This window comes from Mercenaria mercenaria, chromosome 12, assembly GCF_021730395.1.
Source record: "Mercenaria mercenaria strain notata chromosome 12, MADL_Memer_1, whole genome shotgun sequence".
Taxonomy (NCBI): Eukaryota; Metazoa; Mollusca; class Bivalvia; order Venerida; family Veneridae; genus Mercenaria; species Mercenaria mercenaria.
This window is the reverse complement of record NC_069372.1, coordinates 36,126,453-36,270,631: the sequence shown is the minus strand read 5'-3', so window position 1 is coordinate 36,270,631 and position 144,179 is coordinate 36,126,453. Positions and strand designations below refer to the sequence as shown.

The 144,179-nt window shown below is 33.9% G+C and overlaps 7 protein-coding genes across 22 annotated transcripts in view; 2 read left to right on the top strand and 5 right to left on the bottom strand.

Annotated features, from left to right (window-relative positions):
* LOC128547538 (uncharacterized) overlaps positions 1-1,060 on the top strand; it is a 1,815-nt gene extending 755 nt beyond the window's left edge. The window contains exon 1 of the mRNA XM_053520514.1: positions 1-1,060. This exon is cut by the window's left edge and continues 755 nt beyond it. Within this exon, the coding sequence (XP_053376489.1) occupies positions 1-1,060 (1,060 nt within the window).
* A 3,524-nt stretch (positions 1,061-4,584) lies between these two features.
* Positions 4,585-15,834, bottom strand: LOC123534004 (uncharacterized). Of its 3 annotated transcripts, none has more exons than XM_053519683.1 (6): positions 13,601-15,834; positions 9,937-10,020; positions 9,108-9,238; positions 8,159-8,179; positions 7,203-7,283; positions 4,585-5,640 (listed from the first exon to the last, which is right to left on the bottom strand). In XM_053519683.1, exons 2-6 carry the CDS (start codon positions 9,993-9,995, stop codon positions 5,483-5,485), a joined length of 450 nt encoding a protein of 149 aa, XP_053375658.1. In that variant the 5' UTR covers positions 9,996-10,020; positions 13,601-15,834; the 3' UTR covers positions 4,585-5,482. The 3 variants fall into 3 exon arrangements, with proteins under 3 accessions (XP_053375658.1, XP_053375657.1, XP_053375655.1); XM_053519682.1 differs by having other exon boundaries at positions 13,608-15,833; XM_053519680.1 differs by lacking the exon at positions 13,601-15,834 and adding an exon at positions 13,476-13,590.
* Positions 15,835-30,191: 14,357 nt separating this feature from the next.
* On the bottom strand, positions 30,192-83,283 carry LOC123566183 (uncharacterized). Of its 12 annotated transcripts, none has more exons than XM_053519679.1 (9): positions 83,092-83,252; positions 76,098-76,221; positions 75,435-75,551; positions 74,757-74,833; positions 72,431-72,484; positions 68,518-68,642; positions 67,106-67,159; positions 66,832-66,918; positions 66,022-66,360 (listed from the first exon to the last, which is right to left on the bottom strand). In XM_053519679.1, the coding sequence occupies exons 5-9, from the start codon at positions 72,478-72,480 to the stop codon at positions 66,200-66,202; spliced, it is 477 nt and encodes a 158-aa protein (XP_053375654.1). In that variant the 5' UTR covers positions 72,481-72,484; positions 74,757-74,833; positions 75,435-75,551; positions 76,098-76,221; positions 83,092-83,252; the 3' UTR covers positions 66,022-66,199. The 12 variants fall into 12 exon arrangements, 9 of the variants coding, with proteins under 9 accessions (XP_053375646.1, XP_053375645.1, XP_053375649.1 ...); XM_053519675.1 differs by having other exon boundaries at positions 67,094-67,159; positions 83,092-83,247; XM_053519677.1 differs by having other exon boundaries at positions 67,094-67,159; positions 75,435-75,544; positions 83,092-83,247.
* LOC123533963 (uncharacterized) lies at positions 47,655-51,634 on the bottom strand. The gene is made up of 5 exons (XM_045315972.2): positions 51,476-51,634; positions 50,554-50,675; positions 50,004-50,048; positions 48,525-48,611; positions 47,655-48,017 (listed from the first exon to the last, which is right to left on the bottom strand). The coding sequence occupies exons 1-5, from the start codon at positions 51,484-51,486 to the stop codon at positions 47,848-47,850; spliced, it is 435 nt and encodes a 144-aa protein (XP_045171907.2). The 5' UTR covers positions 51,487-51,634; the 3' UTR covers positions 47,655-47,847.
* Positions 83,284-88,452: 5,169 nt separating the features above from the next.
* On the bottom strand, positions 88,453-91,458 carry LOC123535493 (four-domain proteases inhibitor-like). The gene is made up of 4 exons (XM_045318205.2): positions 91,321-91,458; positions 89,819-89,942; positions 89,356-89,547; positions 88,453-88,624 (listed from the first exon to the last, which is right to left on the bottom strand). Exons 1-4 carry the CDS (start codon positions 91,379-91,381, stop codon positions 88,546-88,548), a joined length of 456 nt encoding a protein of 151 aa, XP_045174140.2. The 5' UTR covers positions 91,382-91,458; the 3' UTR covers positions 88,453-88,545.
* Positions 91,459-94,464: 3,006 nt separating this feature from the next.
* Positions 94,465-98,884, top strand: LOC128547324 (uncharacterized). Of its 3 annotated transcripts, none has more exons than XM_053519668.1 (4): positions 94,465-94,595; positions 96,591-96,696; positions 97,465-97,668; positions 98,676-98,883. In XM_053519668.1, the coding sequence occupies exons 1-4, from the start codon at positions 94,559-94,561 to the stop codon at positions 98,740-98,742; spliced, it is 414 nt and encodes a 137-aa protein (XP_053375643.1). In that variant the 5' UTR covers positions 94,465-94,558; the 3' UTR covers positions 98,743-98,883. The 3 variants fall into 3 exon arrangements, with proteins under 3 accessions (XP_053375643.1, XP_053375644.1, XP_053375642.1); XM_053519669.1 differs by lacking the exon at positions 96,591-96,696 and adding an exon at positions 96,073-96,175 and having other exon boundaries at positions 94,467-94,595; positions 98,676-98,879; XM_053519667.1 differs by lacking the exon at positions 96,591-96,696 and adding an exon at positions 95,793-95,913 and having other exon boundaries at positions 94,491-94,595; positions 98,676-98,884.
* A 266-nt stretch (positions 98,885-99,150) lies between these two features.
* Positions 99,151-129,389, bottom strand: LOC128547323 (heat shock 70 kDa protein 12B-like). The gene is made up of 6 exons (XM_053519666.1): positions 129,252-129,389; positions 128,582-128,830; positions 120,620-120,823; positions 115,032-115,176; positions 102,423-103,530; positions 99,151-102,223 (listed from the first exon to the last, which is right to left on the bottom strand). The coding sequence occupies exons 3-6, from the start codon at positions 120,806-120,808 to the stop codon at positions 102,190-102,192; spliced, it is 1,476 nt and encodes a 491-aa protein (XP_053375641.1). The 5' UTR covers positions 120,809-120,823; positions 128,582-128,830; positions 129,252-129,389; the 3' UTR covers positions 99,151-102,189.
* Between the last annotated feature and the right edge of the window lie 14,790 nt (positions 129,390-144,179).

Here is a 144,179-nt window from a genome sequence, read left to right as displayed (position 1 = left end):
CTTTATACATGGCAAGAAAAAGGAAGAGTCAATTAAAGTGGACAAGAAAATTGAACAGAAATTACAACAAGAAACTAAAGCTAACAATTATATGTTTCAACCAAACGTGGCAATCAAAAATCTACTGAAGACAGAAAATACCTTAGGAAAGTCAGTAGCCTTCAACACTGATGAAGAGTCCAAAACGAAAAAAATGCAAGACCAAGCTGAAGATGATAAAACAAATCTATCCACTCACTTTCAGTTGCGGCCAAAACATCATGAGAATGTGTCGAGTTCAGACATTTATGTTACTCTGTTAGATCAAATTAATGTTAAGACTGTCAGCGAACATGGTTGTAACATAACTGGACTTGCAGTAATTGACACATATAGGCTTGCTGTTGCTGACTACTTAAACAAAAGAATTAAGATTATTGATGTGAACCGGAAGACAATCGTTTCTGAGATGAAAATGACTTCACAGCTATGGGACGTGACATTGTTGCCAGGCGACCAGCTAGCAGTTACACTTCCGTTTGAAAATGCGATACGGATTTTGCCATTTTCTAATGGTTTATCTAAAGTCAGGCTGTGTATATTTAATGAGGCATGCTATGGGTTAGCTTTCATTGAAGGAAACTTTATAGCTGGGATGAAAGATGGAAAAGTGAAGATAATAAATCTATCACTGAAAGTTTTGAAAACACTGGACTGTGGTGGAGCAGATGATGTCGATTATGTTACAGTATGTTCAAGCTATAGATATATCTATGCTTCATGTGGTAGCAGTGTAACTCGTTTCAGTATGTCCGGTGAAGCTGTAGGACGGTATGCACATGAAAACCTTAAGAAGCCATGTGGACTAACTGTACTGGAAGATGGTTCTATACTAATGTGTGACAGTGGTAACAGCAGCATTCAACTGATTTCAAGAGACATGAAAAACAGCAGGATTATACTGCAGGAAACAGATGATCGTATGAACCCCGGCTGTATGGCGCTTGATATTGAAGAGATGAAACTGTACATAGGCAGCGAAAGGAAATGCAACTACATGAATGTGTATAGTCTAAAATAAAGACGCTCATTGTCATTTATGCTTAAAGTAACTAACTACAACAAACGGAGACTGTTGTGGTACTAGTAATACTGACTTCTGAAAAATGAGAGCTGTAGTATTTCTGAATAAGAATTACTCACATTATGTTCATAAATGTAGGGATAACGCATTTTGTCCTGTTCAGTATGACATCTGCAGAATCCCGAGGGATTGGTCGGTGCCCGAGCCCGGTAGGGTGAGGGTACCAACATATTCTGAGTGATTCTGCAGATGTTATAACTCGAAACATACATTCATTGCGCTATTCTAGCATAAAATGCGTAAAAAACTAATAAATGAATACATTTTCCCTCAACGTCATTAAATTTCCATTTAAATATTTTGATATGCGTAGGGATGTCTGAGTTGGTTTTCACGTTGACGTCATTTTCTTTCGAATTATCCGTTTTTGAGCCGTTATATGTTTACGCTTTGCCACGGAACGCGCATATATAAAAAAAGATGTTTTAACAGCACATGAGAGCGGGAATCTCTCTGATTTTTTGTCTGACATGTGACAACTATGAAAATTGACAGCTAAAATATGGGATAGGATACACGCATACAAATGTAATTCGGTCTAATATGCAAATAATCTCATTAAAAAGACTACAAAATTGTCAGAAATAGAAACCCAATGGAATAAAATTAGATAAAACTTGAAAATGCCATCTTTACTGAGAAAAAGGAGGATTTCTTTCTTTTTGTCATAGCCCTTGTTTTCTCCCTGTATTGCACTAATTATGTTTTATCATTAAGGAAAATCTAACTATAAAATTTAAAAGCAAGGCGTGAGTGTTACCCCATGTGAACTCTTACAAAGTACACATCTTACGTTAAAACTTACATGATGTGCGCAAACTAACTAACAACTAAACTAACAAAATAGTCATAAATATTTTGATAATGTTTAGATAAATAAAGAATTTAACAGGTAGAATGTTCGAGAAATGAAGTTAAGCAAGTGCTTAGCAATATTTACAAAAATAAATGACATAATAGCTAAATGTCATAATAGCTTTTTACAATAATGATTCCCCTTGAGCCTAGGTTGTATCTGCATACTGTATAAGTACGAAGTTTTCATTTAATTACCTCTTGTCCTACATTAAAAGTAAATTTATATGGAACAATTTTGATTATGCAGGTATGTTAGTGTCCGTTTATTAATAAACACTTTTTGAAGGTCGTCTTACGTTTAAGTGAATTTAGTAAAACTGACTACCATATCTGAGCATCTTGGGACTTGAGACATGTGTATACATGTAAATAAGTTTTGATACAGATTCTGATAAATTTCGTATTAAAGTAGATCAACTCCGTTTTTTGAATAATGATGGATTGACTTTTAATTCTTAAGTAAATGCCTTGTATCCTGAAGTAGGTTTTATGTGTTTTGAAATTTCAGTGCGTTGTTTTTCGTAAATATCGATTTCAAATTTAATAACTGAATCCTCTCTAGGCCCTTACTTCAAGCTACCAAATTACTTACCCTTTTACGTTTAATGTATTAACGGGAAATTAGTCTTTTATTTTTGGAACATAACGGTTCTTGACTACCATATCTTTTCATATGCACTACTTTGTAAACAACCTGACCTATGTGGGTTCGAGCCCCACTCGGGGCGTTAAATTCTTCCTGTGAGGAAGCCCCCCCACCCCGCAACTGCCTTACGGAAGGTTCTACCCAGGTGCCAGCTCGTGATGAAATAATGCACGAAGGGGCACCTGGTGTCCTCCTCCACCATCAAAGCTGGAAACTCGCCATATGACCTATAACTGTGTCCGTGCGACGTTAAACCTAACAACAACTTTGTAAAGAAATTAGCTTACAGTATGAAAAATATAAACAAAGACAGTGAACCTATTTAACTTTATTTAACATGTTTTCTTTAAATTAGTTTTTTGTAGGATATCATGGGATATTGATAAGACCTCAAAATTCTTTGTTTCCGATAACATGCTCAAAAAAATTAGGATTAGGAAATTTTTTTTGGATTATTTTTATTAAGTGAGACTTTAAGGAAATTATTTTTATGTCAAAAAATGAATGCAAATAAGGGGGTTATGCCTTTAGAGCATCAGTTAGTTGAATTCTAACATCACTGAACATGTTTAAAGCATAAACAGTGCAGTTTTGCAAGTTTTTGTTAAGAAGTTGAAAAAAATATTCTCCATATTCGCCATAAAAACATTATGGGTGGGGCCAAAAATTTAGGGCAGGTCGGGATACCGGAAACAAACTTTTACGCCTAAATGTTTTCCAAGGTATAGTTGATATTATTTCAAATATAATCATTCATTATTTTGAATTTTCATATGTAAATAAATGTATATCAACAATAACTTTCTTACTTGAACTTATTGATCTTGATTTAGTTACGCAACTTCTTTGTCTGCTAATAAAAAGCGTAACAGTATCTATTTCATGTTTTGAAACCTTGTACTTTTTTGCAGATAAATATCATGCCCCACCCACTTTTTTTTAATTACAAAATCTGCGTCCCTTTAGATCATATTCATCATATTTATTTAATGTTTCCGTATGGTATTTGTAAAAAATATGAGCCAGGTACAAAATGCGGTTTAGCTGTTGGTTCAGGTGAAAGGAAACTTCCAGAAGAGATCGTCTGATCAATGATTTTGCAAGGCAAGAACCAGTTTAGCCAGCCAATTCAGAAACAGTGCCAATAGTAAAATATTTGTATATATAAAAATATACTGCACCAGTAAAACTATTCTTTCCAACAGCTTAGGGTTTGGTTTAAAATAGCACCACACTTCAGCTAAATTACTGATCTGCTTCTTGTATTTTGTGTATTGGATCTTCAGTCAAATATAAACTTGTTTTCTAGCTATAATTAATAATGGTATACAGTACAGGTCATTATACACACTAAATCGCACTGAGCAAGCACTCGTTTAGTCTGGATTACCTGCCCTTTAACTGCTACACAGAGTACACGACGAGAACCAGGCTAGCACTGGTTCTGAGGTGATTATATCAAAATTTATAGAGAGTATTTTAAATAAAATGTTTAATTATAAGTTTAGACATATTACGTACAAATTCTTGTTTTATTATAGTGTAAGCTTCAAAACAGGTAACAAATCAGGCTTGACGAGAGAGCTTATATGCACGAACGTTAGGTGCATCAACCATAAGATTGTTTCATGTTATTTTGACTTTTGGACTCTAAAAGACCTGTTCCGTGTGTCAGGAGTAAGCCTGTGTGAGAACAATTTCTTTCGTAATTTTGTGACTTTCGTAGCCGTTATTTGTGTCTCCTGGCAAACACACCAGATTATGCATTTCTTCCTAAAGAAGAGAGGGACTTTTAGCACTATGCTCTCAATTAGGTCTGAGTAAAATTTATGTTCTGAACTGGGTTAGTTAGACAGGTGCATGTTTTTCACGCGTTTCAACTTAAATGCTCAATACTATAGAGATACATTCTTAGTACATGTTGGTATATGATAAATAACGAATAACTCTCTAAAGTCAACAATTGCACACCTTCTTGATCTCGGAGACCATATGTCGAACCTTTGATGTATGAGAATGCTTTTCGTGTTGAAGTGATGAAATGCCAATGGGACTTTCAACCTTTTGCTATTTTATTTTGGAATGTGTAATATGCCGTTATGTGTTTTAAGAGTACACGGGATTGCTTTTTTGTTTTCTTTTGGCTATGAAATACTTTTTTTGCGCGAGTTTGAAGTGTGCAATCGCCTAATTGTTTCACTTCTACTTGTATTTTAATCACATCCGTGTTATCGTGCCGTCACATCACCGTGTTGTCGTTCAATGGCATCATTTTGTCATCCTGTCGGATGGTGTTGTCGTGCTGTCGCATCTTTTTGGCGTTCTGTCGCACTTGTTATCGTAGTATCGAGGATCGACGGTACGACAGTACGATGGCCTTATCAGAACACAGTAACTGGATGCGTTTAATATGTGTGTTTGCTATTTTAACCACAACTGATATATTTCATACACAAAAGAAAATTATGCGAACTGAGATTCATTTCTTATTTTACAAAAAGTTATAAATCGAGTGTACGCTTCTAGCGTCTTTCGGAGCAGGGACGTTCTAAAACTATAAAATAGATCCGACATGTCCTGAATAAACAATGGGCAAATCCTGCAAGACGCATGTATATCACGACACGTTATCCTAAATATTCGCTTCGATCTAGTCAACGCTCCGCCTTTGAGGTTAGTATAATTCAAAACGAATGGTAGTATGTGCAGTTGCAACTGGACTCCAAGTGCGTACGTATACATTGACTACATGAATACTAATACATGTATACGATTATCCTATGTAAAATCGCTGAAGATTATTTCCCCTCGTTTGCTGAAGTATGTGGGCGCTTTTATCTCCCTTGTTCGTTCTTTCATTTCCGGCATCTACACTCACTGTTTGAAACATAAAGGCCACGTACTAAACAGTCTTCACAGCACACTGGTATATAGTTGATATTTCCTACTTTCCATGTATCAAGTTTGAGACATTGATAGCACTGTTCACCTGTCCAACAATCTCCTTTTAAAGCTGAAAAATAAAATAATGAACATTTATATTTTCCCTGATTATGTTAAAAGGGATTGAAGACTTGTACGTTCTCTGAAAAGGTCTGTATAGAAACAAATTCAGATTTACCAATCAGGACTTCATCAAGATAACGACATGAACACTAGACATAATTATAGTTCTACAAACCAAAACTTAACAAAAGCATCCAGGTGACGGATGTGTTCTTCCAAGTTGAACGAATAGAGTCTATAAACATACAACCTAACTACAGTTTGACCGAAAAAGACTTCAATGATATGATAATGAGTGAACACTACGCGTAACTATAGTTTTCCAAATCTAGACTTAATGATAACAATATAAATACTGTTTTATAGATAAAGACTTTAAGTTTATGACATAAACACTGGACACAACTATAGTTTCACCTACGCAGACCTGACGATAATGACTTAGAAATAAATGAATAGTTATGCAAATAAGCATGTAGAGCTTTACTTTCAATTAAGGTGTTTATTCACATTGGCAATCGACAGTCAAGGCTTAAACGACGACAACAAGACGTTGCATAATCACATTCTTGCATAAAAACTACTTTTTTCACTGGATCCGCTCATGTATAAACGGGAGAAAAATCGTGTGCAAACAAGGCAATTCACGGCTGTTAATACATGATTTTTATTTTTGAAATGCTTTGCTAGGGACATGTACACGTGTATGTATTTTTGCGCACAATGATATTTGGCATCTGCGTCTTGTTTCTTCCGTAACAACCTCTTCTTGTAGCACTATAGATACAATATAATCTACAGTATGTTTAGCTGTATCAGTTTTCAACCCCAAAAGTACTGCCCCCATCAATGTACGCACTATCTTCTCTTAGAGTTCACTCCCTTTACAAAGCGTCTGTTCAGTTATTGTAAATAACTGTGAATAAATAAGTATCGTGTGTAACTTGTGCTATTGCTCCTTTTTAGGTATTAGCCTATAGTTATGATTTTTGTTAGTATCAGTCGGTATGTTTTTACCTGATTTTTCGCAGAATTCATATACATGTAATAAACCTTGAAAGCTAGTCACTACCGTCGTACTCATCCGTACTCTAAATGTGTTCGTACTCAACATAATTCGAATGTAAATTTATTTTTCTTAAAATTGTGTTCCTGTTAATCAAATTTTTAAGTTATATGCAAAATTATGGCTAATATAACGTTTGTAATAACTAGAAATAAAAATAAGATGCTCAAAAACCTTCAAATCACGCTTTTGGTAGTGTTGTTGATATGTGTGCCCTGGTTATGGATATTTAAAACATGTTTACCGTTTCCAAGAATAACCGAATGGTAACTAAAAATGTACCGGAACTGTAAAGTCATCACATATGAAAACAATGCATTAAGTCGTCGTGTAATGTTTTTTATGCAAGAATAGCGACCTTCGGTCTCGGTCACAAACAATCCCGCGGGCTTCTGCAGACGTTAATACAAAAAAAAACGTGTATTATCCCTACATTAAGATTTAGCAATTGTTTTGGTAATCCATGTTAGTTTTATCAAATGCTTTTTATGTTTGCAACTTACGGCAATTAAAACTTCTAGAGATGACTGTCGGAGACAACATGGAAAAGTTGAAACCAGCTGGAAGGTTGTATCGTCCACACTCTGCAATTTATCAAAATAATCATTTTAACGTACTTATATACATATCAGTACCACCAATATAACTGAGTCGCGCCATGAGAAAACCAACATAGTGACTTTGCTTACGGTTTCTGTAATTGCTAAAGGCTTTGAAAGCAAACAGCATGGATACTGACCAGACTGGTCTGGATCCATGCTGGTCGCAAAGCCACTATGTTGGTTTTCTCATGGCGCGGCTCATATAAGATACGCTAAAAACTTAACTTCATGAGAGCAAACAAAGTGTTTTAAGGGCCCTTAGTGGCATTCGGCAATTTTCGTGCCATTATCTAATCATCGTAACCTAGTTCGGTATCATTCGACAGTCTTTCGTATAAATATTTTCATACTAAAAATCATTAATCATTATGTCTAAGTTACGCTCTTTCAAGCTGCAGTGCAATATCTGCATTTAAAAATGTTAAGCATATCAAACACTTGTTTTCCTAGTACTTAATAACATGTCGTTACTAATCGGACATACATGTATATTGGTACCAAACAAACAAATTTAAAGTTAAGAACGCAAAATCGAAACAATTGTAGGTACATATTATGTTAATGTCATGTTTTAATTGTTATTTGGTAATACTGTGGTTTTTATCATTTTTTATAAAGTAACTCTATACGATCGGAAATCAAACCATTCTGTATTTCTAGATTTTTTCATTTCACAAACGATCAATTTCCAAACATAATTCATGGGATCAAGGATTAACGACAAGATTTCTTGAAATATACCGGTATACAGCATATTTTAATATCAGTACCATAACCATTATTCTCCAATTCTGTCACTTTCAAAGGCATATTTATAAACAGAAGAATTCATGTCACTGCATATGTTATAAACTTACCACTTTCCGTTACTTTGTTTTCTGAAATAAAATAGAATCTTATGTTATTAAATCGTATGTCTGTTACGAAAAGACACGCTATGTACAGTATATGAACTTGTCCTTTTCGGGCTTTAAATATAAATTATTTCGAAGCATGACTTTAGGCCGCTGACTTTGGATCACTTGCCCCACTGTCTCTATAGGTTCGAGTCACGCAGAAAGCGGGAAAAATTTCGGGTACGTGCGTGAAATAATGACGGGGGGGGGGGGGGGTGGGGGAGCAAATTTGGTCGTCCTCTACCACGAAATCTGGAAAGTCGCCTTGTGACCTGAACTAAGCTTGTGTGACCGACAAAACAATTTTTCAACACTTGCTTACATCTTTATTATGTTACTTTAGGAAATATTTCCAAACAAAAAGAACTCGGATAGATTGAAATACAGAGAAACAGAAAAAAAAATTGTTTTGTTTTTGCGTGAGACAGACTTGAAGGCCATTTTGTCCAGTAATTTGCTTTCTTTGCATCGTTTCTATGCTGGTAGATTAAAGTAGGTCATACAGTTGTTGTTGGAATTCTCACCAGCACAAATATTTTGCTTTTTTCCCCCTCACATCAGCACCATTTTTAGTCACACGAAGACTTTCCAGCTTTTGACTGTAGTGGTAGACCCATGCTGCACATCTTGCACTATATCAGGCACGCCTGAGCACCTTGGCAGAACCGGCATTTACTTCCGTAAAAAAATAGATAGATCTAGCTTCTCCATGTGAAAGAAAATTACAAAATTACACCCCAAGCGGTTGGGGGGGGGGGGGGGGGTTCAAATTACAAATTACACACCTTGTACAGAACCAGTCTCAAAACTTTTGATTAAACGTAGTGTATTCTTAATTTCAAAAACAGAAAATGAAAGGAATTGTGGTGACCTCAACACTATTCAATGAAACTAGAGTTAAGAAATTTACCATTCGCCTTTTTCTTTTGCTGGACAACAACAGCAACGACAACAAGGACTATAACTATCAAGAAGACAGCAGTTGCCACACCAATAACGACAAAACGAGTTCGAGTCTCCCCGGATTGGTACCGTCTATTACTGGAAAAATTTTCGAAGTGGGTTATGATAATTTTAAAATGAAAACCGGAAACATGAGATCAAGGAAAATGTCCATGCCTGTGGTTTGATCCAAATGGCAAGGGTTCAAATCATACTTTGATAAAAACTGCAATTAAAAGAGTTTATTGAACATTTTAGAGTTCGACTCAGACTCAGCCGATAAGACTATTTCAAACTTATGACCTGCATCTTTTCTGGGAATCGCGATATATTCTGTATATATGTAAGAATAGACAATATAATTGATAGGTATAAAACCATCTGCATTTTTTTTGTGTGTTCTCGTGTGCCCGTGTTTTTATTATGATCTTATATATTGTATGTTCTATCAGTGTAAATTAACTATATAGCCCGCCCGCTTAGCTAAGTAGGAAAAGCACACGGACCTGCGGATCGCAGGATTGCGAGTTCGGTCGATTTTAATAAAGACATTGTGTCTGAAATCATTCGTCGTCCACTTCTGATTCATGAGCGGAAGTTGGCAGTTACTTGCGGAGAACAGGTTTTATACAGATACAGACTCAAGGAACACTGGTTAGGTTAACTGTCCGCAGTTACATAACGGAAATACTGTTGAAAAAAACGGCGTTAAAGCCAAAATAACCAACCAACCAACCAAACAAACAAATTAACTAGATCTACATGTGAAAAAAAAATTATGGAAGAAAGGCAAATACCTTGAACTGACGTGTGTAGTTGTCGTGGTAGTTTCGTACTCATATTCGTCAGAACTCATTGTACGCTAATTTCGTGCTGAACTCCTTCAACAAAAAATAGCCAGTTGGAAACAACATATATGTTAATAATTTCAAACCTTTACAAAATTGTTCCGAACACTATTGTGGCGTTTTATTTTTTTTATTATTTTTAAATTAATGTAAACAAACAGTAGCATTATAGTTCAAAACAAAATATACTCCCAGAGTTAGAAATGTAATTATTTTGTAGATATTTGGACCTTGCATCCTGCGAAAATATCTTTTACAACTTTTTTTTTGCATTACATATAATTATATGAGCCGTGCCATTGGAAAACCAACATAGTGGCTTTGCGACCAGCATGGATCTAGACCAGCCTGCGCATCCGCGCAGTCTGGTCAGGATCCATGCTGTTCGCTTTTAAAGCCTATTGGAATCGAAGAAACTGTTAGCGAACAGCATGGATCCTGACCAGACTGCGCGGATGCGCAGGCTGGTCTGGATCCATGCTGGTCGCAAACCCACTATGTTGGTTTTCTCATGGCACGGCTCATATATTGTAAATCTCTTTCCTTCTGATTCGTTTTGTTTGCATTACAAATCAGTGTTTTTAAATATGCGTACTTATTCAATAGTAAAACGATATACAATCGCGATCCTACGAAAAGCCAAGGGACCGGCCATTTTTTCGTAATATCGCATTTTCGTTCGAGCGTAGCATAGGAAATATACAGCACCTTAATATCTACACGTCGTAACCCGTGATATTTAAACGTGATTTTCGTATAGGAATACATGTATACCAATTTTATATGTACATCTAGGTTTACTACAAATCTTATTCGAATCTGAACTCAGATGGTATCTGGAATGTAAAACAGGTTTTTTTTTCTTCACTTTTTATTCACTGTACATTAAACATATATAGGGTACAATGTTGCACGGGAACAAAAAATCGCAATTGCATATTCCGATACCCTCAGCTACCCTTTACTGAATTGTTTGGAATAATAAAACGACAATAAACAGACGATCAGGACTTAAATATTTTTTTTATTTTCTTTATGCAGTGATTGTTTGAGACGTATAGATATCGAAGCAAGTGTGACTGGTATGCCATCCGATCTGATAGTTATAGGAGAAAAAAATAACCACTAACTTTTGTCATAGTGTACAGCGTATGTGTTTCGAATTTAATTACTAAGTTTAATTACTGTTTACGCCCAGCTAAATGATAGTGACACTTTCCACTCTAAAGCGTTTTCACGCCGTTATGGAAGGTGTGAAAATTTAGACGATACAGGTATTCGTAAAATCGCAACTTAAACAAGTTGAAAACATGCTTTAAGGACATAACAATACATTCGTAGGAGCGCATTTTTCGTAAAATTGCATTTTCGTAAAACCGCGAATTTGTAACATAGAAATAAGAAGGAAAGCAGCCGGGACCACAAAACCTTTTCGTAGTATACCGGTATTTCGTTAAATTGCGATTCGTAGCATCGCGAATGCACTGTATTCTATTACGGAAAAGTTGGATCAAACTCCACAAGTATGATAAGACTTCGTAGCAGAATAAGAAATGAAATACAGTTTTGAAAAAAAAAGCTGATTTGGAAATTCACGACAAACGATAACATGAGGACATGGGAAATCATTTTGTTGTTTCTTCGCTTTCCAACTGACATGTACAATTAAATAATACAAATACAGTACTCAGTAATTAGGGTAACATATAACTTCTGCACATATCAACCAGAATGCAAAGGGGAGCGGTGGTCGAGTGGTTAAGGTGTCGGGGTCGTGGGTTCGGACCCAACTGGGGTTATGACCACGACCTTTCATGTGACAATAGAACTTTTTTTTCAGGAAGCGGATTTGACTAGAACGCCAAATAACGACATGTCATTGTGTTGTCAAGTTGTGCTCCTGTCAGTATGAAAGTAAGACAGCCAACACGACAGAATGGAATTTTGTCTTGTGTTCGTTTAGCGCCCGCGCCAGCACGAGGACTCGACATAGAAGTGCGCCAACACGACTGACTGATGAAAACTCTCGTGTCGTCGCTCTACTTTTGTCGTGTTCTCGTACTGGTAGGGGCATAAACACGAACAAAAATAACAACAACACGAAAAAAAGATAAAAAAACAACATTTATCGGGATGTCGTGTTGTCATTCTTACGGGGACACCAACACGACATGACATCATGGCAGAAATGACACCATAGTGACACCTATGTATTTTATCAGCTATGTTTATTAGTAGAACTTATTTCAAAGTTTGAAAAATAACTTCCTTTATTACAGTTCTTAAGCTAACTTTTATGTAAAACTGTTTCTTGTTTGAAGTATTGCAAATATCAAATTGTTTAAATGAACAAAATAAAACCGTTTCAATAAACATTTGATTGTCTTTTAGCATTTATGCTAGTTTAAACAGGAGACAATGTTTATTCTGACAGGATTCCTCAAAATTTAGATGCCGTCTCTGAATGAACAGTTTTTAAGTTACAAGTAACTAATACATTTTTGGCGTCACAGAAATATTTGATAAACAAACATCAGCTTTAGAAATAATGTACCGGTCTAATACATATTTTAACACAATGTCCCGGATGACTGCATGGGTACATAATATGTATTATTAAATACCTTTTATAATTAGCATTAAATTACATGTCTATAAAAGCTTGGTGTTATCGGGGGTATTTCCCTTTTCATATTAAATCTAAAATGCTAATAATAATAGGTATTATATATTTGAATGATAATTCTACCTCATTTCTAAACAGATCATCGTGTCGAACCCTTTTAGTGCATATATCAGTAAAATGACAAAATGCATAATTTATATCAGTAAAATGACATAGTACATAACTTATATCAGTAAAATGACATAATGCATAATTTATATCAGTAAAATGACATAGTGCATAACTTATATCAGTAAAATGACATAGTGCATAATTAGTAAAATGACATAGTGCATAATTTATATCAGTAAAATGACAATCGTTTTGTAGAGTAATATACAGTCGCACCTCGTTTGCTTGAACTCGGATAATTCGAGCTCCACTCTTTACTCGAACTCGCCGTCAGGTTCCGGCACAGTCCTAAATAATGTATATTGTCAGGTGGTTCGAACTACCGATAACTCGATAACAAATTGTGCGTGTTCCGTCGAGTTCAAGTGAAAGAAGTTCGACTAGATGTTAATAAGCTGTTCAATTTTCATGCAAAAACAACTCTTTCTTTCTAAATGACCTGATGTCATGTTGTTTGATTTTCTTTTCAGAATATGGTACAAGTCGTTAACTTTTACCTAGACATATAGATATCTATTTTATTTGACGAAGGCCTATCGCAAAGAGAGAACTGTATGAACTCTATGATTGATTAAGTATAAATTATAAACGATTTCATCGAAGTTATAATTTATCCACCTGGTTAATTATTATACGTTGTAATTGGAAATATAGATAGTAATTAAGATATTTTCAGATAAAAACGACTTACCTTTAAACGGCCAAATCCTTCAGTATTAAACGAGACGAAAATGTTTTTATAACAACGAACTAAATCTACTATTTACATGGGTATTGATTTTCCACATGCATGAGTGGCAAAAATGTTATATTTACCTCTTACCTGTCTTAGCCTGTACAGCCTACATGTATAGTTATTTCATAACAAATATCCACTGCAATGTAAAGACGAACTATTAAATCCTGTATGTCCTGTGCAAAACTCGGTCAGAGAGGATAATCACATTGACGGTAACAAATGCAGGCATAATTGAAAATGTCTGTGTATGAGTGCGTTGTTTTGTTCACGGGAGATAACTACTACGGGAGTCTATTCAAATTTTGTATAATTATGCCCCTTGCTTCTCAAGACCCAGAATATATAACAGAAAATGTTAACAGTAAATGTTGAACAAAAAAAAAGAAAAGTTTATTTAATCGGTAGCCTGACTAGTGCCTAAGGCTTATTATAGCAACCACATACTTATTACATGTCATTTGTTAATTAGTCAATAACTTAAAATCAGCAGCAAGCACTTTCTTGAAAGTTTGGCTTGAAATTGAGCACATGCTTTTAAAAAGGTTTCAAAATTTCAACAAAAAAATAACACGATGACATCAAACCAATTCAATCATCTTATGACTCCTGTCCGTTTTTGAAAATTCATAAAATGTACACTAATTAAACATTATGAAGAAAGATGTTGATAATTGATTTGGTACCGAGTCATTTTCTAGTAATAAACAAAACTCTAAACCTCTGTATTCTTATAAATAATATTCGTCCGTTTTCGAAGAACAACTTTTATGTGTTCTTTTTTGTCTTTTAGATATACAAAAATGTATATGATGAGGCAGTAAAACGAATAACATTATATATCTTTCTGTGATGCCATAATTTTGAAATTCTAATATGTTGTGAACAACATTAATGCTTATCTAAAAATATTTTCAAGTATTTTTAACGTACTAGTAAACTGGCAAATGGCGGGTTAGCTCTTTTGTTAAAGTATAGACATGAATAAAAACAGATGCACTAGCTGATTGAGAGAAACCGTATGTAGTGACTAAATAGTAAAATGGCTACTAGATTGATATATATTCTATAATTAGCAAATACTGTACTGTCAATAAAATCTGTAAGAAGATCCTTTGGAAGAATAGATTGCAAGTTGGTAGTTACTTGCGGAGAACAGGTTTTTAGCAGTCTGTTCATGGGAGGTAGCAGAAAGTGTAACAACCCTCACGCCCCCTAGCACCGGCCTAAGCGGAACTCTATTGCCGATGAATACTGAGTGGACTCCATGATCCCGAAGGACCAGAAAATATAACAACACTGAACAAAACCAATCTGGTGAAAGCCTCCAAGTCAGTATCATTTAACTTCGTGTTAACACATTCAAACGAAAGCTACAAACCTAAATATGTGTTAAACATATCGTAACTGCTGTGACGTAGCCACAAGGGTAATCATACCGAGGCTAAACCCTTTGGAGCGTTGGGGATGGGAGCGAGGGTCCGAGGACATGTGCCTCGTCCCCCAATCATCGAAAGCAATTTACTTGCATATGCATATGTCGTAAATTTGATTGTTCATGTTAGAGAAAAAGTACAACATGAACTTCTGTATGACGGAAATGGGTGCATATGCGCATGTTTGAGCAAAATGTTTGCAAGAAAATAGTTTTTTTTTCAAACATGGAAGTTTTTTTTAGGTCGCGGAGATATTTTGATCAGTTTAGAAGGAAAATGACAGCGGCATGAAGTTTTGGTATAACTAGTACATTAACTTTCTACTTTAATTTTACTGTGACCTGATGGATCCCATATCTGTAAGTTTCCGTTCTATCACACTAGCCTTGTAACCGTGAATGAACAATGGAGAACAACTTGTATCGATGTTGACCATGTTTTCAATCGACAAAGAGTGCTGAACCTACGTTACAAGAGCAACGACCTACTGAAAGATAGTAGTTTTAAAACAGAAAATGTCAGAATTACTGTGAACTCATTAATATTCGTGGGGAACTAATTTTCGTGGACTTCGTGGTTGAGTCAATCATGAAATTTAATACCAGCGAACAAGTAAAATTCCCATTCATTTTATGTTAAAAAGTTGAAATCCACGAATTCATATCCCCACGAAATTGCTGTTTTGACCAAAACCATGAACTTTTTTTCAACCCACGAAATTAAATGATTTTACAGTACTTCATCCAGCGACGTGTTTCCGTTATTCTACTGTTTCACAATTCCTGTTAAAATTATTCAAGCTTACAACTCCTGTTTAAATTATTCAAGCACATAGTTCATGCTGTATCTCTTAGATTTATAATAAAAATGCTCACGAAAAAACGTTGTCTTGTATTGCGTCTTATATATTTATTTTCAAAACGGTCAAGATGTTCATTAACATGACCCGAGAGAGAATAGAAATCATTACGTTAGTCATACTGTTTTCACTTTGAGCTGTCTACAGTATTTGCGTAGAGATGCAAAACATAATTTAATGGCTCCGCAGTGAGTTAAATATGCTTGAAAATAAAAGTAAGATTTTTGGTCATCCTGTGACGTTTTGAAATAGTTCAGACTTATTTGAATGGAACTTGCTGCTGTAGACTAAACGGTAAATGGCTCATCACATATACTAATTATATGACTTCGTGTCAAAGGTCATTCGGGGGAAAATGGGACAATTGTTGATAGGATGTTCCATTTTGTTTTCCCCTTTTGTACCATACAATGCTTAGAAAGTGACAGCTGAAGGTGCACGTGTACACGTAAGTTCTTGTGCGAGTGGTTACTAGTACATTCGTGTGCTTAACTGTGTGTCTAGCGCTAATCGTTTTGAATTTGTTTTTCACTGGCGTAATGGTGTATTTCAAAATGGTGCTTAAACATATGCGATAAAGTACCAGATGGAATAAGTGCTCAGTGGTGTTATATCCCTACTAATATTAACACAGCTAAAATGCCAAGCAAAAATATCGTATATGTTTATTTGTTTAGCAGTATTATACAATACAAAAAGGTAAAAATCTAAGTACACACACACACACATATATATATATATATATATATATATATATATATATATATATATATATATATACACACTATGATATATGTCATGTGACATGTACAACGTATTTATCATTCTTGCATACTAGACAGAATTTCCCTGTGCTTTTGTTGGTGATACAAAAAATTATGATGGAATGCGTAAATTCATACGCTACTATAACAAAGCAGAGCTTAATTAAAAGAAAAGCATTCGTTTTATCTTATTTCTTCTATGTATGCAGGAAATAGAATCTATCCCTGGTAGAAGGTGCTGATGGAAATAGTTAGCTCTCTGGTGGTAAGGAGGCTCTATGCAGTTACTCAAGAGCCAGATATCTCCATACATACCTTCAGCCAGTGAAAGATTCTAAAATTGTCAATGGAATCCTCCCTTGAATTTCATTCTTACATCAATGATAGCATAATATTTTTGTGTGTTTTAATTAAGCGCAATATGAATGAACTGCAATTACTTGGCTTTTTTTTTTGGAGTATGTTATACTTTAGATGTGTGCCAACGGTTTCTAAGCGCATTTTACAATAGCCGATGTATTTCATAAACAAATGAAACTTATGCAAAATGAGATTCATTGCTATAAAAAGTTATAAAATAAGCGTCAAGCCTCTGGTGGGACAGAAAACGTTCTAAAACAAGCTGGAAACATCCGCGTTCTTTGATCTTGGGTCACAATTAAGCAACGGTCAACGTCCTGTAAGATGCACGAATATCGCATACAATGTATATGTTACTGATCTACACTGTTGTTCACTAAACAAAGGTTCCCCTATAGTCTTAGTGTCCTTTGACTTCGGTAATGCTCCGCCTTTGATGTCAAAGTAACACGAATGGTAATATGACTGAACTGGACTGTGATTGTATACGCATACGTTGACAGTTTGTACGAAAAGACCGTGCTGTACAAATTGAAATCCATTGAAGAGTGCGTCCCCCTAGTTTGCTGAAGTATGTGAGCGTTAGTTTCCTTGTTTGTTCGTTCATTCATTTCCGACATCTACACTCACTGTTCGAAACATAAAGGCCGCGTACTAAACAATCTTCACAGCACACGGGTATATAGTTGATATTCCCGACTTTCCATTTATCAAGTTTCAGACACTGATAGCACTGTTCACCTGTCCAACAATCGCCTTTTAATGCTAGAAAAAAAGAACCCATAAGTTTTTAATATTCTTCTCTTACTTATATGCTATAATAATACATATTTATAAGCTTTAAAGGGACTAACACACACATTTCAGACGAAAAATAATTTCTCTCAAGAATCTATAAAAAGTGAGTACTCTTAAGTGACTAGTGGTACAAAATTATTGACGTAAGATTTTTGCACGATATTTTTATAACCAAAAAATATTGTGCAGAAGGTAGTACAATGCAGAAAAATCAAATTATCACATTTTACCGATATCTTTCATTTCCACCCACTTTATCATTTTTCAGTGTCATATATACATTTCATGCCAACTTGGTGAAAATGACCATGTTGAAAAAATTCACCTAAACTGCGGGAGAGTAGCTTTAAATGTATTTGTTCATTATACAGAGCTTCAGCTTTAAGTAAGCGATATAACAATCTTATATAACTACAGTTTTATACTGTTCAAGACTTCAAGACTCTAAGATAACGGTATAAAGAATGTATATAACTTCTCTTTTATGACAGAGACTTAAAAAGAATGGCTTTAAAATAACGTGCTAACAAGTATACGAGTTTCCCCTTAAGGTGCTTACACACACTTGCAACCTAAAGTCACGACAAAACGCTAAAAAATCCTTTTTTTTTTGTTTGCATAGTTATTTTGTATAATTTTTGAGAAAGAGTTTCGGTTATAATTTTTTAGGGTTATTAATAAACCCGGACCGGCCCGGCCAAAACACGGAAAACCCCGTTTCCGTTGTCGGAAACCACCGGAAACTTAGGAGGGAAAGGCTAATATTTTTTCGAAGGGTGATACGTCCTTTTCGGGAATTTGGTTTTTATTTATTTTTTACAAAAGTAGAGAAAGTTTAAAATATTGTGTACGTATGTTTGTAAGTTTTCCCTTTGCAAAAGAAAAGACCAAAAATAACAAGTTTTTTAAATCCATCAATCAAAAAATTTATTACGTTCGGCGTCGATGTGTCATTTTGTGTCCGGAAGACACGAGATAGCAGTTTGCAGGTACTTTCAACAGAATGGACGGGTAGTCAAATTTTGTTTTTCACCCAACGATGTGACACTAGGTTTGTGTAGTAGGCGAAGGGGCTATACCGTGCCGGGAAAGTTTTAAAAATTTGGTTGCCGACCAAATAGGTTTTAGATTTAGTATTAAATTTAATGAAAATATCTTGTCTTAGGGAAATATGAATAAAAAACCTTTTATTTAAGGTTGCAAAGTTTTGCATTAAAAAGTACAATTTTGCGAAAATTAATAAAATTTTGTTTTTGAAATTTTATTATACCTTCTCCATCCGGTTGGCAACCAGTAGATCGAAAATGATAACTACAAAGCTATGCGCTGTTTTCATATTCCCATTTGTTTCGGGTTTGTTGAAGTATTAAAATTTGAATAAAAAACAAAATTTAAACTAATAAATTTATCAAAAAACTAGTCCCACTTTTACATTTTTTTCATAAAAAAGGGGAGGCTTTTCAAATTTCATAAAAATATAAAAGTAAACATTTCCAGAAGGGGTATAACTCTATGTAATAGGTCTTGTTCCTAAAATACAAAAAAATCAAAAAAAAACATTTTTAAAATTTGTTGTAAAGATAAATCTTTGGGATTTAGCTTTAAACAAAACCGGGTGTTTTGATGGAGAGAACCGGGGGAGTTACGAAAGATCGGTCGCAAAGTTTCGAAACCCCAACCCCCCCCCCCCCCCCCCCCCGCCCCACCCCACACACAACCGAAACATGCCGCTCGTTGTTTAAAAAAAAACAATAAAAAAACGGTAAAAATTTTAATAGGGATAAAGGGGGGGTTTAGTGATAGAAATGAATTTATGTTTTAAAAATTTTGCTAATTTTTTTTGGGTTTTAGATTTTTTAATTTTGATTTTTCTTTCTTTTATATTTGAAATAATACTGCATTCTTTTTAACACAAAATTAAAAAAAAAACGGCCCGGTCGGACTGAAACTTGCTTTTGCTATAGCTTTAAAAATTCACACAATTTTAATTTTTTTTTTTTAATAAAACATTTTAAGCTTGGTTACAAATGTGTGAAATTCGATGTTAAATTTATTAACCCCACACAATGTCAATGCCTTTTCCTTATTTTTAACTTGAAAAATATATCTAAGCTTTTTTTATATCTCGTGCGAAAAATCGTTTTTTTAAAATTTCGCCATGTGATATTTCAAAAAATTCCCTTTTGGTGAGGTCGATTTGAGCCGCCCCTGAGAAAACCAACATCCCCCCAGTTGGTCAGGATCCATGCTGTTTGCTAACGGTTTCTCAAAATCGCAATGGGGCGGGGGTCTAGTGGAAAGGTGTTGGCGCTCAACCCAGAGGTCTGGGTTAAACCCCCTGGGGTCCGCCTGACTTTATTGCACCAGTACTTTTTTTTTCCGGGAAAGGGCTCGGGTGGTTACAATAGCTTAAAGCTTTCATCCAAATCAGCTAAAACAAATTTGATAACTAAAAACTATCGCAACAGACATGTTGGTTTTCTCGGTTGGGCTATATGTGAATTTATCGGCCTGATAAAAAGCTTTTCACCTCGGCAAATTTATCGATTGATATCGTTTTAAACAGGTCAAAAAAATCCAATGACCCCATAAAAACGAAAATTGTTTTTTATCAAACCCAGCTACTATAAGTTTAAAATATTAGATAAAATGTCTGCCCCGATATGTTTAAAAAGCGATGCGCTTATTATACATAGGATTAAATTATTTATCTTGTGTTAAACCCCGGCCTTTTTTTTTTTTCTGTTTTGAATGTTTTGTTCTCAGCAGTTTTTTGAAAAAAATTTTATCAAATATAAAACTGAAACTATCCCCTCAGATTGGAAATTAAAAATACTAATCTAAGAAAATGAGGGTTATTTTTTTCCCGTAGTTATCGCCGCTTTTCAAATTTTTTTCTGTGTGTTTTTTGTTAAAAGTTCCCCCAAAAATTACAGCGTTTTGAAACCAGACTACAGTCCTATAAAAAGTAATGTTTTTTCAGCAAAGTCGCGAAAATTTTAAAGTGTTATAGTAACCCTCCTTAATTTGTCTTTTATTTAGTAAGTTAACTTTTTTAATGTTAAAAAACTTTTTCATTTTTTTTGGGTTAATAAATAAATAATGTATTCTGAGGAGTGCCCCTAAAAATAAATTCTTCGTGCAAATATTTTAAATTGCGAAAAATTTGAAAGTTACTTTGAGAAGAATTTAGTATTTAAAATGTAAATGTATAATAAAATGTTGACAAAATGGTTTAATTTAAAAAAGGGCCCACAACAGGAAATAATTTTCCCGGCAAATTTTTGATTTTTATTTGGTCGGGACTTTGTATGCCATCAAATTTTCCTGCACCACAGCTTAAATAAACCCTGATAGTCATTTTTTTTTTTTTTATTAAAAAAATTTTCGGAAACTTTTTCAGAAAAAAAAATACATACTAAGTGGCGAACGACGTAAATTTTTAAATAAAAAGTATATTTATGTTTTTCTTCCCCCTTTTGTGGAACATGTATTCAGGGATACAGGGAAAAACAAAAAAGTGGGAAAAAGAAATCAAAAAATGGCTAACAAAAAAAATAAAATTTAAATAAATTTTGTGTTGTAAATTTTTTTGTGGTGTTGCTTTTTTTTCCCTTAGATACAAGCTTTTGTTGTGAAATTTTGGTGTGAATAGCTGCGCGTGAAAAAGGGTAGGAGAAAATTAAGAAAATACCGCGAAAAAGAAAAAGGGCCCCTGTTTATTTTTCGTCTTTAAATTCAAATTTTTTTATTCGTAATTGTATTTGTAAAAAAAAGAACCACTACTTAGTTTCCATTTGAAAACCCAAAAAAAAATTTTAAACTCCGTAAAACAGAAAGTACAACTATTATATTTGGGTTGAGTAAATGTGATTTCTCGACGGATTGCGTAAGGGTCGAAATTTTTCCTTTTTTTAATACAATGTTTTTTCGGGTGAAGATCAACTTTTTTTTTTTTTAAAAAAAGTTATGAGGTGCAAATTGTTTTTGGGGAAAACCGTCATTAAAATTTTTTACCGTAAAGTTTAAAAAAAAATTGTAAAGGGTTAAAACTTTTCTGGTGCTTTATGGATTTTGGCCCCACTGGGCGTTTACAAACCATTGCTGAAGAAATTCACTAGATCTTTTGTAAAAAAAATGCAAATTGTACAATTTCGGTTATACAAAAAGAGAATTTTTTTTGATAATTACTTATTTGGTTTTTTTCCAATAAAAACCCTAGTTAGGGCTCCCAAAAATGCGAAGTTAAAGGCTCAATATGATCCAAGTAAGTTCCTTCCGGGTGGTCACGTAAACCCTAGTAAGTAAGCAGTGTTAGGTAAAATCGTCTGCAGTACATTTTTTTTAATGTAAATTTAAAAAAAAAATTTTAATGAAGAAAAATTTGTGGTTTGAAGAAAAATCCTTCAAAGTTTTATTTTTCTTTTTCGAGACTTATTTTTAATTTTGATTAGGGGCTCCAAGTTCTTCGTTGTTCTGTATCAAAAGCCCAGCCTAGCAAACGACTGAAAAGGCATTCTGTTACAATTTATCAAATTTTAACCTAAATAAAATTTCAAACTTTTGCAAGAATGTTAACCTTGAAGTTTATTTTGAAGTATCTAAATGCTATCTGAAAATGTGGATTGGTAAAAATCAAACGACTTAAAAAGTTTTTACTTGGTTTTTTTTTCACGAAACGTGTGATCGTTCTGTATTTGGGTGCAGTTAAATGGAATTTTGTTCCCTTTTTGTTTTTTTTTCGGTCGAGTTTTGGGTTTCCCCCCAATGTGAAATAACTCGTGATGTTCCTGGAAAAATAACAGACTCGCCCCGAAAAAAAGGGCTGTTGGAGTCCGGTCAAAATCCGTTGACGGATTCGACCCCCGACCCGGTTTTTAAGACATCTGTACAAAAAAGAAAAAAGGTTTTTAAAATTTTTATTGTTTTTTCTATATAGTTTTGAAACTAATTTGATATAACTTAAATAAACAGTTATTCAGAGATTTCTTGCAAAATTAAAAAAAAAAAAAAAAAAAAAAAAAAAAATATGTTTTAAAAATTTTTGCCCAACCCGCCCAAAAATGAAATCGATTATCGAAAGTGCAAAGGCTTGCCATAAATGCAAAGTACACAATTTATCAAATTTGTGCTTTATCGTACGTCAATTCAGTCGACTAAGTTCAAGAGATTTCGTACTGGTGAACAAACCCATCTCGTATTTTTTCTTATATTTTTACAGGGGTATTTTAAAAAAAAAAGGGGTACCGTGTGTAAACTTTTCAAAATTTTAACGCTGCATTCTTCGTGCGTAATCGGGGTCCCGACCATCTTTTTTTTTTAATGACCCTAATGTTTTTGGTCTTTGGTTTTTTTTAAAAACTTTTTTTAATTTAAAAAAAATTTTTTAAAAAAATGCCTTTTATTCTTTAAAATTGTCAGTGATATTAGAAATTATTGTTTCTTTTTTTTCATAAAAAATAATTTCCGTAAAGCTCTTGAAAAAAAAGTATAACAGTGGACCCTGTGGTCCTGAATCGCTCACTTTTCCCCATGCCCCGTTTTGAGTCTGACGTTGTTTTTTCTATTTTTTGACATGTGACCTGTTTTTTAGCTATGTGACCCAGTTTTGACTTTACCTAATATTATCAAGATAAAAAATTTGACCAATTTTTATGAGATCCATTGAAAAAAATTTATCTTAGAGAGGTCAAAAGATTTTAAAAATTTTAGACCTATGACCTGTTTTTGACCGCAGTTGACCCAGTTTAAATGCCGATATCCCGTGAAATTCAGACCAATTTCATCGATCCTTGAAAAGTTGGCCCCTTGGAGGTCACAAGGTTTTTTTTTTTATTTGCTAGCCTAGTTTTTTAAGGCAAAGTGACCCAGTTTCAACTTGACCTGTATCATCAAAGGGGAACATTTGACCCAAATTTTTTTTGGAAAACCATTTACAAATTTTTTCTTGGAGGTCACAGGTTTTTCTATTTTTGCCCATGACCCAGTTTTTGAGACTGCCCTGTTTTGAATTGACTGATTCATCAGGTGAACATTCAGCCCTTTTTTATACAGATCCCCCCATGAAAAATATGGCCTTGAGAGGTCACAAGGTTTTTTTTTTATTATTTACCTACGATCTAGTTTTGCCCCAAAGTACCACTTTTGGGAACCCGACCCAGATTTTTCAAGGTGAAAATTTTGACAATTTTCATGAAGTCTTGAAATAATGGCCTCTAGAGAGGTCACAAGGTTTTTTTTTTTTTAGACTATGACCCATTTTTGACCGCCCCATGACCCCTTTCGAACTTGAAATAGTTTTATCAAGAGAAATTCGCCCAATTTTTTCAATCCCCTGAAAAATATGGCTCTGAGAGGTCACAAGGTTTTTCTTTATTTGACTACGGGGCCTGTTTTTGAAGGGCCCTGACCCAGTTTTGAAATTTTACCTAGATTTTCAAGGTGAACTTTGAACCATTTTTTTTTTAAGATTTGTGAAAAAATTGGCCCCTAGAGGGTCAAAGGTTTTTTTTATTTTAGATTATGCTATTTTTTAAGGCAGTGACCCCGTTTCGAACTTTTACCTGATTCTCAGGAAAAAATTCTGACCAAATTTTATGGTTTGTGAAATTTGGCCCCTGGAGGTCACAAGGTTTTCATTTTTAGACCTATGACCTAGTTTTTGACGGCAAGTGACCAGTTTCGAACTTGCCTAGTATCATAAAGATGAACATTTGGGACCAATTTCATAAAGTTTCCCATGAAAAATGTGACCTCTGAGTGGTCAAAAGCAAAAGTTTACGGACGCCGCACGGACGGACGACGGACGACGGACACCGCGCAAATCACAAAAGCTCACCTTGTCACTTTGTGACAGGTGAGCTAAAAATCTTGCCTTTTTACTCTATTTTTTTAGGCATTTTTACCGGACACAAAGAATTTTTAGGTTTTGGGGAAATTTGCACAGGTGAAACAAAAAACTCTTTGGGCCCCGAGGGGAAATTTCCCTTTTCCCTTCGAAATATAACAACTTTTTGGACCAAACGTGATTATAAAATAGTATATATTGATAACGATACAAAATATGGGGAAAACAAATTAGAAGGCTCGTCAAATAACGACTTCCTGTGTACAATTTTTACAAATTTTATTAAGACGTTTTTTGCAACAGAAAGAACACGCAGTTTTAACCTTCATCAAAGAAGTTCCTCGCGGGCATCATAAAGTTCAGTGTTTTTTTTTTTTACTAAATTCTAAATATGTAAGTTGATATCGACACGATATCTTCGTAATTATTCAGCCTTCGTCCTTTAAGTTTCGGTGGTTTCCGTACAATCGGGAATTCGGCTATTTCCGTGGTTTGGGCCGGGCCGGGCTGGGCCGGGTTTTATTAATAACAATTTTACGTATGTTTGAAACTTACGGCAATTAAAACTTTAGAGATGATTGTCGGAGACAACATGGAAAGTTAAAACCATCTGGAAGGGTGTAGGGTCCGCACTCTGCAATTAAACAAATAAACAAGGTTAACGTACTTTCATGCAAATCGAAATCACAAAATTACCAATATTGAACACAACTTGATTGTTTTGTTGGTATTACTGCGTTTTTTAATCATTACTTTATATAAAGTATTTATATACGACCGTTTTGTAACGGTATGAAAATCAACTTCAGAACATAAATATGAGGTCAAGGACTTGGGAAGTTTTGAATTTTCTCAGGTAACCATTCAGTATATTAACCTTTATTATCCAAATGTATCTTTCAAGAGCTATCTGCTTAAACTTACCATTTTTCTTTTCTTTGTTTTTGAAAAAAAAAAAAAAACAATTACGAAAAGAATTTACTGTGTATCTTATATATAACTGCCTCCGTCGAGCTGTAAGTATATTTCGAGGCATTTTAAGGTCGATGACATCAATTCACTTGCCCTTTGTCTCTGCGGCTCGGGTCGTCTTGTGATAAAAGTTGTTTTGATGGTTGGAGACATTTCAGGTTCAAATGTCTGGAGGGGCACACGCAGTTTTCCGATGGAAAATCCCCATACCCTAAACTGTGCTGCCGTGACTTTAAACCAACAAATGAATATTTCGACACATGCTTATTATGTGACTTTGAAAATGTCTTTATTTATAATTTGTTTGGATCATTTTTTATGTGTGCAAATATGTATCAACGCGTAACTATAATACTGAAACCTTTCTTGTTGTTATGCGTGATGAGGTGTATTTGTTTGTCTTTTTTTGTTGAGTTTTACGTCACATCGACACAATTTTAAGTCATACGGCGACCTTTCGGTTTTGGGTGGTGGAAAGCCCCAGGGTAAAACCACCAACCTTCCGTAAGAATGAAAGTTACTATACTCTCAATGGTAGTAAGTACGGGGCAATCTATCTAAACCATTATACATGACACGTGCATATGAAAACCAAACACACAACGAATCTCGCCTGCTTAGCACAATGGGGAGAGCGTTGGTCTACGGTCGCGAGTTCGATCCCCGGGCGGGGCGTATGTTCTCCGTGACGATTTTATAAAAAAGATTGTGTCCGAAATCATTCGTACTCCACCTCTGATTCATACGGGGGTTACTTGTGGAAAACACAGTTGTACTGGTACAGAATCCAGGAATACTGCTTAGGTTAACTGCCCGCTGTTACATGACTGAAATACTGTTAAACCCAAAACAAACACAACGAATCCCAGCAATTTTTTATTCATATTTAGTTTTATTATATATTTTAAGATATTAAAAAAGCACATCTTTCACTAACATAGCTTAATTTTAGATACACGCTTAAATATAATGATTCTGACAAACGAAGTTACCCCGACTTTAAAAATTTTAAAAAAACTATATATATACTGGTCATTTGCTGGGTCGGTCTGCATGTTCAGATCAAAATTTTTTCCACAATGTTGACTTTGGATAAACCCTGATTTTTCAAAACTCAAAGCTACATTTCAAACTGCTATTCAGACATAATTTTGAATTATTTAACGTGTCAAATATTATAATATCATAATTCATGTTTAGAAATATATTAACGTAGCCGTATTAATAAATTTACTAATGGGCTGCCTTTACTTTTTTAAAAGGATTTTCATTTCGGTGTGTACCGAGTCTACGCTTCTATGTTGAAGATATATATTGTTCGGATAACGTAACGCTATTAGTTCGGTCAGAACTACCTTAAAAAAAAACTTCCGTAGTACACATTGTATATCCTGCTAAGCTATACATGTATTAGGTGTGCAATACATTTATTTTAAATATAATACATACTAAAAGTATCTAGATGAATTTAGATCTAATATAGCTTTAAAACACAAATTTAATTAATTATGGTAACCTCAACACTGTTTAATGAAACTAGAGGTAACTTACCATCGTCATTTTTCGTTTGCGTGACGACAACAACAACTACGATAACGACAGCAATAATGATGCGGCAGCTCCACACCGATAATGATGAAACGAGTTCGAGACTTTGGGGTTGATTATCGTCTTACTGTGAAAATATTGTCAAAAGTAGGTTGTAGTATTCAAAAAGATGTTGTCAAATGAAAAAAAAATACAAGTCGAAAAAAAGGGGGAAAATAAAAAAAAGCAAAAAAAGAGCAATGTAAGTTAGTTCTTCAAAGTGATTTAATAAGTGTATTAAGTTTCAATCAATGCCCCTAAATGGTTACTGAGATACCAGCTTACATGCAAAAATTAACAAAATTAGGGACGCCGACGCATTGGTGGTCCATTGCTTTTACCCATTCTTCGAGTAGTCGAGCTAAAATTGAAACATTTTCATAAAGATAAATGTCGTGTCGATCACTTGCCCGAATTTCACGGGTTCGAATCTCACTCTATAAAACCACAATCCCAAAAAGCTTAGTCGGTAGTTTCAAGGCGGGCTTGGAATCAATCAATAACATGCTTAAGTTCAGTGACTTGTTTATAAAACCAACTTTAAATCTTTTGACCCTGAGTTTTTTTTTCTTCTGGAAGTGGAGCCATATATAAGTTCGAATAAACCGAAGAATTCACTTCATAAACTCTATCTATAACATAGATCAGAAAACAGTCAATAAAGGGAGAAGAAAGTTCAATGCACCTCGTGCTCATCGTGCTTATTCATACTCCTTTAAATAATACCACAGGCGTCAGAAGAAAGGAGGCTATCATCGGTTATGCTTTGTTTCCAAAACATACACATCCTAAAACCAAGTCGGATAAAAAAAACAACAGGTGTATATATTAGGGCCTTTATCATATGTTTTACACTGGAACTATGTCTAACAATTTCCTATGCTTATACTAACATAAGATGTAAACTTATCTACACTGGAAGAAAATCAGATACCTTGAATCTACGTATGTCTTTTCCTCAGCAATATCTTTTCCGACCTGGTTTTTGATTTTCGCTAGAATCCATTGTACAATATATTCCCACTGAAATTTTTTAACAAAAATTCGCTTATTTGAATATATGTATGAACCTTAAAATGGTATCATTTACCTTTTTATCTTGGGCTGGTTCCAGCCAAGTACAATTGTGTACAATGAACTCATTCGGGGTATTTAACATAACATGTTGATAAAGTTTACATGATGACCATGGTTACATGAAACTCGATAAATTGATTTTGTTGTAACAATAACCACCAATTCATAGCATATGTTTATTACAAAACTGAAAAAAAAAACAACTGTACATTGTTTTATCATAAGATGGCAACCACCGTTGTTGAATTTACAAGAGTCGATTAATCAAATGTTTCACATTCACTTTAATTCAGTTGAGGGATGACAGATAGCATTGTTTTTGCACGCATCGCATATTTAATATATAGTAACAATAAAAGTAGGGAAGACCCGTTATGTACACATTTTAAGTACAACAATATCTTATTGTTATTATTCCTTCTCTTGGAAGGAATATTTCGTTTAAAAATTCACACTTGACTGAGCTTGATACCGAAGCTTTTTTTCATTACAAGCGGCCAATAAAACTCCGTTTACCTTAGAAATAACCTGTGACGTTAAACTATTCTTTCTCAATTGGGGGGAATCCATGGGTTACACAATACTAAACCCGAGGATGATTAATTGATTCTTTTATTTCCTCCTGAACATAACATATGTACATTCACCAGATAGACATATATCAGCAAATTTAAATGTAAACAACCAAATATTATCGTTACCTTCAAATGCATGGTTAATATATGAAAACAAACTCCATTGTGACCCTCTATAATTATGTGTAACAAATTTACACATGAATATTGAATACCAGGTCAATGTCTCAGTACCGTATTTACTCTATTGAAAGAGGTAACAGATTTAATTTGTTGTTGGATTTAACAATTTATGTTAAATAACTAGCGTAAATACTTACCTGATATTTTTTTGCAGTATAAAACAGACATTGCAACCAAAATTTTACAAGATGGTCATTTTATATTTATATAGATGTGCCCTAGAAGGAACTTTTGGTATGCTTTAACTTGTAATCTGAATAGATCTATACAAATATAAATAACTCACCTTCAAATGGTCTAATCCAATAGTTTTAAACTTAAGCAACGAGAGACGAAAATGTATTTATGATATAACAATGACCTAACAGGGGAAATATTTTTACAAAGAAACATAATTTTGTTGGGGAAAATGTTTACCTGTTGACCTCAGGTTGACCTTTACATGTGTAGCTGTTTCTTTATCCACACTGATGAAGAGACGAAAAGCACTTTAGTCCTGTGTAATTCAGTTTATACTCTAATCCACCAAGCTATTTCATTATCCAAACCGATGTGTAGACGAAAAACACTACTTTTATATTAGTTTTTATTCCTGTGCATATTAACTCTGCGAGGCAGCATACATGACTCATATCCACTAAGAGGCAATGTTAATTAATATGCGTTTACAAATAATATCTCCGACCCAAGCAACATCAAGAACATCTCTGTAAACTAACATAAACTGATTGATTTTTCTACACTGTGAGAAACCATTCACAATAATAGACCGGCTGCAAAACTAGGCCAAAACATATTGCTTGTTTCCGGTAACATGCCCCCAAAATAGGGTACGCAGGTAGAATTTTTTTTTTGATTATTTTTTTTTGCAATGAACACAAAGCAAAATGTAAAAAAAAAAAAAAAAATAAAAAAAATGCGAAAATATCGATTTTTTCCCCAAAAATATTCAGGCGAAAACAGACAATTTTTAAGCCTTATAGTATTTCGTAATTTCATATGCCTTTTATAGCAGTCAATAATTAAACTGTTTGCCTGGGGTCCGAGTAATAGTTTATTATTGCATGAAATCAGAAATAAATTTTCACATTTATTTTGTTCAATGTCATATTTTAACAACGCAAATTTAACTACCCAGCGATTAATTAATAAGGAGTCATGCATGTTATAATTAATTGTTTCGTCTTTTTCATGTCTGATTTATTTAAGTCACAAGTCTAATACGTCATGACGTGAGAAAATCTCTGAAAGCAGTAATGAAGAAAATAATGATAATAAAGACTTTTGTTATCAGTCAAGTGTTTATTTTACATACAGCAATGTACATGACCAATCAATTATAAATTATAATCAATAACATGAAAAGCGTTTGTTGAAAATAGATAAAAGAGCTATGTTATTAGTATCAAAACAATTGAAGTGTATTAGTTTTAGACTAAATATGTTTATTAAATGCATCGTGGTAGAGAGGAATGAACATAACATGTATGCTATTGATAGCTGTAAGCTCGTGAGCATTTTTTATGTTGTATAATTTATTTACGATTGACAATTTTATTAATTGTTTTCCAAGATGGTAATTAATCCAACTCTGTGTTCATTTTCGAAACCAATTAAACATTATTGTCATTTTCATCTATTAATCATTTTCATTTTATTACACACTGTTTATTCACAAAACAAAATGAAAATAAATTGTAAAATGGCATTTAAAACCCAAAACAACGTAGATGTGTTTCTGTGTGCCGTTATTTTCAAATCAAAAAATCAGTTTCTTCGCGCAACCGTTACGCCAATTTGAAGCAGTTAAATAGGGTAAAATATCATCTGAGACTGGGATTTGAACCGTAGATCTGTGCCTCTTGTATTCGAGGTATTCGTCATTTAGTACTTGAACCATATTAGTTAATCTCAGTATAGGTTATTCAATCTAACTTAGCCGTATTTAGTACCGTAGACAGACAAAAATTTTAACCGAGGCAGTGTAAGGGGTAGACTAGCCACTAGACTGATAATAAAGACTTAGTCACAATATTTCAACTTTTTGTATTTTTTCTTTTATTTTACGAAACAGCGACAAATGTCAGTCTACTTTAGAGACTTTTTCTCAGAGAACTGATTTTAAGTTACATTATCATTATAATGATACAGGATATAGACTTGCTATATTCATAATATTAAAAATTAGTCTATGTTAGGGGGTCCGGGGGTATCCTAAAGCTCCCACGGTATGTGAGCGATTTCCTGCATTTTCTGGTTATTATGTCTCCCACCACACAGTGGTGTGGGAGACATATTGATTTACTCCAGTCTGTCAGTGTGTCTGTGTGTGTGTCTGTCACAAAGCTTGTCCGCACTCTAAGTCGAACATTTCTCATCCGATTTTCACCAAACTTTAACAAAATGTGTTTGACCATAAGACCTCGGCCATGTTCGATAACTAGCCAAATCGGTCCAGGCGTCTTGGAGTTATGGCCCTTGAATTACCAAAAATCGGTCTTTTTACTCTTGTCCGCACTCTTATTCGAATATTTCTCATCCAATCTTCACCAAACTTGAACAAAATGTGTTTGACCATGAGACCTCGGCAAAGTTCGATAAATAGCAAAATCGGTCCAGGCATTTTGGAGTTACGGCCCTTGAATTATCGAAAAATTGGCCTTTTTACTCATGTCCGCACTCTTCATCAAACATTTCTCATCCGATCTTCACCAAACTTGAACAAAATGTGTTTGACCATGAGACCTCGGCCAAGTTCGATAACTAGCCAAATCGGTCCAGGCATTTTAGAGTTATGGTCCTTGAATTACCGGAAAAATCTGTCTGTTTACTCTTGTCCGCTCTCTAAGTCGAACATTTCTCATCCGATCTTCACCAAACTTGAACAAAATGTGTTTGGCCATAAGACCTTACCCAAGTTCGATAACTAGCCAAATCCGCCCAGGCACTTTTGATTTATGGCCCTTGAATTATTGATTGGATCCACTCATCCAGACCATCTAATTGGATCCACTCGTCTAAAACATCTAGAGAAACTAACATTTTTCATAGGGGCAGTTGTGGGAGACATGCGCTTTTCTCAAAAGCATCTCTAGTTTAAAGGTTGTTTTAATATAATAACATGATTTATGAACTAGTATAATTTTGTTTTATTTCAATATTTAACAAGCAAATTCGATGAATTGGTGTCCCCCACTGAATGGGTTTGTGGTGAGGAATGGCAAAGAATTATATCCGGCAAAAAGTTAAGGATGTTACTAAGAAGCAAATAATTTCATTAGTCAGGATCAATTTAACAGAAAACGGATGTTTTAAGTGTACATAATAATTTGTCTGTTAAGGTGATCCTGGCTAATGAAATTATTTTGAATGGAATGTTTACTATTTTAACGCTGCGGACGTAGAGATGGAAAACTTGAAAGTACACGTTTTTGCCTACGGCTGTTTAACATGTACATTTTCTGGAACGTGGATGTTGACGGGGTGGGGTGAAGGGGAGGTGGGGTGGGGTTAGTTACAACTTCACATATTGATAAATATTCATGGAAGGTTTGAAAAATTAAAAAATGGAATGAAAACATTTTTTTTGGAGGGGCCGGGTGAGGGTACAAATCTTCACATGTTGATAATAAATATTGATCACATGTTGATAATGAATATTGATGGAAAACGTTGGGGGTTGGGTGGGCTGTGCATTATGGGGGTGGTGGAGTGACTTGGCGGAGGAGCGAGGTCGGGGGTGGGGTGTACAACTTTGCATGTTGATAAATATTCATGGAAGGTTTAATAAATGTTCATGAATATAACCAGTCTAGCTACGTTGTTACACAAACGTGATACCAATTTAACTTTTTTTTTGTAATTTCTCATTGTTGGATATACAATGTATACATTTTATATTTTAGTATATAAATTTTGTGTAAACCAATGTATCATCACTGAGAAAAATAAATAACTTTGGCTAAAAGATCAAAACTTAATAACGTTTCTTAATGTCATAAAAGTTCTTTAATGGAATTTATGCATTATTTTACTTTATTTTCATGCACTACTAAACTTTCAATCAAGGCCTCACTACAACTTATAAAATAACTGTCAGTGTAAGCCATGAGAAAAGTGTGCATGTTGTATATTGAATAGAAAGAGATTTAAACAAATGTAGGTCATATTTTGTCTGCCTGATCAGTTGTTGGTAAAAGGAGCTATTTGATTTTTCTTTCACTTTTGACCAATGTTTTATGTTGGCTTCAGTTTATTTGTCAAATCAGAGTTGTTCCCCTTATATTTTCTTGGGTAGGTACCATCTCTACAATCATTGTAACCAATGTAGCGTTGAAATGTAGTCGTTGGTTACGGAATTAAACAATTATATTGCACTACCTATTTTGCTCGTTTTATGAGATTACCATTATTTGCATAAGTAAGAGATTAATTAACTCCGCCCCGCCAGGTCGAATAAAACGCACAATATATGTACATTGTATAACAAAATCTTAGTACAGATTCAAAATGATAACTTCATAAACGACGATTGTTACTTATGAATTTAAACTGAACATCATGCATTAAAACATATTTCAATAATTTTTAATTTATGTGTAATTGTCCCCCATCCAATTTGCTCACAAACGTTTTGGCACTGTCGTTATTTCTGGAAACATCTGTAAGCTCAGAGTCCGTGGTTATTACAGTTACAGCTGGACCATGACAGCGAGAGCCCGTATCTTCCACAGTCTGGACAACACACAGGTATATGGTTGAGATTCCCGACTCTGTCCCTGTTAGGGCCTTCAAGACAATCGTAACACTGTTTTCTTGTCCAGCAATTACCACTTATTTCTGAAAAATAATTAAAATAACTTTGGTACGCATGACTTTAGCTGACACTGGTCTCCGATTTTCAGAAACATTTAAACTGTTAGAAAGATAAACAAGTGTACATGTTCTTGAAATAAATCTTCAGCTGTCCTTAAATGACAAAATGTGCCGACGCAGAACTTTGGACATTCATAGCAATGTCCATACATTGCCTTCGTAAAATTTAGCAGAAAATAAACGACGTAATGTTAACAATAAAGATTTTCGACACCTTCACCCACAATTTTCATTTCGCATTTATATGATATAACTAATGTATTTTGTAAACCAGATAGAATCGATCGAAAATTTTCGAAATTTTAAGTGATCAGCTTTTGGTCAACTATTTTGTTAAAATAGCATCCCGTTGATAATTTGGAGGTATTTTTCGGGTCATACATAAAGGATCTACATGCCTGAAGTATTTCAATTATATAGAGTTAAGAGCTTATATATTTTGCACCCAGACCTAAGAAGCATATAGTCAATCAGCTTCTACTGCCTCAGGAACTTTCAACACCTGGCGCATAATTCGATCCTCTTCCAATCTTCCAAAGTTACACACTCTTTAGCCTGTTTAAGCTCTGAAACTCAGGTGAGCGATCTATGACCATCATGGCTCTTTTGTTTTATATAAGAACGCTACAGTTGCTGAAGGGTAGTTTAGCTAGTATTTCTTATGCAAGAAACAGGTAATAATAACAAGATAAATAAAAAATTGCTGAAAGCAAAACCCCTTCCTTTACCAGAAAGTGGTTTTACTATAAAATATACACACAGTTCCAAAAGAAAGTGTGCACTTAGTTTTCTGTTATTTTTTCTCGGTTATTTTCATGAAAACTTATAATGTTTGGTACCAAAATTTAAATCAGTTCGTAAACAAATTGATGTGCATTTTAGATTTTGAGTTATACCTGAGAGTTTGTGTATGAAAAAAATGAAACAAAAACGTCGGGGAATTTTTCGAAATATTTAAACTTAAAATATGCACACTTTCTTTTGGAACTGAGTATAACTTACTGCAACCAGTCATGTAAAACAATGACCCACTTGAAACTATAAAAGTTGGAGCTTTATCAGAGTACGTTACGTTGAAAGGTCCGCAACCTGCAATTTTTAATAGCACATGTAAACAGGTGTAAATGTATGAAGGTGTAAATTACCGTATCTGAATTTTAAAAATCCGACTTGAATGTTACCAAAACTCATTTTACTGGTATCAATGAAGTCGTTTTATTGCTCCAATACGGTTGCTAAAAATGAAATAACTTTTTAATAAGTATAGAAATTAGCATAAATCCTGCAGCTTGACCCTTTAAATTTTTAAAAAGGTAACACATAACCCATAACATGAATGTATGTAACATGTGAAATTCCCTACCTCTACATTTTATGAGCATAATGGTATTGTATTCGGTTTGGTAGGTTGTTCACAATCGCACTTACACATATGTTCTGCGTATGCTTTAAGAAATTGGCACATTAGTATCTAAAGGCAGCTTTTATTCTGATTAAGTATAAATAACAATTCAGTTCACACTTAAATGATTACCTGTTGTTTCATCTTCAATAGTAGTTGTTTCCTTCTCTGCCTCTTCTGCAAATTGAATACAAACACTACTTTGATTATTTAGTTATCGACCCTCTAGTCTCTCCTTGTAGCTACAACACCACTAATTGTATAAGCCAGAACCAGGATTGACCCGACATTAACATGGATATTTAAAACAACAAAAAATTCCCATACTATTACTGAGAAGGGGTTCAATGCCCGAGTGGGTAAGGTCGCTGACTTCGAACAACTTGTCCCTCACCAATGTGGGTTCGAAACCTCACTTGGTTATAGAATATATTATAAGAGGAAGCAACTAAGCTGATTAATGGAAGGACGCTGGTTCAACTCTGGTACCCATCCAGGTCTGAAACAATGCCCGGAGGATCACCTTGGGTTTACCTACACCGCCAAAAGCTGGAAAGTCGTCATATTGCCTAATGGATGTCGGTGTTCCTCTAAACCCACCAAAACAAAGAAACAAACTAATACTGAGACAATTATATTTTTCACTGACAAGCAAACGAAATGAATCGTGTTGACTTCATTAGATTAGGGTTAAAACTGCCCATAAACTGGTCATAAAAAATATAGCCCAACCCCATTCCCACGCTCCCTCTTAAAAAATAAACCAATTTTTATTTTGATGTTATTTCATAGTCATTTCGATGTAATTTCATAAAAGATGTTCTCAGAGAAATATAGCATACACACTAAAATACTAAAATTAATTTCACCGGGTTTTAATAGTCATCTGATTGTGACGGTATCAAGGGACATTCTGCAATTAACTCATTCTGCCAATGGCACAATGATTTTTAATGATTATTTTATGGTAATAAAACATAAGAACGATAATAATCAGAAGTTAACTCATTTAGCCGTAAAATTGTTTGATCCCGCAGAAGGCATTATTTGCCGCACGAGCGACGAGCGAATTTTTTATTTTTGGGTTGCCTTATTTCAAGTGTCATTGCTCAATGAATCTTCCTTGGTATCAATCTATTTATTTATTTTATGTTTCGATCATATAAAGAATCATCCGTAATTTTCAGGCTTCGAGAAATCACAAATCATAACTTGAACGACGCTCGCTTTAACAGTTTTCTTCAACGAAAACATTTATTTTCCCACAACATCAGGTTTTATTTATGTTTTAAAAATGTTACGCAACAAAAATTTGATTAGTCCAATTTGTTAGAAAGTACTAAAAGATTTTATCAAAAGACCAATGAAATGTGACAACTGAAAGCGTCACGCGGAATTCAGAGCTATTACTATAAAGACGCATATACGCGGCGTGAGTTTGCCAGATGTAGATAACAACACCGCCTAGAAGCGGCACGCGGTATACAGATAACATTAGCATTAATGCGTGTTGCGTGCAGAATGATTAATTAATATGTTCTGCTGGACAGGTACGGCATTTAGTAGTTTCTTCCAATTTTGAATGGCTCTGTTATTTTTCCTTTGTAAGTAACTTCGAATATGTTACCCTTTTCTATGTGGTTCTTAATTTTTAGGAGAATATATAATCGATCCATTTACAACACCTGAAGAAAATGAGAGAAAATATATCTGAAAATATATGTCATAGTGTAGGAGCTACTACAGGATTAGGTAACTTACCATCAACATTTTTCGTTCGCGTGACAACTACAACAACAACTACGATGACGACAGCAAGAACAATGACAGCAGCTACCACTCCAATAATAATCAAACGGGTTCGAGACTTCCGCGGTTGGTACCCCGTGCCAGATGTGCTGCAAATATTTGTAGATGCAGGATTCAGAAAATAATAAAATTGAAACATTCTATCAGTAGAAATGGCGCTGTCGTCATTTCGGGCAGAACCCCACGCGTTCGAATCCAACTTTAATCATAACTAGCCTTAAAAGTCGGGTTTAAAAGTTAATCAGGAAGTGGACAAAAGTCTGGTTCGAATTAGCTTTATTTGCTTCTTGTGGTTTGTTTTTGTTGGGATGAACGTCACACGAACTCAAGAGAGAGAGGGAGAGAGAGGGGGAGGGAGGGGGAGGGAGCGAGAGAGAGAGAGAGAGAGAGAGAGAGAGAGAGAGAGAGAGAGAGAGAGAGAGAGAGGGGGGGGGGGGGAAAGAGGCGGTCACTGAAATTTACAGAAAGACCTGTATTCTTGTTCAAAAGTACAGTCATGATTATTTCAAAACGTTTTATATAACAACATTGCTTTTACAGCTGTAGAATTCAATTTACGGCTGTAAAACGCCTGTAAAACAATTCGAGCTGTAAAAATGAAACAGTTACAACAGTAAATATGCCTAAACGTTACAACTGTAGAAATGTTTACACGTGTTGAAAAAGAGGGCAGAGGTACAAAAGTTTTAGGATGAATTGTAATTCCTCTAGAAAGGGTAGCAATTACTACAAAAATGGCAAAATAAATGATCAAGTCAATATGAAATATGTTTACAGTATAGCAATTGCAAAATTAGAAAGTAGGATACAAAGTTGAAACTTATGCATCAGATCTTATGACAATCTTAAGATTATTTCTTTTCAACTCATCAGCTTCGAATATAGTGTAAATGGTTAATGTATGTACCTATGCATGTCCGTTTACAACTATATTAGATAATTAAACATTTGCACTTACTCCATAACGGCTAAAATTCCAGTATTTTATAAGATGTGGTGTCTCTGTAAATTTCAGTTATATCCCGTAAAAATGCATTAAAGATGACTGACATAATACTCATGTTTCCCTCCAAAAACGTTACAGCTGTAATGTTTAGACATGACCATTTTACAGCTGAAACATTCAACTGTAATTTTGTATACAGCTGTATTTTTGAGACCTGCATGTTAAAGTTTAACTGTATTTCTGGTCACTTACCACTGGTCTTTTACAGCTGTAATTTCAAAATACAGGTTTTTTACAGATTTACAGCCGTAAAACAGGTCCTATTCGCGTACAGGTATGTCATTAAAACGTATGTCGCCCAAATTTTGAAGACTCTATTTCAAATGTTTACGCTTGTGCTTTGTTTGCAATCGGTTTAATTTAACTACACGAACAGTTATGTTCTGGAAGAAAGTTAGATACCTTGAATCAACGTTTGTCTTTTCGGTGGACACATTGTACTCAGCATCGTGTTTGTTTTCACCAGAATCCATCGTATAAGTTATTTATGCGCTGAAAAACAAGTATTTAGATTATTTGGGTGTGTACAATCAAGTTTAGCGTGAGTAAAATTGGAATTACTCAAGGGGGAGAGTGTGGGAAGGGGAATTTCCGCTCCCGCAGGTAGGTATTCGGGGGCCTCCCCCTAGAAATTTTTGAAATGCTGACAAAAAATGGTGACCTCTGGTTTGCAAATAATAGTTCAAACATATTTTCTGACATATCTTCTCACATGATTCTGATAAACATTCAGAGTATAATCATTACAATTGATATTATCAGACTTTAAACAACAACGCAAGTCACTTCTCCCGAATGAGCTATGCCACATCCTACATGGCTCCCTTCTGATATAGCTCCCCGGAGAGATGTATTTGGAGCCCGTTTTCATATATAGCTCAGTATATATTTATGTACATGATATATCTAATAAATACTGTTTAAACCAATAAGAGAATGTATCTAAAAGAACTTACAAATGTGTGGTATTGATACAGAAGACGTCATTGTAGTACTCTCGCTGGTAAATTTTGACGAGTAACCACTTTTAAGTAGAAGTCTGTGTATGCCTGTAGAAAAATTTCAGTCAGGATTATTTAACATTTACATCTGTAGATAATATATAACAGATCTGATGTGACAGCTGTGGATTTCACTTGAATTATGCAGCTTGTGCAAATGAAAAAGTTACAGCTGTAAATATGCCTAACTGGTACTGTTGTAATTTTGTAACAGTTGTTGAAAACGGCACTATTCAAAAACATATGTAGAAAATGCTTAAAGATGATTACTTCTTATAGATTAAAAAGAAGCAATTACCACAAAAATGCTTAATTAGTGCCCTGTTATACAAAGAACAATATGGAATAAGTTTAAAGAATGGCAAGTACAAAATCTAGAAACTATGCACCAGGTCTTGTTAATAGAAACTGTTAGCCATGAAATTATATGACAGTATTGTATTATTTCTCATACACTTTCAATCTTAAAGTATATATGGTTATACTTTTTATACAGCTCCTTTTATAACTGTATAAGATGTTTGAACAATTACATACACTTACTCCGTTACAGTTAAAATTGCATTATTTTTAGACAGATGCTGTGTTTCTCTGAATGTCAGTTCTATACAGCCTAATTGCATTAAAAACGACCAGCAATACATTCACAAATATTTACGGTTGTGATATTGAGACTTAAGCGTTTTAAAGCTGTAACTTTCGATTGTAAAATATTTACAGCTATGTCTTATAGACTTGAATGATTTACATTTGTATATGTCAACATTGTTTTGGTAAACTTTTATTTACAGGTCTTTTACACCTTTAGTTTTACATGTCTTTTAAAGCCATTTCGCACCTGTAAAACTGGTCATATTTTCATATACTTAGTACATGGAAACAGAAAAGTTATGTGTTAGAGCGGATATAAATTGAAAATGTTGTTTCCTGGGGTTTAGAAAATTTTGTCTAAAATGCATCACACAAACGAAATGGCTGCAGTTTGTAAAACTGGCTGGTTATAAATGCATTCAGCACACAGATTGTTATTTTATGTTGAAAGATTTAGCTGAATAGATAAGTTAAACGTAAAGATAGTCCCAGTCCATGACTCTAGTTACCTCCCCTGGCGGTTCGGGGAACATACGCAACACTGGCTGTTCGGAAATTGTGTGTAGATACCGGGAAAAGATAACAAAAGGATTTGGCAACGCTATCGGTGTGAGAAATGTTTGGGTATGAACTGTCACCAATGTTAGCTAAAAACGTGATAAATACATTTACTGATAGACGAAATGCCTGAAAACGAATTTTCAATAACAGAAATGTAACAATTACCAATATTCCTGCGCATTAGACTGTTGTCATATATCTACCACACTGTAAACAGAAATCCGTTGCGACCTGTGAAATTTAGAAAAACAATTGATACATTTATTTTGCTGTTTATCTAGGCAAAAAGTACTATTTCATCAAAGGATAAGTTGAATATTGAACAGACTTATTAGTTGTGAGCAAGTCAGCCTAATTCCCTTTTTGACATTATACAAAGCTCGTCCTGAAATCTGCTACACAGTTACTGTAGATTGTCTTAGAAATGATCTTTTCGTAGCACGTGAAACAGACAGTTGCTCGTTCGGTTGTTTCAAACATAAACACTCATAAAGAATTGTACATGTACACTTAAAACCATTGATACACAAGTTCTATTATTGCTGTTAGTTTTAGGTGATGATACATCGTTCATATAATATACATTAAGCGTTAACTATCTGCACTATTTTATGACCCATTTAAGAAAGCGATTAACAATCTGGTTATAAATTATCCACTATTATAATTGAAAATATAAACAAGAGGGCCATGAAGGCCCTGTATCGCTCACCTGACCTACAGACCTAAAGATCATTAAGATTAACATTCTGACCAAGTTTCATTAAGATATGGTCATAAATGTGGCCTCTAAAGTGTTAACTAGCCATTCCTTTGAAATGACCCCGTGACCTAGTTTTTGACCCGATATGACCCAGATTCGAACTTGACCTAAAGATCATCAAGTTTAACATTCTGACTAAGTTTCATGAATATACAGTCATAAATGTGGCCTCTAGAGTGTTAACAAGGTTTTCCTTTGATATGACCTAGTGACCTAGTTTTTGACCCCAACTGACCCAGATTTAAACTTGATCTAAAGATCATCAAGATTAATATTCTGACAAAGTTTCATTAAGATATGGTCATAACTGTGGCCTCTAAAGTGTTAACTAGCTTTTCCTTTGATTTGACCTGGTGACCTAGTTTTTGATCCGACATGACCCAGATTCAAACCTGCCCTAAAGATCATCAAGTTTAACATTCTGACTAAGTTTCATGAAGATACAGTCATAAATATGGCCTCTACAATGTTAACAAGCTTTTCCTTTGATCTGACCTAGTGACCTAGTTTTTGACCCCACCTGACCCAGATTTACAACTGACCTTAAGATCATCAAGATTTACATTCTGACCAAGTTTCATTATGATATGGTCATAAATGTGGTCTCTACAGTGTAAACTAGCTTTTCCTTTGATTTGACCTGGTGACCTAGTTTTTGATCCTACATGACCCAGATTCAAACTGGACCTTAAGATCATCAAGATTAACATTCTGGTCAAGTTTCATTAAGATTAGGCCAAAATTGTGACCTCTAGAGTGTTAACAAGCTTTTCCTTTGATTTGACCTGGTGACTTAGTTTTTGAACTCAGATGACCCAATATCGAACTCGTCCAAGATTTTATTGAGGGTAACATTTTGACCAAGTTTCATTAAGATTGGGCCAAAAATGTGACCTCTAGAGTGTTAACAAGCTTTTCCTTTGATTTGACCTGATGACCTAGTTTTTGATCCCAGATGACCCAATATCGAACTCGTCCAAGATTTTATTGAGGGTAACATTCTGACCAAGTTTCATTAAGATTGGGCCAAAAATGTGACCTCTAGAGTGTTAACAAGCTTTTCCTTTGATTTGACCTGATGACCTAGTTTTTGATCCCAGATGACCCAATATCGAACTCGTCCAAGATTTTATTGAGGGTAACATTCTGACCAAGTTTCATTAAGATTGGGCCAAAAATGTGACCTCTAGAGTGTTAACAGTCAAATTGTTGACGACGGACGGACGGACGGACGGACGACGGACGACGACGGACGACGGACACAGGGCGATCACTAAAGCTCACCTTTGAGCACTTCGTGCTCAGGTGAGCTAAAAATAGTAATGTAAATTACTCACCTTTAAATAGTTAAAAAGAATGACCTAAATCTACTATATGCAATCGAAATATTTACAAACATAAAACATGTAAAACGTAAATTGTATACCTGTCTATTTTATATCCAATCCGTACTACCTATGTATAGGCGAGAAGCAATGCTTGAATAATTATGAACCTCGTATGTAGAGATGGTTAGTCATCAAAGATATGAACTTAATAAACATTAAACTGTGTACTTAGTATATATGCAAAGATCAACATATTTCTCTTAACTGCTTAAATTCCTCTTAATATGTGCATTAAAATAAACTTTCTAGTTATACGTACCAGTGACAAATAACTTACACCGAATTCTTTACTATAGTTCACACGAACGACGTACACAACGAACATTGTCAAAATTTCAAGAATGAGTTGAAGAGGTTCGACAGGATTTTAGTTGTAAGGGAATTTCAATTATAAAATAGATACCTAATCTGTTTCATACAAATTCGCTTTTAATCGTCATTATGACTATTAGAGATCGTTTTTCATTCATTCATGTCCATTTTTTAACAAACATTTACTCGATTCTTGCTCTGATTATTAATTAAAATTAAACTACGCGGAAAAAACTCTTGGTATGGTCCATATTTTATGGCCTTTGGTAAATTAGTCGATCACAGGTTCAAAGCCCTCAAAGCAATTATTGAAACTGCATACGCAATTATTGATAGCAACATGCCTGTGTAATCACCCAGTATTTACCAAATACCCAATACGATTCATTTGAGAATAGGTTGATAAAGGAAATTATTATAAAAATGAATATACATGTGTATCTTAAGCTCAAATTCTTTACTATTGTGTGTCATAAAATCGACCGTGTCTGCTTGTTACAGTGAGCGCAATGACCAACTTTATTTATGCTGCCTCGCTGGAATATTATGCCGTAAACACGTGACATAATAACCAAATTCAATCACAGTTTACTGATACGGGGCTGACGAGTCTACCTCTAGAACTATCTTCTTAATGCCAAGCGAGGAAGCCTCTAGTCTTTAGTATGGCGTGGCCGACTATCGAAATGACAATGCAAACAGAGGAATATTTGTAGTAGCTTATACGAACCATAACCGGATACTGCAATTTAAAGTAATAAAATATCCGGTTTTCGCTTGAGGGATCGTGGGGCTAAAAATCAAAGTAGACAGGCGGGGTCGCCAATCGGGAACTCGACATACATTGTACTAGTCTTTTTCAGCAACGAATACATTATAATTCTTCGAAGTGTAGGGAAAACAGCCGAGATTTTAGAGAAAAATAGCCGTATCTCACAGCGAAAGACGTTAATAAACGTCCAGTTCTCGATATGCGATCTCTGTTGTTCACCAATTAATATGAGCCGCGTCATGAGAAAACCAATATAGTGGCTTTGCGACCAGCATGGATCCTGACCAGACTGCGCGGATGTTCGCGAACAGTTTCTCTAATTGCAATAGGCTTTAAAAGCGGACAGCATGGATCCTGACCAGACTGGGCGGATGCATGGTCTGGATCCATGCTGGTCGCAAAGCCACTATGTTGGTTGTCTCATGGCCCGGCTCATATGTTTTCCTCCCACGAATCTACTATTAAGTGGATTTTCGTCAAATCCCATCTTCTTGTTAATTGATAAGTCTCGACTTTCGCCTAGCGTCCCTGCTGCTCAGGAAGATTATTTTTCCTTCTCTTGAGAAGGAATATTTTATTTCGGTAAGTCACACTTGACTGAGCTACTGATATCGAAAGCTGTTGTAATTACAAGCTGGCCAGTTAAACTCCGTGACCTTAGAAATACCCTCTGACGTTAAACTATTCTTTCCTAATTGAGGCGATCCGTGGATTACATATTACTAAACCCGAGGATGATTTGTTGATTCTTTTATTTCCTCCATTCTTGAAGAACATAACATATGTACATATAGTCGACCAGATAGACATATATCAGCAAATTTAAATGTAACTAAATATTATCGTTACATTCAAATGCATGGTTAATATGTGAAAACAAACCCCATTGCGACCCTCTAATTATGCGCAACAGATTCATGCATCGAATCGTAACCGGGTCAATGTCTTATTGCCGTACTTACTCTACTGAAAATGGTAACATATTTAATTTGTTGTTGGATTTAACAAATTATGTTAAATAACTAGTGTTAATACTTACCTGACATTTATGGCAGTATAAAACAGACATTGCAACCAAACTTTTACAAGATGATCATTTTATATTTATACAGATGTGCCCTAGAAGGAACTTTTGCTATGCTTTAACTTGTCATATTTCTTGCATTGGTTCTGAAATCACAAACTGTATGCTCTTTTAACCACCCCACATGAAAAAGATTTTACATCCAACTCTCCTAAGAGGGAAAAAGATATGTGCTAAGTCTTCATATGTTGCAACCAATCTTTCATTTGTAGATTTGAGTGCATGCGCGAGTAGGATGACAGTATTCATGAACAGACATTTATGTTAGTTTATGGACTTAAACTATTTATTGGCTCAATGTATACTGTATAGTAGATAACATAGCATTTGAAATTTTTCTGCATTAACTTTTCCGTGCGAAGTTTTGTTTCATGAAATGATTTATTTATCTTCATTCAATAATCTCTGATCTAAGTTCTGTATTGTTTTTACAGCATTTTCTGTTTGAACAAGACTTTCAGAAAGCAAAGTAAGTTGCTATTCCAATGTGACTATTATTTTTTATTTCGAAATACTCATTTCTAACATACTGGTTTAAAACAAAAATGTTACTGAATATACAATTAATTACAAACTGCATTGTAAGTATATAATAACTGCCCATGCTTAAATTACATGAAGACCATAACTTCAAATGATCATTTCAAAGACACGCTATGGGGTTGCCATGGAGTCACTTTTGAATTTAGCTTGCTTTTGTAATAGAATCGGTAATTCCCGCGTTATTTCGAAAGGCAGATGTGACCCTGTAAAAAGAAAGTTTCGCCTTCTTTTCTTGTTGTTATGCTTCAGCAACTGTATCCAGCTTCTGGCATTAGCTTTGACAATTTTATTATATGAAAATGCTCTAGAGTTTGTTTGTTTGTTTTGGGTTTAACGCCGTTTTTCAACAGTATTTCAGTCATGTAACGGCGGGCAGTTAACCTAACCAGTGTTCCTGGATTCTGTACCAGTACAAACCTGTTCTCCGCAAGTAACTGTCAACTTCCAAAATGCTCTAGAGGGTCATGATTCTATAATACGAAGATCAAAATGGCAATGGACATTAATGTGCCTATTTTCTTTAGCCAAACAAACGTAGATCTGAGGTTGTAAATTTTGAACTGAGCTTGCTTTTGTTAAAGATGCAGTAATGTTCACGTTTTTTTTTTTCAGAAAGGCGGATGTGCCCGTATTTTGTCCTGTAAAATGATAGTCTTGCTCTTATTTTTGTAATGCGTCGGCAACTGTATCCAAGTTCTTGTCCATAGACTATGATATTAGCTGTAACAATGTTATTATATGACAATGCTCTAGAGAACATTTATTAAGGAATCGAATTTCGGATGTCTAAAAGGGTATAAAGGAGACCATTTTGTAATTTTCCTGCCTTTACTCTTACTAGCACACGGGCATTCGACAAGATAAAGTAGCATTGTTTTCTGTGGATGATTTATTTAAAAAATATGCAATGCAGTGCTGTTTCTTATAACAGGTTAACTGCAAGCAAGACTTATCAATGTTTTTGGTTGATTAATTCGGTGAATTTACTTATGTTTTCCTTGAAAATGAACGGAAAAGTGCACTTAAGCCGGCGCTCAATACTGCCTGTATTTTGCAGCCGCTGATCCTGTAATGATGCACATGGCTTTGCACGAGTATAATGGATATAGTTTATTTAAAACCTTTTAAAATATAGAAAATATGGAGAAAATATATCACGTTTGTTTCACATTAACATCGAAATATATTTTTACTCGTGAACACCATAATCTACATTTTCACTCGTAGCTGAGCGTGGAAATATTGCATATGGTGTTTACTCGGAGAAATATTTTTCGATCTTATACTTAGAAAAAATATTTTGCGCACAAAACACAGATATAAGGGCAATTTCACACCATATACCTCGTTATAACGAAATTGCGCAAGAAAAAAATGTATCAACATTTAAGCTATGGTTCATAGCTGTTTCAATCCTATAAAACTAACAAATTTACTGTTCTGGCAATTCTGCATTTACTACAACTGCACATTCACAGGTCGTAAAAAGTATTTAAGCCTTACCTTTTAATCTTTTTAAGGACACCAAACCAGAAAATCTTGTTCTAGCAGTATTTGCTACATATAATGCATTTGTTTTTATGTTCCAGCTACGTACTTTGTCTAAGCAGACCACCATTATTGACGAAAGCCGTTTGCAACCATTTCAAAAAAATTACAAGTAAAATACAAAGTATGTATCATAAGAGCTTAAAGAGCGAAACACCAGCTAATGACACCCTGCTCATGGAGGAGGCTGCTGTAACAGTATTTGCTTCACAGTGGACTGTGGTCATATCGCCTTCCAGGACCTCGGGTGAGGAAAATCTATTAGTAGTATAGTAACATATTACCGTTAAGTGGTTACATAATATTTCACCGTAGTGTTTATCTCTGAGAATGCAATGCGTCAATAGAAAAAAAATATTTGCACGTTAGATGGATAGGAAGTTACGACTTTAGAGTATATATATGATGTAGCATTTAGACTGAGTTTTAACCAGGACAAGTTTGTTTACGGATAACTATTCTGAACACGGGACACGGATTTCGTGGAAAATGGAGCTAATTTCTACATCAGGTCTTATTCATTTCTTTATATTCTCTGGCTCTGTAGGCCATCGTACCGCAGCTTGAATTAAATAGTGACAAAATATGTGAAAATTTAACCAATGATCCAAATTAAGCCTTCTATTAATAATTCAGAAACTTGACACGACCAGACTTCAGAGATGAAACAACAACAACGGCATTTTATAGAACACAGCGCGTCGCTTTACAGGATTGTGGGTCCGAAAATCTCGTTAATTGGACTCGTCTCGCATAATTCACACGTTTAACTTAAAGCTTAAATGCCAGAGGTCCAGAAGTAATTTATCCACTGTATCACTAAATTTGTACCATTTACTTATAATGTAAATGTCTGTTAAAACAAGAAAAAGTACGACTAATAAATAGTTGTTTTGAACTAAACTTCAACACATATCTGTTACACGTGACCACCTCAAATTTCATAAAAGACGCTTACTATATACGCGATGGACAGCTTACTTGCTGGATGAACTTTTAAGCCATTCATTCGAGACGAACATGTATGCAAGAAATTTAATTTAAGTTCAAATCAAAAATAATATTTAAATATTTTAGCTTATGGATACAAAATGAACATTTTATTCATATGATAAATTTGAATTTATGTGCTATTGTTCGTCACAAATGCGCTTAAAGATATATTATCAAAAGAGCCTTTGGCACTGCTGTTCTTTCTAAAAACATCTGTAAGCTCAGAGTCCGTGGTTATTACAGCTACAGCTGGACCATGACAGCGAAAGTCCGTATCTCGCACAGTCTGGACAGCACACAGGTATATGGTTGAGATTCCCGACTCTATCTCTGTTAGGGCCTTCAAGACAATCATAACACTGTTTTCTTGTCCAACAATTGCCACTTATTTCTGAAACAAAGAATTTTCGCTATGTTTTACTTTCACCCGATTCTCGAATAAGGACTGTCATAATGATAAAAATGTGTACATGATGTCCAAATAATACTTCAGCACCCATTAAACGACAAAATGTTGTCACATAGATCTTTAAAACTACCTTAGTAAAGGTAATGTAATGCTTAAAAAAACAATAAAAAAAAAACAACAACATAACCTTGCCTTTTCACATGGTATTTGACCGGCTTACTTTACAAACATTTTTACAACGCATACATGCACGCATGCACAAATAATAAATAAAAAAAAATAAATAAATAAATAAATAAATAAACAACGGAGTTGATCTACCACTCTCCTTTTATATGACGATGTTTCAAATACTCATGGGTAGTTAACCAAAGTAAGCCAGTATTGAATATTGAAAAAATGGGAAATCATGATAGAATAGATACGACATGCCGAAAGCAAAACCTCTGCTATTGCTAGAAACTGTTTTAATTATCAAATATAACTCACTGCACCCAGTGCTATAAAACGAAGACGTTTCCGAAACTATAAAACTTGGAGCAGACTCAGAATACGTTACGTTGAATGGTCCGCAGCCTGAAATTATATAAAAGGCACATGTATCCAGTTCAGAATACGTTACGTAGAAGGTCCACAGCCTGAAATTATATAAAAGGCACATGTATCCAGTTCAGAATACGTTACGTAGAATGGTACAAAATATGGATTCATATAAAAGGTACATGTATTCAATCCAGAATACATCACATTGAATTATTCACAGCTTAGAAAAATATAAATGGCACCTGTATCAAGATCAGAATACGTTAGGTTGAATGGGTCATGTCCCGAAATCATGTAAAAAGCACATATATCTAATTCAGAATACGTTACGTAAAATAGTCCACAGCCTTGAACCACATACAAAGCATATATATATAACTACTTATTCTGAATACGTTACGTTGAGTAGTCCTCAGCCTGGGATTTTAAAAGCACATGTGTCTACAGAAGAATAATTTCATTGAATGGTCTATTGTCTAAAATTTAAAAGGCATTTGTATCAAGTTCAGAATACGTTACGTTAAATGGTCCGCATTTTGAAATTTAAAATGCACATGTAATCAGTTTAGAATCGTTACATTGAATGGTATTTTCAGAGTGAAATTTTAAAGACACTCTTATCCATTGTGCCAAGTTCAGAATACGTTGCGTTGAATGGACTACAGCATGAAATTTAAATGTATCGATTCAAAAGACGTTACGTTGAATGATTCTGCATATGATATCAGGTAAAACAGATACAAGTGTTATGACTGGGATAACCACATGGTGTGCATCAACGTATGAAATTGAAAAGATAATTTTAATAAGGTATCAAAACTCACTAGAACTCACAGATTGTGTTATTAATGCTGATAAATGAAAATTACTTCCTAGATTTTGGAACAATTAGAAAATATCGGATAGCTAAATACAAAAGTACTACAAATGTGTTTTATATCCGATTTCTACAGTGTTCCGTTAAGGCCGTCGTGGTTTCGCGCTGTCGTCCTAAGGGCGAAATCGCGAATACACGATGCATTGACATGAAACCACGATGGCCTCAACGGAACCCTGTTGATTTCCGTATTTGTCCAATGGAATGCATAAAACAGTATTTAACTACATTCGTATTCCTGCTGACACAGACAGTGGCATACATGCACTGTGTACGTCTTTAGTAATTGGTGCACCTGATACTGCAAGGCAGCTTTTATTGTAATTGGATATGATGTCACATGATAGTAAACACTAAATGAGCCGTGCCATGAGAAAACCAACATAGTGGGTTTGCTACCAGCATGGATCATGACCAGCCTGCGCATCCGCGCACTCTGGTCAGGATCCATGCTGTTCGCTTTCAAAGCCTATTGCAATTAGAGAAACTGTTAGCTGGTCGCAAACCCACTATGTTGGTTTTCTCATGGCACGGCTCAAATGGATTACCTGTAGTTTCATGTTCAGTAGTTGTTGTTTCCTTTTTCGCCTCTTCTGAAATACATAACATTTATTTGATTATATTATTTTTTACCTCGAAGTCTCTCCTTGTGGTGAAAGTACCGTCACTTGTTTAAGTCGTAAACAGGATTAAACCCCCATTTACAACTACAAATCCAACCTCTCTATAAATATCGAAATATTTGTTTTAATTTTTATCAACCTCATTCAGACCATTTGAAAATATTTGGAGTAAGTAGAAATCTAAAATGACTTTATGGTACACTCGAGACCTCCCCCCAAATATTACCTCAAGCACTAGCATGAGTCTAACTTCCGTAAGCCTTATTTAGAAGAAGTCAACTTCAAACTGGTCTAGGTAAAGCGAATGAAAGAAAATGCGCTTAACTATTCGTCCAGTCATATCCCCGAATTCAAAGTAAAAGATTTCAGAAATACAATGAAATAACTTGAAAAAATATGATATCATAGCAGAATACATACCAGATGTTCCATATTTTTCACATACTTTCTTCGTGGATAAAGAAAGCGTACTCACCTTTTTCCATTTTATTCATCGCAACAAAGGCAGTCGTGATTATAATTGCACCAAGAAGTAAATTTGTAAAAATAACTGCTGCACAAATTATACATCTCCTCCTCTTGTTCCCCGCTCCTTCACTGCCAAAAGAACATAAATTTCACAACTGAGCCACGTGCTGTCGTAAGATGATGAAAACCATTCATGACTATGTATAATTATACCAACATTCAGATATACCAACACAGTATAGGTTATATGGCGTCAAACAGGACGACAAATTTTGGTTACACATCTCATTTACATCGAAACAAAAACATGAGGTATGGAATCAAAATTTGCATACCTGCTGGAATCTCAGAGTTACAGCAAAACCAAGTGTTAAGACCCTATTCGTCGCCTCTTGTGATCATGCAAGGGTTAGACAGTGGTTCAAATTCTATTCAAACATCGATCGTCCCAGAACTACATGGGGCTCAGATATTAACATGTCTGTTAGGACTCGCCATTAAGTGAAACATCGGTCTGATGGTATGACGGTAGTAATTCGCCGGATATTCCTCCGTAATATTTTCAATTTAATGATACATCATATCCTCACAGAGTATTTAACAAGAGGTCCAATTTATGGAAGTTGGTAATATGTAGTTTCAGAATGTAGATTAGATAACTGTACCTAATAAGGCGTCTAAGAATATGTATATTTTTCAACCGGAGTTCTGACTGGTTTATATTGATGATGATTATTAAAACGCAATATAAACGGCCTGCAAACATAAAACTTTAGCAGCTACCTTTTTGTATATATTTAAGATACTGGCTGCCTACATAATCTAGTAGTGGCACAAGAGTTATCTTAAACAAAATTATTTAAAAATGAGGAATGGCTGATGTTTAAAATTTTAATTTTAATACTTTTTTATCCAGTCAAAAAACTAACCTGATTTCCATGTCAAAACTACCAAACTGTCTCCTATCTTAATGCAGTTTCATGGCACTTAATTGCAACTTTAAATATAAATTTGTTAAGAAAAACAAAGTCTTGTTTACAGTTTCACAGATTATTAACGACTGGACAAGTAAATATATTAAACCGGAATAATGCACTTATAACAATCTACCATTTGACGTATCCGTACTCGACATGATTTTCAGTTCAATCAGTCTGTTTACTAGATCTCTATTGAATATGTTTATTAGTTTTGTTTCATCCTTATTTATTTCGGACCGAAAAGATTTCATTATGAATGATGGACGAATAATTTCAGGACTTATAGAACACATTTAGTAATTAGGGAGAACATGTCTTTGAAAGTATGGCGATGTGACTTCGAATCTTTGCCTGGGGTGTAGAATTCTTCATGCGAAGAAGCCACCCAGTCCGTTGATTCCACCTTTTGCATATCCATGCCTGAATCAATACTGGGGTCTTCATCCATTATCAGACGCTGGAAAAATCGTCAAATTAAGTAAATTATTTTCAGATATAAACTGTAGGCGTATAGATAAATGTTATATTAACATTATGAGAACAGCACTATTTTCAACAAAGCAGAGATGAACATAAAGTGGTTATATTATGAGTATTAGATCTCTTGTGTATGGTATGAATTACCATCGTTTCGCTTACTTGGCATCCTTAAATGCAACAAATGACATATTATAATTATGTATAGGTCACCTTATACTAATCAATTGTTGATATGGTAGATCTTTTTATATATATTTTTGCAATATCATATGCAGTTGTATTCAAAATTTCACAAAAAGCACCTCTCCTAAAATATCAACTTTTTTTTCTCTAATTTATCAATCAAATGAATATAATAGTACTAACAAAGCATTTCTCTAGATCTTTAAAAATAAATTTCTGGATGATAATAAATGGCTTCAGTTTCATACGATTTAGTGTTCGTATTTTGTAGTGAAACCTCTACATTCAGTAAGCGAATGGTACAATGACTTTGGAATTTAAACAAGCTTTTCCCTGCACATAGGTCTTCCTGTTCAAGATTTAAAAATAGAAGGTCTCCTCCTTGCAATTTTTGAGATATATGTACGAAATGGTGGCCTCTGCATTTTTTTTTTGGTCTAATTTTTAGATACGTGAATGGTACTCCCATCAATTTAGTGGGGCCAGGGGGCTCTCTCCCTTGAAAATTTTGAATATGGCCGCTGTTGCATTTTTCTTGTCTAATTTTGAAGTACGAGAGGAGGTACATCCATCGTTCCCCCTTCAAAAAGAAAAAAAATAGGTATGAAATGGTGGTCTCTGGTGCATTTTTCTTATCTAATTTTGAGATACAGGTGGGGGTACATACATCGTTTTAGGGGAATAAGGTTGGTTATATCCTGAAAAAATTTAAAAATAGATATAAAATGGTAACCTCTGGCGCATTTTGGGTCAGACTTTTGAGAAAATGTTATTCCTTTGCCAAAATGGCTAGGTGCAACTTTGATGAGTATAGGTCACTCCTTAGTCAACTGTAGGGAGGGTGTGTGTGGGGGGCGGGGGTCACGGTACCCATGATACCCATTTAGACTCTAATTGTAGTTTTTCTGTTGAATCAACGCTATTACAGTCCAAAATGGCGCCCACTTTCTCTAAAGAAGATTTAAAAGAGATTGGTGCAACAATTGTGGAACAAATTAAATATGACCTTGTGAGAGAAATTAAAAATGAACTTCAGCTGGAAATTAAAAAGCTATGTGAAATTGAAACTGCAAAACTGCACGAGAAAATATCTTCTCTCCAAAGATCTAACATGGAACTTTCCACGAGCTTGAAGGCCACACAACTTGAACTAGACGAACTAGAACAATATGGTAGAAGAATGTGCCTTAACATCTCCGGCATACCAGGAGACACCCACACTGCATCAGAGGATGTTGAGGCGAAAGTGATAAAACATGCCAGCGACGTGGGTATCGAACTCACAAGTAATGACATAGATAAGTGCCATAGGGTAGGAAAGCCAAAGGGAATTACAAATCGTACTGTCATAGTGAAGTTTACTAATTCCAAGGCTAGACAAAGGGTGTACGCAGCACGGAAAAGAATCGGCGATGGAATATTCGTCCAAGAAAATTTAACCCGTTTCCGAGAGAAACTCAGCTACGAAGCTAGGCAGCTTGTCCGAGCAAAACAACTTTCAAAGACTTGGATTGCTGGTTGCAAAGTTTTTGCTTCGTTGCCAGTCTCTAATCGAGTTATTCACATTAAAGACATGTCAGTGATTGAAGCTATACAGGAGGATAAAAACGTTTAAAAAAGACTGAACTGAACTGTCACATCATCAATGTTTATCAACAAAAGTGTACTACTTTCTGACCTACTGTGTCATAGTTATTTAGTGCATGAATAAATTCAATAAGCTGATAGATCTAAATCTACTTACATGACGATGTGATATCACCTGTCTTCTGTTAATCCTAGCAGACGACACAAGTTATAATCCATCCTATTATTTTACTTGTAACACTTTATTCCACCATTTATGTTTTTTTTACCGTTTAGCTTCATGAGTTATTTATTATTTGATTTTTTTTTCTTTTTACCAGTCTTTAATATAACACTTTGCAATACATTACTATAAACCGCGTAATAAAGATAAATACTCGTATTCCCGCACGCTTTCCACATTTTATATGTAATTTGGTCCGTCTTCTGAAGTTTTTAGTACATTGACAGGATTGTTTTTGTTGCCAGATATTGTCAAATACACATAACGATAGTTTTTTTTTTTAATAATTGCGCGTAAGTGTAATGAATTAGATCATTTTTAAAGTTGATACACTGATGTCAAATTATTCTTTGAAATGTCTACTTCATAAACTGACCTGCCACACAAAGGTCATTTACCTGTTGGGTAAAATAGTAAAGATTTTCTATTACCAAAACGTAGGGGTGTATGATGTTCATTTTGCGTGTATTTATTATGTATTTATTGAATGGTTAATCCTGTAATCACATGCAGTCCACCTATAGCCAGATATGTATCAATCGCTAATAAACAGGCGGACAACCTTTGTCAAAGGTCATTAAACTGTAAACAAACGCCGTCGAATAATGGTCGACAAAAATAAAGGTGAAATCTATATTGTCTTATTTTCAAAAATGAATTTGAGCTGTTTCTAGAAATTGGTACGGCTGAGTTTCGAAACTGTCGTATGAGTACTTTTTATGAAAATGCCGATGTTTTTTGTCTGTATAAAATAGTTACAAGAGTCAGTAGTACTAACTTCATGCGTATCAAAATTGATATCTTGTTATGTAAGTTATGTGTATGCACAATTTATTTATTATAGCTGCCGTTTATTACACTCGCAGCGCCAAGCAAAGCAAATTTCTAGGCACTTGAGGTACACTGCCTAAAATCACATGATAATACTAATTAAGAAGAATAATATATTTAGTTTACAATCTATATCGCAACGGGTATTTTCCGGTTTTAACATTACTCTATAACAATAGCTATTTTTGACAGTAGCGGTATACACTGTCTACGGGGAATAACCCTAAAGAGATCTATATGGTTTATCTCTCTTGTAAAAACTTGAATTTTGTTATATCATGAAGCTTGAAATTTGTCATGTAGTTTGTTAGTGAAATAGCTGCAGCCGTTATTTCCAGCTATATCTTTTTTGTTTTTGTCTGTCAGCAAAGTCTACTTGTTTTCTTGCCAACAGTACGGACTTTATCCCTATTTCATTCTTGAATAATATACTTAGTTAAAAAGTAAATATTTTCTTACTACGTTTTTTTTTTGTGTTGTAAGATCTTTGTTATCACAAAATGATTGATTTGCAAAACTTATTAATGATAATGAAGCTCGACTGTCTTATAACTCCTTTTTGGGTATATCTATCATAGTCACTGTGTCAGTTATTTTTGTTTGTCTATTAATTTGTTTGTGTTCCAATGATTTGTGTAACTTTATTTTCTTAAATGTGTTGATCCTGTTGGAAATTGTAAACATGTATATATATATATATTTTGTGTGTGTAGTTTCCTCTTTTGTATATGAGATGCTACCGATGTTTGTTTATCTTTGCTGCTCCCTTCTGTTGAGTGTCTGCTCTGACTTTCTTTCATTCACCTTGCCCAGATTACACACGCATGAAATAGCCCTGTGGTCTCTCTCCTTGATCAATGACGTGATTTTATTCCCCAATAGGTAATGACTTAACTTCTTGGAGAGCGGCGGTGGGGCTATTTAACTGTAGAGGACTAAGGATTGCGAAATTGAATTTTATATATTACCCATTTAAATCTGTAAATGCTTTTGTAACAAGAAGCTTACAATATCTGAGATTAATAATCGTTACCGTACTGCAGTTCAGGCCATACATCAATTTCGTTATTACATATTTAGTATGTTTTGACATTTTTCTAGTTCTTTCGCACACAGAAAATAATCACACACCTTACTTTAACGGTTGTAATACAACTCTAGAAGTATTTTATTCCAATATCTATTATATACTGACCCTAATTAAATTGTTACTATTATCAGGAGATGTTGAGTTGAACCCTGGTCCGGATGAGAACTCGAATCACTGTTTATCAATACTCCATCAAAATATACGTAGCATACGACATAAATTAGAATATATTTCAGATAATTTCTTAGATTTCGATATTTTATGCTTCACTGAAACTCATTTGTGTGCCGAAGTAAATAACGACAGTTTACAATTAGAAGGTTTTGATACAATGTTTCGTAAAGACAACACCTCTTATTCTGGGGGATATCTAGTCTACCTTTCATCCTTTTTGAGGCCAAAAAGAATATTAGAATTAGAAAATATATTACCTGAATCTCTTTGGATAGAAATTAAAGATCGTAACAATACTTTTCTTATTGGCACTATTTACAGACATCCTCATTATACTGTTGATTTTTGGGACAGATTGGCTGTATGTATTGATAAAGCTACCGAAATATCAAATAACATTGTTCTTGTTGGAGATGTAAATGAAAATCAACTTAGTGACACCAATACAAAATTAAACGACTTGCTCATGATATATAACATGACTAATTTTATTACAGAAGCAACTCGCGTCTCAAATAACTCTAGTACCTTAATCGATCCTATAGCCGTTTCAAATGGCATTTCGGTGTTTCAGGCCGGTATTTTGAAAACAGAAAATTATATAAGCGATCATTACGGTTCATATGTACATATTGAAATTAACCTTCAACGTAATATACCTTTTAAAAGAAAAGTATGGAATTATAAACGCGCCGATTTTGAAATGTTTAATAATCTGATACAAACAACTGAGTGGTCCTTTTTATACGACAATACTCTTAATAACGCCTGCGACTCCTTTGTTAGCAAATTTCTAGAATTAGCAAAAACATGTATACCATCATCTTTTGTTACTGTCCGTCCTAACGACAAGCCTTGGTACAATTCAGAAATACGTAAAACCTCGCGACAACGTGATCGGCTGAAAACCACCGCAATTCGTTCCGGAAAGGATTCTGATTGGCACAAATATAAATGTACACGCAAAAAAGTAAATAATATGATAAAACATGCAAAAGAGCTATTTTACAGTAATATAGAATTTACCTTGAATGACCTCACCAACACAGACCCGCGTCAATATTGGAAAATTGTTAAAATGTTAGTCAAAGAAAACTCAAAAGGAAGTAACATTATCCCAACTCTTATAAATAATGACCAAAGTTTTTCTGTGTCTGATACTGAAAAGGCAAATACTCTGAATAATTATTTTGTGTCTATTTCAAATTTAGATGATTCGAATGTTTCTCTTCCATCTTTCATTGCCAAGACAGACTCTTTGCTAAATGATATAACAATTTCAGAACAAGATATATTTGATGTTATTTCTAACCTGCAATTAAACAAAGCATCTGGACCCGACGAAATAAGCCATCGTATGTTAAAAGGAACAGCATCCACAGTTAAAAAACCACTTACTATTCTATTTAACAGGTCCGTACAAGAAGGCATTTACCCAAACTGTTGGAAACAAGCTAATGTTATGCCACTTTTCAAAAAAGGAGAAAGAAACACCCCATCTAATTATAGACCAATCTCTTTAATCAGTTGTGTAGGTAAAGTTATGGAACGTGTTATTTTTAAATACATGCACAATTTTTTAATGTCAAACAATTTAATATACAAAAGTCAATCAGGGTTTCTACCAGGACATTCCACAGTTTTTCAACTCATAGATATTTATAACCAAATCTGCAAATCTTTTGACGAAAAAAAAGCAACATGTATAGTCTTTTGTGATATATCAAAAGCATTTGATAGAGTTTGGCATAAGGGTCTTATTTTTAAACTTAGACAACATGGCTTTTCAGGCAAACTAATTGACTGGATTACTCACTATCTTTCAAATCGCAGCCAAAAAGTTTTCGTTAATTCCTCTTTCTCAGACTCTAAAGAGCTTAAAGCTGGTGTTCCTCAAGGCTCAGTGTTAGGTCCTCTTTCTTTCTAATATACGTTAACGACATCGCAGATTCACTTATAAGTACGACACGATTATTTGCAGATGATAGTTCTCTAGCCGCTTCGTCTTCCGATATACACGAAATTGAACTTTCTCTAAATTCTGACCTTATAAAAATATCAGAATGGTCAAAACAATGGCTGGTTACATTTAATCCTACAAAAACAGAAGCTATGTTCTTTTCCCTCGCGCGTAGACAATGTCCAAATCTATTGTTTGAAAATACTCAGTTAAATTTTGTCGATTATCACAAACATCTTGGCATAACACTCTCTAAAGATGGATCTTGGCACGAACATATATCTAATATTGTAAAGTCGGCAGCAAAAATTCTAGGATCTATGAGAGCGCTGAAATTTAAACTTAGAAGGCACACCTTAAACAAAATCTATATAGCTTACTTGAGACCAGTTCTAGAATATGCCTCTGTTGTTTGGGATAACTGTGCGAATTATGAAAAAGATCAATTAGAAAAGATTCAACTTGAAGCAGCGCGTATTGTTACTGGGCTAACGCGTTCAGTATCAATAGAAAGACTTCTTAACGAAATTGGATGGGTTTCTCTTTCTGACCGCAGAAAAATACAAAAATTAATTTTAATATACAAAGGAAAACATGATGATCTTCCAACATATTTACTAGATTTATTTCCATCGATCGTGAATGACTCAAACCAGTACAATTTGAGAAACAATGCCGATTTTGAAACTTTAGCTAGGCGTATTGAAATTTACTCCCAATCTACTATTCCCTCTGCAATAAAATTATGGAATGATCTGAACATTGAAACTCGTCAACTACCAACTCTTTCGGCTTTCAAAAGTAAACTTAAAGAAATTTTCAAGCCTCCACAATTCCCTACTTTTTACTTAATTGGTGACAGACGATATTCTGTGTGTCACGCTAGTGTAACGCTGCGCGTGTTACGTTAAGTTTCTTTGGGGATTTTTTTTTTTTTAGCTCAAATTCAGTTTTTCGAGTATTTATTATTTGCTTAGCTTAAGTCCGCTTATAATTGAGGGAATTAGCAAAATCCAGATTCTGTTTCTTCTTTTATTCAGTTTTCAACAACAATATATGGATGTCCACATAACAACAATAATTTCTAAAAACACAACTAAATTAATTAAAACTTTGTAGCTATCTTGTCGGATATCTCGACATGAAACACAGAAGTATATGTCCTTCTTATTTCGTAGGTAAAATTCTTCTCCCCACTGTTATCATTGACTTTTTATGATATTCATGACAACAATAAAATCAACCAATAATATTGCAGGAAACCTACATGTCCCCTAGCAACAAATCTCGCATACCGCGATACCTAGTGAGATTCCACGTGATTTTACGTGGCCAGGTACCTCTGTCCTTGCGTGTCAAAAGATTACTATCTCATAAACAGATATTAAGATTATATAATAAAATGCAATAAGACCATAAACAGACGTATAATAGCAATTAGTTTGACACTGCAAGGTCTTATCAATGTTTAGTAAGAAATAAAACATTTTTATAATGACAGCATGTAAATTTCTTTTGTTCTTCTAAAATTATTGACTAAGTTCGAGTTTTTACATATACAACCATTTTTAAACATTTTTTAAAACAAATTATTTGAAAGTTTTAAACACTAATGTCACCGCATGACATCACCCCCGCGTCTATTTTTTTTTCACTCCCGTGAAATGAAATATAAATAATATACGTATGTTTATTTTAATATTTTTTTAGAAATTATCAGTTTTTTTAAATCTTAACACCGCTATCAGAAAGGAAGATTTTTTTATACATTTCAACTATAAATTCCAGTCTTTGTAATTTTAAGTCGACGCACCAATTATCACTATTTGTTAACTCCTGAAATAACCACGTCCTCTTTTATTGTAATTCCATTGTTTGCCAGTACTTCTGTCATTGTTTGTATTACAGTTTCGGTCATTTACACCGTTCATGTTCTTTGCTAACTCGGACACAGCTTCTGTCAATTTCTTCAACTGTTCTTCGTGATTCCGTCTTACGGATATGTAATGGTAGAAATACTGCATAAGTTGCTCACTGGCCGATCCTATGAAGCGATTCCCTGTATCTTCATGTAACCAGAGAAGGAGTGTCTCTAAATTCTCATCTTGTTTCTTGTATGATTGTCTGACCGCCTCGATGTCTTCTTTCTGAGACTCGTTTCGTCGAGACGCCAGTTCCAATTTCAATTCTGCTACACTGGACTCCATCTCAGCTGCAGCATTCCTTAGCTTTTCATTTTCTGCGATGAATACCTCCTTTTCTCGGCTGATCTCGTCAAGGGAATGTCTTACTCTGTCAATTTCCTCCTGCGTTTGCTTCGCAAGTGTGCTAGCATTCAGAGTATTACATTGTCGTTTTCTCGACCCATTACATTTAAGCAGGGATTTATTCGTAATGCAACTTACAAAGAACATGTCGTCTTCCTCATGGAATGGAAATACCAATTCCATTAGTTTCCGGTTCACAAATTCTGTCATTCGAAGCCTGTCTCGTACTTGCTGTCTTGCTGATTTTGTGATGGTATTCCGCACTCTTTTTGCCGAGCAGGTTCTAGCGAGATGTCCTTGTTCCAAACATTTATTGCACGTAGCGGACAGTGCACGACACTTTTCAAATTTATGAGTAAGTCCACACCGCGTACAAACAACACTATGTTTAGTTTTGTCATTCCTATTAATGATCCATTTGCTCTGTTCACGGAGTTCCGGCTTATGTCCATAAATACTCATCTTTGAAGTTAAAATTATCTCCACCTGTTTGTGAATTCCGAGTTCCAAATATTTACGTGTAGACGACTCGCTTTTGTGATGGTACCAAGAAAGTCAAGCAAACATAGAAGTTCCTTGTACCCGGTTTCTATCACCAAGTGTATCGCTGCGCGTGTTACGTGAAATTTCTTTGGGGATTTTTTTTTTTTTTTAGCTCAAATTCAGTTTTTCGAGTATTTATTATTTGCTTAGCTTAAGTCCGCTTATAATTGAGGGAATTAGCAAAATCCAGATTCTGTTTCTTCTTTTATTCAGTTTTCAACAACAATATATGGATGTCCACATAACAACAATAATTTCTAAAAACACAACTAAATTAATTAAAACTTTGTAGCTATCTTGTCGGATATCTCGACATGAAACACAGAAGTATATGTCCTTCTTATTTCGTAGGTAAAATTCTTCTCCCCACTGTTATCATTGACTTTTTATGATATTCATGACAACAATAAAATCAACCAATAATATTGCAGGAAACCTACATGTCCCCTAGCAACAAATCTCGCATACCGCGATACCTAGTGAGATTCCACGTGATTTTACGTGACCAGGTACCTCTGTCCTTGCGTGTCAAAAGATTACTATCTCATAAACAGATATTAAGATTATATAATAAAATGCAATAAGACCATAAACAGACGTATAATAGCAATTAGTTTGACACTGCAAGATCTTATCAATGTTTAGTAAGAAATAAAACATTTTTATAATGACAGCATGTAAATTTCTTTTGTTCTTCTAAAATTATTGACTAAGTTCGAGTTTTTACATATACAACCATTTTTAAACATTTTTTAAAACAAATTATTTGAAAGTTTTAAACACTAATGTCACCGCATGACACTAGGATACGAAACAAGTGCAGTAATCTAAACGCCGACTTGTTTAATAATCACATCAGAGAAAATCCACACTGCGACTGCGGATCCGAAACGGAAGACGCAGAACACTATTTCTTTAAATGCACTCGTTTTTCACATCAAAGAAGAAAACTTTTTACTAAAACAAGATTATTTCACCCACTAAGTGTCATTAAGCTTTTATATGGCAATGATAATATTTCTATAGAAGATAACACTACTCTTTTCACAGAAGTTCAAAACTATATCAAACATACAAGACGTTTCGACAGTACATAATGTATTTCTTATGTCCTCTTGTCATTATTACGTTACTTTGGGACAGGATGTTTGTGATTACTGGGTAGACACTCGGGGATATAGAGCAGCATATATTTCTTTTTCTTTTCTCTAACTCAGCTATAATGATTACAACCATAACTTGACTAATACTAAAATTTATTAATTATCATTGTGTTATTATTATCATAAATACTATTATTGTTATCATTTTGTTACTACATCATCGTGTAATTATTATCATAAATACTATTATTGTTATCATTTTGTTACTACATCATCGTGTAATTATTATCATAAATACTATTAGGGTTATCATTTTGTTACTACATTGATATCATCATTATAATATTTCCCTTCTTCTTCTTCTTCTTTTTCTTCTCCTTCATCTTTTTATCTTTGTAGTTATTATCACTATCATATATCTTTGTATAAGGAATGCTTAATTAAACTAATACACTCGTTCATTTTTCATTTGCTATTAATGTTACGCACTTGGGAAGGGCTGACTTCTAATGTTGCAATAACTTGTAGCCCAACCCATTTGCTTTTGTTACTTATTATGTATATGTGCTATGTATTATGTGTTCAGAAGCAATAAAATATGATTAAATCACGGTACCCATGAGCTCGGTCCTGGATCCGGGCCTGACTGGTATTGCTTGTACCTTACTTGACATAAAAATATTCGTGTTTGTTTAATTTTAAATGTATAATACATATATGACAAAATAGCTCAGTCTGGTAAAATGCAGATAAAATAAGAAATTGTATGAGTTCGAATTCTCATGAGTTTTTTTTAGATATATATATATTTTTTACTTTCTCCTATCCGTTTTCATCTCTGTTCCCGTATTCTTCATTTTTTTTGATTGTTTGTATTTGCATATTATAAGCATAATAATATCATTATGTTCAATATTCACTTTAGTGCATTCATTTAACTAATATCATCTTTGATATGATATTAAACCTTTCTCATCTGCCATATCGGCTTCAGATATTTCTCTGCCGCTGTTTCTTAGAGAAAATGAAAGAATCTAAACTTCTGATGAAAAAAAAAGGAATCAAAATTAACTGCCCTGTCGTCGCTGAGTTTCGAACCCACACGGCAAAATATCTTTTGAACATATACAGTACGTTTTACCTCTGAGCTCATTTGTAATTTAGACGAAAGCTAAATTACAAAAATGTTGAATTCCCTATGCTTAATTTAAATCTATGTATAGTCATGTTTGTAAACATCACGTTATCGTTATACGTGGGGCTAGTTATTGACATATTTAATATGACCTATTAAGGATCTATAGTTTTAACGTTTGCAATGAACTATGATTACACTTCCTCATAACTTCCGAAAATAAAGTGTATAATCTATTTACTCATCAAGTTTATCAATTTATCGGCACATATATTGTATCTCAATGATAACTATTAACTTTTAAGCCCTATTTAGAAACTAGAGTCATTATTAATGTAATACAAATTCCTTTTTATCTTTAAGGTCGTTTCACGTGTACACCTAGACCGATACAAAAGGTATTTGGATGCGCTTAAACAAACGAAGTTCATCTACATCTACATTTACATCGTTACAACCAACAATCGATTTCCGATTATGACTGGTCGGCGCTGTCAGAGAAACAGTTGTTAAAGAAATTTAGTATATTACAGTATTAAAAGTAAAAGATAAAAGGACAGTATGCTACAGTTAAAATAGGACAGAATGGAAGAATAACATAGTGACCGCCGCCAGCCTCTCTGTAAAGATACTGAGGCTGGGGCTAGCTTTGACTGATGTGGGGAGGGAGTTCCAGAGACGGATGGTTTGTTCGCATATACTCCACGGGTTAAGTATCTGAATATTTGGAATCGCATGTGGCATTTCTTCCGACATTGTTTAGAAATGTGCTTCCTGTAAATTCAATAGCTATTAGATTTTCTACCATTAAAACTAACTGCTCCTGCGGAATCATACTACAGCTGCCTTTGTTTTAAGCTAGAGAGATTGGTGAAATCGACGCCGTGAATGGGGTTGACTCAAGGTCGCCATTTTTCCTTGCACGTGTGAAAACAGTCCAGAATGCGTTAAAGATGTTTGAGCAATTCAACAAGCCTCTGGTATTCTCTATTTCCGCCTCTCCGTTTATTTATCAATGTACCATTTTCATTCTTTCCATGGCTAAATATCTAAAGTGCGGGAAGTACATGTATAAATTGTTTATATAATACACTGTATTGATTGAATTTGACACAAACGGAAAGGAATTCGGAAGCTACGCGCTGTTTTAAAACTGACCTTTGGTTAATATTTTTGAAATGTCCCAATATCTATCAAACGCAAATTTAGGGACTATATAAAAATCCGCTTTGAATACACTTTTATATTAAAGAAGGGAGGGAAATTTGTGTTTGGAGTGTGTGTGTGGGTGGGGCGGGGGAGGGGGGGGGGGGGAGTGGGGGATGAAGCGGGCGAGGGTATATGAAGTAAAGCAAATAAATGCGTATGGATCGAACTCTGTAAGATGGGTCTTAAATAATCTCAAAAAAAAAAAAACAACAAAAAAAAAAAAAAAACCAACAAAAAAAAACAAAAAAAAAAAAAAAACGAAAACTAACATTTGTCCAATATCCTTTCCCCACACGTAAAGTATTTGCGTTTGAACGTCCGATGAGCATTTCAAGCTTCCGTAGAATCGACATTTATTAAACGAAAGTCATTTTGAACTGAATATATTACTGAAAAGTTTAGGCCAGTAGCTCTATAATACAGAATTATCTGAAACCCAAGGTATAAACTACATAAAAAACAGCATGAAGAACGATTTCGGAAGGGTTTCGAAATATCTGCACATGCTCGTGTTCTTAGTATTACGGATCCCTGTAGGATTTGTGTTTCTCCGCGCGCAAATATTTTTTTCATATAACATTATGTCGTGCTCAATCCCTGATATTTTCAAATCGTAAGAAAGAGCTAAAAATGACTCCCCATTAGCCAAATGAATAAATAGATAAATAAATAATTGAAAATAAAGAACTCCACATAATGTGATACCTACAAGTGAACCATAAATGTAGACCAATACTTTTGCGACTTTCGTTTTATAATATAGCATTTGTACTTCCATTTTCACTACTTCAGAGAAATGCTGAGGGTCGTCTTACTTCATTTTAAGTGTTGTTAAAACATACGTATGCCTGGCGAGAATGTATGAAAATGTGAAAGGTGTTCTATGCATTGTTTCTTAAAGGCTTAGGTTAGAATACATATCATAATTTTTAAAAAAGTAATCATCTTTCAACTGAGAAACATGTTTCTAACGGTAAGCCTTCAGAAAGGATGAGTTGATATATGTTTTCGCGATACAACTAGTCGGCAGTTAATCTTTTTATTTTTATATTTTACTTAATGAAACGATTTTGTAATATTCCTTGTAATTTACTATAGTAAGTTAATGAAATTAAATAACCTAAATCTATTCATTAAAATCCCAAATATACATTTGATATTCACCGATTACACCTATAGTTACGCATAAAAAGAACTGTGAAGACTAACTTAATCTTTCTACATAGAACAAATTCAAATAATTACCACAACTGATGCCCACTTTCTGATGGTTTTCTGAATGTTTGGGCAGTGCTCTGTAAGAGAGGGTTTAGATATCCTTAGTAAAAGATATCAGATTTAAAACGCTTGAGACTTCAACGCCCCGTCACTAAATGATATAGTATCATAAACAAAAGATGTAGTGATACTAATAACTGAAACGGAAAACCCACATAGTTACAATAATAATGTCCATCAGTTGAAACTAATGATGTGCTGGTATTGCTAAAGGTTATTCTATGTGACCATAATGTTTATATTATTGTGCAACATATACACAAAAATACGCATTAATTGTTTCCTGTTAATATTTCTAATAATAATTCCATTCCGCACAAGTTAAATTAAACAAGGTTTGCGCAGTCTCCGATATTGTCGAAGTACTGCTTGTTGTATTTGCATCGAGCTTGTGCAAAATGGGTACTGAAATATAAAACATGTATTGTAGTACTATTATATACTCATTTTTATTTTCCTTCAAGTTACAATGGAACAGGAAACGTCAATATTTTTCTATTTTTTTCGAAAAGTTATTGTAAATAATCAATGTGCTTAGAAAAAAACAAATTATCACTAAGCGCCTTTGGCACTGACGTTATTTCTGGAAATAGCTATTAATTCAGTCTTGTTAGCTATTGCAGTAACAACTGGACCATGACAGAGTAAGTCCGTATCTCCCACAATGCGGACAGCACACAGGTATATGGTTGAGATTCCCGACTCTGTCCCTGTTAGGGCCTTTAAGACAATCGTAGCACTGTTTTCTTGTCCAGCAGTTACCACTTATTTCTGAAAAATAAACATAGAAACGAGAGGGCGGCCAGAATGGCCTAGATCGCTCACTTGAGTTTTACAGCTTGCGGTAAATAGTTTTGGTACAACTTCACACAACGAAAATATCTTTGACATTATTTAGAAACAGGCTAATTGATTTCTGACAAAAAAGTTTTTAAAGTTTCCACTAAATAAATACAGGCATGTACTGTGTGTGTGTGTGTGTGCGTGCGTGCGTGTGTGTGGTGGGGGTGGGGGGGGGGTGAATGCAGAGGGTATAAGGTATAAATAATTCTATAACATTTCGTATATTAATGTATTTAAATTGTTTTCTAATTACATTTGACAATGAAATGAGTTACTACTCTTTGGATGGATATGGTAATTTTATGGTGTTGGTGATGGCAGTTCTATCAAAAAATCGTGGAATAACTAACGTAAAAGTTTACTGCTGCTTTAAATAAAAAATATAAGAAAACTTCTTGCTGCAGCCAGTCCTATAAAACGAAGACGTGTCTCCAACTATCAAAGTTGGACCTGATCCAGAATATGGCAGTTTGAATGGTCCGCAGCCTGAAATTATATAAACGACACATGTATACAAGTTAGACTTTCTTTCAGATCTCATGTGCACCTGATCAAAAGAGATTAACCGCCATTTTGAGAGATTGTTTGATTTCATAGATAGGATAAGTTTATATATATAAGATTTTTTGTGAAAAAGTATATATAATTTATCAATGCACACCTGAGTAAATACCTGTTGTTTCTTCATCAACACGATCAATATCTGTTGTTTTCGTCTGTGCTTCTTCTGAAATACAATAGTGGTTTAAAAATAAACTTCATTCTATTTAACCATAGCTTACGCATAAATCAGACCCGACAACGTTATCAACTGCGCTGCCGCTAAAATGTCAAAATCAGTGCAAAAAACATAAAAATAAACAATTCAAAGAACCAACAGCAGCACCCCCTCCTTCCCCCACTCCCTCCCCCCCCCCCACCCCCCAAAAAAGAGAAAAAACAACATGTTTTTGCGCCAACAAAATGGCAGATAAATAATGATATCAGTACTGGATTAAGGTAATGGCACCTTAATAACTATCGGCATTCAATATGAGATTACGCACAATGACCTAATGTTATTCGGCATTCTCCGCCTGCATACGAGCAACCAGCTTGTGAAGGCCGAAATCGCATACAGAGAATGCGTAATCGCAAAGAAATAGCCTATATTTAGTATGCGTCCTAATGCTAATTCGGCATTATGCGACGGCTAATGTTGCAACCAACTGGAGAATGCCGAAATCGCATACAAAACAAATGCGTAATCGCAAGAAAATTGCCGATATTTAGTATGCGTACATTATCTTAATTGTGAGTGGCGATGTATGGCATTTTACGGTACGGAGATGCTATTGTGATCATATATTATTTACACTGGAGTCAGGACTCGAACTTACACGAAGATCAGTGGTTCTATCCAGGTGCCCGCTCGTGATGAAATAATGCACGGAGGAGCACCTTGAGTCTTTCTTCACCATAAAAACCGGAAAGTCGCCATATGACCTATAATTGTGTCGGTGCGACGTTAAACCCAACAAAATAAATAAATAAATAAATAACTCGAACTTACACCATGACCCATTAGGTTAAATATGCAAAACTGGTATTTGAATACAGAGAGAATTTGCTGACTAATTACTGATGCATCTGAGAAAATTCCAGTCTGAAAAGCTAAATATGCTCTACACATATAACATATCTGGCTCGATGTCAATGTTTTAGTTTTACGAAGAACACCGGGAAGCATAGAGCTTATCCAAGCAAGACAATAACGTACCCGATCTAGGCAATTAAAACAACATTGAAACAATTGCTTCTTTTATGTGTTTTATTATGGAGAAATGTCCAAAGAATCGGTGTTAAACCTATATATACATATATAGAACATCAACTTCCGATAGGATGGCTAGTCATTTATTGGCGCCATTGACATGTCGTGTCATTAACTGTTCAGCCGCGCACACGCAAAATTCAAAATAAGAAACCAGTTGCGTCATAAGTGAAATAACTAGACACAGCTGACGTCTATTCAGGCGTTCGATAATATATTTTTCTCCCCGTTAAATATAGAAAACCTCCTTTCTATTTACAAAACAAACTCACCTTCTTTCGTTGTAACCCAAACGGTTACTATTACACCACCTAGAATAACTAAAGCAACTATCACTGCAACTGACGCTCTAATAAGACACCCCCTCCGCTCAGCCCGCTTTGCCCGTGCATCTTCTCTGCCAACAGAACATAAAAATTGTAGTAGTAAGACAATTGAGAAATAGATGTGTTCGACCTTTGTGAGATTACAAAGCGTCTGAACTCAAAACCGTGTTTTATTTGACAACATAGCACGCAAAACTAAAATCTGTTTCCATTCTAACACGTACGAATTACACCAGGCAGGGATACTGTGTTTACTAATGGTCTGTTTTTTGGCTCGAATGTAAAGGCCAAAAATAGTCTTTATGTGCCTGTGATCTTAATTCTTAATCTAACAGTAGTAGTATTTTCAGATCAGGTATGTTCAGATGTGGTCTCTGTCACAAGTAGTCTGCAAAAAAACATATTTTGAAACAAACAAAAATGTGGTCCTTGTGTGCAGATAAGGCACAAATAGTCTCCATTCAAAAAGAATACATAAACTAAGAAATAAATTTTAATGTAGGGATAACGCATGTTTTTTCGTGTAATAACGTCTGCAGAATCCCGAGGGATTGGTTTGTGCCCGAGCCCGTAGGGCGAGGGTACCAACGTATCCCGAGGGATTCTGAAGATGTTATAACACGAAAATAACATGCGCTAACGCTATTCTAGCATAAAGCGCGAAAAAACGAATAAATGAATACATTATCCCTCAACGTCATTTAATTTCCATGAAATGCGCGGGAATATCAATGTTGTTTTTTCACGTTGACGTCATTTCCATTTGAATTATCCGTTTTGGGGCCGTAATGCGTTAACGCTCTGCCACAGAACGCGCATATATAAAAGGTGTTATAACACACGTAAGCGCGAGAATCTCTCTGTTAACACACGTTTTCTCGCCTGTTAAAACACCCCCAAAAAGTGACAAGAACAGCAGTTTTATGCTAGAATTTGAAAATGTAATTTTTGAAGTTGATATTATATGCAACACATTGTTGGCCATAACATCTTAGCCCTTGAAATATACACGCTGTGTCTGTCAATATAGTCATCTTGACAATTCCTTACATTTTTTCTAGGGTCCAAAGGGGAAATAAATGTTCAAAAAAACTGTCGATCATATTTTTGAGATTTCAGTAAGTAGGAAAATGCCTGATTTTAACATGTGTCTGTAGCACATTGGCATACTTTCGACATGTCATCGTTTCAATATAAACATTGAAAGTCGTCTTACACTAATGGAGAACGCATTCTAGCAAATCAACTCGTACAAACATATGTAAAAAGACACTACACTATAGAAGCACATTTTGACCCAATTACTGACCTCATGCCCAAAACAGGAAAAAAGTCCTACGCTTCCCAAAAAAACCAAACAAACAAACAAAAAAGCACCCTCCCCCACCCCGCCCCCACCTCCCCCCCCAAAAAAAATAACCCAATAAAATAAAAAAACACACAAACACCACCACCACCATCAACAACAACAAAAACCAAAATACCCACCCCGCTACCAACCCCGAACTTTATCAACACTATTTTTAACAAAACAAAAATGCACAATACAGCTCGGGTGTCATAAATTGATCGAACATTGAAAATGTGTTCCTTTTATCATTTACTTTTCAGCTTTAGGACCACAAACGAGGTCTTTCAAGTTTTCCCTGGAACCGAGTATTCTGTATGTGTATTTTTGTATGTAGGGATAACGCATGTTTTTTCGTGTTATAACATCTGCAGAATCCCGAGGAAGTGGTTGGTGCCCGAGCCCGTTAGGGCGAGGGTACCACCGTATCCCGAGAGATTCTGCAAATGTTATAACACGAAATGAACATGCGCTAACGCTATTCTAGCATAAAACCGTAAAAACCACGTTAATGAATATATTGTCCCTCAACGTCATTTAAGGAGGTAGGTTACCTTCATATTTGTATGTGCGCATGTCCAACCGGAAGCTAACGTGACGAGTTACGACAACGTTTTCGACAAATTAAATGCGTTTGTATATTCATTCTCCTGAAAACAAATCATGAACCTGTCTCCGATCTGATGCTTTACGGTTTAATAATGCAGAAATAATGAATAATTTGCCGCAGAAACGCTTCAAAACAATGTTGCCTTAAAATGACGTCATTGACGTCATGACGTTACGTGTCAGTTACCGCGCAAAATTAGTAGCTTTTATCTTGAAAGTACGTAATTTTGTGCATTTTCTTTATTTTAACTATTTTCAAAAACCACTATTTGCTGAAATATTTGTTATGGGTCTTTTGCTCTGAATAATCATCAATATTTTGCTTCTATTATGTAGTTATATTGAAACGTTATGCGGAATGTAAGAAAATGGATGATGGTAACCAATGTTATCTGGAATATAGTTGGGTGAGAGGTTACTTGTAACGGCCATTTTCAAATAAAAAATCTAGCATTTTGATTTGTAATACCTATTTTTCAGGTTCCGTTGATAATTTGTTACTTATATACTAAAACTGAGACCTAAAATTGTTCAAATTTTAGTAGAAAATTGTGGTTTTTTTAATTTAATTGATGTTACCATGGAAATGAAGCCCGTGACCTATGTATCTAAATGTAAAATTCAAAAGCGTTGACACTGATCTATTTAAGAAACACAGCTTCGGCTTTCTTTTTTCATTTCAACAATATCCCTGAGAATAATAGCAGCATGCTGAACGATTTTTCCATGAAAAATGCCAGACGAGGGGTATTGCTGTAAGTATTCTAAGCTGTGAAATTTGTTTGAATAAATGCAAGTAACACGAAAATATAACTTACGTTAGAAATAATATGTTTTAAAGCAACATTAACTAGAAAGATAATCTTATTCAATATTTTTTATAAGAAATTACGACAAAAAGCAAGATATAAGCTATTTTAAACATCTCTGTTGCCATGGTTACTGTAAACTTTAGGAAAAATAGGCTACCATATAAAGTGCTTGGTATTTTGCTAATAATATTTCCCAAATATTCCATATTGGTCATTAACAGAATGGCACTGAATCCGTCGAAAACCCCTATTTTTATACATAGTTGTTTAAAAATGAGAGAAAATGCGTTACCATGGAAACACGAGCCCCGTGACATATACATTTAAAGCTTATATTAGAAAGCTTACGTGCATACTAGTAAAATTATCAATTATATAGACTTCTACGGATATCAATGAAACTAAAATACACTGAAAAGTGTTAAATATCCGTATTTTCCTTCTTCTTTCAATATGAAATACCTTTGGAGGGTCATGTTCTTCAAACCTGGATAAAAATTGAACTTGAAGGGACAGAGACAAATGAAATTCAGATTGTAGCAGTTATAACTTCATATTATACGAAATTTAAAAAAAATGCTGCGGTTCAACTAACTTGAATTTACTCATGTAACAAGGTAACCTACCTCCTTAATTTCCACGAAATGCGCGGTAAAGTTGTTTTGTCACGTTGACGTCATTTCATTTTGAATTATCCGTTTTGGGGCCGTAATGCGTTTACGCTTTTCCGCGGAACGTGCATATGTAAAAAGGTCTTATAACAGCACGTGAGCGTGAGAATCTCTCTGTTAACACACGTTTTCTCTCCTGTTAAAACACTCCCGAAAAATGACAGTAACAGCAGTTTTATGCTAGAATGAATTTAAGAAGGTAAAAACATCGGGGATTAAGAACATTCCATTATATCCGAGCTCGCTGTTATATATAAATGAGTTTTACTTTACTATTTTGGTATCAATTACAATCAATTTACTTTACTATTTTGGTATCAATTACAATCAATGATTTCATTAAGCTAGTAAAGACACAAATATAATGTCCAACAAACGTGATTAAACAAATTTATTTTTAATGATTTTGAAGATCTAACCTGTTTCCCTGCTCAAACTCAAACAGGCTTCTATCTATGTGTAGTTCCATGACACTAAAACATTACATATCCATAAATAATAAAAAAAAAACTTTTTTAAAACATTAACGATTTGAAATGTTAATACCACATGTATATAACCGGAATAATGTACTTATTTCAAGATATTATTTGAAGTAGGCGTGCCCTAAATAGTGTATATAATTTAGGTCAATCAATATTGTGTTTAAATATAAATGACTTGATATCCATAACATGGGTTAAGGGTCTCATCTATTGTACTTATTAGATCTAAGAAATAACATTTTTATTATGAACTTTGAGAAGACGGTTTCGAAAATGTATATAATATTCAGCTTTATCAAATGCATTTTATGATCGTCACAATGATTATTAAATTTGTATCGAGAATTCTGCAATCATAACACACGTATTTATATTTAAAATGACGAACATTTTGTCTTCAGCGATCCACATGTATAAAACATTTCTAAAGTCTACAGCATGTGCATATCTACCCCTCGACTATGAAGAGCGTTAATACAAGTTTCGTGTGATTACGTATCCGACATTCCTCAGAAGTAAATACCCCTCATCGAGGACAATTATGTAATGGCTTTCCGTAAAAAATGAAGTATGCTGCAATCGCATACGGAGAATGCAGAATTAAAAAAAAAATTCGATTGTCCTTACTGTTCCATTACCTCGTGAGGCTGACCTATTTAGATTTGTATTGAAAAGGTAGGAAAACTCTAGGTCGAACAGCTGATATAAAGCGAAAGTTCCAGCATTAAGAAACCTCAGCTGATCGCTAAGCTGCCTCGCTTGCGATTTCTACGCCACCCATTCAAATGGCTTCACAATTGACGTCACACATCCGTTGTGAAATATACATGCCGATAAGGAAATAATCGATGTTTGAAGTTTCATTGCATCTTAAATGAGTTTAAGAATGTGTTTAATAACATGATATGATCAGGTGGATTATTTTAGTCCTTTCCGAAAATAGACTTTTATCTGAGGGCATGAAGAAACAGATGAAAAATCTATAAATTTAAAATAAAAATTCCTTTGGATGCTTGCAAAGCAAGGACACCAATTTGAAATTAGTTTACTTCTTTCATTGATAAGCTTATTTAGATATATATATTATAACCCTTGTAAACATGGATGGTCTGTTCATTTTGCTGATTTGAAATACAATGAGGTACGGTTAGATTATTACAATTGCTGCAGAATATCAAAATAGGATACTTAAGACATCTTAAGGTCACCTTATTCTGATAGCAGAATTTTTGATTTTGCAGATTTTCAGCAATGGTTTATATTTTCTAACTTAACAAGAAATGTTTACCTCCTTTTTGTATCTTTGAATCGACTGAAAAAAGCATGCAGCTAAATCAATCATAAAAATCGGTGTGTCTCCATTTTAAACTAAGAAAAAAAACCAAAAAAAAAACAAGTTCCTAGAGCGCAGTCTCCTCAACCCGCAATTCACAGCAGTGCGCTCTTGGATGCTCATACGACAAACACGGCCATAGCAACCCCATCCCCCACTGCACACACACTGGTGTCGAAAAGAACTATTAAAGGGACAGATTGTTGCACCGCTTTGGAACAGTCAGTGGAAAAACACCACTGCCAAATGCTTACTAACTCAGCAAACAGCATCCCCATAAAAATCAGATGCATATTCTATCTTCTCATTTTGTTCTTTATTAATGATTTAAGTTGACTTTAATTTTCTGTTTTTATTCGACATTTTTTTCATATATTCAACTATTTCAGATAAAAACGAGGCTCTCATCCCGATAAGTCATTGACAATACAGTTAATGACATTTTAGTGTGCTGTATATTATTAACTTGACTCTACTTCCTTTTTCAACTTCCGGAAAAGTAAAGTATGCTTTTATTCACTTTGGTTAGTGTACGCTCGATACGAAGTCACGTACATTGAATTTTAAATACTCGTATATAGATCTATACGATATTTAGATAATTAAACACTTACATTAAAGAATAAAAACATTAAACGCATTTTATATAATATGTAAATACATAAATTCTGACTTGCAAGAATTTACCTTTGACCCCTGTGACCTTGACCTTTGAGATAGGAACCTTGGGTTTGCAAATGCGCTCTGTCTTAGCGAGATTAACATTCATGCCAAATATAAACATGATTACTTCATGCATGTCAAAGTTATGGCCGAGAGATTCAAATCTAGACAGACGGACAGACAGACACATATACACAGCACAGCCATTTGTGCTTGACAAAAAGATATGTAAAGTAATTTAAAATATTGTCATAAAAATCTTACTGTTTAATGAAGGTTGTAACGCTGACCGCAGTATCTTTATTTGCTCAACGTCATTATACAATGTAGCATACAGGTTGCTGAAAACAAAAAGTTAATATGCATGTTTTTTTCTGAGAAATGAATATACAGCTCAGTAAACTGCTTTTAAATTTCAAGGTATTTAAGTAACTTTTCAATTTTTCACCTTTTTTATGTAACAGGTTATTAAATAAATTTGCTCCCTTCAGCTGAAATATGTTAGAATAACTATAAGGTGCTTTTGTCACAAAAACATATGTCTCCCCCCTATGTATACCTTAAGCTCTGTCAGCCGTTTTATGCAGCGAGGCTGAACGTGTTCGCCATATGCAAAACTATGCTTGATTTTGATCACTGATTCACTCCTGTGAAGTTTCTTTGAAATCCAGCCAGCAGTTTGACCTAAGAAAGCCGGCCAAGCTTAATCAGGATAGACGGACGGAAAGACAGACGGCAAAGGCAGAAACAGTATATTTCCGCCATGTGACACAATCATTTTTAATGTAAGCTTCATTAACTTGTAAATGAAAAGAGCTATATGATCAAATGACCTATAACGTTAATTAAAGGAATGTTCAATATTTAAGTTTTCAACCGGTTCTTGCGGATTAATCAGAAAGAGAATTTATGATACCCTTTGAAACAAAATTCATAACTCACACAGTTCAATGTGAAGATCAATTAAGCAGATCATGAGAAGAAGTTGTTTAGTTTCTTTTCTAGCTTTAGCTCTGGCAGCTCTTGAATGCAATCAAACTTTCTCACAATGTCTGGCCTCTGAAAAAGAAATATTTATATCATGAATAAATTTGGAAACATAATACTATGCATTCTTTCTGTAACATCCAAGAAGATATTACAATGAACTCTCCCTAGGAAATATGTACCTACACACCGATTTGTGGGAAGCTACGTCCCCAACTGCTGGAATGTGTTCTACATTTAACAAGAAATGTGATGGTTTTCATGTCTTCGACAATTTTTCATATCGAAACTGAGAGTAGGCATTAAATTTTAAGGTAGCAGGCCACTACTGACCAGTATTTCAAATAGAACTATTCAACTCCCTGTTTTCTTTCTACATTGTCAATTAATGACTGTGGAACTTTCTTGAAAAGCATGTGTACCAGGAAGAAGAGACGTTACCTAAAGATACATATAAAATGTCTTAAATGTTTATAGATTATATGTCATGAAACAATGAAAGATTTTAAGTCGTGATCTTTAACCTGTAATACAGTGTATAGTATTCTGAAACTGGGTTTTATGGATTATCCAGACAACAAATTCATAAAAATATTTCTAGCAAATGTATACACTCACACAATTTGGTAAGGTGAAGTTTCTGTGGTTCAAGAAAAAGTTGTTGAAATACTTTTTTCAGGATTTCATGATACACAATCTGGCAGCTCCAAAGTAATCAGACTATCTCACAATAACTTGTTCACTGAAAAAGAAATTTATACTTATCTATTAAAGTATTGTGAAAGTGTAACGAAATAATAATATGAGCCACGCCATGAGAAAACCAACATAGTGCATTTGCAACCAGCATCGATCCAGACCAGCCTGCGCATCTGTGCAGTCTGGTCAGGATCCATACTGTTCGCTTTCAAAGCCTATTGCAATTAGAGAAACCGTTAGCGAACAGCATGGATCCTGAACAGACTGCACATAAGCTGGTCGCAAAGCCACTATGTTGGTTTTCTCATGGCATGGCTCATATTTTGCCACGGATCATTTCTAATGACATTTTATATAAAAAAAACAAAAACAAATTTGTACTTTTGTGCTCATGTCATAAGCATGCTTAAAGCGGATCTTATCAAAATTCTAATTATTTTCTGTCTGTGAATCAAATCTTCAAACACAATTAACTCTTAATCGTTACATTACAAAATGTATCATTCAATCTTATATTGGACAAAATTAGTAAAACAACAACAAAAACATAACTGGAACCCTTTTAAACAATGACAATTACAATTTCATAAGAAGCTGTTTTCCTAACATAAAATATCAATCACATGACGTAACCAGATGATGAAAAGAAAACACGTACTTAAGGATGTGCTAGATACATCTGGTTACCTCACAGCTAGAACTCTGGCTAGGCATTGGTTACAAGACATCTAGACATTTCCATATTCTAACATGACATGGTTTACTTAATAATGTCCTGTCGAAAAACTGTACAAGCGATTACGACACATAATATATATATAGTTTCAGCTGTTATTTTCTGTGTAAACAAAATATTGTGTGAAATTCGAGCACGATCCGATTTATTTTCCTATTAAACACAGAAGGCAGAAAACAGAAAACAGTGAAATATTATACAACAAATCACTGTTCTGACGTCACAATTATTAAGTCATGGCATCAAACGGCTAGCAGCGCGCTGGAAAAGAAACCGATTGAAAATGGGCAAATACTTAATGAATGTCATCAAGGATGTACGTAAAAATCCTTTGTAACGTGTTAGAATCGAAATAATATATATCTCATTTAGTGATTTGCTCTTGAATAAATCATTGTTTGTCGTTAAGACGCGTATTATTATATCACTCGGGCTGTACCCTCGTGATATAATTCCTTCACAACTTTACTCCAAACAATGATTTATTCAACAACAAATCACTGGATGAGATATATTATTTCTTAAACAAACCAAAGTATTTTCATCGACTAGAAGTCGATATTAACGAATGAGAGCGTGTTTGTATACAAATCCATCGATATTCTAATTTTGTAAATGATAAATCATAAACTTTTATGAAAGAATTTGGCTGATCTAATAGCCTGGTTACACATCATTGATCGCCAAACGTCCAATCTCCATGTTATTTTGTAAAAAGTGATGTTATTCTAACGGCCTAAACTTTAATTCTTAAAACACAAATTTATAAAATAAATTGATGAATGGAAAGCAGTTCATTAATTTTGACTTTTATTTCGAAATAAAATGGGTTAATTATGAATGCTTAACTGCTGTTTTTCTAAAAGTTTTGATATACTAAAATATGAAACCTGTAAGTATTTTAAAACTGTTCTATTTTTGAAAATCCAGTGAAAAAGTTGTTAAAATTTAAAAATTCCGATCCCACAAAGCATTATTTTTCCCGCCACCAGATGAACAGATTTTAATAATGAGTGACGACACTGCCATCATTGATTTCGGCATTACATGAATAATACATTGATTTATTCAAGACAATTAAAACTAAATCTTTAGTATGTATGCACACATTATTTTTTTTGAAGATAAGTATTGATATCTTTAGTAAATGACAGGTATTATTACTTATTCATTAGGAAATCTATTACCGGACGACTAGAAAATCCCCCGAGTATTTTATAGCTGACCAGACAACTAGAATGCAGGCTAGGTATCCAGTTACTGGACGGCTAGACACTTCCAACATTAAAACAAGGTCTGAGAAGAATGTGCAAAACCAATCTTGGCTGGGACTCGAAGATAAACCTTGAATAAACGGACCATTTCAGAAATTCAAATTCCCCCAACCCACCCCCGGAAGTAGTTCTTTAGAAAAAAGAACCCGTCCTCTTGAAAACATATTTTCCTACCCTTCTACAACCCGGTTAACTCAAAATACCCCCACCCACTTCCCCGACAATACCCCTACTGGGTAATTCCAATTTCCAAAGACCCCCAATTCTAATTTATTTGTAAAATGCTCCCTCCCTCTTCTTTAGAACTGCTTCCACATTACACAAACAAAATGCACCCCCTCTTTCCCTCTAGAAACCTCCCTGTAAATTACCCCCCCCCCCCCCCCCACACACACACCCTCTTCCACAAGGAAGTGGCTATTCCTACGGTCCCGTAAGAATAGCCTCACAGGCTATTCCTACGGCTCTCCCGTAAGAGTTGTGAAATAGCCCGCAGGTGGCTATTCCTACAGCTCTAAAGACAGTTTTGTATGTCCATCTTGAACTGCATTGTACGGAATTAATTTAAATGGTATATTTTCGAACAAATTTTTTACCTTTTAGTATCACATCCAGAGAGAACTTTGCATGTCAATTTTCAAGAAAAAATAGTTATATATAAGGTGGTTTTGAAACGAAAAACGTATACGGGTGTTGATTTCGCCAGATTCTACTGTATACGCAGAAATTTTAAATGACAGGCAAAATCAAGATATAAAATTTAAAGTGATGATTTTTTAAAGAATCATTTTAAGCTTTTATTCACGAAAAACGTTTGAGGGTGTTGATTTGGACAGAATTTATATGCGAAGAAATCTCAAGTAAAAGGCAAAATCAAGACATAAAATCTAAAGTGTTGAATACTTTTTAAAACCCTTTTAAGCTTTTATTAAGTATATATTTCTACGTGTGCAGGCCAATTTTCAAGAAAAAAATACTTATACTAAGTATTAATTAGGTTAATACAGGTGTTGATTTTGCCAGATGGTCATCGATATGCAAAATCACGTCATAAAGTCATAAAGATTACAGGGAGCACTTTGGTAATTTTAAATTATTATCATTTCATTTCAAACCACAGTTTGTGGTTCCCATATCTTGCCATCCAAATTAATTGCCTTATTTTTTCAGTTCACTTAGAGATAATCGTCTTTAAGATATGTAAGTGCTATTTTACATTGTATTAAAGAAAAGGAAGTAATATTCAAATCACTGAACTTAGCGCAAATATCGGTTAAAAACCAATAATTACCGGTATGTTGTTAGTACCAGGTAGATAAATGGTTTATAGCGGTGGAAGAACAATTCATCAGATAATAGTTTGTACTGTTTTTCAAGGAATTTGTTTAATTTTTCAAAGTTTCTTTTTAAGAGTTTTACTTCAGTTTAGACCACAATTACTGCCTGTGCTTGTGAACATGTAGAAAATATTATAAGTCTTCTTATAAAACAATGCATTAGATAAGGGGTTTCACATTCTGAGTACATTTTCATGTTTTTATTGAAAAGGGGAAAATCTGGGTGAATTCGCCAATTTCACAATAGATACTTATTTGGCAGATGTGAAATAAGTACATGCACTTGTTAAAGGCTTAAAGAAGCTGCATAAAAATTTTATCTTTTCAAGGAAAAATAAGTTTTCTAATACCACTTGCATTTGGCCTCAGTAGTGGGGATTGGGGTGTTTCAGTTTTGTGGAGTTGTGGAGTAAATGAGTAAATAATCCGCTTTGGTTAATCCGCTTAGATTACACAATTAATCCGTTTATTAAGGTGTTAATCCGCTCAGATGACACAATGAATCCCTTCATTAGGTGTGTTAATCCAGTTAGATTACACAATTAATCTGCTCGGGGATATAATGTGTGTATTGTTTAGACTGTGTATTTTTGGGTGAGTCAAAAAAGAGCTATAAAAATAAATAGATCGGCAACTTGAAAGGCATATAGAGCAAATCTCACCAAAAAACGATACAACTGAACGAGATCTCGTTTACCGGAAGTGACGCATTCTCCAAGCGCCATATGTATGCAGAAAAGGGACACATTCAATTATCAATCGGTAAATCAATTATCATCGTATGACCACGCTTATTTCGATGGTAAAACGTGTAGGCCTATTTTGTGTCTTAAGACAATTTCATGTGTCTCAATTGATAAGACTGACTCACATTAAACTGATGTTGTTTTAGAAGCTAACATGTATTTTGAATATTGCGCTTCACTATAAGGTAACGCTGATTCACGCTCTGACACGAGATCACGTGAGATTACCGCCAGTTGCCATTCTGTGTATTTTATATTTCTTTAGGTGCGTTAGGGGAGCAGCTAGTAATCCGATAATTTAATATTCATTACAGGTAATTACAACGATATTGAAAATTATTCACGTAATTAAGTACGAACTCCTCCTAGCTGGCTCCAAAATGAAATTAAGGTAAATCAATAAATGTGTGCCCGTACTCCATTAATTGTAGCTTATTTTGTACATTAATATATATCTATTTATTTATAATAGGAAGGTATATTATAATGGACACTGAAAAATAGTTATATTTTTTATATTTACATTTTATTGTATTTTCATTACATTTCCTTTTGATTTATAAACAAGATAATATTAAAAATTGCAAATATTTTGTGGCATTCAAAATTAAAGTCAGCTTCCCGGCCATTCTGTTCACCAGACGGAACAACAGCGACGTCATCTAAGGAACGTTCTCCCTGACTATAAGCGAACGTCCTCAAAACAGCGGTCGGTTATCACTAAGCAGCGTTGACGTTACTCACGCGCCTTTTCTTTTGCTATTCATAGGAAATTAACGTCAAAGTTTTCAATGGAAAAGAATAGTGCGAATAGGTACGTCGTAGATATGCTAGAATCTGTCGCATTTCATCATAATTGTCTCGGGTGTAGCGATTGTTGGCTGTAACAAAGGGATCATTCCTGTTTGAACTATAAACCGAACGTGCAAGCGAAAGACACTAATATTGATAGCAAATATTGCACTCAGAAGAGATTAAGTAAGCTGTTTCCTTATCATGGCGATATCATAGACGGTATTGATGATGATAACCTGTTGTCTGACTGGGAGACGGAAATGAAGGGAGTTGGGCATGTATGCGCGAGCACGCTTGCTAAAAATTTAAATTTACTTGAAATATATATAATCAGCTTCAAATGTATTTAACTTTACTAAAAATGGTTTGTATGTTGATATATTGAGCCACAGACATATTAAAGTCATTATTTCAGCGGTTGTACACGTTTATTATGTATTTATCTATACATGTACGCAGTGTGAACAAGTTTAAAGCTAATGCATAGTGCTGTTGATACAGCCATAAAACTGTAGCAAGTAATTGTTCCTGTTTGTAGGTACGAAATTTTGAGCTGATATACCTTGAAGTATTACCAAGTTAAGACCTTACAGAATTGTTGCGCCTTGATTTTTTATCAAACGACTTGTGGCATGTATCAATGTTGCTTTTCGAGCATTTTTACAAAATGAAGTCTGCCTCGGGTGAAACCTATATCCTTTTTCTTCATATCACCTGATTTGCCAGTGCCATTTATATGATTGTCTGAAAAACGCATCTAGTACAGCGCAACCTAACTAAAACAAAATGTCAAAAACGCATTGAATGTTTCATTTCTAGACCAATTACTTATAGATTTTACGCCTCCCTATAGATATGTTTACAACATCTTTTCATTCAATTTAATCCAGAGTACATACCTTTTATTCAGCGTTGTATTGTAAAATGCAATAAATTCGGGTGTTGAAGAAAATTTCCGCTGTATTGTAGAAGACAAGATCAATATGTAAAACACTACACGGACTGTTGTTGAAGTAGCTTCGTAGTTTTTTTTTCTGTTTTACAAATTACTATACAGTTACAATAATTTACAAAAGGTAAACTTTGTAAAAGTCAAAAAGTATTTTCAGAAGACGTTAGATATTGTCTTAAAATGCGGAACCTGGTCGTTCTTTCACTAACACCTTTTTATGGAAGGATTGGTGGCAAATATTGACATTTATCATGCTGTATACTCTAATCTCAGGGGAAAGCAAACATACTCATGACAATTCATGCTTTCGGCTTCCTTCGCTAGAAAACTGCAACTTAAACGAATAATCATATTAAAAATGAAATCAATATATAATACCCTTTCAACTTTCACTTCGATAATCTCCTTCAGAGATATCTTTTCGCCCAAAGTTTTCATAATACTTTCACGTTATTTGACAGAATAAATACTAAGATGCATATTTATAATGTAAAATACGTACGCATTGCTAAGACGATGCCGCTGCGTGCGTAAGGCACATCAATTTGTACGTGTGATATTGATTTTATATTAGAACGCGTGCAACTAAGCTTAAAGATATGCAAATGTAGCTCAGCGCTTAGTTTATTTATCGTTGCTTATCACCGATAAACGAAATCAGGTAACGAGGCCAGGGCCAAGAATGAAAAATATATCGTGATACTTTTGGACGGCCTGCAGTATTTGCTTATCCATTCTTGTTTGTTCTTTGTGTCACAGCCTGACATACACATTGTTGATCTGTTTTCACAACATATTCATGATTTTGTTTCAGGTTTAAGGCTGATCACTACCAAATAGAATGTAAGCCTCCGCAGGTCTAGTCACAAGTAGTCCAAATATAAATAGTACTAATCTTTTTTCCTTTCCTAGTGCATTTTCTCGGATTTTCGCCGACTGATCAAGTAATAATAACGTTATTTTGTTTTTTGTATGACACGCTAACAACATTGAAATAAATCGATGGTTATATGTTAATGATAATGAGAACTTCTTAAAATGCTTTGCAAATACTATCAAAAGGTCTAATTTACCTGTAATTTGACAAAAATCCGTTTTTCAAGCAACCGATATCACTTCCGCATTACGTCACAACATGTTTTTATTTACCTTTACGCCAAGCTCTTCAAGGAGATCAAGAGTTTCGTCCCTTTACATGGCTATTTTTAGAGTAGAATTTTCCGACGAAAATACCGTATTTGTTCAAAATTTACTACGAGCGCACTTTAGAACAATTTTCTCTCATGTATCATTCTTCGTGTTTTTGCAACCCTCAAAACATATCCAAAAATTAGAATTGTTCTCCCCTGCGCTCGTATCGTATTTTGGTGATAAAGTGCACGAAAATGTCTAAAAATGTACAAAATCTCTGTTGATGGCATGAAACTAGACCATGTATCTTACTTTTTAGGCAGAACTGTTGCATTTTTTCTTTATAAAATGCAAGATTAATCCTTTATCTTTCAAATAATTTATATCGTTGAGATGTAGTTTTAATTTCATTTTCTTCAAAATTTGGGGGCTAAAACTGTGCCTTATCATACATGGTCCTTTAAAATAAAAATTCCTTTGGATGCTTGCAAAGCAAGGACACCAATTTGAAATTAGTTTACTTCTTTTATTGATAAGCTTATTTAGATATATATATTATAACCCTTGTAAACATGGATGATCTGTTCATTTTGCTGATTTGACATACAATGAGGTACGGTTAGATTATTACAATTGCTGCAGAATATCAAAATAGGATACTTAAGACATCTTAAGGTCACCTTATTCTGATAGCAGAATTTTTGATTTTGCAGATTTTCAGCAATGGTTTATATTTTCTAACTTAACAAGAAATGTTTACCTCCTTTTTGTATCTTTGAATCGACTGAAAAAAGCATGCAGCTAAATCAATCATAAAAATCGGTGGGTCTCCATTTTAAACTAAGAAAAAAAAAAAAAAAACAAGTTCCAAGAGCGCAGTCTCCTCAACCCGCAATTCACAGCAGTGCGCTCTTGGATGCTCATACGACAAACACGGCCATAGCAACCCCACCCCCCACTGCACACACACTGATGTCGAAAAGAACTATTAAAGGGACAGATTGTTGCACCGCTTTGGAACAGTCAGTGGAAAAACACCACTGCCAAATGCTTACTAACTCAGCAAACAGCATCCCCATAAAAATCAGATACATATTCTATCTTCTCATTTTGTTCTTTATTAATGATTTAAGTTGACTTTAATTTTCTGTTTTTATTCGACATTTTTTTCATATATTCAACTATTTCAGATAAAAACGAGGCTCTCATCCCGATAAGTCATTGACAATACAGTTAATGACATTTTAGTGTGCTGTATATTATTAACTTGACTCTACTTCCTTTTTCAACTTCCGGAAAAGTAAAGAATGCTTTTATTCACTTTGGTTAGTGTACGTTCGATACGAAGTCACGTACATTGAATTTTAAATACTCGTATATAGATCTATACGATATTTAGATAATTAAACACTTATATTTAAGAATAAAAACATAAAATGCATTTTATATAACATGTAAATACATAAATTCTGACTTCAGAGTTTCAATACCTAAGTAAAACTATGAGAAATTTTGTGTATTAAGGGAAATTAGAGCATAAAGATCTTTATTTTATTTCATGTTTGACGTCGTGGGAGAGGAATAAAGCCATTACATAAATTTGGCTATAACACTAGTGTGATAAAGCTTTGACGTTGACGTTTAGGTATTGGAGCGTTGATCAAATTTACTTGACCTATGTTAGGTAAAGAAAGTAGAATTTTTTGACGTTTCAGCAGTAAAAGCTTACAGGTGATAAAAAGTATATTACGTTTGTGTCTTTCCACATTGAATTTATTAAACAGAGACTCGCATTTTAGTATTTTGTTCAACTCGTTTAATAAATTTAATATGAAAAGATACTCATGTAATATCATCTATATAACGCACAGTCACTTAAGTAGCCCTTCAGTCTGATCAATATGTATGCCGTTGAACGTTACTGAAAACTTTGAATACCATTTCCAGTTTCCAGGGTGTCGAATTATTCAGATCAGCATTCACAATCGGCAATAGAACCCCTTTCATTTTCGTGCATGCCATATTCTACAGAAATAGTAAAAGATATCAAGCGAATCTATTTTGTTTCAGTACTATTTTCTCACAATAGCATAGTGAAACAAAGAACGTGAAGTTTACGTTCGTACACAGAAAACGCATCATAACGTTTCAAAGGCAAACGGTGTTGTTTGATCATCCGTCTCAGCGAAACGTCACTCATTTCACGTCTACAAGTTTCTTTCAGTCCATTTGGTTAAGAGACATCAAGTGCAGACCAGATATATTCCACATCTTGTGATTAATTTTACGATATGAATTTTGATCAAATAAAATGGCTGCCGCATCGCTGACGTAGTCGAATCAATTCGGATGGTTATAGCTGCAGCTTCAGGTATATTTTACTAGATTTAGGCCTGTGCACGTTTTCATAATAAAAACTATGGGTGTATTTCATACGCATTTATATTCAAATGGTCATTTATTATGTTTATAGAACTAAGGATTTCTTCATTGTTGGGGGGTTTAAATGAATGCTTGAATCAATATTCCTAGCTTCTAAGATTTGGAATGGTCAAAAATATTACCTGATGTATCGGAAGTCAGTGAAAATAATCACTCAGACTAAGCTTAAACTTGTAAAGAAATCAAACGGTTATGTCAGTTTTTACCGTCATAGTGTAAGTGTATGCTCACGCTATCAAATCATTTTTGATATATAGGTCTATCACTGGCAGATAATACGTGACAGGTCTCACCAAGTGTTCAATTTGAGCCGTTTTTTCATTGAAAAATAGTGTCCTGAAACCGATATTCTACCCATTGTTATCGCAAAAACAACTGAAAATGCCTTACAATGAAGTGCTAAGTATCTGTGATACATTGCGTCTTCTTTAACATGACATATTTCAAAATTGTTTCATATTATAATTTTCCAGCAGTGGTCTTAACGGGTGTTCGTGGAATTTTCAAATCTCAGTCCTATGTCACAATACTTCTATTCTATATTTTCCTGTATGTTTCATTAACGGTGTCCTCCCTGTATTCAATCAATACTTTAATTGTTCTTGCCTGTATTTAGCCTATTTATGAAGTAGACTGTATTAAAATTTCATTTCCGTAACGTCAAAGTCTATAATTTACAAGAAAATGACAATCATCAATTTACTGCCATGATTATAAGAGCTTTATACTCATAAGTCTCTCCTGGGATTTTCCTTTTGCTTAGCACTAAATCAAAGCTGACATTGTCTAGATAATTCTATGCCTTGTCTAACGACACCTTTAACATTGAAATGCATGTTTGCACTTATGAGCAGTAACACGTTAGATACTGAGTATTTTGGACGGGATACGTTTTTCAGAATGAAAGAGAATGGTCCAATTTATAGGCATTTATATTTAATTCTTTATTCATATGATTATAGAACAAAGAGTTTCATAGAGTGAGTAATTTTTGTGTGTGAACTAAAGAATGCTTGAATCGTTTTCCCTAGCTCGTTTGAAGCGGACGTATCTGAAATATTTCGTGATGTATCGGAAGCTCGTCGAACATGAAATGATCATTAAGCTCATAGACAATTGTTTACGTGTAAGTTTCATGCTGTCAAATTATACATACTCAATAGGTAAGTCACTGGCAGATGACACGGGACAAGTTCCACTAGGGATGCGATATGGCCATTTTTGCCCATGAAAGCGATATTGTACTCCGTTTTAACGTAAGAAACAACTGAAACTGCCATACGATGAAGTGCTTTTTATGTATGATATATAAGCTTTTTGTCTCTCTTGATATCTCTTAAAATTGTTTTTATTTTTGGATTTCTCAACAATGCAATCAATGAATTTTCGTGGAATTTTGAATTTACCATCCCTTGTCTCCATAATGTTAAATTGTTCATTTCCTGCATGTAAAATGAGCGGTGTCCTCCTTTTATTGTACAGTTTTGCTACTTGTCCTGGTATGTCTATGGCATTTCTGTGAATTAAGCGTTTCCGTATCGTCAAATTATATAAATTACAAGAATATTACAATTATCAGTGTACGGGCTTGGTTTTCTGTGCTTTATTTTCATGATTCATGAGGTTTTCCTTGGCTTTCCCTTTTGCTTAGCACTTAATAAAATCGTCCAGGTTGTTTTTAAAGTATTATAAAGAAAATCATACAACAGCTTTCCTTAAGGAAGAGTTATCTTCCCTGATTTTCAAAATTTAATGACGATTGTCATTTCTTTTGTCATAGCCATTTGAAGCTTTGTATTATTTATTGGAACCATTACCAGACTAACACAAATTAATGGTTTACAAGTTTTCATTTATCAGAACACGGAAATAAAAGGACCAGTTAAACAAACTTTCGGACTGTTGGTTATATGCAAATAGACATTGTGTCTGCTTAGTATGACATATCTGGCAAAAAACTGTACACTATATTAGTGTAAAGGTATGCATATGGCGACCATATTGGCAGCCATCTTGAAAACTTGACGAGTCTACCAATTTTTGTAACTAAGAAATGGATTGCCTCAAAGTTCATTAAAGTGGCTGTCAAATGAAGTAGAAGGTTTGCATGGGCTCAACCAAAAAATGTCCCCTATCTCTTGGAGTACTATTTTAAGGAACAGAGCGCAGGTGTCTATTGTTCTTCTGTTTTACGTAAAAACCTGATCAGTCTTTAATATTAGGCTGATAGCCATAAAAATTGCATAACACACAGCGGTATTTTTCGAGCTGTACGAAGTTTCCTACTTGTAAAGAAAGAATAAAGTGGAAAAACATTCTGTTACAGATAACAAAGTTTGTTATTAGTCTTTTTATCATGGTGCATGTTTTTTTCTAAGTTAATTAAGTATCCATAGATATAGAAAAAATTGTAAACCGGATAATAAAAGGCATAGAACTTTTGACCAGTACCTTTAGGCTCTGAATCATGATCTTGAGGGTTTAAGTCATGTGCATGACACATTGTTTAGTTGTAATAAATCCTTCAAACAAAATATTTGAATAATCAAAATAAGAATGGCCATATTACTGATAGGACTGAACGGGACGGACTGGACTGGCGTACGAGGCACAATCCTATTCACAATAGTTCACAAAACTGATTTTCAGCTGAAAGGGGGACTAATTAATAGGGTAGTAACTGACAAACTGTAAATGTTTTTAATAAACACGAAGAGAAGTGTCTGTGTTACTAACTGACGAATGCCACTCTACCACCAGAAGCAGTCTTAAAACGCATGAATCGCATAAAGTGTATATGAAGTTGCATGTGAACTTGACTTTAGAGGTAAGGTCATATAATTGTGAAACGTCTTTAAGTGTAAAATATACACAATAAAACTTTTTATAGTTTGTGTTTATTTTCTGAAATAAGATTGACAATTCCATTCACAAATCCCCCAAAGCAGGTGAATTTAAACACTGTGTGCACAGTCTCCGAAATGGTCCAGATACAAATTGTGATATATGCATCGTGCTTGCTCAAAATGGCATCTGTAATATAAAAGACATTTTAATCTATTAACAACAGGTTAGGCAAAAAAAAAATGTTTAGTTTCTCAGGCCCCGCCGCATACGATTTTGACCCGCCGCATCTAAAATTTTTATCAAAGAAAAACTGAAGAAATTCGCGAAAAGAGAAAATTCAACAAAAAATTAAGAACAAAAGAAGGAAAATTTGTGAGTACGTACTAATAAACCGTCAAGAATGGTTCCTTTGTTCATCAATGTCTTTAAGTGTGTTAAATATGGATGCACATAATTGGATTTCATATAAAACGGGCAATGTCGTTAATAAAAAAAAAAAGAATAAAAATATACAAAAAAAAAAAAAAAACAAAAACAAAAAAATCCGCACTGCCTCATTAAATTTTGCAAAAGGTGGCCTGAGAAACTAAACATTAATGTTTTTGGCTTTATAGAAATCAAATATGTATCCCAAGAGCTATTTTTATCACGGAGTAATGCTATTTAGACTGTAGGAGCTATAATGGATAAACATTCGCTTACATCTTTCCAGAATCAAATTTTTTTTATTATATTATATTGACCAATTACAATTGTGATTTACGAGACATGTTTGGCACGACTGTGATCAGTTTAAATTACACATCGCATGACTTGCAAATCGTACCAAATTTACAATATTCCTTGGTACTTTTATTAGTTTTAAAACCCTTTCATAAAACGCAAGCTGACTTTAAATTTAACAAAATTGTGCTCACACGTTTGCATAGGTTATGCCATTTGTACCGCAGTACTTGATACTACCCCTGAAGGTTGAACAGTTCATATGGAGAAGTGATTCACAAGCTATCCCCAGTACAATATCTTGCTCGACTTTCTCGTGTTCACATGGTCCTGGCTTCTTTATAGATAATGACGTATCAATGCACACGGCCTTTGAAAATTCACAACTGTAATGTAAATAGGTTCTGTGACGTTCAACTGTTTTCTATCTAATTTCTTTAGGAAAAATGCTCTTTTTGTGCAGAGTAATTCAATGTTAAAAGTATTAAGTCATCCTTTCATACTATGACAGTAGCAATATTATTTAAAGTTTTGTTTTTATTTAAGAAATGATTTATAGCAAAATCGTGTTTTAACACTATTTATACACGATAAAGCGTAATAAATTCACAAGGACGCAGCATCCATAAACTTATGTATGCGTATATAATTACTCACTGGTTTGCGTATGTGATTTTATTGGAACCGCAAAGAGTACCGCTGGCATGATGTGTACAGTTCAAGTTCACCAAGTAAACACAGAGATCAGAGCTTCCATTGAATAGGAAGCAGGATGACGTTGCTGTAAAACAAGTGTAAGTCCCGCATATTTAATAAAAAGTTTTCAGTTGTTAAGGATATATATTCGCTTAAATAATACTATGGCACAATTTCATATTTGAACTTCCAAGTACTAATTATTTAGAAAAGAAGAATCGACATTTACATATTTATTTTTTCAGTATGTATGGTTGCCGAAATATGCCATTTCGGTATGTCGTTCTGTGCAGCGACACAACGACAATGACGTTATGGTGCCTCGTCGAACATCGCACTGCAGAACGTCCACAGCCAACCATCTACCCAAAGAACATCGCTCTGCTATACGCCGCCCGACAAAATGTCACCGCCGAACGTCGCTCTGCTTTAGCAGGAGTGTAAGCAGAGAGATTCTTTTTATATCTTTTTACATATGTGCGTTCAATAGCATAACGTAAACGTTGTACGACCCTATACCGGACAATTCAAAGGGAAATGACGTAAACGTTATCAATTTACACTGACGTCCCTGCGCATTTTATTAAGATTTAATGCAGTTATGGACAATGTATTCATTTTATGAAGCGTTTTTACAGATCTAAATTATGCTAGAATAACGTTAACGCATGTTTGTTTCATAACTGACTCTGATAGCAACAATTTCATTGGAAATATGCAGATGTTAGAACACGATAAAAACATGCCTCATCACTACAATGTTCGTTTAAGGGCTTTAACCAGAACCTTCCATTAAATTCCCCCCCCCCCTTTTTTTGGAAGTTAACAAAATACCTTACTAGAACATTATTATAATAAGATAGATTGACGAAAAATAGTTTGATTATGGTAAAAGTGTAAAACAATATTGTTCACCTGTTACGGATATGCTGGTATTTCAACATTATTTAAATTATTTATGTGCACCATCATCTGCAAACTTGACTCATGCAGAGCAGGTCAGGACAGATCAGGTTTTGATTATTGTTACTTTCGTTACATATTATTTACCTTGTTTTAAAACAGATGCCGTAGTTACCAGCACATATATTCTTATCGTGAACTAATTTACAAAAGACATAGTTTGCCATTCAGTCCAAAGGAATGTTAAATTTCTTGATGCGGAAAATACTTCAGTCAAACATCATGTTTAGTATATTAAAAGTACTGACAAGATAACTTAACCTTTTATGAAATACATTGTATTTGAATGGGTCGTATCATAACTTTGTTAACATTTCTCGCGCACACCATTTCCTATGATACATTGTCCTAAGGTTCACAAAATGTAGTTTAAACTACGTTTATAATATTCAAGTCATTATACAAAATTACAAACGAATCTATCATGGAGTAAACAGTTAAACCAATGGAGTATATAGTTCGATTTAAAAATGTGTTGAAAATAATTGACATGTACTCACAAATCGTTATCAAAAACGTAAATAGGTGCACAATATTTCCATTTATGTATAAACATGACATTTTGTTTTATATAAACTCATATCATCTCAGGTTATATATAGGATCTTAAACTGATAAGGGACAAACTTCTGTCCTTACAAAGATATACTTATGACTTATTTTACTTTCCGAGCCTTTATTTACAATGTATATAGTATTATATGTACTTCTTTCACGCTTCCGTAGAATCAACCTTTATTTCACCAATTTCATTTTAAAAATATTTCTGAAATGTCTAGGTCTGCAGATCTCAAATACGGAAATATCTTACATACGAGGTATATACTGACACTCTAGACAACATCAAAAAGGACCTTTTGAACAATTTCACGAAGTTCCAAAATCTCTGTGTACCCCTGCTTTGATACGGACCTCTACGGGATTTGTGTTTATTCCGAGTTCAAATATGTTTTCGTAGAGGAAAAGCAGACATGTCGTGCAAAAGCCCAGGCATTTTCAAATCGATCGTTAGAAATGCTGAAAATTGACTCCCCATTAGCAAAATAGAAAAAGGAGTCCACGCGGGGTGACCCCTGCGCGTTGCCTCTGGCTATCGACCAGTCCAAAGGCGACTTTCGTTTTCAAATTTAGCACATCTACTTTCATTTTCGTTACTTCCGGAAATAGCTGAAGCTCATACATACATACATACATATGCCTTGCGAGATTGCATAAAAATGTGTCCGCTGTCCTAAGGATATGTGGTAAAAGTACATGAACAATCGGAAACTAAATACTGATTATAAACAAGGTCATTATTACCTGTTATAAGATTTTTGGGTATGGATGTACTAAAACTACATTAAACAAAATTGAATAAATGAAATTATACAAACTTGTTCGTTAAGATAATTCTCACATTGTGGTACATAATGTGATATCGTTATTGTACTTAACACAAACATGTGAGACTTTCTCCAAATGTTATCAAAATTTCTATATTTATAGATGTTATAAGCAATCAAAAACTATAGATTTTTGTATATGCAAATTTCAATCCGAATGTTGTATATGTAGTACAATATTATAGATAATTTAATATGTAATACTGCAGCGGTAGAGAAAATCAGTTGCCTTTCAGTAGGGAACATTGTATTGCATTGTATTGCATTGTATTGCATGGCAGTACTTCATTTACTTGTTCAGTGTAAGTCCAAATTTCAAAGGGAGTGTGGAAAGTAATTTCATAAGGGCACACCTACACATCTAAGAAAGTAACTTGATGTGTTAGAAAAAGACAGAATTTATCTTTGTGTTACATTGTTATTATTAGATTTATAATTATAGTTCTTTCCATTGTTCTGAGCAAAGTGACATAACCAATGATAAAATGTCGTACAGAATCGAATGTGGTGTAAAAATGACGTCACAACATTGTGACATTACGGTGCCCCTAAAGTGACATGTTACACACATTTTTTCCACTTTGGTAATGTGAGACTTTTTTTTATTTCGTTTAAACGAAATCATTTCGTTAAACGAAATAAGTTTAAACGAAATCATTTCGTTTTAACGAAATAACTAATTCGTTTAAACGAAATAACATTTCGTTTAAACGAAATGATTTCGTTTAAACGAATTAGTTATTTCGTTTAAACGAAATGATTTCGTTTAAACGAAATAGTTATTTCGTTCAAACGAAATGATTTCGTTTAAACTTATTTCGTTTAAACGAAATAGTTATTTCCTTTTAACGAAATGATTTAGTTTAAACGAAATAGTTATTCCATTAAAACGAAATCATTTCGTTTAAACGAAATAAAAAAAGTCTCACATTACCTAAGTGGAAAAAAGTGTGTAACATGTCACTTTAGGGGCACCGTATGACACCATAAATACATGACGTTTTACACAATTCAAAACGAAACTATTGGAAAAAGTAAACAACTGCAACAAGTGTTAAAGTGTGTTTGTAGTGTGCACGTCTGCGTGCTGTAGGTTTCGTTTCGGGGAGGCTGCATTTTTGCATTTCCCGTTTGATATTTGTCCTTGTATTTTTAAGATTCAATAACTCTTTTCTCAAATTCCGTTCGAGTTGTTTCATTTACTAGTCTAACTATTGTTGCCTTTAAGGGTTTGCCGATACGAGGAATTATCAAATAAGTGATATTAGTCGACATCATTTCTTTCGGGTCGATTAATCCTCAACACCCTCGGTCTACAACAATTTTTCTAGACTGATAAATCCTCTAAATAGCAACAATTGTTTGGTACTTGTTAGATATTCTGCTTTAGTTTTATCATGTCCAAAATAGTACATAGTATATAGGTGTACTTATATGATCTGATACTTTTCACAGTACATTTAATACATGAAAGCACTATACATGTACGTTACCAGTCACATTTTAACGTGTTATCCTAATGAAGCACACGCTTTTACCTACAGACCACATGACGATTTCTCGAAGCATTCACCTTATTGCGTTTGCTGTTAAATTAATTAAAAAGAATTTTCATTTGTTAGAAATACTAAACAAGTGATTCAGTCTACTCCCGGGCGGTTTACTACATTAGTAAAACATTAAATGAGCCGTGCCATGAGAAAACCAACATAGTGGCTTTGCGACCAGCATGGATCCAGACCTGCCTGCGCGGTCAGGATCCATGCTGTTCGTCAAGAGTTTCTCTAATTGCAATAGGTTTTAAAAGCGAACAGCATGGATCCTGACCAGACTGCGCGGATGCGCAGGCTGGTCTGGATCCATGCTGGTCGCAAAACCACTATGTTGGTTTTCCCATGGCACGACGCAAGTTATACTTTAACTGTGCTCTTGATACTTTTCACGTTGGTAATTGTTATCATATTGTGAGGCTGGATGTTTGTTTTTCAACTTGTTTGCTATTAATGTTAGTTACGTGTTGATAGAATTTCTAATATCGTATAATGAATGCAGCATCATAAATTCATCCTAGAAATCACGATCGATTTTGCTACCCGATTTGCACAGATACGAGTTTGTGATGAGTCAACGGGTTTGTCTTAGATTTGCTGTATTTCTCCAACCATTTCATAATATTTTCAATGATATCATGATATAGGTGAACCATACTTACTAAATTAGCTGATAAGAATTTTGTTCCATTTTAGTTTAATCGTGACAGTTTATTTGTACCTTATCTTTAGTGTACATGTCTATTTGATTGAAGTTTTGGCAAAATTTAGACCGTGTTTGCATCTCTAAGAGTAATACCAAAATGTTTTCGTTGGGTTTTGTTTTCATCTTGGCTATCGGTAAGTCAAATATTGTCTATTAACTTACTTAACAAATTGATGTTTTTTTCAAAGTTGCTTAGTTTAAAATCGTCTGAATATTTTCTTCCTTTCGTTCATACTTTGATGTACTCAGACCAATGATTATTCTAACGTAGCTTTTGCTATGATAATAATTAATGTGTAATTTTTTTATTTTTTGAACATTCACCTGCGCATTAGCTTTGAATTCCTTTCTACTTACACTAAGAGCAAATAAATCTTTCCATATATTTGAAAACTATAGCTTATATGTATTTCGGAATATTTCAAAGTCACAACAAAAATTTGTTATCAAGCTATAGATGTCTTTGTTTGTTCATACTTGCCTGCTTGCTTGCGTGTTTGCTTGTTTGAATGGCATCAAATTTTATTACGCGTCTCGTCCATATAAAAATCCGCTTTTGTCAATAACCTCTATATTCTCAGTCAAGACATTGTATCAAACCTTATCAAAAGCCTAATCAGGTACTGCTAATAGATTGTGTTTTTTTGTCGTTGTTGGATTTAACGTCGCACCGACACATGATAGGTCATATGGCGACTTTCCAGCTTTAATGGTGGAGGAAGACCCCTCCGTGCATTATTTCATCACGAGCGGGGGCACCTGGGTAGAACCACCGACCTTCCGTAAGCCAGCTGGATGGCTTCCTCACATGAAGAATTCAACGCCCCGAGTGAGGCTCGAACCCACATCGATGAGGGTCAAGTGATTTGAAGTCAGCGACCTTAACCACTCGGCCACGGAGGCCCCCGCTAATACACTGTTGCAAGTATTGATAGTGTTCTTGGTCTTCTTTCCAGTACATAAACTGCTGTCTCTATTAACCCTTAGTCTACTGGCGGCAAGTGATTTTGCCTTTGCGACCAGTGCAGACCAAGATCAGTCTGCATGTCCGTGCAGTCTGATCATGATCTGCACTGTTTGCCATTCACTCAGTATCTTTTGGGTAAGCTCCCCTTTTAATAGTTATTGGTACTGTCCAAATTAAAAGATGGATAAGTCCATTTTAGAAATTTAGCAGGGTAAAGATTAAGAAAAGAAATTCCCAACGGGGGCTGGGGGTGAATCAGGATGATATGTACCTATCATGTTACAGGTATTAATAGAATCATTTTCAGTTCGAAAACAATTTGCTTTGCTTTTTACTCTTGCTTCAAGCTTGTGTTATATTGCAGCTTTGCCGTATTCAAGCCTTGTAGCAGGTGAACTTTGTGCTTATGTTTTGACAAAAGATTGTGCTTTTATTCCTGACTTTACCGAGGTATGCGGAACTGACGGAAAAACGTACAGAAACAGGTAGAGTAACGTCCCCTGTCTTGGTTCCAGGTTTTTCAACCCTCGTCGCAAATTTGATCAGTTATTTTGTAAACACGGACGTTTTTGGCTGAAACATATGGGCAAGGGTCTGTACTCTTCTGCTATTCTGCTTTAAAAGCTACAGTAATTTACTTCCAGGCCTTGTTCACGGAGATGTTTGTTCGTACGTATTAACACGAAACTGCGGACAGGTGGCGACGCAGACGATATGTGGAACTAATGGGCAAACATATAACAACAAGTTTGTACACATATTGTTCTCACTTTCTTAACAATATTTTCCCAATGCTACGTCCTGCCCCACCTCGTCTCCTCCCAATATCTCTCTAAAAGTAAGAATTTCATCAACACCAAAAGGCCCAATCGTCCTGTGTCATGTGTATGTTTGCTCTGATCTCGTGTACTGTTTCACGTAAGATTGTCATCTTTCAAACGTACTGCCATCATAATTTTAAGAATACATCCACTCCTCCTTGCTTATTTGTCTACACAGCGCTTAAATCGCCAGCGCATATTCGTCCTTCCTTCTTTGCCTTTTCCTCTTTCTGATGTGCTTCTGTTGGATTGCTTGTGCAATGTGGAAAAATCATTGTCAGACGAAGGCAGAATCATGAGGTAAAGTATATGCTTTAATCTGTCGGTACCAACACTTACAGGCCTTGTACAAGGAGACATCTGCGCGTATGTCCTTACGCGGGACTGTGCGTTTGTGGCAACTTTTTCGAATGTTTGCGGGACTGACGGAACAACATACAGAAACAAGTTAGTCAATTATTGTTGTTCTTGCTATTTGATGGGTTGAGCAGTTATTCAGTTTTGTAACGGCTTTCAGTTTATCTAACCAGTGCTGTCGGATTCTGTACGAGTACTAACTTGTTCTCCGCTAAGGTAAACACTGTTTACTCGTATATCAGTATATCAAATTTACTTTACTAAACATTCGCTCTCCTGTCCTAGCGTCTTTAAAAATATATCTAGTAAATCTAATGCATCACTTTGATGTAACGCATGCTTGAACTAATTAGTATTTTACCCAGATGATCAGGTGTTGCACCAACACAAAGTCTGCTGACGTGGAATTTTCAAGTTAGCGATAAATCATAAATATTATTTAACAAAATAGAATTGCTGATTTTGATATTAACAAATGCAAGTGATATGTAGTATTTTCTTATACGATATAAAAGTAAAAATGCATGGACTTAATTTTTCTCTTTCTTTTCAGTCAGTCATACTTTTTAATATAAAACTTTAGGTATTTTCCAAATAACATATCTGTAAAGGGCCCGTATTAATAACAGTTTAAATTATGAAAGTGAGTATATGACTTATGAAAGGAAAAAAATAAGTGGTACATTTTGATGAGTGTCTGTAGAAGGAGATTAAAAACTCTGCAACTTGCGCTGATCAAACAATAACTGATCAAAAAGCAACTTTAACATTTTCGCGTATTAATCTAAAATTTACAGTCAAAACGTTTATGATCCCAGTGTGTTTGAATTCCACAGAAAATGATGTCCATTTTTTCAGCTGTTTCTTAGCAAGAGCATACTGCAGTGACAATACAATTCACAAGGCACACGAAGGTCCATGTGCAACGCCGACCACAACTCCGTCACCCGTTCATGGCAGCCAAGTTGCACTAGACATCTTTTGTCTGGATTTAATTTACATAAAGTGTCCCGCTGGTGGGTCTCAAATATGTGGCAGTGACGGAACATTCTACGATAACATGTAAGTAAAATTAACAGTATTCATTTATTGAAATTATCATAATATGCAAAATAATATTCATTTGAGTCACGCCATGAGAAAACCAACATAGTGGCTTTGCGACCAGCATGGATCTAGACCAGCCTGCGCATAATAGTTTGATGCCGGGTAAGGCACTTTATTGCAATTATTGACGTATATCTTTTTGTATTATCAAATTTGTTTTATCTGTTCAGAAATTAAAAGGTTTAATAAGTACTTTTGAAATATAATAGAAATGAAATTTTTAGGGAGGGAATAAATTGCCAACAAGCATTATACAATGCAAAAACTTCACAATCAGAGATGTCTATTTATGTACGCAGCTATACATACATATATGTATGGTTTGTTTTGTTTTGATTAAGATGGATTCTTAGAATGTGGCTATTTCATTTGAGTCATCGATCCTTTTTATCGAAGGAATAGTAATTCAGTTTGCATGACTTTGTTCAAAATTATGCTAGACGTGTTCATTTTTATCTGTACTGAACCAGTGAGGTAACCCGTCATAATTCCTATTTTGCAAATATTTTAAAAGTTACGTAAAGTACTTTTTGTTTAATTTAAGGGGACAGTTAGTTAGATCTATTAATATTAATACATCAAAATTTCAATTGTATTTTAGTACGCAAAAATAAAAACTTTAATCATTTTACTCCCAAGTTCCCCTTTAAAAAGGTCACAAAATACACACGTAAGATCCGTATTTAGAAAATGAATACATATGATCTATAGAAATAAGGAGGTATATATTTTGATCTTTTTCTTAAGAAATGTTTAAATTTCACACACATATTAAATGCACATGTACTGTTTTTGTTGTACATTTACGCTAAATTGTGAAATCTAAAAGTTTGGCGGGTTAGCTTATTTGTTGAGTATATCTGTTTTTTTTTTATAAATACATAGCTTGCAAATTTATTTATATTTAAACCGTATATTCTAGTACTTTATCATTCAGCTGTTGACTGTGTTTTACATTTCAGCTGTGAATTTGACAAAGCTCGCTGTTTCCACAGAGATCTTCAAGACAATGGAACAAACTGTTCGTAACCTGCAGATAACAAGTTACCCCATTCTCGTATAGAAATTCTGAAATTTGTTTTCTAAAATGTAACTATGAAAAGTTTTGGTTCTGTAACTCTTTAGTTAATAAACGCTGTTAAATAATAATAAAAAATGTGCAAATGTTTGATTTAACAGACACAGGCCTTTCATTTATCAGATTAATATTTTAATATCATATCAAATAAATTCTATATAAATTTTAACACATATTTTGTCACATGTTTGACATCTTGTAAGTAAAATATGTTATGGGCTGATGAATGTTCGTTCGAATCACGGCTCCTGCCGGACGTCCCTTAAATAAACTAGGAATGTGACTAGGAATAAAAAAATAATGACGATTTACAACGTTATTTTATTCATGTTACTGAGCCAAGTATTAACAAAAAAAAAAAAACAAACAAAAAAAAAAAACAACAAAAACAGCAACAAAAAAAAAATTAATAAAAAATGAGAAAACAGAAAATGAAAAAATAAAGTATTAAAAAAACAACAAAAAACACAGTTGTTACAGTATTAATCCATGTTTCTAATGCAATAAGACACAAAATGAAATAACCAAGCGCAACATTATTACTACATCAGTTCTTTAATCTCCATTTTCATTACTTTAAATTTAAAGTTATATAAAAGAAAACTAATTTCATCATACAGTCTTATTTTGTCCAATTATTCTTTTAGATCGCCATATCTTGTACCAATACTAAGTATGCAGTGGAAAGAATTTCTATATGCTTAAGCTTTCAATTCAATCCACTTGTCTATACTTTGTGCAAAACTGTATAATTGTAATTACTATGAGATACAATATAGATGAATAAATATGTTTAAACCAAGCGCCGAAACTCTTCCAAAGATAAATGACATGGAGTATATGTAATCACTTTCCCGCTTAATTACAGCGTAGAAAGCATAAATGTAGTTAATTGGTCGAAACAAAACATGTCCTTAAATGAAGTGACCTAAGAGTAAGTTTTTAACTGTTACAAAATGTTATAATTTGACAGTGCCAGTCATAGATCCAAAATAGAATCAGTTGTACTAAAACAATCAAATGCGCACCATACTTGAATTAATAGTTTTAAAATGAATTAAAAACACTAAATACGCACCAATAACATACAAAATGTACAAACGAGGTGGGTGTCTCACGGCATATTGCACATAATTCTGGTATTACACAAGCGTATTCAGCTTCGACTTTGACGTCTTTAAAAAAAAAAAAAAAAAAAATAAAAATAACAACAAAAAAAAGCAACAAAAAACAACAACAAAAAAAAAAAACGTTGGTCGAACTGACTTAAATTTCTATCATAGGTAAAGAAGGAAGAAAATTGGATATTACACTATGAAAAGCTAATATGTAATAAAAAGAATATCACATCTATGCCTTTTCAAATTGTATTTATCAAACGCGTTGCAATTAAAAAGTTATGCTCCGCAGAGCCTTGTATATTAATGAATTCATTTGAGACGCTAATGTTATTTCCTCTCCACTATTTTGTATCAAATTTTGTGTGATTTTCGTACATTTATCTCTTACTTAACAACACATCATCAGCAAGTTAGTTAACAAGTTATTGAGTGTTGCAGTGGCAATGCAGAAGTCCCCTACCGGTGGGAAACTGTGTTAGTGATCGTCCCTTGTGGTTGTTGGCAACAGTGTTAGATCTAAAAAAGCTTCCATTCGTACAGGAGCTAAGAAACAAAAATTATATTTTTACTTAAATTTAAATAGTGACTTTACCCTACAAGCATAGATCATGTACGCGCCACAATGTCTCACTACGGGGAACAAATTGTGTAGAACTAAGATAATCCATCAATGCACGTAAAAGTTATGGAGCGGAAACAGTTTTACTAGACCATTAAGAGTGACCTTGACTTTTGACCGATAATAATGGATCAAGTGCTCGACACATAGTCTAACCATCGGGCACATTTCTGTGTAGTAATAAAAATCCTTCAATGCAATTCAAACTAATATAATCCATCAATGCATATAAAGTTATGGACCAGAAACAATTTCTACTTCCCCTTCAATAGTGACCTTGAACTTTGACCCACAAGCATAGGTCATGTAAATGCATAATATACATATTGCCCTCTACTCACACACCAAATTATATTAACCTAGCTTGAATATAGCATTCAGATTTGCAGACAGACAGACGGGCGGACGAACGGACGGCGGTCATTCCTTTAGTCCCCTCTGGTGTTCCACCGGTAGGGGACTAATAAAGCTGGTTATTATCCGTCCTTGTTTTTCAAAAAGATGTATCAGCGTAATATCATAAAACAACATTTTATTTTAATATAGTACACAATAATATTATTTTATGATTGATTACATTCTGCTGAGTTACCTCGCACATAATCACTCAAAATATTATAAAGAACATTTGTTTTCTATAAACAAAAACTCACATTTTCATAAAAATGTATATATATTCTAGTATGCACCGCTACGCACCTGAACAGAGTTTGTTGAGAATAAATGCAAGAATCATTCTGAATAATTAAATGCATCATACAGGTATATAATATATACCAGAACAAATCATGCCGCCAGCGGTGTTACGTGTAATATAAACCATAACCATGGATCGTATGATTATAATGTATATTTACCATCAATACCCGCCCCTGGATTCTTACAGTTCACATCTGTCCATCATAATAATGTTCTATTTACATAACATATACATAATTATTTTAAAGGAAAAAAATAATATTGAAAGTTTTCCAATATGTTGCTTTGATACACATATCCTAGTTGCTAAGCATCTGAACAGCCAATTTGTTTATGCCACCATTCGTGAATAATGTTATGAATCATTTTGGGATATATGTTTGAAACTAAATATGAGGCAATAAGTCGTTGAAATACATATTGTTTAATTTCATGTTTAACCTCAGGAGATGTATCTAAATCGACATGGTACTTTCATATTTTTGTCAGTGCACTGAGATCAATAACATGTATAAAATGTGCATTGAAATAAAAAAAAACACCATTGGAATTCCTAGTATCTAAATTTTCAAAATTGTTATTTCTTTTCATTACAGATAGTCAATAGAGAAGCGATCTTCATCATACTGACCTCATATCGCATTAAATTCATCGCAGACTGGAAGTTATTCCATAAGCGCTTACATAATTACTTTGTTTTACTCATGATTTCAAAACTGAACATATATTATTCAAAATATTCACAATAAGTTTTGCATTTCCACTGTCGTCATAGAACAGGCTCAATCAAACCGAGCCTGCAGCATGTTTCATCTTTGCCGTGTTGAGCGACCTGTAAAGTTTCCTTTTTTTATTTTATTGGTCTCATATGTGGTTTTGTCACACAAAGTGGGAGTGCTTGAACATCTCTCTGCTCAGTTTGAAATTTGCTTTCTTTTGTGAAACGGTCCAACGAGATTTTACAATGTTGTACATGTTGATTCATCGTGTCTACTACAAAAACAGAGTTTAGTACATGTAAGTAATTATACAGTCATTAGAATATAAAATCAAATGTTCAAATGTCAAAAAACTTAAATTAAAGCAATCGAGCTAAAATCATACTGGTTTTAGTTACTTATAATTGAAAATCCATAAAATTGAACTTATTGTTTATGGAAACTTCAATTTATCGTTACATTATAAATCATACCTAACTTGCAACGTTTTCGATTCCATTTTGTTCTCCATGTTCGTGAATTTAATGTCTGTTTTGCATTCTTCTTCTGTTTCACAGTCTTTAGCTATGACAGCTAATTCGGTTCCCCCGTAAATCATAGACACGGCAACATTTCTGACTTTTCTTCTCTCCGGCAAAAGTACTTCAATGTATCCAATTTTTGCGCATCCCTTGTCAGTTACGTACTTGGGATCCGTTGATTCGGATTTGTATATAGCAATCATCATTGACGTCTGGTATTCATACAAGGTAGAGTATTTAAACGTTTTTCGTTGCGCATTTAATGTGATGGACTCGCCCTTCTGTACGTGTATATCAAATATGTCTTTGCAATAGTGTTTGCCTGTTTCTGTATTCTTAACTCTCTTCTCGGCGTCGTGAACCTTTCCGTCAAAACGAACTTGTACATCTATTCCGAATGTCCATCTACTGATTCTACTTCTGAAGATCGAAGGGTCGTGTCCAAATATCACAGCTCCCTTTAAAACTGCCTGAAATGGGGATGTTGGTGATTTAAATTTTACCGCTGGAAAATCCTTCTTTGTCTGCGCCTTGATATATCTTTGGACAATGGGGGACTGTGAGAATCCTCCTACGAGGACAAGAGTCTCGCAGTCTTTCAACTTCTCTTTTTCTAGCTCGCATTTTATTATCGTATATATGCGTGAACACGTCTCATTGAACAGAACATTCCTTACATATTGTGACTCAAAGGAAAACTCCATATCTTTGAAGTTAAAGCAGTGCTCTTTTTCTGCCTTATCCATGAGAGTAATTTCTTTTCTTTCTAGGTTTTCCTTAACGGCGGCAGGAACTTTGAGAGATATGTATTCATCGTCTGGATCATCGGTACCAATAACTACCTTCTTTGACTCAAAATCCGATTCCATTTGAAGCATTTCTTCAGGCTTCGTGCTAGACAAGATTTTTCGCCATCCATCTCCCCTAAAACTCTCTTGACATACTTGGAAGAAACAGTCGTTAATATTTTGCCCTCCAACTACGTCCCCAGTAGTTGCGACGACTTCTTCAAGGAGTCCATTTTCCAAAACTTTCAAAGCAGATAAATCGGCAGTGAGACCTACAAATTATTTAAAATTCTAATATACTTGTCTGTTAAAACACTCTTACGCTAGAATGACGTCACGTTAACATTCGGTGACGTCAAAGTTTTTGTTGCGACCAAGAAAGAGCTCTTCTATATTTTATCTATTGCTTTAGATTAAGGGCATACAAGAATCGAAATAATTTACAACCAAACCGTATTTTAACACTATTCATACACTCGGGTGGTAATACGTCGAACAAATAATTTAACTCGGACTGCGCCCTTGTGCAATTTTTACGCCCGACGTATAACTGCCCATCGTGCATAAACAGTGTTAAAATACTCTTTCGCTATCTTGTTAATTAAAAATAATTATAAATATTTAAATTTTAAGAAATGAAGAAATTTTATTATCTCAATATAAAACACACTTTCTTTAGCCTATAATATTCGCAGAAAATCTTTCAAATCAACATACTGAAATCAACCTCTTTTAGATTTTGGTCGTTAATGGGAGGTTGCCATAACTTCAGCAGGACCTAAGTTATTACCGTCCTAAATATAATAATCAGTTCTAACACGATCCGATTTGTTTTCCAATTAAACGAAAATACACAAAGAATACTTAAACTCTAACATTATTATGCAACAATGCAACGTTTGTATGTGGTAATTATTACGTCATAACGTCAAACGTCATAACGTCGCTAGAAAAAAAGGCCACATAACGACAGGCAAATATTTGACTTATGTTGTAAAAGATGTAGTTAATAAGTCTTTATTTCGTGTTAGAATAAAAAAAAAACATGTATCTCAAACAATGCTTTTATCGTGATCTCATTCAGATGCATATTATTATATCACTGGGACTGATTGATACAATTCCTTCAAGTTTGAACTCCAACAGTAGTATAAGAAGTGAGGGTTCTGGCCCGATTTTGACCCAACTTAACCCTTACCCTTGACCTAAACTGACCAATGCTGGCAAACTAATAAAACTACAGGTTTTAACAAATTACTGTGAAAACCTCTAGTTTGACAAATTAAACACCTTTGCCAAACTTCTGCCACGAAAGCAGCAACGTTTTAGTGTCTGCCACTTTGGCAAAACTTTGGCAGGTTATTTTAATTGATAATGTGCAAAGGTATCGGTTTTATTTTCAATTAGTAACTACAATATTAATCTTTAAATAATTAAAAAAAAACATATAATATATACACGAGTTTACAGAATAAAATATATTGTCTGAAAGAAAGACAATTTACTGATTATATAAATCCTCATTATGTTACAGCAAAAACGGGGAAAACAATGATAATGGCTACCTGTTCATCTTGTGGAAGAATGAAATCAAAGTTTGTTAAAAGTACAACAGGAGGTAATTTAGATATTCATACAGCAATGTTACCTTTATTACCTAAGAAAGGCCTAACACTCCCAGGAAATAACTTTTGCGGGCCAGGAAATCTTTTGAATAACGGACCTCCTGTCAATGAACTGGACGCAGTATATATGGACCATGACTTTTGCTACGACAGTGGTGTAAAAAAAGGTATATGTGACAAGCAAATGCTTTCTAACTTAAATAACACCCAGTCAAAAACATTTGGAGAAAAGATTGAAAAAATTATAAAAAAACGGAAAAAGAGGGTTGAGTATTTACTTAAGTCCTTAGGAGCTAAAAGCTCACCCAAAAAGACCCCCGAAATTAACTGGAGTGACGAATTAGCAGAAGAATTACATCAACCAATTAAACGAAAATTTCTGAAACTAAGAGTGATAGTTAGTGATATTGATGATACTTGTTCTGCTGATTTAGTTGATATGCAAGCTTTTTCAAAATATAATAAAGGTGTAAAGTATTTTTTAACCGTTATTGATATATTCAGCAAATATGCTTGGGTTATTCCATTAAAGAATAAAACTGGAGAATCTGTTACTGAAGCATTGGATAAAATATTTTTTGGAGCTTCATACGGAGCTTTAGATCCTCTTCACGCTCGGCCTAAAGTTAGAACACCTACACATTTATGAGTAGATGAAGGAAAATAATTTTATGGTAAAGTTTGAATCATTTTTGAATAAAAAAAAGATTAACATGTATCATACATTTAATGAAGGAAAATCTGTAGTAATTGAAAGATTTAATAGAAGTTTAAAAAGAATAATGTGGAAATATTTTACAGCAAATAATACTTACACTTATTTAGATAATTTGCAGGAAACGGTTGATAAATATAACAAAACAAAACATTTTAGTATAAAAATGACACCGACTGAAGCCAGTAAAAACTTAAATAAAGGTACTGTTTACTTTAATTTATATGGTTATTTAAAGATACCAAAGAGTAAACCAAAGCTTAAAATTGGTGATCAAGTTCGCTTAAGCAAACTTAAAAGACATTTTGAAAAAGGATATACACCAAACTGGACAGAGGAAATATTTAAAATTGATGGAATTAATAATACAAATCCCAGAACATATACTATTAAAGATTTAAATAATGAAATAATTCAGGGTTCATTTTATGAGCAAGAACTTTTACCTACTAAACAAGAGGTTTTTAGAATAGAAAAAGTTATTAGACGAGACTATAAGAAAAAACAAGCTTTAGTAAAATGGAAGGATTATAGTGAAAAATTTAATAGCTTGATTCCGTTTAGTGAACTGGAATAAATTTAATATTACAATTAAATTTAAAAAATATATTATACAAATGAGTAGTAAAAATCTAATTTCTAAGGGAACAGAAACAATAGATCAATTAATTATTCACTTGACTAAACTTGCTGCTGCTTGTAGAAAAAGTATAAGTTTTATGGAAGAGTAAATACAGGATTACAAACAACAGCAGGTATCTTTGGTTGCTCAGCTGCATTAACACTTGTTCCAGCTATTCCTATATTTGTAGCAGTTGCTGGCGCTGTTCCAAAAAAGTTATTGAAGATATTTTTACAAAACTGTTAAAAATGCAGGAAGAAAAAACTATTCAATGCCTTTTGAAATGTATATGAAGGAATTTAAACTTAACGGATATAGAAATAAAAAAGAAGAAGAGCTGTATTAAATTTAGATTGCTGAATTTATTTTTTACGTGCGTTTTTAAAGATTTTTTTCTGTAAGTATATTATATAAATGGTTAATAGAAAGGTAGATAGAATGATTATGCCAAAATTATCTACCATTTTAGGAGAAAAATGAATGAAGATAGAAATTTATATAAAAAAAGTACTAAAAAGAATAAACGTTATTAAATCTAAACTTGATTAAATAGTTAGCGATAAATACAAAAGACATGTGATTGATAAATTACAAAAATTTATAGATCATTATCTTTTTGAAGGCAGTATACAAAGGGATATAGATTTATTTGAATGGGATTGTGGTTGTTTAATGTCAGTGCCTCCGGCAGTGTCTTTAGCAGAAGAGGAAAGTAATGAAATATTATGTGATTGCCCCAGACCAAATAATCATCGAAACAATCCTAAAAAGATAATTGCAACCGATTGATCCAGAGCTTTTTTTCAATCAAAGGCTTTAATTATTATTAACAGAAACGAAATAAAAAACACTTTACGTCAAGCTTTTGATGAAATAATAAATAGAATTGGTAAATGGATTTCAGAAGGAAGTGGCTGGAGAATAGGGTCAATTGATGCTCATTATATAAGTAGATATAAATATACACCGCTGGCTGCTTTAAGTTATTTAGAATTACCAAAACCATTACAGAATCCAAAGAAAGGATTATTAAATATAAAGAATGATGATAATGAATGTTTTAGATGGTCTCATTTAGCTTACAAATTTCCTGTAAAAAACCCACAAAGAGTTTCAAATTATAAAAAGCATATAGAAAAAACTCAATTATAAAGGAATAGAAACTCAGAATAATATTTAATTTAATTTATTTGGTTATGAAGATGATAATGTTTATTCATTGTACATTTCAAAATATCAATATGAAGAACACTGTGACATATTGTTAATTAATAATAACAAAATAACACATTATGTTTGGATAAAAGACTAGATTAATGTTTAACAAAACAAAATGTAAAAAGAAAAAAAAAATCTGCAAATCATGTTTACAATTTTTTTCCCAAGAAAGAATATTAAATGAACATATTCCAAATTTTTTAGCTATAAATGGTATTCAAGCTGTAAAAATGCCAAAAAGAGGGAAGTAAAATACATTTTAAAAATTATCATAAAGGCTTAGCCGTACCTTTTGTAATTTATGCTGATTTTGAATCAATAACTGAAAAAAATATTAACTTTTTTTTTACCATCACCTGAATCTTCATTTACTGAACCATATCAAAAACATTTAGATTGTGGTTACGGTTATAAAGTTGTTTGTTGTTATGATGCTCAATATACTAAACCAACACAAGTTTACAGAGGTCTTATGCAGTTTATCAGTTTATTGAGAAAATGCTTGAGGAAGAAGAGTATTGTAAGAAAATATTTAATAAAAACTTTAACAAAAGTTTCAAAATGTCTAAAAAAGATGAAGCTTTATTTAAAAAAAAAACTTTTTGTCATACATGCATTTGTGGAAAAGAATATAAGGAAAATGAAAATCTAAATGAGGACAACTGTCCCCAAGAGCTAACGCCAGTAAGAGATCATTGTCATATAACAGGAAAATTTAGAGGAAGTGCTCATCAAGAATGTAATATTAATTTTAGACTAACACACAAAATTCCTGTTATTTTTCATAATTTAAGAGGTTATGATAGTCGTTTTATTATGCAATAAATAGGAAAATTTAAAAAAGAAATTAATGTTATTCCTAACAATATGGAAAGATATATGGCATTTATGATAGATGATTTGATTTTTGTAGATAGTTTTCAATTTATGTCTCAACCATTAGAAAACTTAGTAAAAAATATTCCAGAATTTAAGTACACATCTCAAGAATTTAAAAATAAAAAAAATGATTTATTAAAAACAAAATGTATTTATCCATATGATTACATGGATTCATTTAAAACATTCAAAGAAACAGAATTACCTCCTAAAGGAGAGTTTTATTCAATTTTAAACGAAACGCATATATCTGACAACGAATATGAACATGATAAAAATGTTTGGAATAAATTTAAACATAAATTAAAACAATGGGAGAATAGCATGATCTATATTTAAAAACTGACGTATTACTTTTAGCTGATGTTTTTGACAATTTTAGAAAACTATGTTTGGAATATTATAAACTTTATCCTTGTCATTATTTTAGTAGTCCTGGTTTAGCTTGGGATGCAATGTTAAAAATGACTGGAATAAATTTGGATTTGATAACTGATATTGATATGTATCTTTTTATTGAAAAGGGACTGAGAGGAGGAATATTTTGTTTGTTTCTTTGAATTGGGTTTAACGCCGTTTTTCAACAGTATTTCAGTCATATAACGGCGGGCAATTAACCTAACCAGTGTTCCTGGATTCTGTACCAGTACAGACCTGTTCTCCGCAAGTAACTGCCTACTTCCCACATAAATCAGAGGTGGAGGACTAATGATTTCAGACACAATGTCGTTTATCAAATAGTCACGGAGAACATACGCCCCGCCCGAGGATCGAACTCGCGACACCGCGATCCGTAGATCAACGCTCTACTTACTGAGCTAAACGGGCGGGCGAGAGGAGGAATAAGTTATATAGCTAATCGTTACAGCAAAGCAAACAATAGATATATGAAAGATTATGATCCTGAATCAGAAACTAAATACATTATGTAACTCAAGGCCAATAATCTTTACGGATGGACAATGTCTCAACCTTTACTCTCTGGAAAATTTTAAATGGGCCACTTTAAAACAATATGATAAATTAATTGCAAAAGGTAAAACTAACTTTATAATTGAATGTGATCTTGAATATCCAAAAGAATTACATGATCTTCACAATGATTATCCTTTAGCTCCTGAAAAAAAAATGAAAATACCAGACGAATGTCTTCCAAATTATAGTTAAAATATTAAAACAAAACTTGAAACAGGAAAAAGTAATGTAAAAATATTAGTTCCAACTTTAATGAAAAAACAAAACTATGTGGTTCATTTAAAAAAATTTAAACTTTATACAAAATTAGGATTAAAAGTAACAAAGATACATAGAATATTAACTTTTGACGAAAGTCCTTGGTTAAAAATGTATATTGATTTTAATACTCAAAAAAGATCTAAAGCAAAGAATTCTTTTGAAAAATACTTTTTTAAACTCATGAACAACTCTGTATTCTGTAAGACGATGGAGAATTTACGCAAAAGAATCAATATTAAATTAACACATGATGAAAATCTTTTATTGAAGTATATAGCAAAACCTCCATTTGTTAGTTCAACAATATGTTTAATAAGAATTTGTTTGGTATTCATAGAATAAAAGAAAGTTTATTATTAAACATACCTTGTTCTGTTGGAATGTGCATTCTAGATTTATCAAAATATTTAATGTATGATTTTCATTATAATTACATTAAGGAAAAGTATAAAGATTCAGCAAAGCTTTTATTCACTGACACTGATTCATTATGTTATGAAATAAATACTGAAGATGCATATGAAGATGCATATGAAGAATCAGAACTGTTTGATAATAGTGATTATGATAGTAATTCAAAAGTTTATTTCGATAATAATAAAAAGGTAACTGAAAAATTCAAAGATGAAGCTGCCGGCATTCCCATTGTTGAATTTGTTGGACTAAGAAGTAAAATGTATTCATATTTATTAGAAAATGAAGTTAACATAAAAAATGAAAAGGAATTAAAAAGACATGTTGTAAAGAAAACAATTGTTTATGAAAATTACAAAGATACTTTGTTTAATTCAACCCAAAGTAATCACACCTTTAAAGTCATGTTATTAATAAAACATCTTTATCATGTTATGATGATAAAAGATGTATTTAATAAAAAAATCTGACCGACCATACCCATACGAAACAACTGATGAATCAAAAGATTCAAAAGAATCAGAAAAAGAAATGAGGGCAAATTTAGATATAAATATCAATAAAGATATATTATCAGAATATGAATTACCCACATTATCAGAGTTAGCAATAAGCAAAGATAAAGACTATTGGATAAAAACAAGGAAAGAGGTTACCAAAAAAATTAAAGAAAAGTATAAATAAATACAGTAAAGGAAAACCAAATAAAAAAATTGAATTTACAAATGCAGGCAAGTATGTTTCGGAGTTAGAATTAGATAGATAAAATCTTAAAAAATACGGTGAACGCTTATCAAAAATGATTAAAGAATCAGATGTTTTTGGAAAGGGAATTAGATATCACAATCCATATAAAGTTTCAGCAAATGGACAATATGGTAATTTATTGATTGATCTTAATAAACTTTATGGTCAAAACAAAAATAATTGCTAAGGATCAAAGAACTGGAAAAGAAGTTATTTACGTTAAGGTAGATGATGATTTAATTGACTTGATTAATAAAAGATATAACAATAATAAAAAACATTCAATACTTTCTAGGAAAATATTTAAAGAATTAACAGAAAAATCAAGATTACCTATCAATAAAAGATCTATGAAATTTAAAAAAAAGTAATTAGGGGTCAAGGTTATGACGTTTGTCTATGCAATCCAGAAGAACTGGTTAAAGACTTAGAACTTATTTGTGGTTCAATTGATGCTGGAAATAATAATGAAGAACTAAAAAATGAAGGTATTAGCATAATTGATGAATTATTAAAAATGAATAAATTGTTACCAAAACAACATGAGATGTTATATAAATTATTTTTCTTAAATATAGATGGAACAAAAAATAGTGTTAAGTTCCGAAGCGAGCGGAGCTCGCGGGGACTAACGTCCCAGCAGTTAAAAACGATAATAAAAATACTCCAAGCGGTTTTACAGCCAGATTTAGTCGTTCCTTAATTTTAGATAAAAATAAAACTTATGCTGTTGGTTTGGATAGTATTAACACTATGACTTACTCTTGGCATAATATTAGTGATGAATACGACAATAAAAGAATTCGTTATAATAATGGTGAAGGTTGGAAATATATCATATTTACAAATGGTTCTTACAGTTATACAGACATCAATAATTATATCAGGGAAACACTAATAACCAATGGTGATCTTGAGTTTGATAAATCAGACATTGTCCCTATAAGTTTGGAATTTGATTTAAGTAGTTTTAAAATCCTAATTTCAATTCAGGATAATTTTTTTTTTTTGGATTTAAGAATAGCAAATTTTCATACATTGCCTGGATTTGGAAAAAAAAAGGTTTGAGAAATACTGAATGGGGAACTACGACACCAAATATAACCAACTCTGTGGATACAATTAACATCCATTGTGATCTTATTGATAATTCACTTGTTGATGGTAATTTTAGTGATATTATTTATGCTTTAAGTACTGCAGTTTTAACAAGAGCTTATCCATTTACAAAAGAGCAAAACAGAGTAGGGTATTCTGAAATTAATAAAAATATTATAGATTCAATAAGAATAGATATTACAGATGTATTTGGTAGAATAATCAATTTTAATGAAGTTGAAACAAGTTTTACACTAATTTTAAAAGAAATATAAATATATAACGTACAAAAAAGTTTATGACAAAAGTAAAGGAATATTTATTTATGTTGATCCTTGGTCTGGAGTGGACCTTGGTCCTCGGGGGCTGCAAGCAGCCGCGTCAGTTCCTTATGAGCTTTACGCTCAAAATGGTGCAGGTATCTTTGACAGTTTAACAAAATTGTTTTCATCTTCTGTTGCATCTTCAATTGGTAGTGCTGGAAAAAAGCTCTGGAAACTGCAGGAAAACTGCGCTTGAAAGTGGAACAAAAAAGGTTGGAACGGAAGTCGGGAATTTAGCTGCTAATAAAATTACAGAAAAAATTAAAAGTTTTAAAAAACCCGGAGCTTCGACTCCCTATGAGCCTCAGGCTCGTACTGGCGTTTAAAACCCGCCTTTGGTAATTTAATTGCTAAGAAATTACAAAAAAACAAATTCAAATAATGAGGAGGATTTTAATATAAAAATAAATAAAATATTGTCAGGATCTGGAGCTTTAGCTCTCTACTATGGGTTTAAGGTCTGGAAAAATATACAAAAACAGGGTGGAAATACCTCTGAGAAATGATAGCACAGTCAACAGATAAACAACAGACTAATATAACTTTTAGAATAACAGCCGGTGTAACAAAACCCGAACATGTGTGTGTTTATTTACAACGACCTGATAAAAGTAATTCACAAGAACATAATCCACGTTTATTAGATACATAAAGCTAATGCAGCAGATAATGATTGTAGGCTGGAATCTTGCCGTCTTGAAGTTGGTAATGGTGTATTTTTTTTATCCCGAAACGGAATATACATGTATATCAAGAATTTATGATGATGTTCTTAATTATTTTCATAAACAGTTTAATAAAACCACTGGAAGTCTTTTAAATTTATCAAATTTTCAAAGATTGTTTGGATTTGTTCATTTTAACTTAAAAGTTAAAAAGGAAGAAATTGTAAAAGATCCTAAGCATATTACATTCAGCTAAATTAAATGTTCGGCCAGCAGCTAATATCCGTGTTTACGCAATTGTATTGTATGAAGAAACAGTTGAAATAAATACTATTGGAAATGAACTTATTATTGTTTAAATAAAATATATATAAAATATATAATGACATCAAATGATATTGAATATAATGTAAATTTAACAGACGGACAAAAGAAAAAAACTTAGCAAGAGTTTACAATAATAAAATTCCACATACTTTTAGATTGAAATATGAACAATTGCGGGGAAACTTTCCTTTACTTTTAACAAGAACACAGATTAATCAAATTGAAAAGTCTATTAGGAATAAGAAGTGATTAGAAATTACAATTTCGAAATAAACAAATGTCCAGTCAAGATCAAAATGGGGGATTTTTGGGAGCTTTGGCTGATATGTTAGGTCGAACAGTACTTCCGTTAGCTGCAAAAATAGCTCCAAAAATATTAGGACCGTTAGGCGTCGGAGCTTTTTTCGGTCTTGCCAGTACTGGTGTTAGTAAAATACTTGGAAATGGTATGATTTCGGTAGCTAATAATAAGAGAACCATGATATCGCCATATCTTACACCTAATCAAAGTAAACAATTAAGGGGAACTGGTGTAATAAAACTAACTCAAAAACAAAAACAAGGTGGGTGTTCAGGTATGCTGGCTGCTAGTCTGGGAATACCTTGGATTGCATCCTTGTTAAGTGGTAAGGGACAAGGTCAGGGTTTACAGATTGATTCTCAACGAAGACCTTACAGACGAATTCCTATAGTAAAAATATATATATATAAACAAACATATTTCTAACATTGAAATTGAACAATGGGTAAACAATTAAAAATTAAAAAACTTTAGGGGTGTATTTAGAAGAAATAATTTACCAAAAACAAAAGGACCAAAGGTCGAATGTGGAATTATAAATTTGGACGACTCTGTGTATGTTATGTAAATAAAATATACTTTGACCCGTTCGGTTTACCACCACCAAAAGAAGTAATCAAATATATACCTGGAGTAAAGTATAACAGCATACAATATCAAGACAAAACAAGTTTATCATGTGGTAACTATTGTTTATTTTTCATAAAGCTATTACAAGATGGTATAAACATTTATGATTTATTGTATAAAGAAAGCGAAAATTAACAATGTAAAACAAAATGAACGAACAATTATAAATTATTTTAATAAAAAAGGTTAAAAACTATTGTAAATTGTTTTTCAGTATGAGTTTAAAGACTAATAATATAGTTACTAATTAAAAATAAAACCGATAGCTTTGCACTTTATCAATTAAAATAACCTGCCAAAGTTTTGCCTTGTGGCAGACACTGACACATAACTGCCTTCGTGGCAGAAATTTGGCAGAAGTTTGGCAAAAGTGTTTAATTTGTCAAACTAGAGGTTTTCACTGTAATTTGTTAAAACCTGTGGTTGTTTTTTGAGTTTGCCAGCATTGGTTAGTTTAGGTCAAGGGTAAGGGTTAAGTTTGGTCGAAATCAGGCCAGAATCCTCTTTTCTTATACTACTTCCAAACAATCATTTTATTCAAAGAAAATGCCACTGATTGGGAATTATTATTTCTTAAACATTTTTATCATTATTGTAATTGCAGGGCCGAGAGTTACTGTTCTAAAAAAATTTCCCCGGACAAATATTACATTTCTCATTATACATACTTGAAATTATTTCCGTTGATGTTTATGCTGTATTATTGTAAACTCATTTGATTTCATAGGCATGAAATTTTTCGGGTTTGGCCCATACTGCATGGGGATATGAAATCGTGCACATTTCATTTTTTTAGGATAAAACGAATTTGAAATTATAATCGTTCGTCTGGATTTTATTTCGTTGATTGACGCGACCACGTAATACACGAAATTTTTGTCGCCCACAAACATTTATGATTTCACAGTATCTAAAATTAATTTATACAAAATACACGAAAAAAGTTCATCATAAATGAGAATTTGAAAATTACCTCCAAGATCGGCCACAAGGAACGTTTGACCTGTAAGATCCAAAGTTTCCATGTTGTTAAGTTTCCCTTGAGGTAGGAACATGCAATAAACTGCTGCGGATTCCGGTTCATTGGCTAACAAAAGGTTCTTGCTTTTGATATCACACTAAAAATAAATAAACAGGAATTTTGCATTATTTGGAAATGAAGTATTTTTTAAATGTGGACCATTTTCAATGTTTTATTCAAATATCATTTCTGATATTGATCTTCTAAAGGAGTACGCCAAGTCATTCTGTAAAAGCATTTTGATCTGTAAGTGCATAGACATGGACGTTGTGTGTTCGTTTTAGGTGCGTAGGTTGCTTTGGTATGGTTGTTGTAAATTCTCGTTTCTATGTAAAGTTGATGGAACTTTTATGTAACATTTACTCACCACACTCATGAAAGATCAGAGATATCTCCTTTTCTCTCCGTTTTTTTTCTTACCCGAAACAAACGATTAGCGGAAGATGTCCACGAATTTATAGATCTACCCTCTTTTCAACACATAATCATTATTTTATAAAAACAATCAATTCGACACGATAAACCACAAGAAGGCCTTGATTGCATAGCTTTCATCTTCTGTGCTCATTGAAATATTTTGATAAAAATATACTGGAATTCATTTATCCGAGTTCTAATGAACTGGGCGTCTTGTGGCAATTTGATGTCATGATTGAGGTCATAAAACTCTCTTGCCAGTCTGTGTGCCAAAAACTGTTTAATATAGGTCCCTCTTCTTTGTTTAAATGGTAAACAGATCGAGTCATACTAGAATCTTAAAAAACTTATATCTTATGTTCACAACGGCAACATATACATGACATCACTGTGCCAAATGGTCTCAAAAACAAACTCATTCATTGTCTATGTGTCAACACCGTTATTTTGAATATATACCTCATAACTCCTTTCGACTGTACTGACAAACTCAAATATAATCAGCTAATGCTTCTAAACTGCAATATTACGTTTATTCTTGGCAATCACATTTCTATTGGCAAATTAATTATGAAATTATTGATTTAAGGTGGCATGCGTATAATTTTGAAATTATTGGGTTTCGTTTCGAAGTTTTGATTAATATAAAATTCAGCATATTTCTCATTGACTGCGTATTTTACTTTTTTGATATTTTTTTTTATATTCTCTGCAAACCTTCAAAAACGACCATTGACGTCCACTTTTGATGAAACGCGATTTCGCGGACATCAGACGATTTTTGTAAATCGTTCTGTTCATTCTACAAAAATCGGTTTGCTTGCTACTCATCATATTTTCTTTTTTAAAATGTCTTTAAAATGGTGTATGATTTATGGAGGTCATTTTAACGTAAAAGTCGATATTTACGTTAAAGTGACGTCAGAGCGACAAATATGACGTTGAGTTTCGAATAAAACATTTGCTTTAATCTTGTCTCATGTAAAACCCAAACGATAGAATTTGAGAAAAAACTAACATGATGATGAAAATTTTATTTTCTATCGATTGAAAGAATATAATTATGGGGTCACCGAATTCATTTTCGCTTAAAATTAAATTACACTACCCCCAAATCACAAGAGAGCGCAAATGAGTATTTTTTCCAGTATCTCCTCTTTTCTTCCATAAATCTACTATTTTATTTTTTTCTTAGTACAACTAAATCAAAGTACTCTTTAAAACTCTGCTGCCTTTGGCGAAATCATTTCAGTGTAGAACTAAGATTTTAATGTTTAGTTTGTATTCAATTTAAGAAAAATGCGACAAAATCGACACCGCATTACCGTTGCCTCTACCCCTATCCCAGATAAAAAAATGCGTAATTCAATGGATTTTCTTATGTCTTGTGATAAAGACAAACACATGTTGAGTTCTTTACAACTGTGCAATGATTTCATTCAACATTAAGATTGAAATTATTTATTTCGCAAGTTAATGGTAATACATGAACAGTCGTGTATCGATGCACATTTACAAAAATAAATAAGAAAACGACAGAATATAATTTAAATCTTTTATTAGAATTATCTCAACATTTTTATTTTAACAATTATCTTGTACAGAATTCATCACAGGCCGCTATTTCCGAGCGAAAAACTGAACACATATAGAAATGAAATTTTATGCATGTAATAGCACAGAGGCAAACAAATAGAATACAACTTAAATTTAGAAAATTTAAAAAGCCCTAAGGTAATTTATATAACTTTATTACAGATTTTACATTTGGGAAATATTTCAATTGTTTGGAGAGTAGTCGGACACCCCGATTTCGAATAAAGTGCATCCTCTTCGAATACCCGCGGGGAAACAAAGTATATTTGTCATAGGGAGGCTGTTATTCTGAAAAGGTTAATTTATTTAGTAACTTGGCTAGAACAGAAACACCATCCTTTGCAAAGAGGTTTTAGCTCTCCAGATATGTGTGTAAAGAAGGTTATCCTTGTATTCATAGACACGTTATAGAAATATATTTCATATGTAATTCTTTTTCCTAACAGTAGAAACCTATCAAACACCACAAATATGAGTAAACATTCTGCTAAAACTGTTAAATATTCCAAGAAATAAAACAATGTATGTTTTTGGGTTAAGCGCTGTTTTCTATGTTACGGCGGAAGTTAACCTAGCCATTGTTCCTGGATTCTGAATTTTCAACAAGTAACTTCCAACTTCACCACATAAATAAGAGTTGGAGGACAAATGATTTCGGTCACGTGCCTCCTATCAAGTCGTCATGCCCTATCCGGGGATCGAACTCACGATTCATAGATCTGCGCTCCTTCTATTGAGCCCAGCCGGTGGTGTAAAAGAAAGAAAAAGAATAGCGGTTGTGAGCGAGACTCTCTGTAATTCAACAGCGGTTGTGTAATTCTATGTTTCCATTGTATTTATGTACGACTCAAGAATCGTAACTTTGTACGGAGGACTGGAGGCTCAAACTTGCAACCCCTGCTTTCATATCTACGAGATATTAGGATTTTTACGGGCACGTTTATATGTATAAGGTTTCACTTTTTATTTTAATAAGCGCCATAGGTGTCAAAATTCATAATGTAACAATTTTCAACATGCATCGGAAGTTTATAAGAAATACGCTAACGCGTATATGTACTAGTAACCTAGGGATAGTATCTCTTACATCATGATTATGGAAATTATAGAAGTTATGATCTATTTTAAAAAGCGCCTGTGGTATAAGATATCAAAAGAATGAAAAATAAACTCTGCCCTTTAAACCGAATTCTGCCGTCAGTATATATGAACATTTGCGTAGAGCAGGTAATTTACCGGGCAAGCCCGTGGCAACTAATCTTATGGTCATCTTATGGGATGTGCGTGCATGCATGCGTGCGTGCGTGATTGCGTGCATGTTTTCTGCTTGAAAGTTGCAGGTATTTTTATCTAAAAAAGATATAAGATCATGTCCATTTCCCAATATTTTATTTCAACAATACTTGTAACTACAAAATTTCACAGGCCCTGATCAAACAAATGAATAAGCATACTGAATAGCCAAGTACAACTGTACTCAAATCAAAGCAATATATGCATAAATTATGATAAAACTTTTCAATTCCTAATCAGAAAATATATGATCAATTAACATGACACATTTTAAAGACAAATTTTTCTAAAAGTCTATTTCTCTCACCATGTTTACTGGTCCTATTTGTTCAAGATTTTACTAATAAATCAAATAATCAGGTTGTCATCTATCAAAATTCTCTAATGAATGAATAATTCGATAAAACATATGAAAACTTCTTAAAAATCATTTCTTGTAAAACACTTCCGCATAAATTATATTTAACTCAAAGATCACTATTAGCCGCAAAGAAGAATTGAGCCAGAGTAGCCGAAGTACAAGAATCTGACAAATTGCTTACATCAAGCCGATTCGTAGAACATGCAAATAACCTGTATATACTGAACAAATACAGTCTTCTATATTTCTTACGAATCTAAATTCCTTAAACAAAAACTGTTCAGCCCGCCCGCTTAGCTCAGTAGGTAGAGCGTCGGTCTACGGATCGCGGGGTCGTGAGTTCGATCCTCGGGCGGGGCGTATGTTCTCCGTGACTATTTGATAAACGACATTGTGTCTGAAATCATTAGTCCTCCACCTCTGATTCGTGTGGGGAAGTTGGCAGTTACTTGCGGAGAACAGGTTTGTACTGGTACAGAATCCAGGAACACTGGTTAGGTTAACTGCCCGCCGTTATATGACTGAAATACTGTTGAAAAACGGATTTAGGGGTAGGGGTAGCGTAATGTAATTTTACGCGAAAATGAATTCGGTTACCCCATAATTTTATTCTTTCAATCGACAGAAAATAAAGTGTTCGTCATTATGTTAGTTTTTTTTCTCAAATTCTATCGTTTGAGTTTTACATGAGACAAGATTAAAACAAACGTCATATTTGTCGCTCTGACGTCACATTAACGCAAATAATCGACTTTTACGTTAAAATGACCTCCATAAATCATACACCATTTTAAAGACATTTTTAAATGAAAATATGATGAGTAGAGGCAAACCGATTTTTGTAGAATGAACAGAACGATTTACAAAAATCGTCTGACAGACGTGAAATCGCGGTTCATCAAAAATGGACGTCAATGGCCGTTTCTGAAGGTTTGCAGAGAAAAAAGTTACAAAAATATCAAAAAAGTAAAATACGCAAACAATGAGGAATATGCTGAATTTTATATTAATCAAAATTTCGCAACGAAACCCAATTACTTAAAATTAGGCGCATTCCACCTTAATCGAGTAAAAACATTATTATAAGAATTGCAATACCGTGGAGTACAGTATGAGCAGATGCGTTCTTTAAATGTGGCTTCTTCCTGTAGGACTTTTGTCCTTGTTTTGAGGATAACATGCATTCATTTATTAATTCGACATTCAATAGTTTTTGGCAGTCATGCTAAACTTTTTCATCTGATTGAATTGTCTTTACAATTAGCTCGTTATATGTCTAACAGAGTTTCGCTTAAGCGTGAGGGGAGATTACAAACATACGCAATTTAACCGAGTTGTTTGGTTTTGTTATATGCTTCTAAAGAAGCTTATGTAACTACCCTAAAAGCAAATTTAAAGTGTTGTGTGGCGGCCCTAAAAGCCGCTCCGTAATTTAACTCCATGTTGTTATTTTTTTCTGGTTAATTTATATAAGAGATCTGCGTAACCTTCTGACATGAGGATCATTGTATTTTTTATTTCTTTTCATGAACAGACTGAATAAAACCCAGACTATTAAATATCTACTTGTTGCCGTTCAATACCTATGTATAATACGTGAGGGGAGATGCATGTTTCATCACAACTTTCATCACAACAAACAGAATCCAGTGCTTCAAAGGGACCTTCTTATAGCTTTATTTTACATGTTGTATAAATATTGTTAGTTCAAAATGATATGTCTAAGATTATTTTAACTTTCGGATACTGATATCTTGATAAAGCGTGCATTCTGTTAAAGAACATCATTGAAATGGTAATTTCTTTTATCTTAAAGTTCAAATATGCTTATAAATATTGAATCATCTCAACATATCTAATACATAGAATATACCATTTCTGCTGCCTCTCGCATAAACTTCCTTGCATCATCAGTCCATATCGCTGGCACTGTAACTACCCATAGCGTCTTTTTCGTAGGCTCTTGAACGTTTGTCATAAAATGGTTCTTCAAACTTCTTATTAACATTGACATTACCACAATTAGTGGCACATGTTGCCCAAAATGGTCTTCAGCGTCCATGGATTGATGGAATTCCTTAAAAATATATATATTATATACAACGAGTGCGTTTTGAATGACAATGCGAGAGCAAAAGGTGTATTGGAAATCGAGATAAGTGGGTATACATATAAAATAAAAACATATCAATATGTAATGTTTAATATTTATGATATGATATTACTATATTATGAAATATAATCTATGTTAACGTCTCAAAAATAAATCAGCAGTGGCTTTCACAAGCCTTTTCAACTGACCCGGACTTGAGAAATTTCACACACAATATGAATTACTGTACTTTTAGTGTACAATTACAACAGAGTGCCTAGTTTTACAAATTTGACACGCTTATTAGATTATACTTTTGTTCAAAGACATCAAATGTTAACACCATAAGCTGTGCTGTCGAAAGCAATTACGTAAGTATGAATTGTTTTTAGTAGTTGTTTTGACTTCCGAATCTGAATACTGGATGAAATTCCACATGAATATCCCTTTCATTTAGTGTTGATTTTAAAAACCAAAAAAACAATAGTCTAACATTTAATTTTTTTTTATTTTGTTTGGTTAAACGCCGCATAGACACAATTATATGTCATATTGTATGGTGGCTGATTTCTGCCATTTCGTGTTGGCGTATTGGCGGGGCGAACACACGACAACACGAAAACACGAAAACTCGACAAAAACCTAATTTGTCGAGTTTTCGTACTTCGTGTCGGCGCCCTTTATTAGGTATTTGCCGTGTTTTCGTGTTGTCGTGTTTTCGCCTCGTCGACATGAAAACTCGACAAATACATTATTTGTCGAGTTTTCGTGTTATCGTATTTTCGCCCCCGCCAACACGAAAACTCAACAAATTAGGTATTTGTCGAGTTTTCGTGTTGTCGTGTTTTCGTCCCGCCGACATGAAAACACGACAAATTCTTTTCAGACATCTCTTATAAAATCTAGAGTAATATGAAGTGTATGTATAATTGACCTGGTTCCAGAAATATTTCATTGGGGTGCGGGGAGCGGCAACAGTTAAAGAATGAAGGCGGCATCGGCGAGCCGAGTGGGGTTAGGGTCGGAAAGGGTTAAACCCTCAAATTAGGTGGGTCAGGGCGTATCTGCCTTTAAAAGTTTGAAATATATGTTTAAAATGGTGGCCTCTGCTGCATTTTTGAGCGCAAATTTTGAGGTACGGGGGTTGGGTATTTCGTGTGAATAAGTTAATCTTCATTGAGGCCCACGCATATACGTAATTATTTTTCTATTTGTACAGGCTCGGGTCCTGGGCAGGGCCGATGGCCGTGCCATCCCCCAACCCCAACCCATACCCCAAAAGTGACCTGTACTCATCATAGGTGCACCCAACCCAACTATTTTGGCAAAGGAATTTTTTTTTCACAATTTAGACCCAAAAATGCAACAGAGGCCATCATTTCATTCCTATATTTCAAAAATGTCCGTGAGGATACCCTCTGACCCCCAAAGTCGGAGGGCATGACCCATAACGCAGGGACCACCATTTTATACCTTTATTTCAAAAATGACAAGGGAAAGACCCCGTGACTCCACTGTCAGGAGGGGTTTAACCGTACCTCAAAATTTGCAGCAGAAGCCAACATTTTATATATGTATTTCAAACATTTAAAGGCAGACACGCCCTGATCCACCTACTCCACTCGGCTCGCCGATGCCGCCTTCATTCTATAACTGTTTCCGCTCCCCGCATCCCAATGAAATATTGCTACCGGGTCAGTAATACATACACTTCGTATGCTTAAAACGATAACTGACATCTGACATATTATTGTACTGTTTTATAATCTCAGATCTCCTAATGCAGCTTTAAGGAATATAAATAAATTTTGAATTGGCGGTTCGTTCGAATAGAAAGAAAAAATGCTTCTAAAACCCTTTGCCACTGGCTTCTGAATAACTCTACATTTTATAAGAGATGTCTAAAAAGAATTTGTCGTGTTTTCGTGTTTTCGTGTTGTCGTGTCGGCGGGGCGAAAATACGACAACACGAAAACTCGACAAATACCTAATTTGTCCAGTTTTCGTGTCGGCGGGGCGAAAACACGACAACACGAAAACTCGACAAATTACTCGACAAATAATGTATTTGTCGTGTTTTCGTGTTGTCGTGTCGGCGGGGCGAAAACACGACAGCACGAAAACACAACAAATACCATATTTGTCGAGTTTTCGTGTTGTCCTGTCGGCGGGGCGAAAACACCAAAACACGACAAATAAAGGGCGCCGACACGATAAATTTATACACGCCAACACGAAAACTCGACAGATAAATCTGTCGTGTCGGCGCCCTTTAAACGTCGAGTTTTCGCGTAAAATTTATCGTGTTTTCGCCCCGCCGACACGACAACATGAAAACTCGACAAATTTTACGCGAAAACTCGACGTTTACTGGTAATTGCTATTGGGAAAAGATGAAGTAAGTTATCATCAAAATTGCCTCTTTTCATTTGTTATTAAAGAATCTGTACATTTGTATGAAAAACAAATATCTTTGAGGCCTTATTTTTTATAATTTTTATTATTAAAAAAACAAAACAACATTTTATTTTCCCTTTATAAGTCAGTCGACTCAGCTTGGTTCTAGTTTTATGCACTGCAGGCAAAGTAATTTTTGAAGATTCAATGATATTTGAGGAAACTTAGGACTGTATAAGAGTATGTAGTATATGGAAAATAATGGAATAGATTTTTTTTTTGCAGCCGAGACATAAAAATTATTTTGGAGGTTTTATGATTTCTTGGAACTGATGCCAGTTGAATAAGAATATGCCTATTTTTCATTTTAAATGCCATATTATATAACATGTTTCAAATGAGATTGATCACACATAAGTTTTTCATTGGATAACACCAGAATGTGTTGACCAATCTGTTACTTATATAAACAGTTAATATAATATATACTCTGAGTGAAATTTAAAGGTTATTGTGCCAAAATGTTTTCAAAAATGATATATTTTCCAGTTTTGAAAAAGAATGCCTGCTACACTCTACACTCCATAATTGTAAGAATGTAGGAAGAGGTCTGGTTTCACAGAAATCCAGTTTTCCCTCAATTTTTACTGAATAGGTATTTACAGTTACTCAGAAAATGATACTATACTTTAAGCCCATACGTTGCTGTTTGTCCTTTCCTGACATGTGCTTTTTTCTTGGATATCATGGTTCAGCACACAACATAAAAGTAAATTTTACCCAAAAGTGCTATTTATTCATACAGAATCAATCTCAAACAGATAATTTTAGTTAGTTTTGATAAAAACATTTTTTTTTCATTAAAAATGCCTGACTTGAAATAACACTCTAAAATTCACAAAAAGGGAAAAAAAAACTTATGTGTGAGGTCTAAGCCTTTGTATATTAGAAATATTTATTTGGACTTCCAATTTACAAAACATTGTGGGCTTTTTTGTCATTAATTGTATATTTTTGTACAATTTTGTTTTGGTATACACTTTGAGAAATAATATAAATAACTATAAATATAAACAGGTTTTCTCTAAATTTACCACGCAATAATTTGTTGGTACAAGGACAATATGAAAGACTAATATACAGTACATGATAAATTCATGATCATACTTACATATTAATCACCAAAATGTACATTGTTGTCTCAAAACATTTTTATAACAATTAAAGTATCCCACACCATGAAATGTGACTGTCCTAATTGCATTATGTACCTTAATAAAATTAGTGTTGCTTTTCTTTATCTTAAAAATGTACAAGTTTGTTTGTTTGTTTGTTTTGGGTTTAACGCCGTTTTTCAACAGTATTTCAGTCATGTAACGGCGGGCAGTTAACCTAACCAGTGTTCCTGGATTCTGTACCAGTACAAACCTGTTTTCCTGGATTCTGTACCAGTACAAACCTGTTCTCCGCAAGTAAGCGCCAACTTCCCCACATGAATCAGAGGTGGAGGACTTATGATTTCAGACACAATGTCGTTTATCAAATAATCACGGAGAACATACGCCCCGCCCGATGATCGAACTCACGACCCCGCGATCTGTAGACCAACGCTCTACCTACTGAGCTAAGCGGGCGGGTCTTATCTTAAAATGTACAAGTACCAAATACTTGTGATAGATAGTTTAAAAGTACCTATATAGATGTATTATAGCTAACAAACTGAAATCAAAATAACTGTAAATATACAAAACATTTTTTTTTACTTTGACATACTGACTTACATTCTGTCTAGAGACAGTTTTATTAAATCTTTTAGATATGGCCAAGTCATAAGTATTGAATGAGTAAAAAAATAATAAAAGAAAAATACTCTTTGAAGTGATATGCAAGACTGCAAATTTGTTCAGGAGTTTTAGCTGTGCATAAAGTGCACATCTCACTGTGGTGTTTACTGGGGGAAGCATGGGCTGATCTGAAAGGGGCTAAAATCCAACAAGCATTGATTTTTGACAGCCTAAAATTAATACATCAGTCATTTTAGACAACAGTTCAGCTGGCTTCACTGAATCACTCACAGAATTTTATTTACATTACTGTTTATTATTACTGACTGTCAAAGTAAAAAGCCATCACCTTAGTCAAAAAAGCCATCACCTTAGTCAAATTGCTTATATAGAAAATTTACTTGTGACATTTTGTAAAAAAAAAATCATGCTCAAACTGTGTCAAATATAAGTCAGGTTGCACCATTTCAGGTATGCTTGCACAATGTTCCAAGGGGCCATATGCTTGGAATCCTCAAGAAACTTTGCAACCACATAAACCAAAATCCTGGATGTGGCCCTGATAGCAGGTATCACATTATGATAAACTGCATTCCATTGAAAATTATTAGTCTTCAGCCTTCGTGTAACATGCACATTCCTGTAGTGAAGATGCATGACACACATTATTAAATGTAAGCTATGGGTGTATTTTATCATGACTAGTGAGTGATTTAATAGTATATTTGATTGGCATTTTATGCAAAATATGCATTTTCAAGTGAATGGTCATTCAGTATTGATGACAAGTTATACCTGCAAGTCTCTGGTTTTGTTTTGAAGGAGACTAGGGAGGGGATTTATTGCAGGTGTAAATGAAAATAAGTAAGGGTTTTGTCACATTTTGGCAAATATAATTTTTGATGATTATAAATGTTGGAAGACTGTTTTATGCATGAACAACCTGACAAGCTTGGACTTTGTACATTTATTTATGAACTCATTTTGGAAAGACAAGCCTTGTAAATATCTAATAAATTTTATTGTGCAAAACTCAAGAGTCAACATGTGTCACTGGCATGCCGCATTGCCGGGCAGCATTTTCTGGTAGTTTCAGCTTTTCTTCATTTGTTGAACAGACATTATTACTTGAGGTATAAGTCGTGTTTTTCTCTGATGATCATATATCAGATACAACGAAATGAAGTACTTTCGTCATAGAAATTCAAATGTTTCAGAATGAATCGAGGGAAATTTCTTTCGTGTTGTTGTTGTCGAATGTCATTCTTTGTTTACCTTGGAAACAAGGACACGATTTCATTGGTTGGTAAAATCTATGACACTATCTGATTGGCCGAGCTATTCAGGTGCTCGGCTGGTATCTATTTTGATTAGGAAATCAGCATGGTTCAAATATTTTTTTACGACGCAGTCTGTTAGCCACAATTTTGGCTATTTCGCTTGGTGGTTAGCTGATCCAATAATTGGAAGCCATTTTGAATGGGAACCATTATAGGACAGGGAACCAGATTATTTATCCGGAAAACGTAGAATAAAGCCTGGATTCGGCGTACGGAAATGAAAATCATGTAACGAACTGATGGCAACCCGTGAGTAAATTTATTACAATGTCACTGTTGTCATCTTTCTAACGTTAAAATATGGTATTAAAACATCTGACATGTTGAATTATTCCAAATAATGTCTTAAAATTAGCTTGAAAAGTGCGGTTCACTTTAATCATGGTCAAATATCTCAACAGTAATCACACAGACCTATACATATTATTTCACCACATTCTAGACCATTATGTTTATTTACTTACAACTGTAAGACGTTTCATTAAAATTTACATTGTAGAAAAAACCTTATGAAAGTTGTGATTTTCCCAAAGATTCCCATTATGAAGAACTGCGTGAGGTACAAATTTTTCAAATCGATCTAGTAAAAAATCAAGCACACGAGCCCATCTTTTTTATTTACTGAATTTTCTAAGTATACTTTAAAGTTTTGAAAAATCATGGTTTAATCAAATTCTACATTGTAGAAAAAATTTTGATCCAAACGTGCAAAATTACTTTAAATTGAAGACCTTATGAGACTTGAACGACGGCTTACAATATTAATTTTAGCTATGATCTAGAGCGTCTTACTGGTATCACAGAGACTTGGGGTTCGGACCCCCACACACCCCCTTCTCCTCCGCCCCTGGTTAAGTTTAGCAAATATATTTTTAGCATTTTACCATGTACTGAGCATAGGTGACGATCTTAAATCGCATTTTGGAACATTTTAGCGTGTTTTAAAAAAATGTATTTTTTACCATCATTGCTCTCAATATTACAAGATATGAAACATCGCACGAACAATGGGAACACATGCTTGCACTGGACCCTTGCTTTGTGTAGCGCATGTCATAAACCGGGTACCAAAATTGATACTCTTACGACTATGTTAAACCAGATCATCACTTCTTTATGTAAACAAACCTCGTGTAACACGTGCTGAAGCGATACTCCGGTATAATGTAGGTATGTGCAATTTACAGTATATTTATCATAGGCATATGTAAGCCAGATTTACCTTTTTCAAATAATTTTATTGTGATAATTTAAAAACATATAATAAACAGCCTTAAATTGACCTCTCAAATTCAAGTAGAATTTAGAATCGGGTGAATATGTATTATGATAGTGCGTATACATAAAACTGAAACAGATGGTAATAGAATCCTAGTAAAAAGTTTGTTGCATTCGATATTAATAGTAACGCAGTTACAGTATTAAGAATCAATAAAATCTGTAAAGATATCCTTTGGACGCAAAGAACGCAAACTCAAGTCATTCTAAAAACAAAAGAAAAATTCGGTACTGATCACTCCTGTGAAGTTTCATCGAAATCCAGCCAGCAGTTTGACCTGTGGAAGCCGGAAAAGCTTAATGCGGACGGACGGACGGACGGCGAAGGCAAAAACAATATGGGAGACATAATAATCGAGTTATTTTAAAACCGGCATATGCTTTAAGTGTGCACTCTGTAATTGTAACATGGTGAATAATCTAATGCGTTACTTTCCCATTGGAAATATTCAGGTCTAATGGTCTAAATCATTAAACAATAATGTTCTAACTATATTAATTTAGTTTTGATACAAAGCAGTCTTCTTTACATGCAATATTGCGGTACATTAGCTGATATGTCTTACTTACTTTAATATACAAAATGCAGGTAATTTTATAACTAAAGCATTACAAAGTGTTACAATAAAATGTCCAAGTACTGTTACCGTAAAATGCTGTATGTTTTCCTCGCAATTTGATAACTGATATTCGTTATATTACATGGACAATTTTCATGTAATTTACAAACTATTTGCAGCTTTAATGTAATAACCGATAACTCTATCAAGAAGTAGGAGTTTAACCTGCAAATGGCAAGAATGTAGTAGCTATCAACCCCCACCCCCAAACAATTGTTTTATATATAAGGAAAATACGAAAAGATAGATTTGATATTTTCAATTGAACAATTAGGAATGTTTTAAGATTATATGTTAAAATGAATACAATAAAAGTTATCTTACGTCACAATAATGCAAATGCTTGAATCGTTTGAAGAAGAACCATTTTCCAATTATCTTGTCTATTGCATTCTCCTTTAAGATTTTTTGGTACAATCTCTCAGCTCTATGTCCAAATCCTATTAGTTTGTAATTGTTTGCAATTTGCTTGAAATCATCCGGGGACTGGTCCTTATTAATTGTACCTCGCTCGCAACTGTTCTGGCTGTCACAGTCCCATTCCAATAACACACATGAAGTAGTCTTATGGAGCTGGCTCAATATAGTAATTATATTTTGACTGAATGAAAACACGAAATACAGTAGAAGCAATGAACTTATGAAATGAAATCAGAACCACGTATCATAATCGATCATTTTCTGAATTGATACAATAATAGTTATATGGTAAGGTTAACTTTAGGCCGACTGAATGAAGAGTAACCAAAAACACAAAAATATAGTGTCTTTAGAATAATCTACAACAAATTAAGTGAGAAATGAGAAATGCCTATACTAAATTGAATTTCTTTTTAAGAAGTTTACATGACGGTTCAAAAATGAGATTTTTATCTACGAAGTTCGAACAAATGAAACACCTACAAAGTGTCTTTTGATGGTAACTATCATGTTCACAATTTGATTAACACTATCTCGAATAACTTATCATAGCTTCATGATAAGCCTTGCTTACCTGCTGAGCGCCTGAATCCCAGTTGGTATTGAACTGCACATTGCTTCTTTTATTGCAATAGTCATACCTCGTTTGCCATCCATACCCAGAGTACGTACTGCCAATGTCTAGTGCCACAACTAAATCTGGTTCTTTGATAATCTTCTGTAAAATCAAAGGTTCAGTTTATGTTTTGGTGCAATTGGTTTTAAGCCACAGTTAAGGATGTTGGACACGTTTCAGGCCAATTTGTTCTAGAATTAAGAATTTTTTCATACTTTGCATGTTTGAAGATCTTTAGTATATATTGCATATAAAAGCAAAAAAGAGTAGGTCACCGAACTCCTTTACATTATATCGGCCATTTTCTACACACACTGTCAAGAAAAATTGGGGGTACATTTCAAAACACAAACTATCTTTATCAGTTGTAAAATAATTGTATTTCTAACAATTCAGTTTGAATTTGCTATGAAGTCAGTATGAAATTTTAATGATTTTCACATAATACTGTGATTCATTTTCACAAGGCAATATAATTACCCCACCCACATTTTTCCCATGAGACCAGTACTTGTATCAGTCTAAAGATAGCATAACTTTATTTCTACAATTAAGATTTTTGAAATATTGTTTGTATTTATTGTGTCTCAAAATTGCTTCAAAATAAGGGGAAAAATGGGGGTCACCGAACATATAAGAGAGATATTCTGTATTTTATCATGAAAGTACCAACATTTTAGAATATTGGGGTTGGCTGGCAAATAAGCTATAACAACAATTTTTTTCATGAGAAAAAACCTAAACAATATGAACATGTATGCAAAACACAATTTTAAATAACAAAATAGTTCCAAACCATTTACATCGACATTTCATCATAAAAACAGATGTAATATTACCCCACCCACTTTTTTAAAGTTAAGTATAAATTATATAGCATTGTTAACACTCCAGCATGAATATTACTACAACAATCTTCACCAAAGTAAAAAATATGCATAGCTACATAATCTGGAATGTGTTGCATTATGGGGATGATCCGACGAGTATGTCAAGAGTAATGTGCCCCTGATATAGTAAAAAATCGCAATATTTACCCATATTTTACAACTGTATCTTTTTTATTTAAAAAAAATCTTGAATAAACTTATAGACAATGTGTACGGCCAAAGGGTCTTGCAAGAGCTAGATTTCGGGCATTTCAGACCAGTCAGTCCAGAGTTATGTATCCCTGTTATATAAAAATTTGCAATATTTGACAATTTTAACGCTCTCGTTTGAACATTTTCATAACAATTTTGATCAAATTCAATGCAATGTATATGAGCACAAGCTCCTGGAATAACTCGATTTTGGGTATAATCAGACCAGCTTATCTGGAATTATGTGCTCCTGATATATCACAAAAGCTGTCTGTTAACAGCACACTTGAAGTGGTTTAAGAGATACAGAGCGGACACAAAATGGAAGGTTCAAACATTTGACTTTGAGTTGCGACCTTGACCTTGAACCGACATGGCTGACTCATGGGTTCTGCACATCGTCTTGATGAGGTGATTATTTGACCCAAGTTTCATGAAAATCCTTCAAGGGGTTTAGGAGATACAGAGTGGACACAAAATGTTACGGAAGGACGGAAGATGGAAGGACGGAAGGACAATCGGAGACCATTCCTATAATCCCCCGCCATTTGTGGCTGGGGATTAATAAACACCACGATAATAACCCGGAAATGACCTTCAATTCAGCACTTATAAAATTTCATGTTGTGATAATTGCGTTTAGAGTACTAAAACAAGTCCCAGTACTGTACCGTATTATTATTTTCTCATTGGTACATGTAAGCCCTGCCAAAGATCGGTCTGTCATTTGTCTTTTTTTTCCATATTTTGGTCTGATCTGTTATTTATTCTGATTTTCTGTTCGCAGAACATCAATTCAAGAACAATTTATCAAAATTTACTGTTATTTTTTAACAAATTCAAGTACTTTTCAAGGAGTTTTTTTGCAGTTTCAAAGTACTAGGCATCAAATTCAAGTACTTTTCAAGACCTGTGCGAACCATGGCGTGTATATTTCTGCCAAATTATTTTGAAATTGTGCCATGAACAACAAAGTTATAGTCAAGGTACTTGTAAGTGTTGACTGACAATTGGAAGGATGTTCAACGACTGACATCAATCATCCATATGTGTGCGCCACCTCTCGCAGGAGACAAAATTAATAGCAATGTTTGATGTTTTCTACATACTTGATTGAACACTTTTTAAAATTTTTCTAATATATGACAATCATTATCTTAAATTTCTAATAGATGTTGAGCACCTTAAGTATTTCTAACAGATGGTTAACCACCTTAAATATTTCTAACAGATAGTGAACCACCTCAAGTAATCTTAAATATTTCTAATTGTCACTAAAAATGTTCTGGTATGTAGGACTGTCAATGAAAATTATCTTATATGATAATAAATAACCTAATGTCCAGAAGTTGTGTTGAGTTACCTTAAATAATTCTTCCTATACTAATATAAGATACTGAATTAATCAACAGGCTACTTCTAATCAGACCACAAAAATATATAAAGTGTGTAGTAGACCAAATACCTATCAAAGTATCTTTCAAGTTCAGAACTGACTAGTACTGAAGTAAAAATATTTCTTTTTAATCCACTACACAAGATATTATATTTGAAAATTTCTGTTAATTGACTATTTGAGAAAAGTAGAAATCTACATGTACCTTGGACCTTTCACCAATGAAATTTACCAAAATTCTCTGATACAAAGAAAACCTGTAATTTGTTCAGGTCATGATATAATTAAACAGTAATGTTCAAATCAAATAAAAGTACATGAATATAAAGTATAAACTTTCAACTTTGTATACTGGGTATCCCACTTTAATGTAAAACACAAACATTGTATAATACACAAACAGATTTTCTGAAAATCTATTAATAGAACAGTTTTACTTTATGCTAAAATTAGTTAACCACTGGACCAACGATAAACCAATACTATCTTGTAATGAGGATGTGAAAAAATTGCTTGAATCTACGGTGGCACAGAGGTGACATCCGCAACACTTTATTTATATTGTGGGCACAATTTAGTAAATCGTGGCCACAATTTAGTAACTTGTGGCCACAACTTAGTAAATTGTGGCCACAATTAAGTAAATCGTGGCCACAATTTAGTAACTTGTGGCCACAAGTTAGTAAATTGTGAGTAAATTGTGGCCACAACTTATTAAATTGTGGCCTCAACTTAGTAAATCGTGGTCTCAACTAAGTAAATTATAGCCACAATTTGATAAGTTGTGGCCACAATACAATAACTCGTGACCACGACTTATATCAGCCAATCGAAACTATAAATAGATGGATAGACGGACGGACGGATGAATAGACTGGATGGTACCTACGTACCTACCTACTTATTTATTTGTCTGTACCTCCGTCCGTCCGTAAGGGTATCAGTCTAAAACAACCCAGATCTGCCGTGGCATTCACCAGTAATTACAATACGAACACAGAAATATAAACACTGATATACAAAATACGGTGGTATTGTGAAAAAAAAAATGGTTTAATATACCTTGCAGAGCTACTTCCTTAACTTGTTTTAATAACACCCCTACAACAATAATCGAACCAAACGTAATAGTCCTTCCGACAGGGGGTTTCTCTAACAAATTTAACAACTGTCTGTTAAATCTTTTTAACAATTACTACAATGGATAAATGTAAACTCAATCATGAATAATGTAAACGTCAAAATTGAGAAGTTGTCAGTTTATCGTACAGACTTAATTACGTTTTATAGTTATATTCATATTGCTGTACACCCCCATTTTAATAATAGACAAACAAAAGAGCAACTGCAATCGTAAAACTTCCAATATTTCCGCACTGCGCAGCTTACTTCACAGGTAAATTGTTACTGCAACCAATCACTGATTTCGTAACATATTGATCTCGGTTCGCGGCCGCTTCCGGGCTTTTCGTATCATACTAACACACACTTGGGTACCAAAAAAATCGAAAACAGGTCTAAAAATAAATACCACTGACTAAGAATAGTATCAAAGTACTGGCCTGTTGAATATACCTTTTAATTTTTAAATATATTGTTTTTAAAAGAAATATTTATTTTGATGGCAATTTCAATAGATTTAAGGGATAATATTTGGTTTGAAAAGAGGTAGATAGAAGATACACCCAAATAACTATAAAATACATTATAGCTATTTGATACAACATGCAGAATCCTTCACCAATTAGTTTTATTCTGTTAAAATCCCTTTTACCAAGTTAATGTGACTTGTGAATTTTCTTTCTTTCTATCTTTTACAATAGCACATCATCTTGGCTGATAGTGATTCTTTTTTGTTTCATTTGTACTTTATTGAAATCACTCAAAAATCCTATCTGATTACTGAAATACTAAACAGTTGTAAAGTTTCAACGTCCAATTTTGAAAAATTTTGATTGATTTAAATACACATTAATTTTATATTTCACTCAAAACCTGTATGATATAATGAACACAATTCTATCAGACCACTAGCTGTTTCCTGAAGGAATCACTGTGTAAAAGTCAAATCAAAATAAGTGTAGACCAGCCTGTAAATACTGTCTCTTCTGTCAATGGTAAACCTGTTCCGAAACTTTTGCATACACTAAAAGTTTTCATTTTACTAGTACATGTATAATCTTTCTATGTATGTTGTTTCGTCAGAATCACCGGATTTTTTTTTCTGTATCCTAAACTCAGTGTTGTCGACCTCTGTACTTGACTTTGTACTTCTGTTCTGTCACCCACTAACATTATTCCTAAAATTTCTTCACTTAACAAATTATTCACCACATATGTATAAACATCAACATAATTATGTGTGAAGTCTGGAGTACATCTGACATTGTACTTATAACATAAAATTCTGGTTCGTGTATTTTGTTCGAGTATCCTGCACAAAGCTCAGCAAAAATATTTCTCAGAACTGAGTTATAAATTAATGTTACTTGTCAATCTGACTGCACATCATTTAACGACCACACATTTACAGCTGACACCTCATAACGAACTCTCACTGGGGCTGCATTGTTGTACTCGCTCTTACTTGGAACTTTACCAATTATAAGAAGGAGAAATGTGGTCTGTTCTGTTCTTTATCATTTCCTTAGTATCTGTTCTACCAAGACATTTCCCAAACTGTACTCTACTCATATCTGGTTCTGAAAATAGACATAATCATATCTGGTTCTGAAAATTGACAATCAATACATTTCGCATTGTTACAGAATACTAACTTGATTACTTATTAAATATTTTAAAATTATGTATAGTTTATTAATTTATTCATAAATCATCATGATAAAACATATTTAAGCATATATCCATAGAGTTTGATTACGCTTGACACAAATGAGCCACGCCATGAGAAAACCAACATAGTGGCTTTGCGACCAGCATGGATCAAGACCAGCCTGTGCATCCACGCAGTATGGCCAGGATCAATGATGGTTGCTTTCAAAGCCTATTGCAATTAGAGAAACCGTTTCAGAGCGAACTTCAACAGCATAGACAAGACTGCGCAGATGCTGGTCGGAAAGGCACTATGTTGGTTTTCTCATCACGTGACTCAAATCATTTAACTTTTCAGTGTCATCCTTTTTCCATTATGCATTGGAAGCCATTTTATATTCAGACTTGTGTTTATTTTTTGAGCAATTGTTTCTGGAATTTCATTCACTTGCCTCTTATCAACTAATTATACCAATTTGTTGCTTGCCAACGTGGGTGGTACGTAAGGCAAAACTGACGAAATAGAACATGTCCTAATCTGTAAGTCAAGAAAGATTTACGAAATCAAGGAGTAGCATCGTACACACGATAACATTTGGCTGTACATCTTAAATTTAATTGGTGTTGTACAACAAAAACCTACCGTCTGTTGAGGGCTTTAGAATGAAATAAAATAATGAATAAGCAATTACAGTATCAAATGACAATACAATATACATGTAATTTACATGACTCACCAGACTTTTGGAAACTGTAAACCATAAATGAACAGGCACAATGCCACACCGCTCATGTCAACTTCCGCACTCATTCTGGTGCTGTGCTATTTTGTGTTGATGTCGTATGTATTTTCATGTTTTTTTTTTCAGTATTTATTTTGGAAATTTTACGGAAAATGTAGACAAGCTTACTGTCGCTGAGTGGCTGCTTTTTAATTTCTGACTTTTGCAGCCACAGTTTGATCGTCACAATATAAAACAAACTGTATACGTCGGATTATTTCGACTAACAAATTATGCACCAAGACCAAATGTGGTTTTCTTGAGGGGGTTGTGAATATGCAGCTGCTGATTACAGTTATTGCAACGTTTGAGCTGCCTTGACAAGTGGTCCAATTCAATAAGTCATTCCTTCCTGCCATTCTGGAAACTGGACAAAGTCCTCATGGATCACTTGTGTAGGAATGTCAGACAAACTGTCCTTTTTTTACAAACCATATTTAGATCTATAGAAATACTCTACAGTCTATTCCGGTACTCTCGAGAAACAGTTACTGCCTAAAACTGATGGCAAACGGAAAACAAATGACAGACGTCGTAAGACGAAGAATTCGTCAACTTTTCAGCCAAAAAACTGCATCAAGACGACACTTCCGGATTGCGCCAAAAAAAAAAAAAAAAAAAAAAAAAAACAAACAAACGACCGCTTTACGAAACCGGTGAATGTCGTTAAAATCTCGTGATAAACTTAAACTTAAAGCCTCAACGAATAGTTTCCATCTAGCTTTTCCATTAAGACACCGATTATTGAAGATTCTCTTGGAAAGCAAGCTTAAATAAGTAAAATTCAACACGCTTAAATGTTTGACTTTACGTAAACCGGAATCATTCGCGCATGCGCACAAAATGTACCGAACTCCCTTAAACAGTGTTAGGTCGCTATTTTGAGACAAACAAGATTTTGATAATGACGAAATATCAGGTGCCCTTCCCAAAATTATTTCAAGCACTGGTAAGCACCTATAAGTAAAACCTTCTTCTGTAAACAAGCCGGTTGGTTTCCTTACATGGAAACAAGTCTATACTAAAGCGAAGTTTCGAACTCGATGCTGTAGAGAAAAGTGAATCATGTATATTTATTAATGCTCAGACTGTATTTGCGAGAAATCTCCGGTTACTACATGCACAAACCTTAACATGTAATGTAAATTTAAGTTATGTTCTATGGAAGAAATACCAGAAAAACTTACAGACGGACAAACAGAAACGATAAAACCATATCCGTCTTCCAGGATATTATAGATAGACAAAGAAACCATTTTAGTATTGGCAGAAATGACGTATCTATAACAACCAAAATAAAAAAAACATATAATGGAGAATTCTATTTCGCAGAAACCGGTACAACTAATTCAGTTTGTGATTAGAAAATAATACTGCTTTCTTCCGTCAAACGGTACTTTAAGACTGCTGTTGTGATCTGATATGAAAAGTACAACACGTCTTACACCTCCCTAGTACTGTACCACACGAATATTTTGAATGGAATCAATGATAAAAAAGATAAAAATCTAACAACCCTGAATCCCGACAAACTTGCTTTATCTAAGCTGAAAATTTATTCAGACCCCTTTACAAAATATGAAGTACTTTGAATAAAAATTTAATGCGTATCAAATTCAGATTTATCCAGGGACACATATCTGATTCAGTGTCTGATACAGTAAAGTTCTGTAATCTACATAGTTTTGATCAATGCAGTATCAAAGTCTGTAAGTTCCCTTGCCTTTTTTTGCCTCAAAAATGATCTTGAAAGATTCAAATTATTTACCTTATAAGCGGATTATCTAACTAATTATCATATAGACTGGTCATTTTAACTTTAAGGATAAAACTAATTTTAACATTAACGTTTTGGTGTGGAATAATATTATATAAGAAAATGAAACTCAGAAAATTATCCTTAAAATATATGCACATTTTTGAGAAACTGCATCTGGAATTTAAAGTAGCCGCGGCTGTTAACGTGGGCCATATGCAATGTTCTACTACTGGTGTATTACAGCATAAAAGTTTTGCGTTGAATATCAATATCAAGATTTCTAGTAAGTACTGGCAGGCCACATGTAGTATTTTGTTATCTTCGTCAAAAAGCATCGGGGTGTCAAAATTCAGAATATAGGTGTCAAAATTCGGAATTGAGAACTTCTTACCAAGTTTATACATACATGTACATATTTCTAAAATACACTCGTCGGCATTGGAGTAATAAGGGATTGAATATCAAATATTTGTATCTTAAAGTCAGAAACTAGGAGACTCTTAAAACAAATTGTATTCACAATGGTCCTACAGATGGCGTACATGGTAACATTGAGTATTTGCTCGGACTCCATAAACAGTAACAACAATTATTTATTAGATTCTTGTTGAATTGCGTGAATGGGAATAAAGAAATGATAAACTAATATTTTGTGTAATCTTTTTCGTTTTAGATCAATTTGCAATACGGGATGTTGCCATTAAGGTGGTAGGTTACCTTGTTACCAGGGTAAATTCAAATTAGTTTAACCGCTGCAATTTTTTGTATTTCGTGTAATTTAATGTTTTGACTGCTTCAATTGCAATTTCTTCTATCTCTGGTCCTTGAAGTACAATTTTTATACAGGTTTGAAGAATATGACCCTCTAAAGGTATTTTATATAGAAAGATGAAGGAAAATACGTATATTTAACAGTTTTCAGTGCATTTTGGTTTCATTGTTATCCGTATAAGTCTGCATAATTAATAAGTGTACTAGTATGCGCGTTAGCTTTCCAATATAAGCTTAAAATATATATGTCGCGGGGCTCGTGTTTCCATGGAAACGCATTTTCTCTCATTTTTAAACAACTATGTATGAAAACGGGTTTTTCGACGGCTTTAGTGCCATTCTGTCAATGACCAACATGGAATATTTGGATAATATTATTAGCAAAATACCAAACACTTTACATGGTACCCTATTTTTCTTAAAGTTTAAAGTAACCATGGCAACAGAGATATTTAAAATAGCTTATATCTTGCTTTTTATCATAATTTCTTGTATAAAAATATTAAATAAGATAATCTTCCTTGTTAATGTAGCTTTAAAACATTTTAATTCTAACGTAAGTAATATTTTCGTGTTATTTGCATTTACTTAAACAAATTTCACAGCTTAAAATACTTACAGCAGTACTCCTCGTCTGACATTTTTTATGGAAAAATCGTTCTGCATGCTGCTATTATTATTATGGATATTTATGAAATGAAAATAAAATGCCGAAGCTGTGTTCCTTAAATAGACCAGTGTTAACGCTTTTGAATTTTAGATATATAGGTCACGGGCTTCGTTTCCATGGTAACATCAATTCAATTCAATAAACCACAATTTTCTAGTGAAATTTGAACATTTTAGAGCTTAGTTTTAATATATAAGTAACAAACTATCAACGGAAACTGAAAAATGGGTATTACGAATTAAACGGCCCAATTTTTATTTTAAAATGGCCGTATTAAGTAACCTTTCACCCAGCTATATTCCCAATAACATTGGTTACCATCATCCTTTTTCTTACATTCCGCATAACATTTCAATTTAACTATATACAAGAAGCAAAATATTGATTATTATTCAGAGCGAAAGATACATAAAAATGTTTCAGTAAATAATGGCTGTTTAAAAATAGTTCAAATAAAGAAAATGCACAGAATTACGTACTTTAAAAATAAAAGCTATTAATTTTACGCGGTAACTGACACGTAACGTCATGACGTCAATGACGTCATTTTAAAGCAACAATGTTTTGAAGCATTTCTGCGGCAATTTATTAATTATTTCTGCATAATTAAACCATTAAGCATCAGATCGGAGACAGGTACATGTTTTCTTTTCTGACGAATGGATATACAAACACATTTGGTTTGTCGTAAACGCTGTCGTAAATCGTCACGTTAGCTTCCGGTTGGACATGCGCGCATACAAATATGAAGGTAACCTACCTCCTTAAATATCACCTCATTTTAAGAGATCATTTATTTAACAGACTTATAACAGACATAATAACATAATTATATATTTGCTTTTGGTATTTGTGTAGCTGTTGATAATTTAAGTTACCGCATATAAGAATATCTGCCATGTCGAAAAGAAAGAAAGAAAGAAAAAAAAAGTTCCGCAAACTATTTTTTTCCCTTTTATCTTCTAAAATAATATTGTTCATAGACGTTTAATGAACAGTCAAACCTGTATGCGAAGATCACACCATTTATAACCGAGGATAAAAATTAACTGAAATCCTTATTCTGGCCCGTTTCGACGAGACGGTATTGTAATAGCATTTTGTTTAAAACAACAAGAAAGACCGTAGCCATCGAATCCCATTGATACTGTTTTTACCTTGCTTTCTGTGCGAGTAATTGCAAACTCACTGGGCAAGTCGTTTGGCCATTTGAAAGGAATTTCGTTTTTTTGCGTCTTTCGGAATTATTTGTTGTTGATTTGTTTATAATTATGACGGATTTATTTTCCAATGAACTTTGCACAAAATGGAGATTTTAATGTAAATGAAAAAGTCCAATAGTAATATGTTTCCGAAAATACTCCCCAGTTTCTTCATTTCTACAGTGCCGGTAGAGTCAAGAAATGTTTAAAGCACTAACCTCCAGGGTCCTGAAAAATTCTGTCTCTAATAGGCTTCTGCAGTATTATCCATGTGTTTGTTTTTCGCGTCATTTCACTTGAATGGTGTATCCAGCAGCTAAAGATATCCGTTTATTTCGTGCAAATTTCTTTTCCAGTGACCGACTTATTTCAAATTGAAATGCATGCAGTCAATTACACTGACCAATTAAACTGACCAATTAAACTGACCAATTCACTATCACATTTTAAAATTGACGAAAAGACTGAAATTCTTAGCTATATTAAATGCCGCATTAGGCTTGATGTAGATTCAAAGCAGATATTTGAAGAATTGTGTGGTATGTATGGACCTCAGGCCATTTCAATGCGCCAGTTTTTAGATGGGTTAGAGCTTTTAAAGCTGGAAACTGACCCGTCGAAGATGATACCCGTTCTGGTAGGTATAAAACCTATGTTACCAGGGTAAATATCGCTGCTGTAAAAGCTGTGGTCGAACAGGATGCGCGATTGTCGGTGTACTGGCCAGTTGTACTGGCATGTCAGACGGAAATGTGCAGATAATTCTGAAAAAGCGTTTTGACCAGAGAAAAGTTTGCGCTATGTGGGTATTTCATTTGCTCACTGGGAAGCAATCGGAACGACCCATTTAATGTTCTCGGGAACTTTTGAAAACATACAAAGGCTGTGACAGTCGGGTTATTTCTAACTGGGTACACATGTTTGAGAGAAAGAGAAGGGCTGAATTAAGCAATGACAGCTAGAATATATAAAAACGCCCCTGTTCGAAAAAGATGCTACATGCTATTTTGTTCAATTTTACTTCCAGTCGTTCAAGTGCCTTGTTCATCTAGCCATACAGTCACTGTACGATTCTACAAGAATTCTATACTGAAGAAAGGGAAAAAGTTTTACAATAAGAAACGCCCAAGCAAATGATGGTCAGGAGTCCATCTTTTACACGACAATGCCTCCTCTCACGAGTGCGAGGTTGATATGTCTTTTTTTTTGGCTTCTGAAAAGTTGGAAGTTGTTAACAATCCACCTTATTCACCAGACCTGAGTTCCTGTGACTTTTCCTGATGAAGTTCTTTTGGCAGTGCAATGTATCAGTGTCTTATACTGATACCAAAGAGGAGTATTCAATATTTGCTTTTCGCGATTGGGCAAAATGGTTTATTAAATATGTTTCGGTAAAGGGAGAATAGTTTGAAAGATTGTATTAGAATATTTTAACGAAGCACTTAGAAATTCGAAATCAGTAAGGAACTTTTTGCTGGACCCTCGTATTATATTTATTTGATATTTACTTCCTTATATTAATATTCAAATGCAACGTGTTTTATCTGGTGTCAAAGGTGTAACGTTAGCTTTACAGTGACATCCTGATCATAAAGCTTAGTTGGATGTATAAATCTGGTAGCTTAAGGTTCTGTCACATTTCAAGAGCTCAGGCAGATTACTTTACCTACAATGATATTTGATAACAGTTTATTCGATGAATTTATAAATAGCCACGACAGCCATCACAAAGGAATATATAAAGTAGAGAAAACTCTTATTGCATTGTTGTCATTCGTGTTAGTGGCATGACAAAGAGAGGCATAACATAGTTCAATGAATTATGTGATTAGATGGAAATTGCATAACTATATCAAATGTAAAATGCAAGATTAAGTAAAAATAGTTTTTAAACTGAAAGCAATTTAAACAGTTATCAAAAGAAATTAAAGTAATTATGCTTAACTGCCTTATAGATAATTTTTAGTAATGTTTTAAAAAAACAGGTAATTTCTGAGTCTGTACTATACTAGCAGGCAACTTATTCCATAGAAAAATATCGGAAAGGAGGACCGACTTTCACTACTGGATGCACATACCATTAAACATGGTTTAAAACCCTGTAAAATATTCATTAAAATAAGAAAAATCGTTGATTAACCCCATTAATTCTTGCATCACTATATTTAGCAGATTTCACAATATTAATGGGTTACATGTTAAAATACCATTATACACCCATTTTTTACCATAAATCATGCCGTTAAAAATTTAGTTTGGTAGCCAAAAAAAGTTAATGGCTTTTAAAAAGTAGTGAAATTTTGTATATTTTTAATTTAACAGGATTATTCATGGCCCATAAATTTGATTTAATGCCCATTAAATGTTTAGGTTTTGTACGATTTCATTTAAGACTCGTAATGGCCCTTAACATCAATGTGATGCCCATTAAATCATATATTCTGTACTCGTCCCATTGAATGCTTAAAATTCCAGTCCCATATTGTTCTAAAATGGACTTTAATCACAATAAATACATACTACGCACACATTGTCTATAATATATCATGATGTTATATTTTGTTGCATTAAAGTTATTTCCCCTTGATGCAGTTACGACATTTTTTCAAATGTTTGCCAAAATGTGTTTCTACAAAAAATCGGATTTTTTTCAATGAGAGTCGGTTGAAAACATATTAATTTATTTGATAACATCAATCTACATTATTTTAGTGAGGGTAAATACGTATTGATGCATGCCACTTTTTCTGTTTTTTTGTTTTTCGTGTCCAAAAATCAGCATTTGTATAAGAAAGTGGGTGGGGAAAGGAACTTACATTATAAAATGTGTTCAGACCAGTTTAGATTATCAAATTTTCCACTCCTTAAGTAGGAACTAAGGTTTATTCAGAAGTGAACAGTACACATGATTGTGAAGATTTACAGTCTGATATAAATCTGGTATAATAATAATTTAAATTCATTTGGGGCATGGACAGATCGATGGCTTCTTCGTTTCAATGAATCAAAGAGTGTGATACACTTGATTGGGGGAAGCTGCTTGTGATGCAATCCCTCAAACATTTGCCCTTAGCTGTTTAAGTGCATGCACCTGGGCACAAAGTATTAAACCGGTACCTGTAAACCCTTCTCAGTACAACACAATACAATACAATATCCATTTGTTTTCTCATTTCAAATGAACATATGACAGAATGAGGATACAATATGACAAATGTATGTACGAGGCTGTTACATATGTTTACGTTCCAAAATAAAAAGAGAAAAAAGAGGAATCAAATATTCTTCTAGCATTTTACAAAACAGTACACATGTATAGATACTATTACATGTGTAGTAATACGTAGTATTAATCAATACGAAAAATATCAATATGGAGTTAATTATCTTAAGATGTCTAATTCTGATGGCAATTTTTCATGGCCCTTAATTTGATATACCATTAAAATATTACGAACTCATTAAAATTGAATCTTACATATTAAATGAGACCATTAATCAATTTTTAATAATTAACGGCCATTAACAGAGTATTAAAATCATTAATGGCCTTTTAGTATTTACTACATAACGTGGAATTAAGAGGTACTATTTTAATGGCATATTCATTTCATGTGCATCCAGTAGTGTTTAAACCAAAAGCTTTGAACCTTGGAACAGCAAAAACCCCTTTGTGACTTAACCTTGTCCTGTATGAATACACAGTACCCTGGGGGATAAAACGGTCTCCCATGTAGTCCTGGACTATGCCATTTTTGGAAGGTGATTTATCAAAAGCACCTTCTCTATGTACCCGCGCAGAATTTAATAGACTGACTATTTCATATCCATCGAACGTACAATGTAGTTCAATGCGGAATGATTTTGTCACCTTTGACTTCATTATCGTTACAGACCGGAAACTTGGTCTACTTTATCACCCTTTTTTAGGCAGCCAGCACAAACGTACAAGTACTCATGCACAGTAAAAATAGTTCAACATACTTTGAATATTTACCAAAGGAGGAGTACTGTACTGCGAATAACCACCAGCTGCATGTGTTTACTTCACATCGTTTTACTTTACAGGGTGTTTGAATGCATAACTAACTGTATATATCACCAAACCGCAGTATCTTAAGCAGTATCAAATCCTATATGTTTTGAGTTTTTAACTACCGAAGCGCTATTAGCGTTTGTGTTATTTTTGAATGGATTCTTCTAATACACCTAATAACATAAATCACCTTCCAACAGTACTGTACTTTCAGTACTTTGATATTTTTTAAAAGCATGTCATAGTATAATCTTGTCTACACGTTTGTTGACGGATAACCAGCTTGAGATTTAAGTGATCAGGGCAAATATGCTACCTAGCATCAAAGTCCAGAAAATCTCATTAACGTATTCTGTGTTGTTTGGAGCTTGGATTTAAGTAACTGAGTCAGACCATGATACCATATAGAACAGGCG

Bases quoted from the DNA above. Each gene is read 5' to 3' on its own strand.
- LOC128547324 (XM_053519667.1), top strand. From the start codon at position 94,559: ATGTTTTCGTTGGGTTTTGTTTTCATCTTGGCTATCG. The intron at 94,596-95,792 runs GTAAGTCAAATA...GTTATATTGCAG, and splicing joins TGTTTTCATCTTGGCTATCG to CTTTGCCGTATTCAAGCCTT. The intron at 95,914-97,464 runs GTAGAGTAACGT...CCATTTTTTCAG, and splicing joins GGAAAAACGTACAGAAACAG to CTGTTTCTTAGCAAGAGCAT.
- LOC128547323 (XM_053519666.1), bottom strand. From the start codon at position 120,808: ATGGACGCTGAAGACCATTTTGGGCAACATGTGCCACTAATTGTGGTA. The intron at 115,177-120,619 runs GTATATTCTATG...ATTTATTTTTAG, and splicing joins TGCGAGAGGCAGCAGAAATG to TGTGATATCAAAAGCAAGAA. The intron at 102,224-102,422 runs GTATGATTTATA...CTGTTTTTGTAG, and splicing joins TCGAAAACGTTGCAAGTTAG to TAGACACGATGAATCAACAT.
- LOC123534004 (XM_053519683.1), bottom strand. From the start codon at position 9,995: ATGAGTTCTGACGAATATGAGTACGAAACTACCACGACAACTACACAC. The intron at 9,239-9,936 runs GTATTTGCCTTT...AAATTTTTCCAG, and splicing joins ACTACACACGTCAGTTCAAG to TAATAGACGGTACCAATCCG. The intron at 7,284-8,158 runs GTAAGTTTATAA...GATAAATTGCAG, and splicing joins AAACAAAGTAACGGAAAGTG to AGTGTGGACGATACAACCTT.
- LOC123533963 (XM_045315972.2), bottom strand. The intron at 50,049-50,553 runs GTGAGTACGCTT...TATGTATTTCAG, and splicing joins GATGAATAAAATGGAAAAAG to AAGAGGCGAAAAAGGAAACA. The intron at 48,018-48,524 runs GTGAGTTATATT...TCTTTGTTTCAG, and splicing joins GTTTTATAGCACTGGGTGCA to AAATAAGTGGCAATTGTTGG.
- LOC123535493 (XM_045318205.2), bottom strand. From the start codon at position 91,381: ATGTCATGTTTATACATAAATGGAAATATTGTGCACCTATTTACGTTT. The intron at 89,548-89,818 runs GTGAGTAATTAT...TTTACATTACAG, and splicing joins AAAATCACATACGCAAACCA to TTGTGAATTTTCAAAGGCCG. The intron at 88,625-89,355 runs GTGAGCACAATT...TTTATATTACAG, and splicing joins GGCATAACCTATGCAAACGT to ATGCCATTTTGAGCAAGCAC.
- LOC123566183 (XM_053519674.1), bottom strand. From the start codon at position 38,543: ATGGATTCTGGTGAAAACAAACACGATGCTGAGTACAATGTGTCCACC. The intron at 37,154-38,472 runs GTATCTAACTTT...AAATATTTGCAG, and splicing joins AAGACAAACGTTGATTCAAG to CACATCTGGCACGGGGTACC. The intron at 33,818-34,855 runs GTAAGTTATACT...ATTATTTTTCAG, and splicing joins GTTTTACATGACTGGTTGCA to AAATAAGTGGTAATTGCTGG.